We start from the raw sequence: 144,179 nt of genomic DNA on the forward strand, positions 1-144,179 counted from the left end.
TTGTATGAGTTTTTTTAAATAAACTTTGGATATTAACCCCTTATCAGATATATCATTGCAAATATCTTCTCCCATTCAATAGGCTCTTTTCATTTTCTTGATGATTTCTTTTTCTGGGCAAAACTTTTTAGTTTGATGTAGTCCCATTTGTTAATTTTTTTTCTTTTGTTTCTCTTGCCCGAGGAGACATATCAAAAAAAAAATATCACTAAGAGCAATGTCAGAAAGTTTACTGCCTACTATGTTTCCCCGAAAATAAGACCTAGCCGGACAATCAGCTCTAATGTGTCTTTTGGAGCAAAAATTAATATAAGACCTGGTCTTATTTTACTATAATATAAGACCAGGTCTTATACAATATAATGTAATATAAGACCAGGTCTTATATTAATTTTTGTTCCAAAAGATGCGTTAGAGCTGATTGTCTGCCTAGGTCTTATTTTGGGGGAAACACGATATGTTTTCTTCTAGGAGTTTTACGGTTTCAGGTCTTATCTTTAAGTCTTTAATTCATTTTGAGTTCATTCTTGTATGCAGCATAAGAAGGTGGCTCTGTTTCTTTCTTCTCCTTCTCCATCTTCTTCTCCTTCTCCTCCTCTTCCTCCTCCTCTTCCTTCTTTTTCTTCTTCTGCATGTATCTGTCCAGTTTTCCCGATATCATTTATTGAATAGTCTGTCTTTACCCCACTGTATGTTCTTGTCTCCTTTGTCATAGATTAATTGACCATATAGGCGTGGGTTTATTTCTGGGCTCTGTATTATGCTCCATTGATCTGTGTCTGTTTTTATGCTAGTACCGTGCTGTTTTGATTACTATAGCCTTGTTGTATAGTTTGATATCAGGCCACATGATACCTCCAGTTTTGTTCTTCTTTCCCAAGATTGCTCTGGCTATTTGGAGTCTTTTGAGGTTCCTTATGAATTTTAAGATTACTTGTTCTACTTCTGTGAAAAAAATGCCATTGGTATTTTGATTGGGATTGCATTGAATCTATAGATTGCTTTGGGTATTATGGACATTTTAATTATGCTAATTCTTCCTATCTATGTGCACAGTATATGCTTTCATTTATTTTTTTTAAGCTTTTTCTTTTTAAATTGAGGGACAGTTTGTTTCTCCAGGGCCCATCAGCTTCAAGTCATTGTCTTTCAATCTAGTTGTGGAGGGCGCAGCTCAGCTCCAAGTCCAGTTGCCATTTTCAATCTTTAGTTGCAGGGGGCACAGCCCACCATCCCATGGGGGAATTGAACTGGCAACCTTGTTGTTGAGAGCTCGCGCTCTAACGAACTGAGCCATCCAGCCACCCCCAATATATTTTTTTTTAAAGAAAATTCAGTACTACGTGCAAATTCAACAAACCTCAAAGGTAATTATTTTTAAGCTGCATGTATATGAGCACAAACCATACGTAGTATTTTCTCCAAGTGGCTTCTTCATTTACACAACTAATCTTTTAAATGCTATAGTTGCAAAAGTCTTGTAGGCTGTCTTTTTATTATCTTCTTCAATTTCTTTCTTCAGTGTATTATAGTTTTCCTTTTTTCCGCCTCCCTCCTCCCCCACTCCGGTTCAAGCTGTTGTTTCTCACTCTAGTTGTGTAGGACGCAGCTCCCTGGCCCATGTTGGTATTATGAGCCTTGCTCTCCACCCGGCTGAGCCAGTTGGTGGGCCGCTGACAGCAGCTCATGGCAGCTCTTGCTGGCTGCCGGTCGCTCACGTGGGACTCTGGCCATCCATGGTAGCCCATGGCAGCCCAGCTCCAGGTGGAGCAGTTGTTCACAATCTTAGCTGTAGAGGGCGCAACTCACTGGCTCGCGTGGAAATCGAACCGACGACCTCGGTGTTAGGAGCATAGCGCTCCAACCACCTGAGCCACCGGGCAGCCCTATTACAGTTTTCTGAGTACAAGTCTTTTACCTCCTTGGCTAAATTTATTCCTAAGTATTTTATTTTTTTGATACAATTGGAAATGGGATTGTTTTCTTAAATTCTCTTTCTGACAGTTCATTATTGGTGCATAAAAATGAATTTGATTTCTAAATATTAATTCTGTATCCTGCTACTTTACTAAATTCATTAATCAGTTATCAATTTTTTTGTGGAATCTTTCAGGTTCTTAATATATAGTATCATGTCATATGACAGGTTTAATTTTTAATTCTTCCTTTCCAATTTGGATGCCTTTTATTTCTTTTTCTTGTCTGATTGTTGGCTAGGATTTCCAAAACTATGTTGAATAAAAGTGGTGAAAGTGGGCATCGTTGCCTTGTTCCAGATCTTAAGAAGAATGTTTTTAGCTTTTCTCCTTTGAGTGTAGTGTTAGCTGTGGATTTGTCATATATGGCCTTTAGTATGTTGAGGCACGTTTCCTCTATTCCCACTTCACTGAGAGGTTTTATCATTAATGGATGCTGAAATTTGCCAAATGCTTTTTCTGCTTCTATTGATATGATCATATGATTGTTATCTTTCATTTTGTTTATGTGGTGCAACCAATGGTTGCTAGATGGGAAAGGGTTTGGGGAGATGAGTAAGAAAGGTGAAGGGATTAGGATATACCAATTGGTATTTACAAAATAGTCACGGGGATGTGAAACACAGTACGGGGAATACAGTCAATAATGTTGTGAAAACTATGTATGGTATCAGATGGATACTAGGCTTATCGGGGATATCACTTCATAAATTATATAAATGTTTAATCACTGAACTGTATACCTGAAATAATAATAAAATAATATTGAATGTCAACTATAATATATTTTTTTCATGAGATGTAATGTACAGCATAGGGAATATAAGTATAGTGAATGGTATTGTGATCGGTATGTACAATGTCAGATGGATAATAGACTTATTGAGGTTGTCACTTTGTGAGGTAGATAAATGTCTCATCATTGTGTTGTTTTGTATACTTGAAACTAATAAAAAAAATAAAAATAAGTAAATATAGAAAATGAGCATACAAATGCCAGAGGAAAACATGTGTGAATTCCTCTATAACTTGAGAGTGGGGAAAATCTTCCTAAGTATGTTTTATAGTCCAGAAGTGATAAGGGAAAGACTAATATATATTAGATTACATTGAAAAAAATACAGCAAAATACCATAAGTCTTTAAAGTAAAATGAGAAATAATAAACTGGGAAAGATATAGAACTTCTAAAAGTAGAGACGAAAAAGACCATCAGTACCAGAGAAAAGTGGGATAGAGATATGGACAGACAATTAACAGAAAAAAAAATACAACTGGACATAAATTCTAAGATGGTTAACTCAAGATAAAAGAAATACAAAGTGTCCAAAGAGACCATTTCACACTACCAAAATTGGCTGAGGCTATGAAGCAACATTGCTAATGGTAGTAGAAAATAGAAAATCCCTATAGAGGGAAATTTGGCACTCTCCTACGAAATTACATATGCATTTACCCTGTAATGCAGCAATCTCACTTCTAAGTATCCATTACAAAATTACATTGCCAAAAATGCAAAGAGATAAATGTACAAGGCTATTCACTGAAACATTATTTATAATGATAAGAAAAGCAGGAAATGGTCCCAAATATCTATCAAGAGGGAACTGGTTAAATAAATGTATTGAAAAGTAAAGTCAGGAGCAAAAAGGAATAAGAAGTACCTCTATATAATACTATGGAGTAATCTTAGAAATGTTCAGAAAAGAAAAGTAAGAAGGAGAAAACATTGCAGATGCCATTTTTATCTAGGAAAGTGGAAATATTAATTATAAATATATACAATTATGTTCATGTGCACATTTTAAATGACATGACAAATCATAACATTTCAAAATATTTATTTATAGGGAGAGTAGGGTCAGAGATGGAAATAGGAGCTAGATTTCATTGAATATATCTTGTTTTGTATAGTTCACTTTGGAACTATGTAAATATTTCATACATTAATAAAGAAAAATTAGATAAAAAAAGAAATTTTTAAAACTCAAAGTAAGATGACATAAACTTTTATGTGTATACAAGTTGGTGGCATAACGATATAGAGAGGAATTATGCTAAAGGAAACAGAGTTCCTGGGCAGGAAACGTATCCAATGAGCCTGAACATAATGTGATATCATAAAGCAAGAAGCTGTCAAAGAATACTAGGGTTGTGTCTTTAGGACTCAGGAACCAACGTGAATAGGCTTCCATTAATCAAAGAGATGGGTCTGTCTAAAAGTCATGAAAGATAAAAACACACAATGGATTTAAATCCATGAGTTTTTAAGGATATTTTTGGTTACCCTCAAAGGATACTAGAGAACTGACATACTATTTTGAACTGATAAATAAAGAAAGGAAATCAAAAATTAATTATGGCTTTCCTATATGAACTGTACCTAGGATAAACAAGTACAAGTTTTACTATAGAAGTGTTCCAACTAATAAATGAAGAAGGAGTACCAAAAATAACGCATCATTTTGTAACCCATATTTAACTAATGGATATAGGTAATGACTATCAGCGGCTGTTAATGGTATAAAAAGAGAGATAAGCAGACATTATGTGCTTCCTAATGGAAGTATACTGCACTACTTGTGATAAAATATGTGAATAAATTTAACTATTGATTTAAAATAATTATAATTACTTTCTGTACTTAACATGGATATAAAATTAAAACACTAAATAAAATCAAGATCAGGGAAATATGTTTATTGGATAGTAATAACAGGCTAAGAATTTTGTCATGGTTAGGGTAAGGATACAGATATTGAATAACTTTAATCTTTGAGAAAACTTAAAGATGAATATGTATTTTTTTATTTTAAAATTTGAAGATAACTAATAAAGGAATAAAAATTTTAATAGTCTCCACATCAGCAACTGGAAAATTTTATCTATTGAATAAAAGGCATGAAAAAAAGCAAAAAATAATTGGTTAATAAAAAAAACACAAAATAACAATGTCAAAGAGATAATAGATTGGAGGAGGAGGGTTATCACTTTGTGAGGGGTGTAAATGTCTAATTATTACATTGTTTTGTATACCTGAAACTAATAAAATAAAAACCCATAAAATAAGTCCAAATATACTAGCAATCAAAATAAATGTAACAGATTACACTCTTTTATTAAAAGAGTGGAATATTTAAAAAAAATCAAGTATATAAGACATACTCAAAAATGTTTCACAGAAATGCTAAATATAAAGGAATGGAAAAATACACACCATTCAAGCACTAACCATAAAAAAGCTAAAATTATATTAATATAAGTGAAATTAGAATTTGAAGCAAACAGTACTAATTGTAATAAAGAGAGATAATTTGCAATAACATGATGCAAATTCTACTAGAAAAATTTAATAGTCCTTAACTTGTATGCAACTGACAACATTGTCTCAAGACATATTCAATAAATATCTATAATCACAATAGGAGATTTAAAAATATCTCTATCATAAATTGATAGAGTAAGCAAACAAAACAATTGTTAAGGATATGCAATCTTTGAACAACAAAATTAATTAGCAGCCAATAAATATAAAATATACATTATTTCCAAATATACATGGAATGTTTTCAAAAATTAGTCACTTACTAGAATTTAAAGGGAGTGTAAAAGTGTATGAAAGATCCGTTGCCATACTTTTCTCTGATCACGATAAATTGAATTAGAAATCAAGCTAAAAAAAAAAAAACTAGTTAAAAGCACAATAATGCTTGCAAACTTCAAAGTGCTCTCAGAACTAACTCATGATTAACAACAACATAAAAAATACTGCAGTTGAAATCAGAAAATAGAAATTTAGAAGTGAATGACAGTGAAAGTACTACATTTTAAAACTTGTAATATGCAGCTAAAACAGCATGTAGAAGGAAATTTGCGTTCTAAAACGTATTTATTTAAAAATGAAAAATGTTGAAAATAAAGAAGTTAATTGTAAGTAAAGGAATTAATTGTTCCGTTCCAGGAATTATAAAATAAATGACAAACTTTCAGTTAATATGGAAGAAACACAGACTTTATGGGACTAGAAAACTTTTTTAAAAAATTGTTTCCTTGCTTCAGGATCACTGAAGACCGGCCACATCATCATTTGTCTTGGGTGGCACGGGACTCGGCATATCCGGGGGCCAACTCCAGACCAAATCGGAGTGCAGCCGGGTTTGACCTGCAGGTCACACGCCTAGAGGGGGTTCTCTGCAGGCTCTGGAGCCCATAGAGGCCAAATCACATTGGGGTGGTCAACCCTCACGCAGCAGAGTGCCCTGCGGGGGGCAGAGCCAAGTCTCACGGCGGGTCAGCCCAGGAGTTCACCCCACCTGCTCACTAGCGGGAAGCAATTAAAGATCTTCTTGAACGGGACAGTGTACACAACACAAGACTCACCTTTGGAGCACACGCAGAGGAGGACGACGTGGTGCGAGTCAAATATAAAGGACACATACTACATAAGATAACCTAGCAAGAACTAAGAACTCTAGGGGATCTACCTAATATATCAAAATAAACACAATCAGCCAGAATGGGGAAACAAAGATACACGTCCCAAATAAAAGAACAGAAGAAGCCTCCACAACTGGAACCAAATGAAGCAGACGTAACCAACCTCTCAGAGACAGAGTTCAGAACACTGGTGATAAGAATGTTTAAGGAGCTTAGAGAAGACATAAATAAGGATGTAGAAATCATAACGAAAAACCAGTTGGAACTAAAGTACACAATTACCGAAATTAAGAACTCACTTGAAGGAATAACCAACAGGCTAGATGAAGCAGAGGATCGAATCAGCGACTTAGAAGACAAGGTAGCAGAGATCACCCAAACGGAACAACAGAAAGAAAAAAGAATAAAAAACAATGAGGATGGCCTAAGAGACCTCTGGGATAACATCAAGCGCAACAACATGCGCATCATAGGAATACCAGAAGGTGAAGAGAGCAAGCAAGGGATTGAGAACATATTTGAAGTAATAATGTCTGAAAACTTCCCCAACCTGATGAAGGAAACCAACATACAAGTCCAGGAAGTGCAGAGAGTTCCAACCAGGATTAACCCAAACAGGTCCATACCAAGACACATTATAGTTAAAATGGCAAAGCTTAAAGACAAAGAGAGAATCCTAAAAGCAGCAAGAGAAAGACAGAGGGTTACATACAAGGGAACTCCCATAAGACTATCAAATGATTTTTCTACAGAAACATTGAAGGCCAGGAGGGAGTGGCAGGAGATACTTAAAGTGATGGAAAACAAAGGCTTACAACCTAGATTGCTTTATCCAGCAAGGCTATCATTTAAAGTTGATGGAGAGATAAAGAGCTTTCCAGAAAAAAATAAGCTAAAGGAATTTATCACCACCAAGCCAGCATTGCAAGAAATACTAAAAGGACTACTGTAAATAGAAGAAAGATCAAAACAACCTAACTACAAATTTTAAAAATGGCAATATCTATGTACCTATCAATAATCACTTTAAATGTAAATGGATTAAATGCTCCAATCAAGAGACATAGGGTGGCTGACTGGATAAGACAGCAAGACCCTTGTATATGCTGTATACAAGAGACTCACCTCAGAACAAAAGACACACACAGGCTGAAAGTGAAGGGTTGGAGTAAGATATTTCATGCAAATGGAAACGAGAAAAAAGCTGGAGTTGCAATACTTATTTCTGACAAAATAGACTTTAAAATGAAGAACATACTAAAAGATAAAGATGGGCACTATATAATAATAAAGGGATCGATCTGACAAGAGGACATAACCCTAGTAAACATCTATGCACCCAATATAGGAGCACCTAAATATATAAAACGGGTGCTGACTGACATAAAGGCAGAGATCAACAGTAACAGTATTATAGTCGGGGACTTCAACACACCTCTGACCACAAGGGACAGGTCTTCCAGACAGAAAATCAATATGGAAACAACAGCCTTAAATGATACATTGGACCACTTGGATTTAATCGATATTTTCAGAACATTTCACCCCAATGCTGCAAAATACACCTTCTTCTCAAGTGCACATGGAACATTTTCCAAGATAGACCATATGTTAGGCCACAAAACAAGCCTTGATAAATTTAAGAAAATTGAAATCATACCAATTGTCTTCTCTGATCACAATGCTATGAAATTAGAAATGAACTACAGGAAAAAAACTGGAAGACACACCAATTCATGGAGGCTGAATAACTTATTATTATATAATGAATGGGTCAAGCAGGAGATCAAGGAAGAAATCAAAAGATATCTCGAGATAAACGAAAATGAAAACACGACGACCCAAAATCTATGGGATGCCGCGAAAGCAGTCCTAAGAGGGAAATTCATAGCTTTGCAGGCCTACCTAAAGAAACAAGAAACATCACTAATCAACAGTTTATCTTCACATTTAAGGGATTTGGAAAAAGAACAGCAAAATAAGCCCAAAGGGAACACAAGGAAGGAGATAATAAAGATCAGAGCAGAAATAAATGAAATAGAAACCAGAAAAACAATACAAAAGATCAATGAATCCAAGAGTTGGTTCTTAGAGAAGATAAACAAAATCGACAAACCTTTAGCCAGACTCATTAAAAAAAAGAGAGAGAGGACCCAAATTAATAAAATCAGAAATGAAAGAGAAGTGACAACGGACACTGCAGAAATACAAAGAGTTTTAAGAAGTTACTATGAGCAACTATATGCCAACAAATTTGACAATTTGGAAGAAATGGACAATTTTCTAGAGGCGTACAACCTTCCAAGGCTAACTCAAGAAGAAACAGAAAACCTGAATAGACTGATTACCACCACGGAAATTGAATCAGTAATCAACAGTCTCCCAACAAACAAAAGCCCTGGACCAGATGGCTTTACAGGTGAATTTTACAAAGCGTTCAAAAAAGAATTATCACCAATTCTCCTCAAGCTCTTCCAAAAAATCCAGAAGGAGGGAAGACTCCCAAACACTTTTTATGAAGCCACTATCACCCTGATCCCAAAATCAGACAAAGACACCACAAAAAAAGAAAACTACAGGCCGATATCTTTAATGAACATAGATGCAAAAATCCTCAACAAAATATTAGCAAACAGAATTCAGCAATACATTAAAAAGATCATTCACCACGATCAAGTGGGATTCATCCCTGGTATGCAGGGGTAGTTCAACATCCGCAAATCTATTAATGTGATACACCACATTAACAAAATGAAAAATAAAAATCACATGATCATATCAATAGATGCAGAAAAAGCATTTGATAAAATCCAACAGCCATTTATGATAAAAACCCTTAAGAAAGTGGGAATAGAGGGATCATATCTCAACATAATAAAGGCCATATATGACAAACCCACAGCTAACATCATACTCAATGGGGAAAAGCTAAAACCATTCCCCCTAAGATCAGGAACAAGGGAAGGATGCCCACTATCTCCGCTTCTATTCAACATAGTTCTGGAAGTTCTTGCCACAGCAATCAGACAAGAAAAAGAAATAAAAGGCATCCAGATTGGTAAGGAGGAAGTAAAGTTATCATTGTATGCAGATGATATGATACTATATATAGAGAACCCTAAAGACTTCACCAAGAAGCTATTAGAGCTGATAGATGAATTTAGTAAAGTAGCAGGATACAAAATTAATATTCAGAAATCAGTTGCATTTGTATATACCAATAATAAAACATCAGAAGGAGAAATTAAAAAAACAATCCCATTTACAATCGCTCCAAAGACTATAAAATACCTGGGAATAAATTTAACCAAAGAAGTAAAAGATCTATACTCAGAAAATTATAAGACACTGAAGAAAGGAATGAAGGAAGATATAAATAGATGGAAAAACATATCATGTTCATGGATAGGAAGAATTAATATAGTTAAAATGTCCATACTGCCTAAGGCAATATACATATTCAATGCAATTCCTATCAAACTGCCAACGTCGTTTTTCACAGAAATAGAACATGTAATCCTAAAATTTATATGGGACCATAAAAGACCCCGAATAGCAAAGGCAATCTTGAAAAATAAGAACAAAGTGGGAGGTATAACAATACCTGACTTCAAATTATACTACAAGGCTACAGTAATCAAAACAGCATGGTACTGGCATAAAAACAGACACATAGATCAATGGAACAGAATAGAGAGTCCAGAAATAAATCCACGCCTATATGGTCATTTAATCTACGACAATGGAAGCAAGAATGTACGATGGAGTAATGACAGTCTATTCAATAAATGGTGCTGGGAAACCTGGACAGACACATGCAAAAAAATGAAGCTGGACCACCTCCTTACACCATATACAAAAATAAATTCAAAATGGCTTAAAGACTTAAATGTAAGATCTGAAACCATAAAATACCTAGAAGAAAATATAGGAAGAAACTTCTCAGACATTACCCGGAGTAAGATTTTTACTGATATATACCCTCGCTCGAGGGAACTAAGAGAAAAAATAAACATGTGGGATTTTATCAAACTAAAAAGTTTTTTCACAGCAAAGGAAACCATCAATAAAACAAGAAGGGATTCTACTGAATGGGAAAAGATATTTGCCAATGATATATCTGATAAGGGATTAATATCACAAATCTATGGAAAACTCACTCAACTCAACTCCAAAAAAACAAACGATCCAATTAAAAAATGGGCAGAGGACTTGAAGAGACATTTTTCTAAAAAGGACATACAGATGGCAAACAGACATATGAAGAAATGCTCGACCTCACTAACCATCAGAGAAATGCAAATAAAAACCACAATGAGATACCACCTCACCCCAGTCAAAATGGCTATCATCAATAAATCAACAAACAGCAAGTGCTGGCGCGGATGTGGAGAAAAGGGAATGCTTGTGCACTGTTGGTGGGATTGCAGACTGGTGCAGCCGCTATGGAAAACAGTATGGAGGTATCTCAAAAATCTGAAAATGGAGCTACCTTATGATCCAGTAATTCCACTCCTAGGTATCTATCCGGAGAAATCCAAAACTCCAATTCAAAAATCTTTATGCACTCCTATGTTTATTGCAGCACTATACACAATAGCTAAGACATGGAAACAACCAAAATGCCCATCGGTAGATGACTGGATTAAGAAACTGTGGTACATTTATACAATGGAGTATTATGCAGCCATAAAGAAGAAAGAAATCTTACCATTTGCAACAACATGGATGGATCTAGAGAACATTATGTTAAGTGAAATAAGTCAGACAGAGAAAGATAAGTACCATATGATCTCACTTATTGGCGGATTCTAAAGAAAAGAATAAGTGAATGAACTAATCAGAAACAGTTTGGGAGACAATGAGGAAAAACTGAGGGTTGCTAGATGGGCGGGAGGGGTGGGGGGTGGGGGGGAGGGTGAGGGGATTGGAGGGCAGTCGGTGACCACAGGATGGCCACGGGGTTTGAAAATTAATCTGGGGAACGTAATTTGGTGGTTACCAGAGCGTAAGGGGTTGGGGGGTGGGGAATGAGGGTGAGGGGGATCAAATGTATGGTGATGGAAGGGGAGCTGACTCTGGGTGGTGAACACACAGTGTGATTTATGGATGATGTGATACAGAATTGCACACCTGAAATCTATGTAATTCTACTAACAATTGTCACCCCAATAAATTAAAAATAAAATTAATAAAAAAAAATTGTTTCCTTAACAAGAACAGGAAGTTATAAACAAAATTTCAGGAAATAACAAGAATAAAGATACAAAAACATGGAAAACACTCAATAAGATGGTTGGAGTCAAACGTTGAGAAAAATTTCCCATAAAACAGAGCAAAAAGATAAACTGAAGAAAATAGGAGATGAAAGATAAGAGAATTAGAGAATCTTTTGAGGAGGTCTAACATCTAAATAATAAAATGTATAAGGAAGGACAAAGAGACAAGAAAATAGAGGAGAAGAAATCATCAACGAAATGATTGAAGAATGTTTCCCCTATCTGAGTGACCCAAGTTTCACAATTAAATGGATCCACCCATTGAAGGGCTCAAATCTAGGCATGTCTTCATAACGTTTCAGAACACTGGAGACCGTACAACTTCCACAGAGGAAAAAAGAAAAAGGCTTAACAAGAATGTTAAAGATCCAGAATAGCATTGATCTTCTTACCAGTAATAATGAAAGCCAAAAACCAACAGAACAACATTATTCTGGGAAAATAATCCCAACCTAGGATGTGACAAGTAGCTAAAACATCAAATAAGTGTGAGGGTAGAATAAAGACATTTTTTCCCAGACAGGCAAGATCCTAACCACTTTGAGAGAGTAAACTAAGAAGGAAGACATGGGATTCAGGCAATGGGGCTGACACAGGAAGAGGGAAGGGAATTCCCAAAATGATTGGTAGGGTAAAATCTCAGAAGAACAACTGCAGAGCAGGGAGAGAACAACCAGTAGTTTCCAGAGGAGATATAATCACAATGATAAAATTGATAGCTTCTAATATATGTTAATATGTTATGAAGCTATTTCCACAATGGAGCAGAATTTGAGAGTGAAACACTCCAGGAAAACAAAATATTATGCAGGAAAGATTACTCCAAGATAAGGAGCATTTACATAGTCCTAATAATGATTTATAATTATGGTTAAATGATTATGATTTAACCAAAGTAACCATATAACTGCCCTGGAAGGATAGGGCACAGGGAGTGTAGATATATATGGTGGGGATAGAATAATGGTGAAAGATAACTAAACACAGATATCAATATTCTGTATTGGGAAATTCATAGGAAGTATTTAAAACTTCACAAGAAAGGAATAGCAATATAAGAATGTTTTTGACATGCACCAATGATAAAAATTAGCTAAAATAGTTGAAAATGGTTGCTTCTGGGGAGGAGAAATGAGAAGGATGACAGAAGAACTGTTGTTATGAAAAAAATCTGTTTACACAAGTATATGACTTTTCCAACTATATGCATACATAACTTTTATAAAAATAAATACTAAATAAAAAATAAAAGAACTAATACTGTAAAATAAGTTGGAATAAAGGGGACAGGAGCAGTATAAGTGAAGTGGAAAACAAAGAAATACATAAGATCAACAAAACTAAAAACTATTTTTTTAAGTATATAAATTGAGCATATCTCTGGTAATATTGGACAAAAAATGGGGGAAGTAACAAACAAAAATTAGGAACAATAAGGAAGTATAACATTACAAACAGAATTTTCTAACATTAAAAGATAATATAGGGGAAATATATAAAAATATATTTGGAAACAGATTAAATAAATAATTTCTAATAAAACATAAATTATAAAAATTGACGCAACATATAGAAGATATGAATTAACCAATGAAATTTTTAAAAGATTGAACTGGTTATCAGATGTCTTATTCAAAAGATATGTTTTAGGCAAGTTTTATCAACTCTCAAGGAACATATTCTCCCTATCTCTTTTTTACGTTTTTTGAACGAGGGCGCAGCTCACAGTGGCCCATGTGGGGATTGAACTGGCACACCTTGGTGTTATTAGCACTACGTTCTAACCAACTGAGCTAACCAGCCATCCCATATTCTCCCTATCTTATACAGACTGTTTTAGAAAACACAAGAAGGAAAGCTATTGGACTCATTTTATGAGGCTAATAAACCTTAATACCAAAATTGGATTAGGATAACACAAAAAATATAAAATTGCAGACCGGTCTCACTTATAAAAATACATATTAAAGTTCTAAAAACATATTAACTGTGTTACTTAGTGACACTAAATATTGAAAATATATATTATACAAAAGTATTAGTTTTCTATTGTGTAATAAATAACCACAAAACTTAACGGTATAAAACAACACTATTATGTCACAGTTTCTGTAGGTCAGAAGTTCAGACATAGTTTAAATGAATCCTCTGCTTAGGGCCTCACAAGGCTGTAATCAAGTTGTCAGCCGGGGCTGGGGTCTCATTTGAGTCTTGGGGTCCTCTTCCAGGCTCACATGATTGTTGGCAGAATTCATTTCCTTGCAGCTGTGGAATTTATGATGGCTTGTTTCTTCAAGGCTAGCCAGAGAATCCCTCTAACCACTAGACCCTCTATTAAAGGGATAGACTAATTAGGTCAGGTCCATCCACAATAATCTCTCTAGAATTCTGCCTACCACAACCAAGTAGAGTTTATCCCAGGAAGACAAAGATGATTTAACATAGAAAAAAATCTATCAATGTAATAAATATGCTATATTAACAAATAAAAAGAAATATATGATTATATACAGAGAGATACTGAAAACACATTCAATAAAATTCAACAGTCATTCAGGAAAAATAAATTCTTCAGGGAATTCAGAAAAAAAGGTAACTTCTCTAACTAATAAAATTTATCATCTATCAAAATTTATGGAAAATGTTTCCAGTCCAGCATGTAAGGAGCTTGAAAGTCACTACTTCATTCTAGTAATAAGTAAAAAGCTGAACAAACTGAAAAATCAACAACTCCCCTTAGATTCATAAGAGAAGTGAGGTCACAGAGCAAACCACTGTCCCCAAATTGAAGAGATACACGGGTGAATATAGACAATCATAACTTACAGAGCAGAAACCTCTAAGGGAACCAGTGCTGTAGAAGGGCAACCTGAACTGTAATTGATGAATTACTGGAGGCTTAGTGTGGACAAGTCTGTAAGATAAAAACTCCACAGAGACACAGTTATCAGGGAGTCCCATACTTTTGTGAGTTTTACCTTTTGGAGTTCTACCAGGTTCTCACAGTGAATATTGGAGAAAAATCCCCTTGTTCTTACAGCAGGAATAGCGGTGAAGAATCCATTTCCAAATATTCCAGAGCATTCTTAACAAGATTTGCCCTCAGGAGAAAGTATTTGACCTGCTGGGGTTTCATCAGAGCCTAACTGAGCTGGGGGAAGGAAAATACTCAATTCCAGCCCACTCTAACCATCCTGTCCCACCAAATGGGTATGGGGAAGACTAAGAAGCATATGTGAATTTTATAATCTGAAGACATAGGCTCAAAAAAAGACTGAGACCTAGTTATAGGACTATATGTAAAATGCTTGCCCTCCCTCCACACCTCACTACCACATTACAGAAGGCCTATTTACAGTAATTCCTTTTACCCAGGATATCATGTCTGGCTACCAAGAAAAATTACAAGGTATATTAAAAGGCAAAAAAAAAAAAAAAAAAAAAAAAAGCAGTTTGAAGAGACAGACCAAGCCTCAGAACCAGACTCAGATATGGCAATGATGTTGGAACTATCAGGCCAGTAATTTAAAACAATTATGATTAATATGCTAAGGGTTCTAATGGATAAAGTAGACAGCATGCAAGAATAGATGGGAAATGTAGCAGAGAGATGGAAATTCAAAGAATGAACCAAAAGAAATGCTAGAGCTAAAAAATAGTGTAAAAGAAATGAAGAACTGTGTTTGATGGGCTTACTGGTATACTAGGCTTGATAAAGGAAAGAATCTCTGAGCTTGAGGATATCTCATTAGAAACCTCCCAAACTGAAAAAAAAAAAAAAAAAAGATGGGGAAAAAAACCTCACAGAACAGAATATCCAAGGATTGTGGGACAACTGCAAAAGGTGTAACATATTTGTAATGGGAATACCAGAAGAATAAGAAAGAGAGAAAAGAACAGAAGAAATATTTGAAAGACTGAGAATTTCCCCAAATTAATGTTAGACAACAAACCACAGATCCAGAAAGCTCAGAGAACACCAAGCAGGATAAATGCCAAAAACAAAAACAAAAATCACTTCTAGACATATCATTTTCAAACTATAGAAAATCAAAGATAAAGAAAATCCTAAAAGAAGCCAAAGGGGTGGTGGTGCGGGGGGAAGGGGAGGTGGAAACCTTAACTATAGAGGAGGAAAGAAATACCAGAAAGCATGCATGCAAGAAGAAAATGACATGAAATAAAGTGTCGAGAGAAAAAAAAAACCCTAGAATTCTGTACCCCATGGAATTACTATTGAAAAATGAAAGAGAAATAAAGACTTCCTCAGGCAAACAAAAATTGAAGTAATTTGTTGCCAGTAGACCTGCTTTTGTAAGAAATGTCAAAAGGAGTTTTTCAGAGAGAAGAAAAATTATATACGTCAGAAACTCAGATATTTAAACAGAAAGGAAGAGCATCAGAGAAGGAATAAGTGAAGGTAAAATAAAACTTCTATTTTTCTTGTTTTTAATTCATCTAACAGTTAATAGTTCATTTAAAATAATAATAGCAGCAATCTGTTTTGATGATTTCAGTTTTTTAAATAATAGTTTCCACATATAAGATATACCATACAGTATTTATCTTTCTCTGTCTGACTTTCATTTAGCATAATGTCCTCAAGGTCCATTCATCTTGTTGCAAAAAGCAGAATTTCCTTTTTTCTCATGGCTGAATAGTATTCTATTCATCCATTGATAAGACATTGCTCTATCCATTCATCCATTGATAGACACTTAGGTTGTTTCCATATTTGGGCTATTATGAATAATGCTGCAATAAATATGGGAATGCATATCTGTTTTTGATAACCTGTTTTCAATTCCTTTGGTAATACACCCAGAATGAAGACTGCTGAATCATATGGTAGAACTTCCATGGTGTTCTCCATAGTGAACCAATTTACAATTCCACCAAGAGTGCACAAATGTTCCCTTCTCTCCACATCTTCATTAACACATGTTATCTCTTGTCTTCTTAATAATTGCCATTCTTACAGGTGTGCAGTGATATCTCCCTGTGCTTTTGAATTGCAGTTCCCTGATAATTAGTGATGTTGAGCACCTTTTCATGTACCTGTCAGCTATTTGGACATCTTCTTTGGAAAAATGTCTGTTTACTTCCTCTGCCCATTTTTCAATCAGATTGTTTGTTTCCTTGCTATTGAGTTGTATGAATTCTTTATAAATTTTTTATATTAACCCCTATCTTGTACATGGTTTGAAAAAGTTTTCTCCCATTATGTAAGTTGCTTTTTTCATTTTGTTAATTGTTTCTTTGATGTGCAGAAGCTTTTAAGTTTGATGCAGTCACAGTTGTTGATTTTTCAATCTTTCTTTTGTGTGTGTTCTTTTGTTGTCATGTTCAAAAAAATCATTGCCAAGAACAATTTCAAGGAGCTTCTGTCCTCTGCTTTTTGTAGAAGATTTACAGAAGAAACCAACTCTAAATATAAAGACATATGTAGATTAAAATAAAAATAATGGATAAAGACAAACTATGCTAACACTATTGAAAAGAAAGTGAGAGTAGCTGGACTAATTTAAGATAGAACAGTCTTTAGAGCAAGAAGTTATCGGGGATAAAAAGGAGCATTACATAATGATAAAGGGGTCAATTATCCAAGATGACATAATAGTTCTTCATGTGTATGGCCTAACAACAGTGCATCAAAATATCTGAGGCAAAAACTGATAAAACTTCAAGGAGAAATAGATGAATCTCTATTATAGTTGGAGACTTCAACACCTCTCTATCAGAAATGGACAGCTGTAACAGACAGATAAATCAGTAAGGACATATTGAACTCAACAACACCACTAATTAACTGGGTATAATTGACATCTATGGACTACTTCACCCAACAGTAGCAGAATATACATTCTTCTCAAACACATATGGAACACTCACCAAGATAAACAACATACTGGGTCATAACAAATTTAAAAGAATGGAACTCATACATGTCTCCACTCGAACACAATGGAATTAAATGAGAAATCAATAACAGAAAGATAGCTGGGAAAACCCCGAATACTTGGAGACTGAACAACTCACTTCTAAATAACCCATAAGTTAAAGAAAAAAATCTCAAAAGAAATTTAAAAATATTTAAAACTAAATGAAAATGAAAACACAATATATCAAAACCTATGGAATGCAGTGAAAATAGTGCTTAGAGGGAAATTTATAGCGTTAAATGAATGTATTAGAAAATAATAGAGATCTAAAATCAATATTCTAAGGTTACCCCTGAGGAAACTAGAAAAAAAAATTAAATCCAAAGTAAGCAGAGGAAAAGAAATAATAAGAATTAGAGCAGAAATCAATGAAACTGAAAACAAGAAAACAGTAGAGAAAATTAATGAAACCAAAAGCTAGTTCTTTGTTGTTTTTTATTTTTTACATTTATTCATTCATTCATTCATTCATTCATTCACTCATTCATTGATTTAAGTGGAAAAAGTTTATTTATTTTTAAAAAGATTTTTATTAAAATATAGGTAACCTACAATATTATATTAGTTTCAGGTGTACACAATAGTTTTTCCACATTTATATACTTAAAGAAGTGGTCACCGTGATAAGTCCAGCAACCATCTGACACCATCCCACACTGTCACATTCTTGACTATATTCCCTATGCTATACATTATATCCCCATGACTTACTTGTTTATACCTGGAAATTTGAGCCTCTTGCTCCCCTTCACCTTCTCCCCCACTTTTTGATTTTTCAATTACAGGTGACACTTAATATTATTTTACATTAATTTCAGGTGTACAGCATAGTGGTTAGACATTTATATAATTTAAGAAGTGATCCCCCTGACTAGTCTAGTAACCACTGGCACCATACATAGTTACTACCATGTTATGGACCATAATCTCTATGCTTTACATTACATTCCCATGACTATTTTGTAACTACCAATTTGTAATTCTTTTTTTTTTTTTAGCAGAGCTAATTTATCATGTTTATTTACTGTGAGCCCCCCTTTTTATATTATATATCAAGAATTTTTGTAATATAAAACAGGACACCCACACTGATGGTTTTGCACCGGTTTTTGTGACCATTTCTTACAAAAAGAAAAAGGAACGAAGAATAAATAGTGACCGTGAAGAAAATTGGTCCAATTTGTAATTCTTAATCCCTTCACCTTATTCACCCTTCTCCCAACCCCGTCCCATCTATCACCCCAACAAATCTAGTACGCATCTGACACCATACATAGTTATTACAATATTATTGACCCTACATCCCTATGACTACTGTGTAACCATCTGGCAACCATCAAAATGCTCTCTGTACCTATGAGTTTGTTTCTGTTTTGTTCATTTATTTTGTTCTTTAGATTCCACAAATAAGCAAAACCATATTACATCTGTCTTTCTTTTCTGACATACTCCACTCAGCACAATACCCTCCATGCCCATCCACACAAAAGCTGGTTCTTTGAAAAGATCAACAAAATTGACTAGCCTCTAACCAAAATAACTTTTAGAGAGAAAGAGAGAGGGAGAACACAAATTACACATATCATAAACAAAAGAGGGGACATTACTACAGATCTCATGGACATGAAAAGGATGATAAAAGATTTGGGTCCAAGATGGCACATTAGGTCACCTATGCCTACTGCATCCCAGGATCTCACCAAAATTATAAATAAATTATAGAACAATCAACCTCAAGAATCATCTGAAGACTTGCTGAACAGAACCCTTATAATTTAGGATATAAAGAAGAGGCCAGGGGTGGTCTGTTAGCTCAGGTGGTTGGAGTGTGGTGCTAGTAGCACCAAGGTTGCCAGTTTGATCTCCACATGGGCCACTGTGAGCTGTACCCTCCTTTAAAGAAGAAGAAGAAGAAAGAGGAGGAGGAGAAGGAAGAGGAGGAGGAGGAGGAGGAGAAGGAGGAGAAGGAGGAGAAGGAGGAGAAAGAGAAGAAGGAGAAGAAGGAGAAGAAGAATGCACATCGAGACTGGTAGGATGGGCAGAGATGCAAAATAGGGTGTCCCCAAACCCGCAGATAGTGGTTGAACACCAGGAGGGACGCCTCGGTGGCAGAGTTCCCCCCGAAAGAGGGAGGGGTCCCAGACCCACACAGGCATCCTGTGCGGGAAGAGTAGTTCCCAAAACATCTGGCAGCAAAAATCACAAAGGACACTGTCTGCCCATCCTGGTGAGACAGAAGGTGGCTGGAAACCCAGATGACCTCTTAAAGAGCCTGAACACAGACTCTATCACTTGCAAGCAGTCACCTAGTCTCTGGTGGAGGGGCAGCAACTAGAGAGGTGCCAGAGACATACAGAGAAAGACTGAGTTGTGTGGCTTCAGGATGAGGGATAGAGGACAACTGCCATTGACCAAGTGTAGAGCATGCCTTACATGTAGCCTACAGGAGGGCACCATCGTTTCTATGGTGAATCCTCCCCAAAGGCCAAATGTAAGACTGCATTGGTCTGGTAAAATCTAAGCATGCCCACTTCCTTGGTGACACCCTGGGTCTCCACCCTGTGCAACTGGTATTGCAATGCCCAGAACACTCTAGGCTACTAAACAGCTATCCCCACCCTACAAGTTGCAGAAGTCTTTTATAGCAGTGGACTGCCTACAAGGAGAAATTTTGATGGTGGGCAGTGAGCCACAACCTGCACAAAAGATTCTCCTGGGTAGCTTTCAGGGACGTATGGACATAAGGCAAACGGTGGCTGGCTGTGGTGTTCTCAGGGCATTTTTGCAAAGTAGTCACAGGCCCGGCACCAGTGTCAGAACCAAAACTGCATTAACTTTGTAAAAACTGCCAACCACAACCCTGGAAACCTGCCCTGCCCATCTAAAGCTGCATTGCTGGGGGCACTCTCCTTGCCTGGGCATCCGGCTATGCCCCACAAACTGCAGAAGGCTTCTAAGCAGTAGATGCTCATGGCTGCACAGGAACTTTTAGTGGTGGTCAGTGACCCAAAACTTGTGCTACAATCTCTCTCGGGCAGCTCTCAGGGTTCTGCAAGCCCAAGGCAAGCAGTGGCTGGCTGTGGTGTTCTCAGAGTGTTTTGCAAAGTGATCACAGGCCAGGCACTGGCACAAGAATTGAATCTGCATTAATCTTGTAAAAACCACTGGCCATGCTTTGTGACTACCTGGAACTCCGCCATGCCCACCTAGAACTGCATCACTGAGAGCACTCTCAACACTGGGTCAACCAGTTTGGCCCATGTACCTAAGGAGCCTTTTTCAATGGCTGAGCCTTATGGGCAACCAGCATGTGGCAACAGGCTTGGGGACCTGGGCAACTTGCTAAGCTACCCCAAGCCCATTACTGGTGGCAGCCAGCTTCATTTCACAATAAGGCCACACCCACAAGCCTCCAGGTCCAGTACAGGCAGCAGCCAACCATATATAGCTCTGTAGCTCCTACCAGGTAGTCCTGATCTCATCACAGGCACTACCTGGTTAGCCACATAAGCGGCACATAAAAACGGTTGTCTCAACAAGCACAAGAGCCCATGGGCTGATGCCCCCTTTGAGGGGTCAGCCCCCTCACAACAGCTAATACACTGTGGGCATAGCCAATCCACACAGCCAGTCAGCCTGGGAGTCACTCCCACCCACTGATGTTCCAAAAGCAATCAAGTCTCAACTACAACAGGAGAACAAACACAACACCCTCAAGGAACACTCCAGGAACACAAACAGAGGAGATCAATGACACAGGACAAATACTACATGAGGCCACTCAGCGAAGACCGAGAGACATAGGAGATCCTCCTAACACATAGAAGCAAACTCAGAGAGGCAGCCAGAATGAGGAAACAAAGAAACATATCCCAAATAAAAGAACAGGGGAAACCTCCAGAAATAGAACTAAGTGAAATGAAGGCAGCCAACATACTACAGACAGACTTTGAAACAATGGTTATAGAAGTCATCAAAATGGTGGCGTGAGGTGAGCCTCTGTAAAGCTCCTCTGGAATTTACAACTAATCAAACAACAATAATACCACAAAGGACTCCCTGCAGAGCAGACAGGCAAGATGAAGAGGCCCACTACTGAATTCACCTAAAGGTGGGCGAATCACGCCAGCCGGGGAGAAGGGAAGGGAGAAGTACGGATACAGAGACGCGCAGGCGCAGGACGCAGACCTAGCTCAGTGCTCCAAGCTCGCTGCATCCCGGAGCTACTGCAGCTGCGGGACAGGGAAGAACTCGGACTGCTAGGGATCCGCTTATGGCCCACAGGGCTGAGGGGGAAGCATATAACATGACTGAATGCAACGCTCAGAGCAGAGACCTTGGAGAAAAGACTGAGGGAAGAAAGCTGAAAACTGTGGTTGAAGCCCTCACTGCCGAGCAGAGAATGGAAGCCTTAGGCACTGAGACTACCCGCCCTCTCCCTACCCTCCCAGAGCTCGCCCCGCCTCCACCTGAAGGGTGCTAGAAGCAGAACAGTAGCAGTGTCAGATCAAAAGAACAGAATATTTGCTGTTCTGAGAACTGTGGACCGCAGACACACATTCGCAGCGCAACTAGTTCTGGCAAAGGGGAGGGACCTGCTGTGGTGGTGGTCCCCGCCATTACTCTAGGCCACCTCTCACAATTCACCCCACTCCTGGCCCCCCCCTATCTGGTTGGATCCCTGCAGGAGCAACCAGAACTGCTGAAATATACGGGCTCTGAATCTGGTGCAGGAAGAGCTTTGGAACTTCAAAAGCTCTCCAAATACCAACAGGAACACTGCACCCTGTGACCCAGGCAAACTATCAACAGAGGAGAAGCCCGTCTCCCAGGGAATCCCCCATTGTGTGAGAAGCTGGAATAGTGCAGAGCAAACGTAGGACTATCATGTGAGAGAGAAAAAAAAGGCTGCAGTCGGAGAGAAAATAAAACATTCTACCAACAAGTACTGGAAAACAAAAGAAAGACCTCTTCCTATCAACCTGTAGCAGAAGCCACTCCTGTAGATGTCTAGAAAGAGAAATAATAAATCATTCATTGCCATGAATAACCAAGGCAACAAGAGAGCTCAGAAAGAAAGTGAAAAGTCTCCAGAAAAAGAACTTAAAGATATGGAAATATGTGACTTAAATGACAGAGAATTCAAGATTGTAGTTCTGAAACATCTCAACGAGATGCAAGAAAACACAGAAAGGTAGTTTAATGAACTCAGAAACACAATCAAAGAAAAACATGAGCATTTTACGAAAGAGATTGAAATTTTAAAAAAGAACCAAATAGAATTTCTGTAGATTACGAACTCAATAGAAGAAATGAAGAATGAAATAACCAGCTTAGGTAGTAGAGTTGACCAGATGGTGGAAAGAATCAGTGAAATCGAAGATAGAAACCTGGAAATGACACACATGGAAGAAGAAAGAGACTTGAGACTTAAAAGAAAAGAAAGAACTCTACAAGACCTTTCTGACTCCATCAGGAAGAGCAATATAAGAATAATGGGCATGCCAGAAGGAGAAGAAAGAGAGAAGGGAACAGAGAATATATTCAAACAAATTGTTGATGAGAACTTCCCAAACTTGTGGACAGAACTGAATCCTCGAATCCAAGAAGCAAATAGAACACCTAATTACCTCAATCCCAACTGGCCTTCTCCAAGGCACATTGTAGTGAAGCTGTCTAAAATCAACGACAAAAAAGAATCCTTAAGGCAGCCAGGGAAAAGAAGACGGTAACCTACAAAGGAAAGCCCATTAGATTATCATCATATTTTTCAGCAGAAACTCTACAAGCCAGGAGGGAGTGGAACCAAATATTCAAACTTCAAAGAGAGAAATTATGAGCCAAGAATAATATATCCAGCAAAGATATCCTTTACATATGAATGAGGAACAAAGACCTTTCCAGACATACAGAAGCTGAGGGAATTTTCTAATACACGACCTGCACTACAAGAAATACTCTAAAGGAGACTATTCGACCACCATCAACAGGGACAATTTGTGGCAACCGAAACATAAAAAGGGGGAGAGTAAAGGCCTGAACCAGAATATGGGAATGGAGAAAGTAACTGTGCTGAAGAAAATAGAATACTCTAAATATCAAACATTGTTTACATAAACTTAAGGGTAACACCTCAAAAAAAATCCAGAACTGAAATACATATTGTAATAAAAGAAGACACAGAGTGAAACATCACAGAATACCACCAAACAGAAATAATAGACAACAACAAAAAGGCAAGGAAAAATGGAGACACAGCCTTACCAGAAAACTACAGATAGGATGACAGGAAATCCTCACATATCAATAATCACCCTAAATGTAAATGGACTGAATTCACCAATAAAAAGTCACAGAGTAGAAGATTGGATCAAAAAACTAAACCCAACCATACGATGTCTCCAAGAGACACATCTCAGCTACAAGGACAAGCATAGACTCAAAGTGAAAGGGTGGAAATTGACACTCCAAGCAAATGCTACCCAGAAAAAATCAGGTGTAGCCATAATGATATCAGAAGAAACAGACTTCAGGGTGAAAAAGATAACAAGAGACAAAGACAGACATTTCACAATGGTAACGGGGACTATACAACAAGAAGACGTAACAGTCATCAATATTTATGCCCCCAATCAGGGAGCACTGAAATATACCAAGCAATTACTAACAGAACTAAAGGGAAAAATTAACCAAAACACAATTATACTAGGGGACTTAAATACATCATTGACAGCTATGGATAGGTCATCCAAACAGAAAATAAATAACGAAATAGCAGCCCTAAATGACACATCAGATGAAATGGACATAATTGCAATATATAGAGCACTTCATCCTAAAACATCAAACTATGCGTCTTTTTCTAGTATACATGGAATATTCTCAAGGATAGACCATATATTGGGACATAAAATCAGCCTCAGCAAGTATAAGAAGAATGAAATCATACCAAGCATATTCTCTGATCACAAGGCTTGGAAATTGGAGATCAACTGCAAAAAGAAAGCAGGAAAAAACACAAATACATGGAAATTAAACAACATACTTTTAAAGAACGACTGGGTCAAAGAAGAAATTAGAGGAGAGACCAAAAGATACATAGAAACAAATGACAATGAAAATACATCCTACCAAAATTTTTGGGATGCAGCGAAGGCAGCTTTAAGAGGGAAATTTATATCATCACAGGCTTATCTCAAGAAACAAGAAAAATCCCAAATACATAACCTCATGTTACACCTTAAAGAACTAGAAAACAAAGAACAAGTGAAACCCAAGGTCAGCAAAAGAAATGAAACAACAAAAATAAGAGCAGAAATAAATGAAATAGAGAACCAAAAGACAATAGAAAAAATTAATGTGATGAAGAGCTGGCTCTTTGAAAAGATTATGAATATTGACAAACCGTTGGCTAGACTCACTAAGATAAAAAGAGAGAAGACACTAACTAACAAAATCAGAAATGAAAAAGGGGAAGTTATCACGGACACCACAGAAATACAAAGGATAATCCTTGAATACTATGAAGGACTATATGCCACCAAATTCAATAACCTAAAAGAAATGGACAAGTTCTTAGAAACATATAGCCTTCCAAGGCTTAACCATGAAGAACTGGGAAATCTAAACAGACGGATCACCAGTAACGAAATTGAATCAGTCATCCAAAACCTTCCCAAAAGCAAAAGTCCGGAACCAGATGGCTTCACTAGTGAATTCTACCAAACCTTCAAAGAGGATCTAGTACCAATCCTGCTCAAACTCTTCCAAAAAATTGAAGAAGAGACAGTACTCCCTAACTCATTTTATGAGGCCAACATTACCCTGATACCAACATTACCCTGATACCAAAACACAAAAAGAGAAAACTACAGACCAATATCTCTGAAGAATACAGATGGAAAAATCCTAAGCAAAATTCTAGCAGATCGAATACAACAATGCATTAAAAAGATCATTCATCACGACCAAGTGGGGTTCATCCCCGGGAACAAGGATGGTTCAACATCCGCAAATCCATCAATGTGATACATCATATAAACAAAATAAAAGACAAAAATCATATGATTATATCAATTGATGCAGAAAAAGCATTTGACAAGATACAACATCCATTTATAATCAAAACACTTAATACAATAGGTATAGAAGGAAAATACCTTAAGACAATAAAGGCCATATATGACAAGCCCTCAGCTAATCTCATAATTAATGGTGAAAAACTGAAGCCCTTTGCTCTACATTCAGGAACACGACAGGGCTATCTCCTATCACCTCTGCTTTTCAACATAGTGTTGGAAGTCCTTGCCAGAGCAATCAGGCAAGAGAAAGAAATAAAAGGCACACAAATTGGGAATGGAGAAGTTAAATTATCACTCTTTGCAGATGACATGATGCTATATATAGTAAACCCTAAAGACTCCACCAAAAAGCTATTAGAAACAATCAACGAATATAGTAAACTTGCTGGCTACAAAATCAAAGTACAAAAGTCCATTGCATTCCCATATACTACCAATGAAATCTCAGAAAAAGAAATACAGAAAACAATTGCTTTTGCAATTGCAGCAAAAAGAATAAAATACCTAGGAATAAACTTAACCAAGGATGTGAAGGATCTATATGTTGAAAAGTATAAGACATTTTTGAAAGAAATTGAAGAAGACACAAAGAAATGGACGGATATTCCACGCTCTTGGATTGGAAGAATCAACATAGTTAAAATGGCCATATTAACCAAAGCAATATACAGATTTAATGCAATCCCTATCAAAATCTCAATTGCATTTTTTAAACAAATAGAACAAAGATCATCAGATTTGTTTGGAACCACAAAAGACCCTGAAAAGCCAAAGCAATCTTAAGAAAAAAGAACAATACTGGAGGTATCACACTCCCTGACTTTAGCTTGTACTACAGGGCTACAATAATCAAAACAGCATGGTATTGGCAGAAAAACAGACACATAGACCAATGGAATAGAATTGAGAACCCAGACAGAAAACCACATAAATATGAACACATAATTTTTGACAAAGAAGCTAAAAACATACAATGGAGGAAAGACAGCCTCTTCAATAAATGGTGCTGGGAGAATTGGAAAGCCACGTGCAAAAGAATGAAAGTGGACTGCCATCTGTCACCATGTACCCAAATTCATTCAAAATGGATCAAAGACTTAAGCATAAGACCTGACACAATAAACTGCATAGAAGAAAACATAGGTATTAAACTTATGGACCTTGAGTTCAAAGAGCATTTTATGAATTTGACTCCAAAGGCAATGGAAGTAAAAGCTAAAATAAACGCATGGGACTATATGAAACTTAAAAGCTTCTACACAGCAAAAGAAACCATCGACAAAATAAAGAGGCAACCAAGTGAATGAGAGAAGAGTTTTGCAAACAGTGCCTCCGATAAGGGGCTAATATCCAAAATATACAAGGAACTCATGAAATTCAACAACAAAAAAATAAACAACCCAATTGAAAAATGGGCAGAGGACCTGAAGAGACATTTCTCCAAAGAGGACATACAAATGGCAAATAGACATATGAAAAAATGCTCAACATCACTAATCATCAGAGAAATGCAAATAAAAACCACAATGAGATATCACCTCACCCCAGTCAGAATGGCTATCATCAATAAGACAAATAGTAACAAGTGTTGGAGAGGCTGTGGAGAAAAAGGAACCCTCATCCACTGTTGGTGGGAATGCAGACTGGTGCAGCCATTATGGAAGGCAGTGTGGAGGTTCCTCAAAAAATTACGAATAGAATTACCATATGACCCAGCAATCCCTCTCCTGGGTATCTATCCAAAAAAATCTGGAAACATCTACACATAAAGACACGTGTGCTCCAATATTCATTGGAGCTTTGTTTATGGTGGCCAAGACGTGGAAACAAGCAAAATTTCCTTCGATAGATGAATGGATAAAGAAGTTGTGGTATATATACACAATGGAATATTATTTGGCGGTAAGAAAAGATGATATAGGAACATTTGTGACAACATGGATGGATCTTGAGAGTATAATGCTAAGCGAAATAAGTCAGACAGAAAAAGCAGAGAACCATATGATTTCACTGATATGTGGCATATAAAGCAAAAGCAAGAAAAGAACAAGACAAACAAATGAGAAACAAGAACTCATAGACACAGACAATAGTTTAATGGTTACCAGAGGTTAAGTTGGGTGGGGAGTGGGAGATGAGGGTAGGAGGATCAAATATATGGTGATGGCAGGAGAACTGACTCCGGGTGGTGAACACACAATGGGATTTATAGATGATGTAATACAGAATTGTACACCTGAAATCTATGTAATTTTACTAACAATTGTCACCCCAATAAATTTAAAAAAAAGAAAGAAAAGTATGTTGTTTAATCTCCATGTATTTGTGTTTTTTCCTGCTTTCTTTTTGCAGTTGATATCCAATTTCCAAGACTTGTGATCAGAGAATACGCTTGGTATCATTTCAATTTTCTTAAATTTGCTGAGGCTGATTTTATGTCCCAATATATGGTCTATCCTTGAGAATGTTCCATGTACACTAGAAAAGAATGTATAGTGTGATGTTTTAGGATGAAGTGCTCCATATATGTCAATTATGTCCGTTTCATCTAATGTGTCATTTAGGGCTGCTATTTCGTTCTTTATTTTCTGTTTGGATGACCTATCCATAGCTGTCAATGATGTATGTAAGTCCCCTAGTATAATTGTGTTTTGGTCAATTTCTCCCTTTAGTTCTGTTAGTAGTTGCTTGGTATATTTCAGTGCTCGCTGATTGGGGGCATAAATATTGATGACTGTTACGTCTTCTTGTTGTATAGTCCCCTTTACCATTATGAAATGTCTGTCTTTGTCTCTTGTTATCTTTTTCATCCTGAAGTCTGTTTCTTCTGATATCATTATGGCTACACCTGATTTTCTCTGGGTACCATTTGCTTGGAGTGTCAATTTTCACCCTTTCACTTTGAGTCTATGCTTGTCCTTGTAGCTGAGATGTGTCTCTTGGAGACAGCTTACGATTGGGTTTAGTTTTTTGATCCAATCTCTACTTTGTGCCTTTTTATTGGTGAGTTCTGCCCATTTACATTTAAGGTGATTATTGATGTGTGAGGATTTCCTGTCATTCTATCTTTAGTTTTTTGGTAAGGCTGTGTCTCCATTGTTTCTTTGCCTTTTTGGTGTTGTCTATTATTTCTGTGTGGTGGTATTCTATGATGTTTCACTCTTTTTCTTCTTTTATTACAATATATATTTCAGTTCTGGATTTTTTTTGAGTGGTTACCCTTAAGTTTATGTAAAAGAAAGTTTCATATCTAGAGTATTCCATTTTCTTCATCACACTTACTTTCTCCATTCCCATATTCTGGTTCAGGCCTTTACTCTCCCCCTTTTTATGTTTCGGTTGCCACAAATTGTCCCTGTTGATGGTGGTCGAATAGCCTCCTTAGTATTTCTTGTAGTGCAGGTCGTGTATTAGACAATTCCCTCAGCTTCTGTATGTCTGGAAAGGTAAAGATATTCCTCCTTCATATCTAAAGGATGTCTTTTCTGAGTATATTATTCTTGGCTCATAATTTCTCTCTTTCAATAGTTTGAATATTTGGTTCCACTCCGTCCTGGCTTGTAGAGTTTCTGCTGAAAAATCTGATGATAATCTAATGGGCTTTCCTTTGTAGGTTACCGTCTTCTTTTCCCTGGCTGCCTTGAGGATTATTTCTTTGTCGTTGTTTTTAGACTGCTTCAATACAATGTGCCTTGGAGAAGGCCTGTTGGGATTGAGGTAATTAGGTGTTCTATTTGCTTCTTGGATTCCAGGATCCAGTTCTGTCCACAAGTTTGGGAAGCTCTCATCCACAATTTGTTTGAATATATTCTCTGTTCCCTTCTCTCTTCTCCTTCTGGTATGCCTATTATTCTTATATTTCTCTTTCTGATGGAGTCAGAAAGTTCTTGTAGAGTTCTTTCATTTGTTTTAAGTCTCAAGTCTCTTTCTTCTTCCATCTGTGTAATTTCCACGTTTCTATCTTCGATGTCACTGATTCTTTCCTCCATCTGTTAACTCTACTACATAAGCTGGTTATTTCATTTTTCATTTCTTCTATTGAGTTCTGAATCTCCAGAAATTCTATTTGGTTCTTTTTTAAAATTTCAATCTCTTTTGTAAAATGCTCATGTTGTTCTTTGATTGTGTTTCTGAGTTCATTAAACTGCCTGTCTGTGTTTTCTTGTATCTCGTTGAGTTTTTTCAGAACTGCAATCTTGAATTCTCTGTCGTTTAAGTCACATATTTCCATACCTTTAAGTTCCTTTTCTGGAGACTTCTCACTTTCTTTCTGTGCTGTCTTGTTGCTTTGGTTATTCATGGCAATTTCTGATTTATTATTTCTCTTCCTAGACATCTACAGGAGTGGCTTCTGCAACAGGTTGATTGGAAGAGGTCTTTTTTTTGTTTTCCAGTACTTGTTGGTAGAATGTTTTATTTTCTCTCTGACTGCAGCCTTTTATTTCTCTCACACAGTAGTGCTATGTTTTCTCTGCACTATTCCAGCTTCTCACACAATGGGGAGATTCCTGGGAGATGGGCTTCTCTTCTGTTCGCTTGGGTCACTGGGCGCAATGTCCGTGTTGGTATGTGGAGAGCTTTTGAAGTTCCAAAAAGCTGAATCTTCCTGCACCAGATTCAGAGCCCGTATGTTTCAGCAGTTCTGTTTACTCCTGCAGGGATGCACCCAGTTAGGTGGGGCCAGGGGCAGGGTGAGTTCTGAGAGGTGGCACAGAGCAATGGCGGTGACCACCACCACAGCCGGTCCTACTTCCACAGCTCCCTCCCCTTTGCCGGAACTAGTTGGGCTGCGAATCTGTGTCTGCGGTTCACAGTTCTCAGAACAGCAAATGTTCTGTTCTTTTGATCTGACCCTGCTACTGTTCCGCTTCTAGCCCCGGGCAGGTGGGGGCGGGGTGAGCTCTGGGAGGGTCGGGAGGGGGCGGCTAGTCTCAGTGCCTAAGGCTTCCGTTCTCTGCTCAGCAGTGAGGGCTTAAAGCACCGTTTTCAGCCTTCTTCCCTCAGTCTTTGCTCCGAGGTCTCTGCCGTGAGCTTTGGGTTCAGCCGTGTTATGTGCTGCCCCCTCAGCCCTGTGGGCCATAAGCGGAGCCCTAGCAGTCCGAGTCCTTCCCTCTCCCGCAGCTGCGGTAGCTCTGGGATGCAGCGAGCTCGGAGCGCTGAGCTAGGTCTGCATCCTGCGCCCCTGCAGCTCCGTCTCCGCACTTCTCCCTTCCCTCCTCCCCTGCTCACGCGATTCGCCCACCTTTCTGTGAATTCAGTAGTGGGCCTCTTCGTCTTGCCTGTCTGCTGTGCAGGGAGTCCTTTGTGGAGTTATTGTTTTTCGATTAGTTTTAAATTCCAGGGGAGCTTTACAGAGGCTCACCTCTCGCCGCCATTTTGATGACATCTCTCGCATTCTCTTTGAATTGGTTATAACATCTGCCTGGTTTTCTCACTATGAGATAAGTAAAATCTTTAATGTGTGTTAATTTTTGTATCTCTATGAGAGTCAACACTTTATACCATTAAAAAAAATTATCTTCAACAGGCCAGATACCATTCTGGAATGGAAATAGACATGGGGCACTAAAATGAAATAAGTCATAGTTTCTGCACTGTTGATTCCCTTTGAACCCCCTCAGAAGAGTAAATTCCTTAAGGCCAGAAGCACCTTGTGTCTCCTTCAATGAGGACTTGTTGGTTAATTGCTTATTGGACTAATTTCCTTCTGTTACTTGAGATTAAAATGGTCCTTGGTAAACATCACAGGAAAGAATACCAGGGCGTACCAAAATATTAATACATACAAACAAAGCCAAGCAAGCCAAAGATTTATTAAAGAAAACATTACAGTACACTCTCAGGATGGCATGAGAGTGGGCAGGCCAGGAAAAAGGCAACTGCACTGTAGAACAAAGAAATTTAGGATTATATTTGAATGAGGGCGAGAAATATTCCATTACAATTAACTGTAGCTGCACCTTTTCTTAGGAATGATCTTCCTTTCATCCCCCCTCTCTCCCTGTTACCTTGTTCTTTCTGCATGCAGTAACACTTCTATAAAAGTTTTTTGTTTTTCTGCTCTAAACCAAATGGTTACTGAGTTCTGATGAGAAAGTGAAAGGATTTCATTTTAGATTATAGTTAGGAAATCTTTTGGGAACTCAGAAAAACTGTTCCTCCAATCAAAAGCTTAACATTACTGGAATCATGAACATTTTTGGCCTTGGAGGAAATGAATATCACATTCTTGCCCACCAAAATGTATAAAATTAAACCTTGTGGTTTTATCTATTTTTTAGGTTTTCCAGAAAGAACAAAAGGCTGACTAAGCCTTCCTTTTATCTTTATCAACAAAAATTCTTCATGCTTATATTATGTATTACCTTTCATTTGAGGTGCTTTAAATGCCTAGAAAATATTTAACTTCATAACTGCATTGGGATCTGTATGGGAATCATTTATCCCCATTTTGAAGACAAAGAAACTGAGGAGTGTGGTGACAAGATTTTCCCAGGGCAGCAGAGAGGGTTATGGCAAAGGCAGACAGAATTCTTAAATTCCAGTCCAGTCCTCTAAACTCAGGCCAGCAAGTACTCAGTCTAACCCTGATGTTCTTTACAGCCATTGGAAAAAGCTACACTTGTTGTCAGTGGAAGTGGAAATGACATGACCTAAAAATTCTCATAAAACCCCAAATTTTCATATAATCCTTGGGAATTTATACAAATTTTTATACTAACTAGCATGCTGATTAATAGAACTTTGGTATAATTGCCATTTACTCTGCAAATGTCACAGCACCAAAGCTCCACTAATAATAATCTGGCTGAAGATGAGGGTCTGAGCTGAGTTTTCATCTGCTTTCACTAAGTTTAATATAAATTGCTTATGTCTACACAAAGTCTTGCATGTTAATGTTCAAATCAACATTAACCATAATAACCAAAATGTGGAAACAACCCAAATGTCCATAAACTGATGAATGGATAAACAAAATTGTGGTTCAGCCATACAATGGGATACTATTTGGCAATATAAAGGAATGATGTACTGATGAATGCTACAACATGAATGGACCTTGAAGACATGCTAAGTGAAAGAGGCTAGACACAAAGTGCAGCATATTTCTAATTCTATTTATATGAAATATCTAGAAAAGTCAAATCTATAGGGAAAGAAAATAGATTGGTGGTTGCCTAAGGCTGGGTGTGGGAATGGAGAGTCATGGCTAATGGACACTGGTTTCTTTTTAGGATGATGAAAGTGTTCCAAAATTGGATTGTTTTGTTGGTTACACAACTCTGTAGCTATACTAACAATCATTGTTTAAAATGGGTGGATTTTATGGTATTTAAAGTATACCTCAATATAGTTGTTAATAAATAAATTGCTTCACAATGACTCCCCCAGTTATACCTCTAGCCTTGACTACTCTACAAGAATATCAAAGAAACAAATTGCCTTTGCGAAGACAACAATAATCATTTTATATCATTTTAAGTTTGACTTTCAGGACAATAATATAGGTTTCATGGGGTTCAAAGCTTCAATACGGTGATCTGACGGTAATTCCACCACAGATGTGTAGCTTAACAGGGTGTTAATTGGGAAGCTGGTGAACACCTCCTCCACAGGCAGCCCAGAAAGCTGCGCCAGGATTTGCTAGTGACTAGAATAATTCAAGAGCCAAACTCATGATCAAAAATAAAAAGAAATTGAACCTGTTTGTATACTGCAGCCATTACCACACAAAATGACCAAAAGCACATTTTAATTGGAGCTGAAGGTTTTTTGACTTCACCACTAATCAGAACCACTTCAGGTTTTGGAACTCTTTCTCTACTGTGGAAGGAAAATAAAAGAGCCAAATTAGGGGCTGACGTTTTCTAATAGAAGTAACTTCCCCACATTTAGCAGGTTGGTTTATTTAGCATGGGTAAGAAAAAGTCTTGCTGATTCCATAAGGAATCAGCAGTTCAAGGTTTCTACATACAACAGAAGCACAGCTAGGTGATAATGTACTTCTCTGATGATGCACATTGCTTTCCCCAAACAAAATCCCCAGCTGCTAGGGTAGGAGATGGTGAACTACTCTTCTCTGGGAGCTGAAGGAATTCTTGGCAAGAAATTTGCATTCTAATTGGAGGCCACAGGGTTCTAAACTCTACATCTTTAGCTTGCCTTGCATGTTTATCCCTTTGTTCCTCCTGGAAGACCCCAAGAAACAAGCAATCAATTACTCTTAAGGGACAAAAGCCCCTGGCTCAACAATAGGATGATTTTGAAAAGCTTCAATGCCTTTCCCTAGGTAGAAGAGTCTCCTATTTTTATGGAAAAATGGCTTGAGATAAAAAGCTCCTTGTGTTGTTATTAACTAAAGATAGCTTTCCAAGAGCCCTGATCCCATCAAAAAATAATGGATAGTAATTTTTTTTATTTTTAAACACTTTTAATACGTAAGTGTATCATATGCCTAAGAAAAACAGAAATTCTCTTTCTTATATCCAATAACATTTGTAGGTAAAATGAAATCTAAAGCAAAACATAAAACTAAAAAGTCATGGCTGTCCTTCAAAAAGCATCCAACTTGCCTTACAGGAAAGGCAGTATTTTCCCACAAACATTTCAATCGCTGCATCCCAATCTAACATTCATAAAAAAGCAATAAGCCTCAAATATCTACAACCAACCAAGCTCTCTGAGAACACAGAAAAATCACCCTGTCCTTGGCCTAACGCTGAGTACAATTTGGCATATTAAATGTGCTAAACAGTCTCTTAGCATCCACCATGAGTGATTTGAACCACATAATTTAATGAGATCCACAAAATAAATCTCACTTCAGGTATAAGAAATGAATATTTATGCTTCCTGATGTCTAAATTGGAATAAACTCTCTGGTTTCAACTTATTCTGCCTTATCTTGGTACTACTTTGGATAGAAGTTACAGAATTCAGACCTAGCCCACTGCAGAAGCAGCAAATAGAGTAATTTTTTCCCATTGTTTCACAGGACAAAATTTAACATATTTCCTTAATACAGGACTTCTTTAGAACCTTTAACGTGATCATGTTTATTGTGAATCTCTAAAACAATTATATAATGCAAGCATGTTCTAAATTTCTTTAACCGTAGCCTGTCCCTTCCTGTAGAAAATATTACATAATAACATTCTGAGGAGCACACTTTAAGAAATATAGTGAAATGATCACAAGGGACCTGGGCTCCAAGTCTAACAACAGCCACCTGAGATTGCAAAGATAAGCTACTTGACTTTTTCAGTGCCCCCATTTCATCCTTTTCAAAGCCTGGTCTCCTCCCTACAGCCTTCAGCGATTTTTAAATAATGAAATGGCAGAGATATAAAAGTTTTCAAAAGTTAAAATTGGAATCTAAACGTGAGGCATTATTCCAGTAGCTGTTACCCCATACTGCTAACACCCACCTTCATTACTCCTTCTTAAAAGTTTTAAGAATTCAAAACTCTATCAAAGTAATATAATTTAAATTCAAACCCCAATGTGATTTAAATACCAGGTAAGTGCGTTTATAGCAGTTTAAAAAGAAAGTCAAGAGATACTGAAGTTTATCTTTTGGTTCAGTGGGTAAACACTTACATTTTTTTTTAACACTTGTATTGATACATTACTTTTATTGATACATTAGGTAAATAAATGTTTAGGAGACTTGGAGACATAGATTATGGCCTAGGTTGAGATCCCTTTGCCTATCGGTGGAAATACAGTGGTACCTTGGTTTTTTAACGTAATCCACAAGTTCTGAAACGTTCGAAAACAGCCGACAGCTAGGCCTCAGGATCTTGCACTCAGTGGAAGCCGTGTGACATGTTCGATTTCTGAGTCGTGTTCGAAAACCTAAGCATTTACTTCCCGGTTTACGGCATTCATAAAAAATGTTCGTCAATGGAGACATTCAAAAACCGAGGTACCACTTGTACTTTGTTTCAAGTTCCCTAAAACAAAAAGTCACATCCATTAACATCTACCGTGTTGATCTAGTGGTTGTATTTGCCCACGTAATAATAAAATAGAAAATTCATGTCTTTTTTTTTTTTTAGGAAAACATTACAAGCCAGAATCCATGTGTTATTAGAGACTGTTCTCAACCAAATACAAGCATCATTTACTCACTTTTTATTTCAGCTACCTAAACTGCCTGAACTGAAACACTGTTTCAGGTCTCGTCATGATGGGAGGGGGCTGTGCAGGGAAAGGATGGGATGGAGAAAATCTGAGAGACCTGAATTCTTGTGTGATTTCTGAGACTATAATTCTAATGCTCTGCTTCAGATGGTAGACAGATCCTCTGCTATGGTTCTCCTTTTCCTTTTCCCAATTTTCCCCTTTGCCCATTTTTTTTCCCTCTCCTTTTATTTTCTCTGTTCTTTCCCTCAATCTCCCTCTGAATACAATCCAAAGGGCATGTCGTTCTTTATTTCTTTCTTCTTTCTTTCTTTCTTTCTTTCTTTCTTTCTTTCTTCTTTCTTCTTTCTTTCTCTCTCTCTCTCTCCTCTCTCTCTCTCTCTCTCTCTCTCTCTCTCTCTCTTTTTCTTTCTTTCCTTCCTTCCTTCCTTCCTTCCTTCCTTCCTTCCTTCCTTCCTTCCTTCCTTCCTTCCTTCCTTCCTTCTCTTCTTCTTCTTCTTCTTCTTCTTCTTCTTCTTCTTCTTCTTCTTCTTCTTCTTCTTCTTCTTCTTCTTCTTCTTCTTCTTCTTCTTCTTCTTCTTCTTCTTCTTCTTCTTCTTCTTCTTCTCTCTCTCTCTGTCACAATTCAGCTACACATATTCCTACAACTCCATGACTCCTCCACACCAAGCTTGCCCAGTGAATTATTCAGACCAGAGTGGAGAACCTTACATTTATTCTTGTGTTTCATCCTCTGCAACTCAGCTCAATCACTCCACTTCTCAAGATCTTTTGAAATTCTTTTTCTGTGACACAGGATATCACTTGCCCAGCTGATCATCCAGAAATCTGGTAAATATGGATAAAAAAGTTTGAATAAGGCAGGAAAAGGGCAGAGTTTAGCTGTAGGAGAGGGTTAGAGTAGTCTATGAGGTGGTCTAGTCTGTGAATTGTAAATCACTGTACTTCAAAGGTATTACTGTGAGAGCCAAGAAGATGTGGAAAGAGAGGCACAGTTTTCTGCAAAGGAGAGTCCACAAGATTAGGTCAGTAGGATTCCTCTCCCCCTCCCCCCACCACCATACTCTGAAGTTACTTTATAATCTCAGAATAATTGGATGTGGAAATGTTGATGAAGGTTGAGGTGATGACCACGAATGCCCATTTATAAATGTTTGTGAGTCCTTATCTATTAATGAAGGTAGTTTATTTTTGATCTACAAGAAGTTTGAACAGAATTTCATCCATGACCCAAACTTTCAATCTTCATCTCCTAATTGATCACTGAACAATTTAGTGCTCTTCTGTTAAGCAGAATGTCTGGCTCCAAACAACTTAAGCAACCTGTTTGCCTGACAGAGAGACTGTCAGTAATATGGAGAAACTAGATGAAGAGCAGAGATCTTGGTAAAGTTAGAAAAACCTGGTTTCTGAAAGATTCTGAGATGAAAAAACACTTTTTGGTTGCTAACAAAACTTCTGGCCTGACTTTAAATATAAATTTTGGAGTTACTCTGAGCAGGAAAGTAGACAGGTGCACTTTCTACATAAAAGCCGGTTGTCCACATTCCCTTTTCCTGATCAATGTAAAAACAATGTGATTAAACCTTTAATTTCTGATTCCTAAAACCACAAGAATCAGGAGCATGATAAATGAGAATAAATTCAATAGAAATTGTCCAATTATTTTTATTATGCTAATATCTCTTCATTTTAGAGGTATGGAGGAAGCATTGCCATAAATTTATGTTAATATAAAAAGTGATTTAAATTTTTTTATTGCATGTAAACAGAAAGTACTGGATTTCTGTGAATCGGTTAGCTAAGTTTCTCAGACTGTTTTTTCCCAAAACATAAGCCAGTAATGGTGATCTTTCAATTGATTTAGAATTTTTAAAAGCCTCATCCCTCACACCCTATACTTTATATTAGATCATATATCAAGCACCATGTATCACTGCTGGCATTCCATATAACAGACCTTTTTACAGATGGGAGAGTGGGAGAATCCCTTATAAGTTTTATCTTTCTTCAAAACAAATCCTTAAACATGGATGGGCTTTTGGGGGTGTTTTGTGGGTTTTTGTGTTGTTTTTTTTTTTTTTTTTTTTTGGATATCATCTAACTTATTGTAGGTTGTCAGCAAATGTTTTTTAAATGATTTGTTATTGTGTTACATAATGTGTTCCTTAATAATAATAATTTAAGCTAATTAGAAAGCTTAAGTGTAGATGCTGACAATCTACTGTGATGAGATAATCAGCCTTTGTTAGCACTGCTAATTTAGCAAATTTGGTTAATTTAGCAAATTAAGAGTTTATAAAGATAAGAAAGTCAGAAAAATGACTACTCAATTCTAGAATCATATCAGAAAAGAGGCTCAAGGAAACTGACCCAAAAGAAATGATCACCTAATGTTGCCAACTTATGGGAGACTAAGGATGTCCTGTTCATCTTGTACCCTTCATAGCACCTAGCACACAGCCATGTTCAGGTTAGCCTTTGATGTATTTTTTTAATCACCAAATTTTGATACCTCAAACTATAGTTGGAAGTAATGACTTTTGGAGCTTAGAAGAGTTCTTGTGATATAATAGAAAGAGCGCATGCTTTGAAATTAGATGTACTTTCAAATCCCAACTTTACCACTTAGCGATTGTGACCTTAGGCAAGTGACATAGACACTTTGAGCTTTAGTCTCTTCACCTGTAAAATAAGGATGTTATTAAGTGAGAATTAGGTGAGATAATGTGTGTGTGGGGACAGAGCCCCAGAAAGCAGTTTCCAGGCTCTCGGCCTCATGTGGAAAGGTGCTGGCTCAGGTAGTAGATGGCCATCAGCTGTGGCTGGTTGGCCGTCAGTTGTAACCATTGAGCCATTGGCCACTAATATAACTGCCGCGGCTACGGAGGGAAGTCGAGGAGAGAGGAGGAGAGAGGAGGAGAGAGGAGGAGACTGAAGGAGAGTGGAGGAGAGTGGAGGAGAGTCGGTCGGTTGGCAGCAAAGCGGACAGCAGGTCGCACGTCGTGTAAACCCAGCCTCCAGTGAGACCATAGTGGTATGATTCCCCTACCTATGGCTCCGTGGGTGTTCCTTTTTGGCCTAGCCATATCCTGCGTTCTTGTGTGGGGAGTGGGACCAGAGACCCCGCCGGACACCCCGCAGGACACTTGGCATAGTCGGCAGGATGCCCCGCCTGACACCCCGCAGGCCGCCCCGCATGACATGTGTAAATACCTTTGCACATTTCCTGGCTTAACAAATGTTAGCTGTGTATTATTTCAGTATTATTATTATTATTATTATTATTATTATTATTATTAATCATAGGCAGGACAACCATATGACAGATGGGAGATAATAAAAAATGATAAGTTAATGTTTACTGAGTATTTTTTATATGCTAGGTATTGTGTTAAGTGGTTTACGAACTTTATTTCATCTATTTACTTTTTTTTTTTTAAATAACAGCCCATCAGGGAAATCAACCCATCAGGTATTTACTCAGACTTAATAGATAAGACAACAGAGGCTAATAAAAGGTAAGTAATTTGCCCAAATTCACACAGCTGGTGAGTGGCAGTCATCCAAGGTGCATAGGAATAGAAGGTATTAATCTGAGTTCCAAAACTGAAGAGAGATGTTCAAGGTCATCCTGTTGGATAAAGTCAGAACCAAGATTAGCATTCAGAGCTTCTACTTTTTTCTCTCTGAGCCTCTGTTTTTCAATTTGCCTAACGAGGATAACAATCCTATGATAAAGGACTAGGAGATAATGTAGGAATGGGACACAGACTAGAATTTATGAGGACACAATGGCACCAAGAAAAGGAGATGAGAGAAAAATCAAAGACAAAGCCTTCTGACTTCACAATTTAGCCTGGAGTTTGTCCTTCAGGCAGGTAGGAAGATTGCAAATTCCTGAGAAGGCAGAAGTTTATTTTTATTCATTCACTCATGCATGCATTGCATTTGTTCATTGACTCATTCACCCATTCAACTGTTATTTATCCACTTTGCTAGTGGATGGCTTTGGCTTTACAGTTTTCTGAGCATACTGACTCAATTTAATACTGTTACAGGCACTTCATCACACAAAAGGTAATTTTCCAGTTAACACTTTGCAGCTTAGTTTATTTGCCTCTTGAAAATTTTGTGACATTCCCTAAAATTAATTTGCATTTACTACATGAGAAATAATATCACACATATTATGTTTCAATTGCCAATGCTCATTTTCTGAGAGTAGGGAATATGATTATTTCTTAAGGGAAAGTACCAGAATGTTTCCTTTTAAAAATAATAAATCTATATTCCATCATTAATATCCTGAGAAAGAATAAAGTATATATTATTAAAACTCAACAATAACCACAGCTTTGGTTTAGACCTTAGATGTATACCTTAGCTACATGTGGCTATTGAGCACTAGATAATGTAGGTAGTTAAAATTGGGATTTGCAGTAAGCCTAAAACACACATCATATTTCAAAGACTTAGTACAAGAAAAATAATATAAAATATCTCATTAATATTTTTATACTAACTATATGCTGAAATGACAATAATTGGGATATATCAGGTTAAATAAGTATATTATTTAAGTTAAATTCACTTGCTTCTTTTTACTTTTTAAAATGTGACTACGAGAAATTTTTAGTTAATAACTTCCCAAAAAAAGAGATCTTTGGGCCCAGATAGTTTACCAACAAATTTTATTTAAGGAAGAAATGAAACCAGTTCTCCACAATCTTTTCAAAAAAAATAGAAGAGGGGCAGCCAGATGGCTCAGTTGATTAGAGAGCGAGCTCTGAACAACAGGGCTCAACAGGGCTGCCAGTTTGATTCCCACATGGGCCAGTGAGCTGCGCCCTCCACGACTGTATTGAAGACAATGAGGTGCCACTGAGCTTGGGGGGGGGAGGTGCTGGATGGTTCAGTTGGTTAGAGAGTGAGCTCTAAATAACAAGGTTGCCAGTTCAATTCCCAGCATTGGATGGTGGGCTGCACCACCTACAACTAAGATTGAAAATGGCAACTGGACTTGGAACTCAGCTGTGCTGTGACAGACGACTTGGAGCTGATGGGCCCTGGAAAAACACACTGTTCCCCAATAAAAAAATTTCTTTTTAAATAGAAGAAATACCTCCTAACATATTTCATGAGACAAGCACTACCCTAATACAAAAGCAGATAAAGACATTACAAGAAAGGAAAATTACAGATATTTCTCATAAACATAGAAGTATCTTCAACAAAATATTAACAAAATCCAACAGTTTATATAAATAATTACATAGCACAATCAAGTGAGATTTATAACAGGTATGCAAAGTTGGTTCAACATTCAAAACACAATCAACATAATCCACATCAACAGTCTAAGGAAGAAAAGTCAAATGATTACATCAATTGATATAGAAAAAGCAGTTGACAAAATCCAATACCAATTCATGATAAAAACTCTCAGCAAAATAATAGAGGGGAACTTCCTCAATTAGATAAAGAACATCCACAAAAAACCCACAGGTAACATCATACTCAATGGTGAGAAACTGGGCACTTTCCCCCAAGATTGGGAACAAGGCAAAGGAGTCCTCTCTCATCTCTTCTATTCAACATAGTTCTAGTGAATGCAATAAGCTGAAGGAAAAAACCCCTCTACTCACAGGTGACATGATTATCTATGTAGAAAATCCCAAAGACTCAACAAAAATCTCCTGGAACCAGTGAGTTAACATAGTTGCAATATACAAAAGTCAATTGCTTTCCTATATACCACCAATGAACAAATGGAATTTGAAATGTAAAAAAACAAACAGAAACCAGTTATAATAGCACCTAAAAATTAAACACTTAGGGATAATATAATGAAATATGTACAGGACCTGTACTCAGATAACTATAAAACATAGATAAAAAAATCAAGGAAAATCTAAAATGGAGAAATAGCTTATATTCATGAATGGGAATATTCAATTATTAAGATGTGAACTCTTCCTGACTTGACCTAGATTCAACACAATCCCAATCAAAATCTTGTGTTGTAGATATCAAACTGTTTTGTAGATCTCAACAAACTAATTCTAAAGTTTATATGGAAAAACAAAAAACCAAGAATAGCCAAAACAATACTGGAAAAGAAGAGCAAAGTTGGAGAACTCAATAGATAAGTCTACAGTAAACAAGACAGAATCATATTGGAATAAGAATAGACACATAGATGAATGTAACAAAATAGAATCTAGAAATAGACCCACACAAATATAGTCAAGTCATCTTTGACAAAGGAGCAAAGACAATTTAAAAGAGAAAGGGTAGTTTTTTCAACAAGTGGGGCTAGAACAAGTAGACATCCATATGCGAAAAAATGAATGTAGGTACAGACTTTACACAAAAAAATTACTCAAAAATGAATTATAAATCTAAATGTAACATGCAAATTTAAGAAATTACAAAACTTCTTAAAGAAAGCATAGGAGAACATTCATTATAACCTTAGATTTGATGATGAGCTTTTAAATACAACAATAAAGAAAAACTGATGTTTGGACTTTATTAAAAACGTATGCTCTGCAAATGACAATGTTAAAAGAATAAAAACACAAGGTGCAGAAAAAATTGGGGGGAAAATTGCAAAACACGTATCTGAAAAAGAATGTACAGTCAAAATATACAAAAACTCTTAAAACTCAGCAATATGAAAAGAAACAATTGAATTAAAAATGGACAAAAGATCTGAACAGACAGTTCACCAAAGAGGATATACAGGTGGCAAATAATCATATGAAAAGAAGCTCTACATCATTTGCCACTAAGGAATTGCAAATTAGAACAACAATGGGATACAATTACACATCTATTAGAAGAGCTGAAATCCAAAAAACTGACAATACCTATTGATGGCTAGGAGCAAAAGCAACAGGAACTTTTACTCATTGCTGGTGGGAATGCAAAATGATATAGTCTCTTTGGAAGACATTTTGGTAGTTTCTTACAAAACTAAACCTAGTAGTCCCACGTGATCAGTACCGTAATTGCACTATTAGATATTTATCCAATAAATTTGAAAACTTAAGTTATACAAAAACTTGTATGTGAATGCTTATAGCATCTTTATTTATAATCACCCAAACTGGAAGCAACCAAGATCTTTCAATAAGTGAATGCACAAACTGTGGCACGTTATATATGAAATATTATTCAGTGATAAAACAAAATCAAATATCAAACCACAAAAGACATGGATGAATCTTAAGTGCAAATTGCTAAGTGAAAGAAGCCAGTCTGAAAAGTGTACATATTGTATGATTTCAATTACATGATATTTTGGAAAAATAAAAGGCATAAACAGTAAACAGATCAGTAGTTGCTAGAAGTTTGGGGTATGGGGGAGGGTTGTATAGGTGAAGCACAGGGGATTGTTTAAGTCAGTACATCTATTCTGTATGACACTGTAATGGTGAAAATAAGACACTAAGTATTTGTCAAACCCCACAGAACTTTAAAATACAAAGAGTGAACCTTAATGTAGGCAAATTTTAGAACGTTTGGGGATTCCAGAGTGAAATGCAGAATATGAAAAAAGAGTCTAACTACATTACAAATGTGTGAAGCAACCTCACTGAAGGGGTGGGAGAATAAGGTGCTGACCTAAGTAATTTTGGAAATGAGTGGTCTGTAAGACTAAAGGCAAAAATTACTATAAATAAGCATACTCTAATTGATCAAGTTTTTTCCCATGTGGGGTATGGGGTAACAATTCTGAAACTGCTATACATACATGTATACTGGAATTAAACAACTAAGTTCATGGATTGTGGATGGTGGGAGACAGATTTCTCACTGTACGTGTAAGAGGTTACAGATTTGCAAAGATAGAGGCTAGAATGATCCACGTGGTGAAGGATTGGAGTTGGAGACATCAGTATGAACTCATGATTAGCTTAATATAGGTATAAATAATTACATACAGAAATGTTTGTAGACATCTGTATATACATTGATTTGTATACTGAAGGAAACCAAAATTTTGCCACTTCCAAAACTGTGCCTTTTGGGATATTGATGTTAAGCCCGTTATTAAGAAACAAAACACCCTCTCTTCTTTGACCCTCTCTTCTTTCTTGCCCAAGAGATTCAGAGTCAAAGACCTACTCGGAAGAAAATTTTAGGATGTTCACCTTAGCAGCCTAATTTGAATTGAGAATGGTCCATGGGAGTGATTCAAGCAGAGGCCTGTTTACTGGATTTCCTCCCACCCCCAGGTTTCATTGTTTCTGGGTTGCCTAGAAAAAAATTACCTGCCATTGTATGTTCAGCTCTTCCTCAACTACCTATAAATTACCTGCTTCCTTTGAAATCTCAGACCCATCCCCCCTTTCTCCTTTGTCCAAAATGACATAATACATCCAATCTTACCTCACTATGTTTGGAATTTTCATGCTTATGTGAATTCCCCACGTGTATGTATTCAAAGTTGATTTTCTCCTGTTAATCAGTCTCATTAATTTGATTATTAGCCCAACTAGAAGAACTTAGAAGTGGGAGAAAAGCTATTATTTTTTTAGTCCCCACAATACACACATATATCATCTTGCTCTGTCAACTGAGAGGGCCTTGAAGCAATGACATTCCAGTAGTAATACATATACCTAGGACCAAGATCTTTATTTCTAATATTGTTCTTTAATAAAAGAGACCAAAGCCCTTTAGAGAAATGACAGGTTTTAGGAGTGGGCAAGAAATATACAAGATGAGTCTGGAGTATCTTATAGTACCAGAAAATTAAGTACAAACAAACAAACCATGATGATTGGCATATGTCAAAGGGATACAGGAGCTAGATGACTGAAAGAATTATAAATGGCCAAAGCTGGGACAATTTGAGCGACAAAATAAGTGAAGTAGTATTGGATTATAACCCAAAGTATAAATATCCCAAAGTGATAAAAGTAAATAGGGGAGAATAGACAAATTTCCTGTACAGAAGAATTCCAAGTAGTTTTTGTAGATACTCCCCCTCAGGGAAGTGGAACTTTACTCTTCAAATTCTTGAGTATAGGCTACACCCAGTGAATTTCTTCCAAAGAATATAGAATGGAGAAGGAGGAATAAAAGAGTAGTTTTACAGTGGAGAAACCTGACAAACTATCTCAGCCAGACAATCAAGGTCAACATCAACAGTGATCAGTCATGTTGATAGTATGTATAGTTGGCATGATGTGATGAGAAGGGCACTTCACCTCTATGGCCTTCCTCCCCAAACCTATAACCCCAGTATAATTGTGAGAAAAATATCAAAACCATTTGATGAACATTCTAAAAAATATCTGACTAGTCCTCCTCAAAACTGTTAAAGTCATCAACAACAAGGAAAATCTAAGAAATTTTCCTTAATTGTCACAGCCCAGAAGAATCTAAGGAGCCATGATAATTAAATGTAATTTAGCATCCTGAATGGATCCTGGAACACAAAAAGGACACTAGTGAAAAGCTAAAATAATCTGAATGATGTATGGACTTTAATTAATAATAATGTATCAATATTTGTTCATTAATTGTGACAAATGCACCATATTAATGTAAGATTTTAGTAATAGAGGAAACTGAGTTTGAGGTGTTTTGTGCTGTCTTTGCAATAATTCTTAGAACTATTTAAAAATAATATGGTTATTCTTAAAAAGTATGTTGATCCTACCTATTCTCATAGCAGCTATTAGAGGGAAGGAAGAAAGATGGATGAGCTAGAGAAAGCTTTCATTGTCTTGAGTAAGTACTAATTGCTAGAATGCTAAGCAACTTAGACATGCTTAGCTGTAGATTATGGATTAAAATTACATTGCTTTATTTTTCTAGCAAGCACAGTGTTACTAATAAGGTCCACAGAGTTTGCGTTGTTCTCCCAGGCAGTAAAAGAAACACAGAGCTCATTAAGGAGTTGGATCTTTCAGACGTAATGCTCGGAGGAGGTAAATGTGGGAGAGCAGTAGAGATTTGGAGAGGCAGTTACAATTTATAGCTCAATGAGATGCAAAAATATTCATTGTTAATAGCTTCTGTTGGGAGTTCAGCAACCCCCAAAAGAGAAAGAGTATTAGACTTCTTGATCTATGGAGGCCACCTGCCTGCTTCTTAATTGTTTTGAAGGGGTGAGTAAGTGCCCCATGAATCCATCTTAGCACCTTTTGGGTGATATCTTGGGTGAGCTATGTTAAATAGAACATGAAAATGGCCAATCCCACATGTAATTTCTAAAAGTTCCATATGATGGGTAAATGAAATGAAAGGAGAATCTGAGTAAAGAATAAAATTGTGAAAACGATCTTAACAGAGGTTGGTCAACATAAGGTTCATATGAGACTACTCTGGACTCAATTTAGCTCTTTGCCTTCCACCACCTTCATCCTCTACCTTTTCCCTTGCTAAGATTCACCACAAGCATTGCAAATATTCTAAACTTACCAGGAAGCTGGAAGCTTCCTTAATGTGGCACAAAAAATAAAGTAATTATGTATTATGTAATCCTGGCAACTTACTCTTTCACTGCCCTGATGCTGGATAATGAGCTTGGCCTCCACAAAGGCCTCTAGGGCTGCCCACAGAAAGCATGCTTTATAATTAAATCAGAGTTAATGGCAAAATAGTAACAAACGTGTATAGCATTTACTATGTGTCAGGCTCTCTTCTGAGTGTTTTTCATAAACTCATTGTAATCATGATTATAACTCTATGAGATATGTGGTTTTACTATCCCCATTGTATAGATTTGGAAACTGAGGCACAAAGGTTGCTTTTTGAGATTTTTACAGGTTGACTTCTCACCTGGGCCACACAAGCCCCCATGAACCTCAGATTTGTCTTTAAGAAAGGTTAATTTGGTTTCTTTATGAGTGTTTTCATTACTCTCCATTGTTTCTCTTCCTAAAGCTGGCATTTCTAAACTGCAAAACCTTGGTAAGCCTGTCTCCTGAAATCCATTGCCTTTCCACGTAAAGATGGGTGGAGTTCTTTTTGGCATCAGCTGCAGAGGCATTTCCTCCCATCTGTGCACGTCTACATCTTTCTAGTGCACAAAGCTACCTGCACCTGTCATTTCCTTCAGCATCTCCTGCCTTAGCTCTCCTGACAGATCCACCTCCCCTTCATCTCTATCCGTCTGTTTCTAGGTGACCTGCATCACCACACTCAACACTAGTATCACAGGGCTCCAGATATTTGGAACTGACTTCATTTAGTCCAGTAGGTGCCCTTCTCCCTTTCTGGTCTTCCACTGCAACTTGAAAAGGGGCAGTCTTTTTTATGTCCTTAATCTTGCTTGTTTCTGGCCTCTGAGACTTTGATATACTGCCTTTGCAACCAGTTCCTAACTGCTGAAGTATTAGTTAAATTGCTTTTATTTACTGACTGCTTTTCTTCCTATTTACAGATCCTGCACTTTATTTTTCTTTAGGCTCAATAACACATTTGGATAGCACAGATCCAAATGAACCTGAATTATGGGCATTATGTAATGTGACAAATATCAGTACATCAGCAATCATATTACAATACATAAATGTATCAAAGTAACATGACATACACCTTAAACTTACACAATGTTACACGCCAAATTTATTCAATAAAAAAGAATGTTCCACTAAAGCACTCCTTTTGTTCCATTATAAATTTTAAACATAAGTACATTCTAACATAGAATTTATTAACAAAACATATGTTCTGACAACACATATTGTGTTCATAAACTTTACTGCTCTTGGGAGAAGTAATACAGGAGGCATGAAATATTTAACCGTATCTGTGAGGAGTATAATTTACATTGTAGTAAAATAAATCATAAACGATGCATAGATGACCCAATACCAATTAATACTATGTAAAGTGTTCTGGAAAATATAAAATAATGGTTTCGGGTGGTGAGAGGAGTAAAAATCACCCTAACCAGAAATTCCATTAACTGAGAACAGTTGTGTTTCGTTTTTTTCATTCTGCATAAAAGGTAAAATATGGGGCAGCCGGATGGCTCAGTTTGTTAGAACGCAAGCTCTTAATAACAAGGTTACTAGTTCAATTCCCGAATGGGATGGTGGAGTGCACCCCCTGCGACTAAGATTGAAAACGGCCATTGGACTTAGAGCTGATGGGTCTTGAAAAAACACATTGGTCCCCAATAGTCCCCAATAAAAGAAAAATTGTTTAAAGCGGTAAAATATGTACTTGAGAATGCTATTTGCAATCAGCTAAATAGTCAAGAGTTGTAAATATTTTTTTTGTATTGATAGCAGGAAGGGGTTTTTAATAAGGAAAGTAGAAGAAATGAAGAGAAAAAATGTATATATTGAATATTGGAAGTTACTGAGAAGGAGGTAAGAGAGTCTGCAAGAGGGAAAAAAGGGAGAAGAAAACTTGTTCAGACTTCATAATGTCACTTAGGGTTGTTTCAATTCTGCTGAATCACTGAAACAACTACCCTTTACTCAAATTCTTGCTGTATGTTAAATATTGTGTTACTTACAGAAAACGTTGTATTTTCTACAACTTAACAACACCTGTACACCTATATTATAGGTGAGGATATCAAAGTCCAAAGAGGTTAAGTAACCTGTCCAGGGACAGAAAGCTAGCAGGTGGCAAAGTTGGGATTAGATCTCAAGCCCAGTTCACTTCCAAACCCTCCTTTATTTCCTATTCAGCAGAGAGCTTCCTGTGTGTACTATTGAGCAGCAAACCCAGGGTATGGAGGGGGGAAATTTGGTGACATGTGGCTGTTGTATGCATGAATATTTTCTATGATATATGAAGATGAATTTTTTACTGAAAAATAACATTTATGTTATAAAAAGTACTGCATGTTTGATATTTAAAAATCAGAAACATGCAAACAAACAGAAAACAAGGAAATGTAAACCTTTCCATAAACCCTTCTACCTACAGCCAGCCATGATATCTTTGTATCTATTCTTATAGCCTGTAAGCATATATAAATCAAAGGGCACAGGCATTTTTAAGTCTTTATTTATGGACTGCCATATTGACAGAAAAAAATGTTTTAGCATAGTACACTATATTAAAATGAAACTTGATTATTGAAAATTTGTTAACTGAAGAAGATTCTGTGAAATCTATGAAGTTTCCATCTGGAGTAAGGTATAAGCTATAAGATTTTATCATATAAAAATTCCTTTGCTTAAATAACAACTAGTTAAAATTTATAATGAAGGACAGGACCACCTTTACAATAGAAGCAATAACATTGAAAAAACATAGGATTATATTAATCAAGAAATATAAAAAACTTATGTGAAGAATAATTTAAATCACTTTTTTAAAAATCTCTTTTCAAAACTGATCTGTTGTTAATTTTTTAATTGGGGAATACTGGGGAACAGTGTGTTTCTCCAGGGCCCATTAGCTCCAAGATGTCGTCCCTCAATCTAGTTGTGGAGGGCACAGCTCAGCTCCAAGTCCAGTTGCCGTTTTCAATCTTGGTTTCGGGGGGCGCAGCCGACCATCCCATGCGGGAATTGAACCAGCAACCTTGCTGTTAAGGGCTCGCTCTCTAACCAACTGAGCCATCCGGCCGCCCCTAAATCACATTTTGAATACACAAAAGAAACTATTGGGAAAAACAACCCACATTTTTGGGTGAGAAGATTGAATTTGCATAAGATATAAATTCCAAGTTTATTCATAAATTCAATTTGATGACAATATGAAGTGCAGCAGATTTTATTTACTTGTTTAATTTTGGTGATTTAGGTAGAAATGAGGCAAGGTCACTCTAAAGCTCATATGAAAAGATAAAAAAGAATAATGAAAAATTTAGAAAAGGAGGTGAAGTTAGGAAGACTATCTCTACCAATCATAAAAACATTTTATAGGACCAAAGTTATATTAGTGTTTAAATATTGAGACAAATGGAACAGGAGAAAATACAGTACACTGAAATGCATACAATAATTTAATATGTGATATAGGTAGCGTGGGAGCTAAGAAATTTTAATACTTTTCCTCCCACCTTTTAAGTTCTAGCTGGACTAATAATCAAATTAATAGACAGATTAACAGGAGATAATTTAATTTTAATATATGTGCATGGGGAATTCACATATACATGAAAATTCCAAAGACAGTGAGGCAACATTGAGTATATGGGGGGGGGGGTGGTGCCAAAAAAATGTACACATTTTAAGAGCTGTTATCTATGTATTACTTTTCAAAGTTGAATTAAGGTAGCAATGTGTAGTATGACATTTGCTCAAAAGATGGAATTAATCAAATGAATGCTAGCATTTATTGTATTACAATTTTAATACAGTTTTTTCCTTTCTTAAAATGTGTATACATCTTTTTGGCACCCTCTGTATATTACATTTTTGGACAAAGGAGAAAGCTGGGCTTGGGGAGACTGGGTATTAGATTTCAGAAGTGAGAATGGGCAATTTACAGGTAATTGAGGAAGACCGGAACACACATAGCAGGAAAATTCTTGCTAGACAACTCAGAAACAATGGAACACAGGTGGTATCTAGCTAATAGGCCCCTGCCTGAAGCCCTCCTATTTAACATAATTCAAAGTAGGCTAAGACAACATTTTAAGATCTCCTTCCTGAAGCAGGTTTTTCTTTCTGAAGTTCTCTTGGGCAGGAAAGGGGGGAGGATATCATGCAGGGGGTCATGCAGGTTCTCTCTGGGACTCTGTCCCCACATAAGAATGCAGGGTATGGTGAGACCAAAAAGGAACACCCACGAAGCCATAGATAGGGGAGTCATACCAATATAGTCTCGCTGATGGCTGGGTTGGAGACACAGGAAGCAGGAGCCACACTATCCGCAACCTGCTCTCCACTCTTTCTCTGCCAACCAACCTCACTTGCTAGCTGCAATCTGCCATGCTAACTGCAATCCGCTCTTGCTAGCTCAGCCACCATCTTATTGCTAGCTCTCCCCTCCCCCATTGTCTGCTAGTGTAGCCACGGCAGTTATATTAGTGGCCAATGGCTCACTGGTTACAGCTGACGGCCAACTGGCCACAGCTGATGGCCATCCAATCATAGTTGATGGCCATTTACTACCCGAATGAGCACCTTTCGAAATGAGGGCGAGAGCCTGGAAACTGCACTCCTGGCTCTGTCCCCACAGAGGGTCAAATGTTCTTTCTGACAGTTTAAAACCAGTATCCCAAAAGGCAGCTTCAGGGTGGCAAAACTTTGGTTCCCTTCAGTAGCCTGTCAGTTCAGTGCTGAAAAGATAGATATTTGACAATTTGTTTTGGAAAAACTAGATATAGCTGTGTGGAAAACAATAACTAGATCTGTACTTCACACTATCCACCAGGATAAATTCCAAACAGATCAAAGATGTAAATAAAACCCTGTAAATGCTAGAACAAAGCATGGAGGAATTATTCGATCAGCTCAGAGGAGGGACGGTCTTTTAAATTTCAAAATCCAGAAACTAAAACATTAAAAATTGATAAATTTGACTACCTAAAAAGTAAATCTCTGCTTTAAAAAAAAATCAAGTCAAAAGACATATGAAAAAACTAAACCAAAGTGCTATTTATATCACAAAGGGTTAATTCCTCATTTTAAATACTCATGCTAGTCTTTGAAACAACCCCTACTTCACTGAGAATCAGGTATATAAAGCAAACATAGAAGCAGCAAGAAAACAAAACAAAACAAAACAAAACAAAAAAGACCCAAAAAACAAAAAACCTTTTTGGCCATTTTAGAAGACAAAATAATATATGATTAGACAATCATTTGGCAGACAAACCCAGTATTTCATCCAAATAAAGAAAGCATATTAACAAAACCAACAAATTTGAAGACTACTTAACAGGATGTGGGGACAGAACCAGGAGTGCAGTTTCCAGGCTCTCGACCTCACGTGGAAAGGTGCTGGCTCAGGTAGAAAATGGCCATCAACTGTGATTGGATGGCCATCAGCTGTGGCTAGTTGGCCGTCAGCTATAACCAGTGAGCCATTAGCCACTAATATAACTGCTGTGGCTAAGCCAGCAGAAAATGGGGACTAGCAAGAAGATGGTGGCTAATCTAGCACGCGCAGAATGTAGCGGAGTGTGGATTGTGGATCGTGTGGCTCCTGTTTCCTGTGTCTCCAACCCAGCCGCCAGTGAGAATATAGCGGTATGATTCCCCTATCTATGGGTCTGTGGGTGTTCCTTTTTAGCCTCCCCATGTTCTGCGTTCCTATGTAGGGAGCAGGACCAGAGACCCCGCAGGCCGCCCCGCATGACAAATGGCGCAGCGAGTTGCGTGTGGTGCCAGCCAAAGCTCTCCAAAGGGCGATGGAGCAGTTTGTGCCTATGAACACTCAGTCTCAGGAAGACCAGGAGGAGCAGCTGCCGGAGAGCTGGACCCCCGTGGAGGGGTGGGAAGACGTGGACTGTTCCCCAACCAGCATAGGCCGGAGACAGCGAAGGTTGTTGCAGCCCTGTGGGCTGGGAAGTCCTTGCTGAGGCAGCCCGGATGTAGGACTTGTAGTCTGTGGGGGCAGACCCCCAGAGAGCAGTTTCCAGGCTCTCGGCCTCACGTGGAAAGGTGCTGGCTCGGGTAGTAGATGGCCATCAGTTGTGGCCCTTGAGCCATTGGCCACTAATATAACTGCCGTGCCTGCATTAGGGAGTGAAGTCGAGAAGAGAGTCGGTTGGTTGGCAGAAAGCGGACAGCAGTCATGTGAATCCAGCCTCCAGTCAGACTATAGTGGTATGACTCCCCTACCTACGGCTCCGTGGGTGTTCCTTTTTGGCCTAGCCATATCCTGCGTTCTTATGTGGGGAGCGGGACCAGAGGCCCCGCAGGCCGCCCCGCATGACAAATGGCACAGCGAGCAGGGTATGGCGCTGGCCAAAACTCTCTGAAGGATGGTGGAGCAGTTTGTGCATGTGAAAACGCAGTCTCAGGAAGCCCATGAGGAGCTGCGCCAGAGAAGGGGAGCGCAGTCTGCCTAGGAGTGATGTGACCCCTTGGTGAATTGGTGGTCCTCTTGAGCCTCTAGATGGCATGCTGCCCTGTTGGCTACAGCAGGCATCACTGGCTTTTTGGTCGGCTGGTGCTGTAGGTTCCGAGGGTTGCAGACTCTTACACTGAGGCCTCCACCCACTCAGACACCTGGCATGGCAAGCAAGATTCCGACCAGGTAGGAATGGAGTCTGACTCTGGGCAGGAGGACGTGTGGCCCCCACACAGTGTACGGTGTCCAGTGGCCACTATTCTCAGGAGTTGGACCCCCAAGGAGGGGTGGGAGGACATGGACGGCCCTCCGGCCAGCATGGAGAGGGCCCTGCAGGCTCTTGCTGAGTGGTTGCTGGAGGAGGAGAAGGCTACAGCCAGCCGCGTGGGCTGGATGTTCCTCACGGCCTTGAGTCTCAACACGGAAAGTGCACTTAATGAAATGGCCCAGGTGCCGGACCAGGTGTCCTGGTTGGAAGCGCTGGAAGCTCGGGTCCGCCTGTTGGAAGAGGGGTCCCACAGTGGAAACTCTGAGGCAGAGGCAGAGGCAGAGGAAGCGAGTGGAGACAATGTAGCTCCCAACCCCCAAGCCCGGCCAATCTTGAAACAAAAGGTAAAACGTGAGCAAACTTTGGGCCCCGGGGGCATTGCTAAAGGCAACCCATCTGTGACTGAGTTCAAGACCTACACCCCTTACACTCCCACAGAGTTGCAGGAGCTGGGGAGGCGGTACAGACAGAGCCCTGGAGAGCCAATCTCAGCTTGGCTTCTACGTTTATGGAATGAGGGGGCAGATAGCATTCTCTGCTCCCCAGGCGAGATGGAAAAGCTAGCTTTCGTCCCTGTGACAAAGGTTACAGAACTGCCATAGGTTGGCCCACGAACAGGGCAACCATTCTCTAATGGAGTGGCTCACTGCTGTGGTATGCACAGTATGGGGACAGGCTGGCGAGATGCCAGACACTGTGAGTCAACGGCAGTCATATATGGAACTTACGCAAATCATCCATGAAATGGGTATGAGACCCTGCATGACACCCGGCATGACATAGTCCCAGGAGGAAACACTTGCTGAGTCCTCTGTGGGAGCTGAGGGTGAGGTCAAGGTCGTCCCTCACCCCCAAGACAGCCCTGGTGAATGACTATGGACTATGGGGAATTGTCTTCCATCCCTAATTTAATGGACCGCTTGATTGTTTGCTTGGGAACATACCACCATGTAGTGGAACTGGCAGATGTTTGCTTTTGTGTCTTGACCCGCTGCCATCGAGAATATGTAAGCACCTTGACTGTGAGCCGCTGTTGTTCCAGCACGGTACCCTGAGAGGCACAGAGAGAGTGGCAGTGCCCTGAGAGTCCTGACTGAGTCCAGGAAGTCTGGCTGTGCTCAGAGACAGTGGCAGTGCCCTGAGAGGCCCTGGCTGTGCCTGGGGAGACTGGTGGTACCCTAAGAAGCCCAGGAAGTCTGGCTGTGCCCAGAAGGACTGGTGGTGCCCTGAGAAACCATGGCTGTGTCCAGAGAGTCTGGCTGTGTCCAGGATATTGCATTTACCTCCAGGCTCCTCGCACAGGGTCCCTCGCTGAAGACGCTTGTTGTGTAGATTGTGAGGTGAGACCCTGTAGGGGTGGAGTGTGGGGACAGAGCCAGGAGTGCAGTTTCCAGGCTCTCGACCTCACGTGGAAAGGTACTGGCTCAGGTAGTAAATGGCCATAAACTGTGATTGGATGGCCATCGGCTGTGGCTAGTTGGCCGTCAGCTGTCACCAGTGAGCCATTGGCCACTAATATAATTGCTGTGGCTAAGCTAGCAAGAGCAGAGTGTGGCGGAGTGTGGATTGCAGATCGTGTGGCTCCTGTTTCCTGTGTCTCCAACCCAGCCGCCAGTGAGAATACAGTGGTATGACTCCCCTGTCTATGGCTCCGTGGGTGTTCCTTTTTGGCCTCACCATGTCCTGCGTTCTTATGTGGGGAGCTGGAGCTGAGACCCCGCAGGCTGCCCTGCGTGATACAGGGACACAAAATTGCCTCACTCTTTCTATAAACATTAAATATTTAAATTCTAAGTAACCCTGTTGCCACTGTTGTTGTGGCTATCCTTTATCCTGCCTCTGTCACCTACCGTGTTTTCCCAAAAATAAGACCTAGCCGGATAATCAGCTCTAATGCTTCTGTCACACAGGAAGTGACGCGGGGTCTCTGGTCCCGCTGCCCACATAAGAATGCAGGACATGGTGAGGCCAAAAAGGAACACCCACAGAGCCATCGGTAGGGGAGCCACACCACCATACTCTCGCTGGCGGCTGGGTTGGAAACACAGGAAGCAGGAGTCACACTGTCCGCAGCCCACCGTCCTAACTGCAATATGCACTTGCCAGCCCCCATTTTTCTTGCTAGCGTAGCCACAGCAGTAATATTAGTGGCCAATGGCTCACTGGTTACAGCTGACGGCCAACTAGCCACAGCTGATGGCCATCCGATCACAGTTGATGGCCATTTACTACCTGAGCCAGCACCTTTCTATGTGAGGCCGAGAGCCTGGAAACTGCACTCCTGGCTCTGTCCCAATAGCATCTTTTGGAGCAAAAATTAATATTAACTTATTTTACTATAAGACCAGGTTTTATATAATATAATATAATACCCGGTCTTATGTTAATTTTTGCTCCAAAAGATGTATTAGAACTGATGGTCCGGCTAGGTCTTATTTTCAGGGAAACACGGTAGAATTATGGTGAACATGAAAACTCTTTAAACATGCTCAGAACTTGGCTAAAATTTTAGGCTGTAATTTATTCTTATGGACAGAGACTGAAACTGACCATAAAACCCCACTCCACTGCTTTAAGGCCCTTTTGTACCTGAAATAGTCTTTGAAGTTTGGGAATGACCTGTGTGGGCCTGGAGCTAGATTAGGCTCGTCTACAGGCAAGAACAAGTCACAATTTCCCCAGGGGGACTGGCCTTCACACTGCCACAGCTTGGTTAAGTTTCCTCAAATCATTTGGAAAATGATCATGAAGCAGGACTGCTTAATTGATCCCAAGTGGTAAAGGACAACAGGTTTCAGACTATGTGCTGAAAAACTTTACCACGGCTAGGATTGTAAGTTAATTCAGTTGCCAATTGAGGAAAATTCCATTAAATTGTGTTCACCAGAATGTATACATAGTATTTGACCTATTATCATTTGCCTTGCTTTTCAGTACCATTAAGTTCATTTGCGAGAGAATATACAGCTCTTGTGTAAATTTTGATTAAATTTATAATTAAATTGACACTGTTCAACAACCAATAAAGGTTTTATTTTATTTTATTTTTTATGTATTCTGTGTATGAAAGTAGCCTTTTACTGATGGAAGGAAGGAAGGAAGGAAGGAAGGAAGGAAGGAAGGAAGGAAGGAAGGAAGGAAGGAAGGAAAAGAAAACAGGAGTAATACATAATACATATAACCAAGTGATGCATTCAACACAAAGATTTTTCCAAGTACCACAGTAAACCTACTTCTGCCTCTGGCCATATCTATTGATCAAACCTTTGGTTTGTCACTGTTGGTTTGGAACTCAAATGCAGGTGTATTGCTGCTTCCAGCCTAAGCTGAAATGGATATTCAAAACACTATAGCTCAGTCCTGTGAGCAATAGGTAGGAATGACTGCTGGGATAACAGTGCCAAGAATATTGTCCTTCTGGGCATCTGGGGACATTAAATTTTTTATGCAAAAATGTATTTAAGAATTTATCTATATTTATCTCAATGATGATTTTTAATGGATGTATTTTACAAGATATAAATAATTAGGACAAAACAGGGTAAATGACAAAGCAGGGTCTTGGTAATTTCAGTCTCGTGAATTGCTCCTTATCCCCATTGGAAGTTTCAAGAGTTCTCAAGAGATTCTCCAGTCTCTTTCATTTTCCCCATCAATCAATATATGAGATTAGATGCTTTAGGAATGTGAAGATGCAAATAACCAAGACAAAAGAGATAGTTAGCTCCCTGGGGAACTGCATTTCACCTAGGATTATAGCCTGTAAATACACAAATAAAATTGGGTCAGCTCCTGATGGGAAATCACTATTTTGATCAAGAGACCTGAAATCCCAATTTATACTTGACCGTCCATCACACGTGCTCAAAAGTTCATTTATTCACTTATTCATTCTTAGATTTATTTATTCATTTGATAAATATATAGAGTATCATCAGTGTGCCAGGCATAGTACTATGTTCTGAGATTCAAAGAAAAACGAGTAGGCAAAGCCTTCTTACATATAATATAATATGAAATAATGGCTGAAAACTTCCCAAGTTTGTCAAGAGACATAAAGAAGTTGATCAAATCCCAAATAAATCTCTGCCATAATACATTATAATTGAACTTTTGAAAACTAAAGACAAAAAAGTCTTGAAAGCAGCCAGAGAAAAATGATGTATTACCTATACAGAAACACCATTTCAAATGACAGGATTTCTCATCTGAAACAATGGAAGTCAGAAAGAAGTGCTGAAAGAAAATAACTGTCAACCATGAATTCTATATTTGGCAAAAAGATCCTTCAAGAATGAAAGGAAAGTAAGAAACAATCTCAGATAAAAGAAAACAAAAAGAATTTGTTGCTAGAAGGCCTACTTTTAAAGGTTGGCTAAAGGAAGTTCTTTAAACAGAAAAGAAACGATAAAAAAATGAATCTTAGAGCAGCAGGAACAGAAGAGCAGGAATATGGGTAATACAATAGAACATGCTTTTCCTCATGAGTTTTGTAAATCATGTTTGATGATTGAAAAAATATTATAGCACCATATGATACTCAAGACAATGATATTTAAAAGTAGTGAGTAAGGGTACCTAAATTGAAGTGAGGTTTCCACACTTTACTAAAATTGGTAAAATGTTGATACAAGCTGACTCTGGGTGGTGAACACACAGTGTGATTTATGGATGATGTGATACAGAATTGCACAACTGAAATCTATGTAATTCTACTAACAATTGTCACCCCAATAAATTAAAAATAAATTTAAAAAAAAAAGTTGATACAAGTGGATTGTTGTAAGTCACATTTCTATATTGTAATACCCATTGTAATCACTACAAAAACTGTAAAGAGAGATAAACTCCAAAACACTGTAAATAAATCAAGATGGAATTCTAAAAACCATTCAAGTCACCCATAAAAAAAGCAAAACAAACAAGCAGAGAAATAATGACCCAGTGGAAACAAATAGAAAACAACAAAATGGCAAGCTTAATTAAACACTGAAACCAATAGTCCTTATGACTTTGATCAAATTTACTTTTAAATGCTAGATCTTGAAATCACCTTTCTCTCTCTCTCTCTCTCTCTCTCTCTCTCTCTCTCTCTCTCTCTCTCTCTCTCTCTCTCTCTCCCCTCCCCACCCCCCAGAGACCTAGCCTTTCCCCAGGATAATCAGCAACCCCAAAGCAGCAGAAGACAGTAGCCAGACCTGACTAATGGTCACACAGTCCAGCCCTCTGGCAGGCTAAAGATAACGTCTTGACCTAAGTTATGTTCCTGAGCCCTAAAATGGAACAATCCCCTGGCTACTTTCCCATGAGACTGGACATAGAGACCCTGGAAAAGAACTCAGAGCGGTACTCAAGACTTGAAGAAATGATTTATTATCCTTATTTCACCTCTGATCAATCAGCTCCAAACACGACTCCAATTCCCTAACTCATGGTGACTTGTGATTTTGCCCTATATAATCTGTAAGCTACATGCCATCGGGGAGTTTGGGCTTTTGAGTATTAGCTTCCTATTTTCCTGGATGGCACAATTCATTAATAAAATAGCCAATATTTCTCCATTGCACTTTTTGGTGTTTAGTGTTTGGCCCTGCTAGCACTGAATGGATGAACTCTTTCTGTTCTACAACAGCACTAACATATCAATAGTTACCTTACATATAAATCATAGAAATACACCAATCAAAGAAGAGAGACAGACAAAAGAGATTAAACAAAAAAAAAAAACACAGCCAACTACATGCTATTTTCAAGAAATTCACTTCAAATCCAGTGACATATGTACGTTGACAGTAAAAGGATACAAAAAATAAAACATGCAAACATTAATGTGAGAAAGCAGAAGTGGCTGTATTAATATCTGATTAAATGACTTCAGATCAAATAAAAATTACTAGACAAAGACTGACATTACATATGATAAAAGGATCAATCCACCAGGAAGACATAACAAATCTAAATGTGTAAGTACCTAACAAGAGAGTTTCAAAATACATAAAGTAAAATGTGATAGTGCTGAAAGGAGAACTAGAAAAATCCACAATTATAGTTGGAATCTTTAGCACCCACATCTCAATAACTGGTAGAACAACTACACAGAAAATTAGCAAGGATATAGAAGAAATCAACAACACTATCAACCAACAGAATCTAGTGGACATTTATAGAACACTCCACCCAACACTTTTTTTATGATATGTAAATTATACCTCAACAAAGCTTTTTATTTATTTATTTATTTATTTATAACATTTTTTATTAGTTTATTAGTTACAAAACAGTGTAATAGTTAGACATTTATCATTTATATCCCTCACACAGTGACAACCCCACTCCCCCCATCCACTACCCCTCTGACATCGTATACAGCCATTACATTTCCACTGTCTCTATTTTTAATGCTATACTCTGCTTCTTGTAAATATATACACATATATATATAAAATTGTAGTTGACATTCATTATTGTTCAGCTTCAGCTTCAGGTGTACAGTGCAGTGATCAGGCATCTACATCATCCCTGAGGTGATCTCCCTAATGAGACAAGTGTCCATCGGATACCCTACAAAAATCTTTACAACATTATTCATTACATTCCCCAAATTGACTTTCATATCCCCATAGCAATCTTGTGGTAACCAACTGTGCTTTCTAATCCCCTCACCTTCCCCCTTATCTTCAGCCCCCTTCCCATCTAGCAACCCTGTTTTTCCTCTATGTCTCTGAGACTGTTTCTGATTAGTTCATTAATTTATTATTTTCCTTAGATTCCACATATAAGTGAGATCATATGTTTATTGCAGCACTATACACAATAGCCAAGACATGGAAACAATCGAAATGCCCATCAGTAGATGACTGGATTAAGAAACTGCAGTACATTTATACAATGGAGTATTACGCAGCCATAAAGAAGAATGAAGTCTTACCATTTACAACAATATGGCTGAACCTAGAGAACATTATATTAAGTGAAATAAGTCAGAGAAAGACAAACACCCAACACTTTTTAAGTGCCTTACGATACATACCAAGATAGACCACATCATAGGTCATAAAACATCAGCAAATTTTACAAAATTGAGATCATACAGAGTGTTTTCTCTGACCATGAATTAAATTAGCATTAAATTAGAATTAACAGAAAGATAAAGGAAATATCTTCAAACACTTAGAAATTAACACACTTCTGAATAATCCATGAGCCAAAAAGGATGTCTCAAGGGAAATTGGAAAGTATATCGAACTGAATGAAAATAAAAATAGAACATTTAAAAATTTGTGAGGCACAGCTAAAGCAGTGAAGAGGGAAATTTATAGCATTAAATGCTTACATTAGTAAAGAAGAAAAGTCTTACATCAATATAGTCTAAGCTCCCATCTCAAGAAAACCTGGAAAAAGAATGGGAACATAATCCCAAAACAAGCAGAGGAAAGGAAATAATAAAGATAAGAGCAGAAATCAATAAAATTGATAAAAGAACAATAGAGAAAATCAACAGCTTGTTCTTTGAAAAGATCACTAAAATTGACGAAGAGCTTATTCTTTGAAAAGATCACTAAAATTGACAAACATCTAGCAAGACTCATAAAGAAAAGTAGAGAAGACACCAATTACCAATATTAAGAATGAAACAAGGGATATAACCGTAGACCCTGTAGACATCAAAAGAATACTATGGGAATACTATGAACAACTTTACAGGCATAAATTTGACAATTTGAATAAAATGGACCTATTCTTTGAAAAACACACAGTACCACAACTGATTCATATGAAATAGAAAATTTGAATAACCCTATAACTATTTAGAAAATTGGATCTTCATTTAAAAATTCCCATAAGGATGGCCAGTTAGCTCAGTTGGTTAGAGAGCATTGCTACTAACACCATGGTTGCCGGTTCTATCCCCACATGGGCCACTTTGAGCTGTGCCCTACTTAAAAAAAAAAAAAAAAAAAAAAAATCTCATAAAATAAATGTCCAAGCCCAGATACTTTCACTGTAGAATTCTATCAAATATTTTTTTAAAATTTAAATGAAGAAATTATAGACTTTTCAACAAATTGTGCTGAAGCAATTGGACATGCATAGGCAAAAAAACCAACCAAACAAACAAAACAAAAAACATCTTGATCTAAATTTTACATCTCATACAACAGTGTTGCCGGTTTGATTCCCACATGTGCCAGTGAGCTGCGACCTCCACAACTCGATTGAAAGACAACTACTTGGAGCAGATGGGCCCTGGAGAAATACATTGTCCCCCAACATTCCCCAATAAAATTTATTGAAAAAAAGAAAAAAGAAGTGGACAGGAGAACAGCCACAAGACATATTAAAGAACAGGAATTTGTATCAGTTGGGGAATTTAATGCACAGAGTTGATTACACATGTGAGAGAGGAGGTGGGAGGTAAACAGAGCACAGTGAGGGACCCCAGAGATTGACAACAGTAAAAACCTCTCATGACCCCTCAGCCAGAAAGACAAGGAATGAAGCCTTGTTACTGAATCTCAGGGGCCAGGATTGCCCAAAGAAAGCTGGAAATACAGTAGATTGTCTGACAAGAACTGAAGCCACAAATGTAGCCAGCTGATTTGGTGGGATAGGCACTCAGCAGCAGCAGTGGCAGATCAGCTTTGGTAAGAAAAATTCCACATTGTTAAGTCTTGTTTATCTCTAATACCGAGGTCTCTCATTGGATACAAATCTAACTGGAAGCTGGTTGATATAAGAGCCTGACGGATGCTGCCTGCAGGGGATCAATCCTCCTGAGTAGAGCATGGGAATAGCAGGGAGTGATTCTGAGGGAAAATAGGCCTGAAGAGGAAAAGTGTTTTACCTGTTTTCTAGCTTGGGTGACTGCTTGGATGGTAATTCACTGAGCTGAGGACACAAGAGTTTGGGAATGTGTTGAGTTTAAGGTGCGTGGGGGATGTCACAGTAAAGCTGCCAAGGGTGTACTCTGAAGTACAGGAGAGAAGTCTGTGATAAAGATTTATGAGTATAACTAGGAGTCAACAGAACATAGAAAGTCTTTGACATCATGCGAACAGGTGAGTTCACTCAGGGTCAGTGTAGGATGATCAGAGAGGAGGACCAGAGACAAAACTTAGACATCACCAACATTCAAGCAACTGGCTATGGAAGGTTGTGAGGAAAAAGTCAAAGTGGTGTCTTAGAAGCCAAGGGAGAAAGAACTACCAAGAAAAAGGGAGTGGTCAAAAAGGTCTAACTTAACTGAGAGGTCAAGTAAGATAAGCCTGAAAAGATGGAAGAAAATTGAGCAATACGAAGTCAATGATGACCACTGCCTGGCTAAAAGTGGAAATGGATGACCCCTTAACAAAATCTTTCCTTTTACTTCCTTTCTTTCCTTCTCAGAACATCTGTCCTGAAAGTTTGGCCAATTTGAAGGAAAATAACTTCTAATTCAAAGTACAGGAGCAAGAAAAGCAATGCTTTTGGTGGGGAGTAGGGCATAGCATAGAAGGCAAGGATCTGTCTCAGCACACTCTCTACTGCCTACTGGAGAATGGAACAGGCTAAACAAGCAATCCATTCCTTGTTGCTTTTGGGAGCTATGAGAATTGTGGTCCTGTTGCTCTCACAGCAATTTTCTTATTGGAAATAGTGTATAGAAAGTATTTCCCATTTACTGACCAGTCAATATAATAACAAAAAGCTTTTAAATTTGTGAGGATAATTTTTAAAATCCATAATCCTTCCATTATTTTTTTATATTTTCTTTCATATATATGCTTTGTATCTGGTTGTAATCATTTAATTTCTTCCCCAAGTTAGAATAATAAAGTTTTAATTTTTTTTAGAATTTTCAACCATTCTATTGAGATCCGTAGAACTAGGAAATACTGCCTTCAAAAACTAAGAAGTGTGTTGCATTCTTAGAATCCTTAAAAATTTGGAAGAACTTTAAAGATCATCTTATCCAATCCCTCATTTTAGAGATGACTAAACTGAAGCCCAGAAAAGGAGAGTGGATTTATTTCAGGTCAGAAAGTACCACATGGCAGAGCCTTCTCTAAAACCCTAGCCTTTGGAATCCAGTTTCCAGCACTCCTTCCACCATCATACCTCTGTCTCTAGCAGTGGGTTTATTTAGCATAATTGTGATTACAGTGTCATGCAATGTATGTACATCTCATCTGGGAGATTGCAAAAATAGCCCCAATACTCTGCAGCTCCTACCATCAAGAATTAGAGTCTATTTACCCACACTTTGAATCTGGTGATTGGCTTCAACCACAGAATGCAATGGAAGTGATGTATAATTATCAGCCTAGGCCTTAAGAAATCTTGGAGAGATGTCATCAAAATGGCGGCGTGAGGTGAGCCTCTCTAAATCTCCCCTGGAATTGACAACTAACCAAACATATATAACTCCACTATAACTCCACAAAGGACTTCCTGCACAGCAGACAGGCAAGAAGAAGAGGCCCATTACTGAATTCACCTAAAGGTGGACGAATCGCACGAGCAGGGGAGGAGGGAAGGGAGAAGTGCGGAGACGGAGACGCGCGGGTGCAGGACGTAGACCTACCTCAGTGCTCCAAGCTTGCTGCATCCCGGACCTACCGCACCTGCGAGAGAGGGAAGAACTCGGACTGCTAGGGATCGGCTTATGGCCCACAGGGCTGACGGGAAAGCATATAACACGGCTAACCACAACGCTCACGGCAGAGACCTCGGAGCAAAGACTGAGGGAAGAAGGCTGAAAACGGTGGTTTAAGACCTCAGTGCCGAGCAGAGAACGGAAGCCTTAGGCACTGAGACTAGCTGACCTTCCCTACCCTCCCAGGGCTCGCCCTGCCCTCACCTGCCTGGTGCTGGAAGTGGAACAGTAGCAGGGTCAGATCAAAAGAACAGAATATTTGCTCTTCTGAGAACTGTGGACCACAGACACATATTTGCAGCCCAACTACTTCCGGCAAAGGGGAGGGAGCTGTGGAAGCAGGACCGGCTGTGGTGGTGGTCGTGGCCATTGCTCTGAACCACCTCTCACAACTCACCCCGCCCCTGGCCCCACCTATCTGGGCAGATCCCTGCAGGAGTAAACAAAACTGCTGAAACATACGGGCTCTGAATCTGGTGCAGGAAGAGATTTGGAACGTCAAAAGCTCTCCGCATACCCACATGGACACTGCGCCCTGTGACCCAGGTGAACTATTAACAGAGGAGAAGCTCGTGGCCCAGGGAAACCCCTTATTGGGTGAGAAGCTAGAATACTGCAGAGAAAACATAGCACTACTGTGTGAGAGAGAAAAAAAGGCTGAAGTCGGAGAGAAAATAAAACATTCTACCAACAAACACAGAAAAACAAAAGAAAGACCTCTTCCTATCAAACTGTTGCAGAAGCCACTCCTGTAGATGTCTAGGAAGAGAAATAATGAATCAGCAATTTCCATGAATAACCAAGGCAATAAGACAGCTCAGAAAGAAAGTGAAAAGTCTCCAGAAAAGGAACTTAAAGATATGGAAATATGTGACTTAAATGACAGAGAATTCAAGATTGCAGTTCTAAAAAAACTCAACGACATGCAAGAAAACACAGAAAGGCAGTTTAATGAACTCAGAAACACAATCAAAGAACAACATGAGCATTTTACGAAAGAGACTGAAATTTTAAAAAAGAACCAAATAGAATTTCTGGAGATTAAGAACTCTATAGAAGAAATGAAGAATGAAAGAACCAGCTTAGGTAGTAGAGTTACCAGATAGAGGAAAGAATCAGTGACATAGAAGATAGAAACGTGGAAATTACACAGATGGAAGAAGAAAGAGACTTGAGACTTAAAAGAAATGAAAGAACTCTACAAGAACTTTCTAACTCCATCAGACAGAGCAATAAAAGAATAATGGGCATACCAGAAGAAGAAAGGGAGAAGGGAACAGAGAGTATATTCAAACAAATTGTGGATGAGAACTTCCCAAACTTGTGGACAAAACTGGATCCTCGAATCCAAGAAGCAAATAGAACACCTAATTACCTCAATCCGAACAAGCCTTCTCCAAGGCACATTGTATTGAAGCTGTCTAAAATCAACAACAAAGAAAGAATCCTCAAAGCAGCCAGGGAAAAGAAGATGGTAACCTACAAAGGAAAGCCCATTAGATTATCATCACATTTTTCAGCAGAAACTCTACAAGCCGGGAGCGAAGGGAACCAAATATTCAAACTATTGAAACAGAGAAATTATGAGCCAAGAATAATGTATCAAGCAAAGACATCCTTTAGATATGAAGGAGGAATAAAGACCTTTCCAGACATACAGAAGCTGAGGGAATTTTCTAATACACGACCTGCACTACAAGAAATACTAAAGGAGGCTATTCGACCACCATCAACAGGGACAATTTGTGGCAACCAAAACATAAAAAGGGGGAGAGTAAAGGCCTGAACCGGAATATGGGAATGGAGAAAGTAAGTGTGCTGAAGAAAATGGAATACTCTAAATATCAAACTTTCTTTTACTTAAACTTAAGGGTAACCACTCAAGAAAAATCCAGAACTGAAATATATACTGTAATAAAAGAAGAAACAGAGGGAAACATCATAGAATACCACCATACAGAAATAATAGACAACAACAAAAAGGCAAAGAAACAATGGAGACACATCATTACCAGAAAACTAAAGATAGAATGACAGGAAATCCTCACATATCAATAATCAACTTAAATATAAATGGACAGAACTCACCAATAAAAAGGCACAGAGTAGGAAATTGGGTCAAAAAACTAAACCCAACCATATGCTGTCTCCAAGAGGCACATCTCAGCTACAAGGACAAGCATAGACTCAAAGTGAAAGGGTGGAAATTGACACTCCAAGCAAATGGTACCCAGAGAAAATCAGGTGTAGCCATAATGATATCAGATGAAACAGACTTCAGGGTGAAAAAGGTAACAATAGACAAAGATGGACATTTCATAATTGTAAAGGGGACTATACAACAAGAAGACATAACAGTCATCAATATTTATGCCCCCAATCAGGGAGCACTGAAATATACCAAGCAACTACTAACAGAACTAAAGGGAGAAATTGACCAAAACACAATTATACTAGGGGACCTAAATACATCACTAACATCTATGGATAGATCATCCAAACAGAAAATAAACAACGAAATAGCAGCCCTAAATGACACATTAGATGATATGGACATGATTGACATATATAGAGCACTTCATCCGAAAACATCAGACTATACATTCTTTTCTAGTGTACATGGAACATTCTCAAGGATAGATCATATATTGGGACATAAAATCAGCCTCAGGAAATTTAAGAAGATTGAAATCATACCAAACATATTCTCTGATCAGAAGGCTTTGAAATTGGATATCAAGTTCAAAAGAAAGCAGGAAAAAACACAAACACATGGAGATTAAACAACATACTTTTAAAGAACGACTAGGTCAAAGAAGAAATTAGAGAGATCAAAAGAAACATAGAAACAAATGACAATGAAAATACATCCTATCACAATTTTTGGGATGCAGCGAAAGCAGTTTTAAGAGGGAAATTTATATCATTACAGGCCTATCTCAAGAAACAGGAAAAATCCCAAATAAATAACTTCATGTTAAACCTTAAAGAACTAGAAAAAGAAGAACAAGGGAAACCCAAGGTCAGCAGAAGAAATGAAACAACAAAAATCAGAGCAGAACTAAATCATATAGAGAACAAAAAGACAATAGAAAAAAATAATGTGACAAAGAGCTGGTTCTTTGAAAAGATTAAGAAAATTGACAAGCCCTTGCCTACACTCACTAAGATGAAAAGAGAGAAGACACTAATTAACAAAATCAGAAATGAAAAAGGGGAAGTTATCACGGACACCACAGAAATACAAAATATCATCCAGAATACTATGAAGGACTATATGCCACCAAATTCAATAACCTAGAAGTAATGGACAAGTTCTTAGAAACATATAGCCTTCCAAGGCTGAACCATGAAGAACTGGAAAATCTAAACAGACAGATCACCAGTAATGAAATTGAATCACTCATCCAAAACATTCCCAAAAGCAAAAGTCCAGGACCACATGGCTTCACTATTGAATTCTACCAAACCTTCAAAGAGGATCTAGTACCAATCCTGCTCAAATTCTTCCAAAAAATTGAAGAAGAGACAGTACTCCCCAACTCATTTTATGAGGCCAACATTACCCTGATACCACAACCTGGTAAGGGAAACACAGAAAAAGAAAACTACAGACCAATATCTCTGATGAATACAGATAGAAAAATCCTAAACAAAATTCTAGCAAATCGAATACAACAATGCATTAAAAAGATCATTCATCACGACCAAGTGGGGTTCATCCCCGGGGCACAAGGATGGTTCCACATCCGCAAATCCATCAATGTGATACATCACATAAACAAAATAAAGGACAAAAATCATAAGATTATATGAATTGATGCAGAAAAAGCATTTGACAAGATACAACATCCATTTATGATTGAAACACTTAATAAAACAGGTATAGAAGGAAAATACCTAAACATAATAAAGGCCATATATGACAAGCCCTCAGCTAATCTCATAATTAATGGTGAAAACTGAAGCCCTTTGCTCTACGTTCAGCAACACGACAGGGCTGTCCCCTATCACCTCTGCTTTTCAACATATTGTTGGAAGTCCTTGCCAGAGCAATCAGGCAAGAGAAAGAAATAAAAGGCATCCACATTGGGAATGAAGAAGTTAAATTATCGCTCTTTGCAGATGACATAATGCTATATATAGAAAACCCTAAAGACTGCACCAAAAAGCTATTAGAAACAATCAATGAATACAGTAAAGTTGCTGGCTACAAAATCAACCTACAAAAGTCCATTGCATTCCTATATACTAACAATGAAATCTCAGAAAAAGAAATACAAAATACAATTCCTTTTGCAATTGCTGCAAAAAGAATAAAATACCTAGGAATAAACTTAACCAAGGATGTGATGGACCTATATGCTGAAAACTATAAGACACTTTTGAAAGAAATTGAAGAACACACAAAGAAATGGAAAGACATTCCGTGCTCATGGATTGGAAGAATCAACATAGTTAAAATGGCTATATTACCCAAAGCAATATACAGATTTAATGCAATCCCCATCAAAATCCCAGTGGCATTTTTTAAAGAAATAGAACAAAAAATCATCAGATTTGTTTGGAACCACAAAAGACCCCGAATAGCCAAAGCAATCTTTAGAAAAAAGAACAATACTGGAGGTATCACACTCCCTGACTTTAGCTTGTACTACAGGGCTACAATAATCATAACAGCATGGTATTGGCAGAAAAACAGACACATAGACCAATAGAATAGAACTGAGAACCCAGAAATAAAACCACATAAATATGGATAGTTAATTTTTGACAAAGAAGCTAAACACATACAATGGAGGAAAGACAGCCTCGTCAATAAATGGTGCTGGGAGAATTGGAAAGCCACATGCAAAAGAATGAAACTGGACTGCTATCTGTCACCATGTACCAAAATTAATTCAAAATGGATCAAAGACTTAAGCATAAGACCTGACACAATAAACTGCATAAAAGAAAACATAGGTACTAAACTTATGGACCTTGGGTTCAAAGAGCGTTTTATGAGTTTGACTCCAAAGGCAAGGGAAGTAAAAGCTAAAATAAATGAATGGGCCTATATGAAACTTAAAAGCTTCTACACAGCAAAAGAAACCATCGACAAAATAAAGAGGCAACCAACTGAAGGGGAGAAGACTTTTGCAAACAGTGCCTCCGATAAGGAGCTAATATCCAAAATATGCAAGGAACTCATGAAACTCAACAGCAAAAAAAAAAAACAACCCAATTGAAAAATGGGCAGAGGACCTGAAGAGACATTTCTCCAAAGAGGACATACAAATGGCAAATAGACATATGAAAAAATGCTCAGCATCTCTAATCATCAGAGAAATGCAAATAAAAACCACGATGAGATATCACCTCACCCCAGTCCGAATGGCTATCATCAACAAGACAAATAGTAACAAGTGTTGGAGAGGCTGTGGAGAAAAAGGAACCCTCATCCACTGTTGGTGGGAATGCAGACTGGTGCAGCCGTTATGGAAGGCAGTGTGGAGGTTCCTCAAAAAATTACGAATAGAATTACCATATGACCCAGCAATCCCTCTCCTGGGTATCTACCCAAAAAATCTGAAAACATTTATCCATAAAGACACGTGTGCTCCAATGTTCATTGCAGCTTTGTTTACGATGGCCATGACATGGAAACAACCAAAATGTCCTTCGATAGATGAATGGATAAAGAAGTTGTGGTATATATACACAATGGAATACTATTCAGCGGTAAGAAAAGATGAAATAGGACCATTTGTGACAACATGGATGGATCTTGAGAGTATAATGCTAAGCAAAATAAGTCAGACAGAAAAAGAAGAGAACCATATGATTTCACTGATATGTGGTATATAAACCAAAAACAACAAAAGGACAAGACAAACAAATGAGAAACAAGAACTCATAGACACAGACAATAGTTTAGTGGTTACCAGAGGTTAAGGTGGGTGGTGGGTGGGAGATGAGGGTAAAGGGGATCAAATATATGGTGATGGAAGGAGAGCTGACTCTAGGTGATTAACACACACTGGGATTCATAGATGATGTAATACAGAATCATGCACATGAAATCTATGTAATTATACTAACAATTGTCACCCCAATAAAATACAATAAAAATTGAAAAAACAAAAGAAATCTTGCAGCTTCTGCTTTCATAGTCTTGGAATTCTGAGACCACACTGTGTAGAACCCAGGGCTAGGCTGCTGAATGATGAGAGACAGGAAGCTCAATCACCTTCATTGCCCTGCCAAACACCAGATATGTGAGTGAGGCTGTTTAGATCATCCAGCCTTTAGCCAACCTGACAGCAAAGGTTAGAGGAGCCTGCCCAGGCAACCCACAGAATCAAGGTGAAAGGATAGTTGCTTTAAGACACTAAGTTTTGGGATTTTTTATCACTGCAAAAGCTAATGTATGCATCCATTTCTTCATTGTGCTGATAACCCACACCATTCAAGTAAATCATACTTCATGTTTTATAGTTTCTTGAATCAAGAGGCAAGGAAGTGTATTTTTTTCTGTCTTAATTTTTGTTTTAATATTTTCTTTCAGATATTGAATCTTCAAAAGGCAATTTATAGAACAAATTTTTAGATATGCAAGTGTATGTACAGCTCTTTTCAGGCCATCTGCTTTGAAAAGAACTGTTGGTAGAGCCCTTTATTTTTACCAACAATCTTCACTTCTCCTGCCCACATCTCAAAACATTCAACAAAGATCTGTACATATGGATCAAGGTGGCACTGAAGTGGATGGGGATTGGGGGTGAGCAGGCAGCTCCACTGTAAGTTAGGACACAGCCATGACTTTTTTTCTTAGTTTGACTCCAGCCTGGGGCTTTCTAAATAAGCACTACAGAAACATCTCCCCACTGATACAGTGAAGAAAATGAAGCAAAATGAGTATATTCTGGATCTGGAGCATGGCAGATGAACAGGCTGAAAACTCCTACTCCCTTCAAAGGCTCTACAGATTTATTACTCATAGCTATTCGTTTCCATGAAATTTTAAATTTGATACAAACTAACTCTCAACAAAAACGAGCTTATAGAAAATGTCCATAGTTGGCTGATTAGGTGCTGAAGACACATGTACTTTCAACATCCAGTGATCCAATCTTGTAATCAAGTTTGATATTGAGTTCAATGAGATTGTACCAAGTGTGAACCTGGGCTCTGCAGCCCAGCAAAACACTAAGGTGGACAATATTTGTGTGTTGTCTTGCATGCCTCTACTATCTCTCTGAAACGAAAGGATGGAGGGGATTATTATCTTTTATAGATTTAGTGCCTGTAATTACAACTTGGTCAGTCAAGATCTTTTCTTTTTATCATTTAAGTACGCTTCAAAGATAAGTGGAAAGTCTTTAGAATATAAAGTTTGCAGTGAGCTGTTTCACCTTCTTTATTGGTTTCTGAGGCTACTTAGCTTACTTTTCCTCCTCTTTTTCTCCATCAAGCTTCTCTAACAAGAAATAGGAAACAAAAATAATCATGCTCAATGACAACAGCATTTAGTTATCAATAATCATCAATTAAAGAGCACTCTTGCCCCATTCAAACTCTAAGAGGGACAAAAGATGAAAATAAAACAATAATCAATAGTATTTACCTTTTAGGAACCATCATTTATTCAACAGAAGTTCATTGAGCACCAATCCTGTCCCAGACTTAATCCAAGATTCTGAAGATTCACAGGTGAACAGGAGAGATCCTGATCTCACTCCTAGGGAATAGTCAGGTTTTCCTGGTCTCAGCCTGATTTCTATATTTCTTCTAGCTTCATCTTCCACATCAGCTATAGGTCTATACCAAAAGAAAAATAGCCTAGTGATGTGGTTTCTTTAAAAAATATATAATAATGATAGGGTGGCTGCTTAGCTCAGTTGGTTAGTGCTGGTAGCACCAAGTTTGCCTGTTCGATCCCTGAATGGGCCACAGTAAGCTACACCCTCCTTAAAATAAAATAATAATAATAGTGATGATAGCTAATACTTATATAGTGCTTACTATGTGCCAAAAATTATTCTATGAACTTTTATACATTAACTGACATAGGCTTGAACAATCTCTTGAGGCATTATTATTCCTTTTTTTGCAGCTGAGGAAACTGAGGCAGAGAGAGGTTAAGTAATTTACATCGATTCAAAGTACTCACTACACTGCTCTTACTAAGGCAGAACACAGTAGAGCTGTTATTTTTAAACAGCAATGTTTGAAAGAAAATGTGAAGTTGTTGACCCTAAGTTAATCAATAAATTTGAATGTCAAGTTATCCCATTCTCTAAGCATTCAGCATAACTGAGATTTAATAATCTAGTCTCAATGTTTTCCACCTAAACATATGCTCATAAAAGCCCCATCCAAAGGAAAATAAGTTGTAGCATGTTGAATTTTCTTAAAAACTGCTGCTGACTTATAATCAGCCTGTTCAATTCTCTTCTCAGGCTTTCAGCCCATAAGATAGTAAGTACATCTGCTTATATACTGAAATGGGATATCAGTTCCCACATATTCCCAGAGGAATCCAGGGGAATTTGGCCAAGTGTTTACCAGAATTTCCTTGTGGGCACCTTCTTCCAAATAAATGAAAATCCCCTCTCTAGGCTTTCTGAAAGGCCAAATTTCAACTAACTACTCTTTGCCAGAGCATGTATCAGATGAAGCTTTACGTCCTGTCTCTTGTATGTATATGTGTGTACCTGAGCTAAGTAGGTAGACACTCTGAAGAATGTCTTGCCTAAACTCACTGTGGTCTCCTAGAGATAATTGCAAGCCTCCATCTGATGCCTGGGGCAAAGATGGACCATAGACATCCACGGCAGCAACTGTCTATTTGCTTTAACAGGCAAACTAGCACACTAACAACCCTGTTGGCCCCCAAAGACACATTAGTACGATATCTCCCAAAATTAAAGATAACCTTTAAAAATAGCAACAACAGTGTTGGTAATTATAGTAGTAGCTGCCATTGACCTCTTATAATATGTCAGGCTCCATGCTAAATGCTCTATAGCATTTACAGTAGCTTTTAATTTAAATATCACAATAATCATCATTCCAAACACCCTTTATTAAAAACAACAGAAAACTGGTTAAAACGACTGCTATCAATCAATACAATTAAATACAATTACTATAGATTGATTACATCCTCCCAAAATTCATATGTTAAATCTTAACGCCCAAAGTGATAGTATTTGAAAGTGGGGCTTTGGGAGGTGATTAGTCATGAGGGCTTTGCCCTCATGAATGGGATTATTGCCCTTACAAAAGAGACTCCCAAGGAGCACTCATGCTCCTTCTGCCATGTGAGGACACAGCGAATAGAATGCTATCTACGAACCAGGAAGCGAGCTCTCACCGGGCACCAATTCTGCTGCTACCTTGATCTTGGACTTCCCAGCTTCCAGAACTGTGATAAATAAATGTCTGTTGTTTATAAGCCACCCAGTTTATAGTATTCTGTGATAGTAGCAGCCCAAATAGACTAAGACAAAAATGTACTGGGCTTCTACTCAGTCCACATAAAAATGGGCAAGATAAGCATCCCTGTTGTTCATCACCTTATTAAAAAATGACAATATTGAACATATACTTTCAGAGAAAAAAGTATGTGTTGATTGTATGACAGATTTGGGAGGAAGAAAGTGAAATTAACAGGGAGGGAGCGGAGGGTTCAAAGAAGGGGATGTTCTGGTTGTCTGTTGCTTCATACCAAACCATTCTGAGGCTTATAGGCTTAAAAGAACAACAATAACCTATTTTGTTTATGAATCTGAAATCTGGCTAGGGCTCAGTGGAGACAGTTTGTCTTCACTCCATGTGGTACCAACTGGGATGGCTTGACCTGGGTTGAGCATCTAATTTCCAAGATGGCTCACTCCTGAAACTGGCAAGTTGGCACCGACTATTGGTTCTTTTTCATGTTGGCCTCTTCATGGGGTGGCTTGGTCTTCCTCACAGCCTGGTGGATGTGTTATAAGAGTGATCATCCCAAGGGACAAGAAGTAGAAGCTGACAATTTCTTAAGGCCTGAGCTCAGAAACTAGTATAACAGCACTTCTGTAATATTCAATTGGTCAAGCAGTCACAAAGACTAGATTCAAAGGGAATTGACTTTGGGGCGGCCGGTTAGCTCAGTTGGTTGGAGCATGGTGCTGATGGCACCAAGGTTGCCAGTTTGATCCCTGTGTGGGCCACTGTGAGCTGCGCCCTCCTTAAAAAAAAAAAAAGAAAAACAAAAAAAAGGAAGTGGAGTTATGGATAGGAATGGTGGCAGCAGGGCGCACTTTCTGAGTTCTCCTCTGGATCTTATTACAAACAGGACCTATAACCCATCAAAGAACTCTTTGCTCATCACACAGAACAGCTAAGAGACTCGTGGATTACTTGAAGCTAAGGATTACTTGAAGGTGCGCTAATTGGGCGAGCAGGGGAAGGAAGGAAGGGAGCGGAGTGAAAACGCGAAGGCCCGCGGCGGGGTCCCGGCCGGCAGTGGCAGCGAAAACCGCGGTGGCACCCGCAGTTCCGGGCAAACACGGGATCCCAGGGCGGAACGGAGAGCACAGAGACCAGGAGGTGGGCTCTTTCCCTGCAACCCATGGCTGATTTCTCCCGCCGGGAGGGCGGCCAGTGGGCCCCAGGGCACACAAAGAACACAGACTCCACACCTGGGCACCTCCCCCGCCCCGCTCTTCCAATCCTACCCCCGCCCTTCCAGAGACTTAAACTGGCCCCTGAACTGAGGAGTAGTGTCAGATTACAGAGGAGCCTAGTAGTGCTCAGGCTCTGGGAAGACTGACATGGAAGCCCTGACCCAGGGAAGAGGCTGGGAAGAGTGTGATTTTGGCTGGGCTAGGAGAGAAGAGACTCTTCCACCCCCAGCCACCACCTTTTCTGGCCTGCGGGAAGTGTAACGCACGGCTGGGCTGGGAGAGAGAAGACCCCTCCATCCCCAGCCCCCACCCTTTCTGGCCTGCCTAGGGCGGGGCAAGTGCAACTGCAGCGACACTCCCAGGGATCAGCAGTAAGGCAGACGCAGCTCTGGGCTTTCAGCAGCTCAGAAATCTCCCGCCCGCACCCCCCCCCCCATATACACACACACTGAAGAAGTACCCTAAGACTCAGGAGTAGTGGACACGGGGCTGGTGGGGCTACTCTCAGTGTACATATGTGCAGGCAAGGGCAGAAACTGCACTGACTTTGTAAAAACTATCATCCACACCCCTCAGGCCCACGCATTTAAATCTACAGTCCAAAAGTCACTCTGGGCACCAGGTGACCGGCTCTGCCTGCGCAATAAGCAGGGAGCTCTTTGGTACAGCAAAGGACAACCTGGACATTACTTGGTGGGCTTAAGCCAAGACTGGCGCTGCTTTTTGTTTTGCTTTGTTTTGTTTTGTTTTGCTTTGTCTTTATATCTTTGATATCTTTGCCTGTGTCCAGTGGGGGTTATCGGGTGTTTTTACATGTGAATGTATTTGATTTTTTTCTTTGTTGTTGTTGTTGCTGTTGTGCTTGGTGATTTGCTTTGTTCTGAAACTGCCCTACCAGGGCCTAGCTTAAGAGGCACAAGACTCAACATATCCAGAGGCCAACTCCAGACCAAACCAGAGTACTACCGGGTTTGACCTATAAGTCACACACCCAGAGGGAATTCTCTGCAGGCACTAGAGCCCATAGAGGCCAAACCACATTTAAGTGGTCAACCCTCACGCAGCAGAGTGCCCTGCGGGGGGCAGAGCCAAGTCTCACAAAGAGTCAGCCCAGGACTTAACCCCACCTACTCACAAGCAAAAAGCAATTAAAGATCTTCTTGAACAGGACAATATTCACAACACAAGAGTCACCTTTGGAGCACACGCAGAGGAGGACGACGTGGTGCGAGTCAAATATAAAGGACACATACTACATAAGATAACCTAGCAAGACCTAAGAACTCTAGGGGATCTACCTAATATATCAAAACAAACACAGAGAGTCAGCCAGAATGGGGAAACAAAGATACACGTCCCAAATAAAAGAACAGAAGAAACCTCCACAACTGGAACCAAATGAAGCAGACGTAACCAACCTTTCAGAGACAGAGTTCAGAACACTGGTGATAAGAATGTTTAAGGAGCTTAGAGAAGACATACAGAAGGATGTAGAAATCATAACGAACAACCAGTTAGAACTAAAGAACACAATTACCGAAATTAAGAACTCACTCGAACGAATGACCAGCAGGTTAGATGAAGCAGAGGATCGAATCAGCGACTTAGAAGACAAGGTAGCAGAGATCACCCAAATGGAACAACAGAAAGAAAAAAGAATAAAAAACAATGAAGATGGCTTAAGAGACCTCTGGGATAACATCAAGCGCAACAACATGCGTATCATAGGAATACCAGAAGGTAAAGAGAGGAAGCAAAAGATTGAGAACATATTTGAAGTAATAATGTCCGAAAACTTCCCCAACATGATGAAGGAAACCAACATACAAGCCCAGGAAGTGCAGAGAGTTCCAACCAGGATAAACCCAAACAGGTCCACACCAAGACACATTATAGTTAAAATGGCAAAGGTTAAACACAAAGAGAGAATCCTAAAAGCAGCAAGAGAAAGACAGAGGGTTATATACAAGGGAACTCCCATAAGACTATCAAATGACTTTTCTACAGAAACATTGAAGGCCAGGAGGGAGTGGCAGGAGATACTCAAAGTGATGGAAAACAAAGCCTACAACCTAGATTGCTTTATCCAGCAAGTCTATCATTTAAACTTGATGGAGAGATAAAGAGCTTCCCAGAACAGAATAAGCTAAAGGAATTTATTACCACCAAGCCAGCATTTAAAGAAATACTAAAAGGACTTCTGTAAATAGAAGAAAGATCAAAACAACCTAACTACAAATTTAAAAATGGCAATAACTATGTACCTATCAATAATCACTTTAAATGTAAACGGATTAAATGCTCCAATCAAGAGACATAGGGTGGCTGACTGGGTAAGAAAGCAAGACCCTTTTATATGCTGTATACAAGAGACTCACCTCAGAACAAAAGACACACACAGGCTGAAAGTGAAGGGTTGGAGTAAGATATTTCATGCAAATGGAAACGAGAAAAAAGCTGGAGTTGCAATACTTATATCTGACAAAATAGACTTTAAAATGAAGAACATATTAAAAAATAAAGACGGGCACTATATAATAATAAAGGGATCGATCCGACAAGAGGACATAACCCTAGTAAACATCTATGCACCCTACATAGGAGCACCTAAATATATAAAACAGGTACTGACTGACATAAAGACAGAGATCAACAGTAACACTATCATGGTAGGGGACTTCAACACACCTCTGACAACAAGGGACAGGTCTTCCAGACAGAAAATCAATATGGAAACAACAGCCTTAAATGATACATTGGACCACTTGGATTTAATCGATATTTTCAGAACATTTCACCCCAATGCTGCAAAATACACGTTTTTCTCAAGCGCACATGGAACATTTTCCAAGATAGACCATATGTTAGGCCACAAAACAAGTCTTGATAAATTTAAGAAAATTGAAATCATACCAATTGTCTTCTCTGATCACAATGCTATGAAATTAGAAATGAACTACAGGAAAAAAAACTGGAAGACACACCAATTCATGGAGGCTGAATAACTTATTACTAAATAATGAATGGGTCAAACAGGAGATCAAGGAAGAAATCAAAAGATATCTCGAGACAAACGAAAATGAAAACACGACGACCCAAAATCTATGGGATGCCGCGAAAGCAGTCCTAAGAGGGAAATTCATAGCTTTGCAGGCCTACCTAAAGAAACAAGAAACATCACTAATCAACAGTTTATCTTCACACTTAAGGGATGTGGAAAAAGAACAGCAAAATAAGCCCAAAGGGAGCACAAGGAAGGAGATAGTAAAGATCAGAGCAGAAATAAATGAAATAGAAACCAGAAAAACAATACAAAAGATCAATGAATCCAAGAGTTGGTTCTTAGAGAAGATAAACAAAATCGACAAACCTTTAGCCAGACTCATTAAAAAACAGAGAGAGAGGACCCAAATTAATAAAATCAGAAATGAAAGAGAAGTGACAACGGACACCACAGAAATACAAAAAGTTTTAAGAAGTTACTATGCGCAACTATATGCCAACAAATTTGACAATCTGGAAGAAATGGACAATTTTCTAGAGGCGTACAACCTTCCAAGGCTAACTCAAGAAGAAACAGAAAACCTGAATAGATTGATTACCACCAGGGAAATTGAATCAGTAATCAACAATCTCCCAACAAACAAAAGCCCTGGACCAGATGGCTTTACAGGTGAATTTTACAAAACGTTCAAAAAAGACTTATCACCTATTCTCCTCAAGCTCTTCCAAAAAATCCAGAAGGACGGAAGACTCCCAAACACTTTTTATGAAGCCACTATCACCCTGATCCCAAAATCAGACAAAGACACAACAAAAAAAGAAAACTACAGGCCGATATCTCTAATGAACATAGATGCAAAAATCCTCAACAAAATATTAGCGAACAGAATTCAGCAATACATTAAAAAGATCATACACCATGATCAAGTGGGATTCATCCCTGGTATGCAAGGGTGGTTCAACATCCGCAAATCAATTAATGTGATACACCACATTAACAAAATGGAAAATAAAAATCACATGATCATATTGATAGATGCAGAAAAAGCATTTGAAAAAATCCAACAGCCATTTATGATAAAAACCCTTAAGAAAGTGGGAATAGAGGGATCATATCTCAACATAATAAAGGCCATATATGACAACCCCACAGCTAACATCATACTCAATGGGGTAAAGCTAAAACCATTCCCCCTAAGATCAGGAACAAGGCAAGGTTGCCCACTATCTCCACTTGTATTCAACATAGTTCTGGAAGTTCTAGCCACAGCCATCAGACAAGAAAAAGAAATAAAAGGCATCCAAATTGGTAAGGAGGAAGTAAAGTTATCATTGTATGCAGATGATATGATACTATATATAGAGAACCCTAAAGACTCCACCAAGAAGCTATTAGAGCTGATAGATGAATTTAGTAAAGTAGCAGGATACAAAATTAATATTCAGAAATCAGTTGCAATTGTATATACCAATAATAAAACATCAGAAGGAGAAATTAAAAAAACAATCCCATTTACAATTGCTCCAAAGACTATAAAATACCTGGGAATAAATTTAACCAAAGAAGTAAAAGATCTGTACTCAGAAAATTATAAGACACTGAAGAAAGGAATGAAGGAAGATATAAATAGATGGAAACACATATCATATTCATGGATAGGAAGAATTAATATAGTTAAAATGTCCATACTGCCTAAGGCAATATACATATTCAACGCAATTCCTATCAAACTACCAACGACGTTTTTCAGAAATAGAACATACAATCCTAAAATTTACATGGAACCATAAAAGACCCCAAATAGCCAAGGCAATCTTGAGAAATAAGAACAAAGTGGGAGGTATAACAATACCTGACTTCAAATTATACTACACGGCTACAGTAATCAAAACAGCGTGGTACTGGCATAAAAACAGACACATAGATCAATGGAACAGAATGGAGAGTCCAGAAATAAATTCATGCCTATATGGCTATTTAATCTACGACAATGGAAGCAAGAATGTACGATGGGGTAAAGACAGTCTATTCAATAAATGGTGCTGGGAAACCTGGACAGACACATGCAAAACAATGAAGCTGGACCACCTCCTTACACCATATACAAAAATAAATTCAAAATGGCTTAAAGACTTAAATGTAAGATCTGAAACCATAAAATACCTAGAAGAAAATATAGGAAGAAACTTCACAGACATTACCCGGAGTAAGATTTTTACTGATATATCCCCTCATGCGAGGGAAGTAAGAGAAAAAATAAACATGTGGGATTATATCAAACTAAAAAGTTTTTTCACAGCAAAGGAAACCATCAATAACACAAGAAGGGATCCTACTGAATGGGAAAAGATATTTGCCAATGATATATCTGATAAGGGATTAATATCACAAATCTATGAAAAACTCACTCAACTCAACTCCAAAAAACCAACGACCCAATTAAAAAATGGGCAGAGGACTTGAAGAGACATTTTTCTAAAAAGGACATACAGATGGCAAACAGCCATATGAAGAAATGCTCAACCTCACTAACCATCAGAGAAATGCAAATAAAAACCACAGTGAGATGCCACCTCACCCCACTCAAAATGGCTATCATCAATAAATCAACAAAGAACGAGTGCTGGCACGGATGTGGAGAAAAGGGAATGCTTGTGCACTGTTGGTGGGATTGCAGATTGGTGCAGCCACTATGGAAAACAGTATGGAGGTATCTCAAAAATCTGGAAATGGAACTACATTATGATCCAGCAATTCCACTCATAGGTATCTATCCGGAGAAATCCAAAACTCCAATTCAAAAATCTTTATGCACTCCTATGTTTATTGCAGCACTATACACAATAGCCAAGACATGGAAACAACCAAAATGTCCATCGGTAGATGACTGGATTAAGAAACTGTGGTGCATTTATACAATGGAGTATTACGCAGCCATAAAGAAGAAAGAAATCTTACCATTTGCAACAACATGGATGGACCTAGAGAACATTATGTTAAGTGAAATAAGTCAGACAGAGAAAGATAAGTACCATATGATCTCACTTATATGCGGAATCTAAAGAAAAGAATAAGTGAATGAACTAATCAGAAACAGTTTTGGAGACAAAGAGGAAAAACTGAGGGTTGCTAGATGGGCGGGGGGGGGTAAGGGGGAAGGTGAGGGGATTAGAAAACAATCAGTAACCACAAGATGGCCACGGGGTTTGAAAATTAATCTGGGGAACGTAATTTAGTGGTTACCAGAGGGTAAGGGGGTTGGGGGGTGGGAGGTGAGGGTAAGGGGGATCAATTATATAGTGATGGAAGGAGAACTGACTCTGGGTGGTGAACACACAATGTACTTTATAGATGTTGTGATACAGAATTGCACACCTGAAATCTATGTAATTTTACTAACAATTGTCACCCCAATAAATTTAAAAAAAAAAAAAGAAGGAAGTGACATAGATTTTACTCAACTGTAGCAGTGTCAGAAAGAACATTGGGGAAATGCTTTAAAATTACAACAGGGACAGAGAAAGGGAATGCTAAAAATGTGAAAGAGAAAATTTGCCTGTTTTACTAAAACCAATTTTTAAGAAAATTTTATTCAGGGCAGTTCAACCTGGATTTTTTTTTTAACTTTTATTTATTTTAAGTGTGTTTTTCCAGGACCCATCAGCTCTAAGTCAAGTAGTTGTTTCATTCTAGTTGTGGAGGGCGCAGCTCACACTGGACCATGTGAGGATCAAACTGGCAAGCCTGGTATTATGAGCATCGTCCAAGCAACTGAGCCACCCCAACCTGGATTTTTCTTAAACACTGCTGCTGATTTTCAGTCAGCCTGCCCAAATCTTTTCTCAGGAAAGGTCACTTAATCTTTTTAAGCCTCAGTTTTACCATCTGTAAATTAGGGATAACAATATTTCCCTTCTAGTGAAGATTGTAAAGACAACCTGACTATAGTCACTGAACATATACTGGGGGATGCCAATAAAATGCACACAAGTGGACATTTTGGTCAACGTTGCCCAAGCATTAGTTCGCTGTAATCAGAAGTGTCTGGACGCTGATGGTAACCACTTTGAGCACCTCTTGTAATTGCAGAAATCAAACATGACTTGTATTCATCTTTTGTTATCGGTATATATTGAGTATTACAATTTTAATTCAGTTTTCCTTTCTTAAAATATGTATACATTTGTTTGGCACCCTCTGTATATTTTCAGGCCCACTTTTCCAATTTGAACTAAGTTGGCTGTCTGGGGAAGTTGGTTATAAGACAATTTGAAAGGAGGGCTGAGAGCAGTAAGAATCCCTGTTGTTTATCATCTTATAAAAAAATGACAATATTGAACATATACTTTTCCAAGGAGTAAAAAGTATGATAGGAGTAAAAAAGAAGGTTGATAGCAATATTTCATCATAAATAATGCCAGTAAGACTATTATTCTGATTCTAAGTGATTTGTTCAAGTTAGATGACTTAAAAATATACTCAATAATTTCATCTTATCACCTCAGGCCCAACATTATGGTTTTCCAATGAGAATAAAATACTAAGAGGTCTTAAGAAGATTAAAATGTGATAGTGACACTTTTCCAACACTAGATGATTTTCTTCACTAGTTAAAAAAGTAAGTCATTAATTTATCATGGAGCATATTTTAAAATCACCTCCAAGCACTGCATCAGAATGAATAAATATTTTCAGAATGGAATACAACCAAAGAAACAATGCATTTGCTGCCATTTCCCGAGTTAAAACACTTATCCCTCTAGTTTTTGTTTTGATCTGTTTTTGTATGCTATTCAGCTTAGCATGTGAATAAACATTTTTAGTAAGAATTGTCTTTATAGTTTCTGGTTCTATGCTAAATACAATATCCAAAACTTATCTGGTAAATGCAGCAAAAACTTGATAACATTCTTACAACTCAAAATTGTGAGTCAGGACCTTCTAAATTAGTATAAACAAATAGGAAGGGGGAAAGCATATAAATATGGAACATGACCTAAAAGTCAAGCTATTCCACATCAAGCCAGATAAAGATACAGTGAAGAAATATTACAAATAATGTCATCATTTTCTTTGTTGTGTACCTATCATTATTATTTAATTAGTAATGTGTACTTTTTTCATTTGATGAATATAAATGAATCTTTTAATTTAAAACTTGTTCATCCTTGTGTGTGTCATTATCCCAGTAGATTCCAAGAGTTTGAGAAAAACGATACATATGGTAATGACATAGACACTGAGCTAGATTGCAGCCAAGATAGTGTAAATGAGAAGACAGCCAAAGACAGAACACATATAAAAGTGACAAAGAAGAGTCAAAGAAGGAACAGGAAGGAGAGGTCAGAGATGTAAAAGGAAATACAGAAGAGGGGCAGCCGGATGGCTCAGTTGGTTGGAGCCTGAGCTATTGGCAACAAGGTTGCTAGTTGGGTTCCCACCTGGGATGGTGGGCTGCGCCCCTTGCAGCTAGGATTGAGGACAGTGACTGGACTTGGATATGAGCTGCTCCCTCCACAGCTGGATTGGGGGACAGCGACTTGTCTTGGAGCTGATGGTCCCTGGAGGGACACACTGTTCCCCAATATTCCCCAATTTAAAAAAAGTAAATTATGTTTTTGAAAAAAGGAAATACAGAAGAAAATATTTTCATGGGATCAAAAGGAAGCAAGAGTTTAAAGAAACTTTGCTGATCACAAAAAGGGATCAACAACGTCATATTCTTCACAAGTCACATGGGAGAAATTGAGAGGACTTATCAAAAAAAAGAATCAGTTCTTGAGATGATTATGCTAAGCAAAATAAGTCAGACAGAAAAAGTCAAGAACCATATGATTTCACTCATATGTGGGATATAAAACAGAAAGCAACAAATGAATAATACAAACAAAAACTCATAGACACAGACAACAGTATGATGGTCACCAGAGGGAAAGACAGGTAGGAGGGAAGTAGAAAAAGATAAAGGGGGTCAAATATATGGTAATAGAAGGAGATTTGATTTTGGGTGGTGAACACACAATGCAATATATAGAAGATGTATTATAGAATTGTACACTTGAAACCTATATAATTTTATTACCCAATGTCACCCCAATAAATTTAATTTAAGAAAGACAGAATCAGTGAACTCAATGAGAGCAGTTTCAGCAGAGTGGTGAGGCTAGGAACTCTTTTGCTTGGATTGAGGTGTAGGAGGGAATAAGGCAATAGAAACACTGAGTACAGAATACTCTTTCCAGATACTTGGCAGAAAATGGAAGGTGAAAGATGTTAGCTAAAAGGATATATAGTATCAAGAGGTTTTCTCTGTGTGTGTGTGTGTGTGTGTGTGTGTGTGAGAGAGAGAGAGAGAGAGAGAGAGAGAGAGAGAGAGAGAGATTCCTAACATGAAAATAACTGACTTGTTTAAATACTGACTGAAATTGGTTAGTATAAAAGGAGTGTTTAAAGGAGGGATTATAGAGCAAAGATTTGAAGAGGCTAGAAAGGATGAGATCCAGATCTTGATGCAGATATAACCTCAGATAGAAGGGAAACTTCAGAGTGATTTGAGACACATAGGAAAGAAGTACTAGAAATGGTTTTTAGGAGTTGTAGTTGATGAAACAATATTGGCCACAGGTTGATAACTCTTGAAGCTGGATGATATGTGCATGACTGTTCACTTTATATTTTGTCTAGTTTTGAATATGTTTTAAATTTTCCATAATACAATAGTTGAAAAATATCAACAAAGAATTTTGGGTAAAAGACTGCTTTTACCCAAGCAGTGCTTTTTATTACTCAGAAGAAGTCCTTAGTTTCTCTGTCACATAGGAGAAAATTGTACCTGCTGAAAGTTAAGGTTGTGGGTTGAGGACTTAATAAGAATGGTAAAAGTTTGAAATAGCTGTTCTAGAAACGGGATAATGAGTGATCCAGGGACCAACTAGTTAGTGACCTAATTGAGGTTGGAGATCTTGTATTTCCACTGGCAAATATTTGTGTGTTCTAAGATTTTCTCTAGTACCTCTCAGAAGCCTAAATGTAGGAGCCATTGGGAAGATCCATATTTGATTGATTGATTGATTTTAAAAGATTTTATTGGGGAAGGGGAACAGGACTTTATTGGGGAACAGTGTGTATTTCCAGGTTTTTTTCCAAGTCAGGTTGTTGTCCTTTCAATCTTAGTTGTGGAGGGCACAGCTCAGCTCCAGGTCCAGCTGCCATTGTTAGTTGCAGGAGGTGCAGCCAACCATTCCTTGCGGGAGTCGAACCAGCAACCTCGTAGTTGAGAGCCTGCGCTCCAACCAACTGAGCCATCCAGGAGGCAGCTCAGCTCAAGGTGCTGTGTTCAATCTCAGTTGTAGGGGTCAGAGCCCACCATCCCTTGCGGGAGTCGAGGAGTCGAACCAGCAGCCTTGTGGTTGAGAGCCCACTGGCCCATGTGGGAATCGAACCAGTAGCCTTCGGCATTAGGAGAACGGAGCTCCAACTGCTTGAGTCACGGGGCTGGCCCCTCTAATTTATTTTTGGTGCTCTGGTGCAAATAAAGACAAAGAGAAGCATCAATAAGAGTGATTTAATCTGATGGAGCATGTTGTTTTTCCCCTCATGAAAAAGCTACTGTGGCTTTTCTAAAAAGTAGGAAAATACTGTAGTATAGAAGTCTTAGGGTTTTGAGTTAGAGTTTGAGAAGAAAGACAGAGATACTAATTTGAGAGATAAGATTTTTTTCTTTAAAAAGAATCTCATGTAATGTCATATAATACTGCTCATAAATATTTACAATTTTTGAATTGTAATGATAGTCAAATAAAATAATCCAAATGCACTTTCAGAAATATATTTTTTTTCTCATTAAACTTTGTTTTAATGGGTCTCAAAATTCTGTGACAGATTTTTGGTCAAGTTATTTCCATTAAAAAGTATTGATTTTAATTATTAAAAACTAATAATTATTTACGGTGGCCAAGACATGGAAACAACCAAAATGTCCTTCGATAGATGAATAGATAAAGAAGTTGTGGTATATATACACAATGGAATACTATTCGGCGGTAAGAAAAGATAAAATAGGACCATTTGTGACAACATGGGTGGATCTTGAGATTATAATGCTAAGCGAAATAAGTCAGATAGTAAAAGCAGAGAACCATATGATTTCACTGATATGTGGCATATAAACCAAAAACAACAAAAGCACAAGACAAATAAAAGAGAAACAAAAACTCATAGACAGACAATAGTTTAGTGGTTACCAGAGGGTAAGCGGGGGGGTGGTAGATGAGGGTAAAGGGGATCAAATATATGGTGATGGAAGGACAACTGACTCTGGGTGGTGGACACACAATGTGATTTATAGATGATGTAATACAGAATTGTACGCCTGAAATCTATGTAACTTGACTAACAATTGTCACCCCGATAAACTTTAAAAAAAAAACAACAAAAAACTAATAACTTAAAAACTGCCTCCCACACACAAAATGGTCCACAAAACATTCTTCTTTCCTTTTGAAGGTTTTACGATGCATTGTAATTATTAACCAATCTTTTACTATTAAACTTAAATGGCCAATTGAGACAAACAGTTCTGAGACCATTCTTCCACCACTGATTAAGACTGGGGTGGCAGGTATTGGGGACAATATTCATTTGGCCTTCTGAGCTTTCTGAGCAGACTTGGTGACCTTGCCAGTTCCAGCTGCCTTCTTGTCCACGACTTTGATGACACCCACAGCAACTGTCTGTCTCATGTCACAAACTGCACAATGGTCCAGAGGAGGGTAGTCAGAGAAGCTCTCAACACACATGGTTTTGCCAGGAACCATATCAGTGATGGCAGCATGATCAGATATCAGAAACTTGGGGCCATCTTCCAACTTTTTCCCAGAACGACGATCAATCTTCTCCTTCAGCTCAGCAAATTTGCAGGCAATGTGAGCTGTGTGACAGCCCAGCCCAGGTGCGTTTCTGGCACTGATTTGGCGTAGATGCTTCAGAATAATCACCGGCATCATGAAGCCAGCTGCTTCCACTGGTGGATCATTCTTGCTGTCACCAGCCACATTGCCACAACAAACATCTTTGACAGACACATTCTTAACATTGAAGCCCACATTGTCCCAAGGAAGAGCTTCACTCAAAGCTTCATGGTGGGGGCAGCCAGATAGCTCAGTTGTTTAGAGTGCAAGTTCTGAACAACAGGATTGCCTGTTCGATTCCCACTGTGCGACTCCACAACTAAATTGAAGACAATGAGCTGCCACTGAGCTTCCTGAGGGGTGGCCAGATGGCTCAGTTGGTTAAAGTGCAAGCTCTCAGCAATAAGGTTGCTGGTTCAATTCCCACCTGGGTTGGTGGGCTGTGCCCCCCTGCAACTAAAGATTGAAAATGGCAACTGGACTTGGAGTTGAGCTGTGCCCTCCACTACAAGACTGAAGGTCAACGACTTGGAGCTGATGGGCCCTGGAGAAACATACTGTTCCCCAATAAAAAAATTTAAAAACAAACAAACAACAACAAAACAAATTTATAAATAAAATTTTAAAAAGCTTCATGGTGCATTTCAACAGAATTTATTTCAGTTGTAACATTGACTGGAGCAAAGGTGACCACCATGCCAGGTTTGGGAACACCAGTCTCCACTTGGCCCACAGGGATAGTACCAATACCACCAACTTTGTAGACATCCTGGAGGGGCAGACGCAACAGATTGTCAGTTGGATGAGTTAGTGGCAGGATGAAATCCAGAGATTTCAGCAGCATGGTTCCTCTGGCATTGCCATCTTTGTGGGTGACTTTCCATTCCTTGAACCAAGGCATGTTAGCACTTGGCTCCAGCATGTTGTCACCATTCCAACCAGAAATTGGCACAAATGCTATTGTGTCAGGGTTGTAGCCAATTGTCTTAATGTAGGTGCTGACTTCCTTAATGATTTCCTCGTATCTCTTCTGGCTATAAGGCAGCTCAGTGGAATCCATTTTGTTAACACCAACAATTAGTTGTTTCACACCCAGTGTGCAAGCCAGAAGGGCATGCTCATGGGTCTGCCCATTCTTGGAGATACTTGCTTCAAGGTCACCAACACCAGCAGCAATAATCAGAATAGCAAGTGAGCCTGAGATGTGCCTGTAATCATGTTTTTTATAAAGTGTCTATGTCTGGGGCATGAATGATTGTCACATACTACTTGCTGGTCTCAAATTTCCACAGGGTGATATCAGTGGTGATACCTCACACACATTCAGCTTTCAGTTTATCCAAGACCCAGACATGCTTGAGGAGCACTTTCCCATCTCAGCAGTCTCCTTCTCAAATTTTTCGATGTTTCTTTTGTCGATCCCACCATATTTATAGATCAGATGACCTATAAATGGTAGTGGTAGACTTGCCAGAATCCACATGTCCAATGACAACGATGTTGATGTGTGTCTTTTCCTTTCCCATTTTGGTTAGATTTAGTGGTGGTTTTCACTACACCTGTGTTCTAGAAGCAAAAAAGGCAAAAATATTTTTAGATTTTCAACCAAACGTGCTTTTAAGTATTTACAAATTATTTATACTAAAAAACTAATGTCTATCTAGAGGCAAAGTCATTTTAGATAATGACCTCTTAATTTAGCAGTCTTTATGCTATCTCCACCAATGGCTTTATTTTCCATCCCAGACTTCTAACTGTTACTCTAACTCAGATATAAATGTACTTTTAATGGAGATTAATTGTTATACATATTACACACTCTTTACCAATATCCTCATAGCCTAAGAGTCCCTTGCAGCAGAAATGACCTACAGTCCATTTGGGACCAGTAACCATTGACAAAAATCTTCCAAATTTTCCATATACTCATCCCTAAATTGTGTTTGTATTTTGCAAACTGGACCCATGGGTTTAAATATTGTGGGCAGTTGGTTACCAGTAACCAACACTTCAGCTGCAAAATAATGCTTCATTAATCAACGATGTAAGATAAGGGTTAATATCACTAGGGAAAAGGAGTCCAGTGCTAACAGCAAGATGGAGGGTAGTGAAAATCATGATGCACTATAACTAGTTTGTATATATGCAAATTTATTTTCTCAATATGGGCTTAATTGTATCATTCAAATGGTAGACCTGTCAGTGGTTTCTAATTTGCACTATAAATTTCTAGAGGCTGAGAGGCATCTGTCAAATTCCCTTTGAATGAAAACCAGCACATCATGGAATGATACAATGTTATTGCCCATTCAGGTAACCACAGACTGGAGAAGTCAAAACAACCCTCCCATAGTTGACAATTGTAAAAGTTTGACAGAATAATAAAAACCATCTTTATAAAGGCATCAAAAAACTTAAAAAGGAGTGAAAATTTACAGATCCTGTATGGGGGTAGGGCAGAGGTCCCAGAAATTAAGAACACTGCTTGGACCTTGTTTCCTCTGGGGATGTTTTCCCATTTCAGAAGAGGATACTAAGTAGTTGAAATGTTGAGTAGAACTTTTAACAGCTTTGCAGGGTTGAGTAGACAGGGATTAAAGTCCTGGGACTGCTGAAGGCAGGACGAGGGTGAGCAGGGGCTAAAGATTCTCATTTAGGGGTGGGATTCTAAAAGCATGAACTCTAGTAGAAGAGTGGAGCTAAAGAAAATGTCTATCAGTGAGACTCCAGCTCAGCTTTAAACCATTTTCTCAATCCCTGGACTTATATTGAAGAGATCCCTAATTGCTAGTGTCAATAAGCACTTGATGGAATCAAACATAAACCCCTTTTGGAGGAAGAGAACATTAATTTCTCTGAACAATTTTTCAAAAACAATGTCCAGAATACACACAAAAATAAGTACACACCAAAGAAGATAAGATAAATGATTAAAAACCAAGAGAAACATGGTCACTCTTCAACTAAACTCAATACTTACGATAAACAGCTCAGGACAGAGGCTGCTTATCTTCTCAGCCCAAGCAAGCTGCCTTGCAACAGAGGTTAAGAATAGATTGCAATTCTTTGCAAGGTCTCTGTTTTCTCCCTTTGTTGCTGTCAATTAGACAAAAGTAAATCAGTTTATCAAGGAATTTCCTAAGGCTCAAATTCTCTGGTTGACTAGGTGAGATGTGAAGACTCCAGCACCACTGAGGGAAGCAGGCAGAGGGAAGTAAGAGATGGCTAATGATTAGATGGTAAAGAGGTTGAGAAGAGGAAAACTTTATCACTGTTCTAGTGCCTTAGAGAGTCTCATGTCAAAACTCTGTTTTCCCCAATTTGAGTTCTTACTGCCATTTCCCCTATAAGCCATCCTTAAGAAAAATAGTATAATAGGTGTCGTGATCTCTGGTGTCCTCATCCCCCTTTCTGCTTGCCACCCCTATGTAGTAAATGTTATTGTATATTTTCATTTCTCTGGAGAATCCTAGTACAACCATGGTTTAGTAGACTCAGCCTCCATAATCATGTAAGCCAAGTCCAATAAATCATATATATATAATATGATCAATATATACAATAATTAACATATAACAAACAGGATACCTATATAGCTATATCTAATTCTATCTATATATTTATATTCTATTATTTTTTTCCCTCTGGAGAACCATGTCTAATACAACTATTGTTTAGAAGAATCATCTATTTGGATTGAAGAAGGTATCCTGAAGATATATTAAAATATGAGTCCCCCTGGATTAGGGATTCTCAACTATTATGTTTGAAGAACTACGATTTTCTTTTATAAATTCATACAACAAAGTCTTTTAGTCGAAGACTCTTCTAGCCTCTGGGATACCTTGTTGAACAAGATAGAGAAGGCTCTTGCTCTTGTGGAGCTTGCTTGTATGGGGGAGAGGTAAACCTCTTAAATCACCAGAGTAGGAGTGGAGCATGGAGTGGAGGAGGATGAAGAAATATATGGGAACCCTTGGGGAAAAGGCATGGTGCTCTGCTCCTAAATCCCCTTATATTTGGAAGGGTTATAGACATTGGGGTGTAAATATGATTTATCACAAAGTAGTAGATTGAGGGTCTTTCTCTGATTAAGACAGGTTGCAAATAGATATAACACACTGAGTTGAAATCAAAGCTCTATATTTCCCCCAATGTCACTGTTTGATATATTTCTGTTTATGTTATTAGCATTTAAAACCTACAAATCTTTCCTGTGGATTGCATTATCAAATAGACCCATGTTAAAAATAAAGTGAATAATGGATTTCCATCTCAGTATAAAAGCCTACAAGGCCCTACACCACCTGCATCCCTTTCCCCAACATGCAGTCCATGCACATGCGCACTCACACACACCTCTTTGACTTCAACTCTCTCCCTCTTTCACTTCTGCTCTTACTACATTGGCTCCTTTGTTGTTCCTTGAACATCATGGCATAAACTTGCCTCAGAGCTTGTGCACTGGCTGTTCCCTCTGCCCAGAACACTCTATTTCCAGATATCTAAATAGATCACTCCTTCAAGTTTTTGTCAAAATATCACCTTTTCAAGGAGGTCATCTCTTTATAATTACAACTTCCATCCCACCCTACATACATACTTCCTAATCACTTCCCTACTTAATTTAGCTCCATAGCATGTGTCATCATCTGATAAACAATTTCTACCCACTACAATGTAATCTGCATGACCGCAGGAATTTTTGTCTGCTTTTCTTACTGATATATTCCTAATCAGAGATAACAGTACCTTGCAAAAACAAGGCATGCATTAAATATATATTGAATGAATGAAAACAGGAAAGGAAAAGTGAAAAAAAGTAGAGGAAAAAAAACATCAGAAAAATATTCCAGTTTCAGGAAGACACAGCCAAATAGAGGCCAACACATCAGTTTTCTTTTTGCTCTCATTCTTGCTTCCTCTGATAAAGCAGATAAGGAAGATAATAAATAGTGCATTTGTTAGAACACTTAAAATTTTTCAAAATGTTTTTATACACAATGTTTCATTTTGATCAAAATGTTGGACTGCATTTTTAGAGAAGAAGTCTATTGGCAAAATATGACAATTTTATATTTGCATATTATTTCTCATTTAAACAAATTAAATTTATACAGAAAACAGCCCATTTCTTTATTAGAAAACTGAAAACTTCAAGTTATTTTGTTTTAAGAAGTCTGGGTTTCTCATGTAGTCTATTTAGTCCTGTCTCTATGAATGCTGTTCTCCTCATCAGAATGGCTTTCCATGGCCATCTATCTAAATGCCATTAACTCTAAATTAACAAACAACAAGTGCTGGCGAGTTTGTGGAGAAAAGGGAACCCTTGTGCACTGTTGATGGGATTGCAGATTGGTGCAACCACTATAGAGGTACCTCAAAAAATTGAAAATGGAACTACCTTATGACCCAGAAATTCTATTCCTGTGTATCTATCCAAAGAAATCCAAAACACTAATTCGAAAACATATATGCATCCTTGTGTTTATTGCAACACTGTTCACAATAGCCAAGATATGGAAACAACCGAAATGCCCATTGATAGATAATTGGATAAAGAAATTGTAGTACATTTATACAACGGAGTATTACTCAGCTATAAAGAAGAATGAAATCCTACCATTTGCAATGATATAGGTGGACCTAGAGAACATTATGCTAAGTGAAATAAGTCAGTTGGAGAAAGATAAATACCATATGATCTCACTTATATGTAGAATCTGAAGAACTGAATAAATGAGTAAAGTAATCAGAAATAGTCTCAGAGATATAGAGGAAAAACTGATGGTTACAAGATGGGAGAGGGGTGGGGGTGGGGATGAGGGAGAAGGGGAGGGTATTAGAAAGCACAATAGGTAACCACAAGATTGCCACGGGGATACAAAAGACTGTTTGGTGAATACAATCAACGCTTTTGTAAAGATTTTGTAGGGTGTCAGATGGGCACATGTCTTTTTAGGGAGACCACTTCATGGACGGTGTAGATGCCTGACCACTGCAGTGTACACCTGAAGCCAAAGCTGAATAATATTGTATGTTAACTATAATGTAATATGTATATATAGCCACAGGATATGGAGTACAGCATAGGGAATACAGTCAATGGAATTGTAATAGATGTATAGGATGTCAGAGTGGCAATAGATTGGGTGAGGGGGGTTATCACTTTGTGAGGGGTGAAATGTCTAACTATTACATTGTTTTGTACACCTGAAACTAGTAAAAAAAGAAAAGTAAATGCCCTAAAAAAAAGATACCAAAGTATTATTGCTTTATCCTGCTAAAACACAAAGCAAAATGTTCCCTTAGAGAATGTCTAAAATGTACTTGCACATTTAGTAGTTGAAATAACCATTATAATATAGAATCAATCACTGATACTGCCAGATATATACATCATGGATAAACACTTTTTTGGGGGCAGTAATGTCTCAGATATAATACGCCATGATTACAGTTCTGTCTAAGAAGATGGTTACTTACAGGTACATCTCATTAAGTTCTGGTTCGAGAACCTTGTAAAGAATTTGGCTATTTGTCTAATATTGAAAATAGAAAATTTATCCATAATTATAACTATATATTATTTATTTTGTAAAATATTACTTTCTGACTTCAAATAAAATACCTCCCAAATTAAAAAAAAAAAAAATGCCATTAACTCTTCAAGGCCCAGTGTCAAAGGTATGGCAAGGGAGCAACGTAATTGTATGTATTGATGAATGAATTCCACTATTCTTCAGTTACAATTTCACCTGTGAAATCCTGCTTCTTGATAATGTGAAGAGAACTTCTAAATGTAATCGTCACTGGGAAGGAAGTGCTTTATAGCTTTTTCCCCAGTGCCCAATGGTTTCTCCATGAACCATTCCTGGAAAATAGCGGGTAATCACTTAATATTTGATACTTGAATAAATGAAAGATTCTGAGACTCTGTGTAGTCAGAATTCAGCTTAATTATGCCTTGAACCATTACAGAATGAGCCTGCATCAGAGTTTATATACTGTGTGAGAGAGCCATGACCATTCCGTGACAAGGCATGTTTTCATATTCCCACATCCTCTAAACATACAGCTTCCTAATTGCCTCCTGCACTAACCATAGGATGCCCATAACGCTGTGTAATGGGGCTTGCTTTGTGCAGTTCTCCTTTATGTGTAACCATGGCAATGCTGTCTACTTCATACTTAAAGTCTGGAGGACTATGGCTGTGAATGTTAACTCACTGTATGACGACTTGATGACTTGCTTTGCATTCAGGGGAACGCTGAACATTTTATTTTTTAATCATCATAATAAGAACACTCTCTGTTTCTTCCATGAAGTAAAATACTAGGTACAGAACAAACTGGCATAAAATTCTAGACCCCAAACTAATATCTGAAGTACTGTCTGTCTCTGAAATCTAAGGATAAAGGACTCAGGGACTGTCCTCAGAGCTTCTATTTTCATCTGAAATCTAGATATTGTCAACAGAATTTGCATCACCATTTTGCACAAAGAGAGTCATATTTTGGAGGGTGCTGAAAGTACAGAGAACAGAAATGTAGTGCATCCTGCACATTTTGTCTCCACGTAGGTTCCAGCTATGACATGTGGCCAAGTCCTCCATGCAAGAAGGCTTTTTTTCACTCCAGGGTTTGCATTTAGTTTTCATGTGAATATTTGGATGCTCACCGACATCTGATTAAATTTAGGCCAACTCTTCTTTTACTGTTAATTGGAAATACAAGACAAGCTAATATCAAATAAGGCAAGCTGTTTTTTTTGACACACACACACACACACACACACACACACTTCCATATTCCGACAGAAAATTTATAAAAGATTTTGAAATCAAATCCACATCCCACTTCAGATCTGTTAATAATTATGTCATTATATAAACATTCTGTGAGAGATTCACAGATATTTTGCATTTAAAGTTACTTGACTTTCAATTAGTTTTATTACTGACTTATTGCAGGTAAATTTTTCACAGAAGTTTTCATCATTTCTTTTAGGAAGAATGTATAGGATTTGGAAATAGCCTAAAACTCAGTTCCAAATGATAGAAATAGTATGTCTCAAGTTAACTTTTAAAAGTAGTAAAGAAGTCCAAGTTAAGGCAAGTTGACACTTTATTCTAAGCTTACAGCATCATAAAAGAAAGATGGAATACAATTTGGTTCATTGCTATGGCAGTCTTAATTTTGACTTGGAATAGCTTATGTGTTACAATCTCAGCAATATATAGAGCTGAAACTATTGTAGGTAAAAATTGCTTTTTTCTTTTTTCTTGCTTCTATATAATTTACCATCTTTAAAACATTGTACACATTTATGATTCTTTGTACATATGATCTGGACATGCTGATTCAGACTATTAAATTTGATTTCTTAATTTTGTTTCTTTTTCAGTGAGGATTTTCTAAAGGAATAATAATATGGCATATCACATTTGGCTTCAAAAGTAAAGAATTTCATTACCAATGCCATTCAAGCCACAGTTGGGTTAACAAAACAAACAAATTTTTAAAAGTGCAAAAAGGTAACTTTCTCATTGCTTTTTAAAAAATGGATGATTTTCCATTATAAGATGAATTGTAACAAAAAAGGCAGGGAGGCATCAGTGAAAATGTTGCAGTGAAGAACTTTGAACTTTCATTATTTCATAAAAGCAATGAAAAAAATTGACAAAAATTGTCAAAATCAACTTCTCTGGTACTCTGGAAACTAACTGAAGGCTTGTAGCAACATGGGGGAGTGTTTAGTCAAGACGTATCACTGCATCTAGATAAGAAAAGCAAGATTTGTGGCATTTTAATTTACCCTAATCCTATCAGCTTCTCCCCAGCTCCACAGCAGTTTTGAAAAATAACAGCCTGCATTCTCAGTACTGGCAAAAGCAGAGGAGGGCTGGAGATTGTTCAAAATTTCACTCCCAAATAGCAGTCATAACCAAATGGGTCCCTGGAAGTCACCACTTGAAAGACTTGCCTTTTTTTGAGCTCACTCAAACTCTCCCAAGGCTAAACATTTCTACCTAGTTGATGGAGGGGGGTTTCACAAATGCTTTAACATCACATCAGTCTGAAGTGATGGATAACAGTTGATGCAAACAATAGAGTAGCCAGGGAACTTAAAATGAAAAGCTGAAGAATGATACATACACAGAAGCTCTGAAAAAGCTTCAACATATTTTTGAGAATCTGGAAGGCCACAAACATGCATAGGGCTTTTAACATGTGCAAGAAAGATTTAAGAAGGCTATGATCTCACCTCTGACAGAATCTGAGAATCAGCAGGAATTGAAGGCTAAGACTGAGTTGGAAACTACCTGGTAGAGCGTTGAAGGCATGCCCCAACACACACACACACACACACACACACACACACACACACACACACACACAGCCCCTAGGCAAAGATTTGGAGACTTATTGGTTCCAGGCATCTAAGGAAAATGCTGTCAAATCATTAGCTGACCACTAAGGTAACCAAGTATCTACTCTAGTGGCTACACACAATAAATATACAGACTTTGCAAAATTAGTTCAGGAAAGTCACTAAACAAACAACTACTAAAAGCAGAAGTAACAACAAACCCTGGTGGAGGGATCTGATTTCTAGAATTGCCACATTATACTATAACATAATATTTGAAATGTCCAATTTTCAAAAAAAAAATTAGACGACATGCAAAGAAACAAGAAAGTATGACCCATATGCAAGAAATTAGCAATCAAAAACTGTCCCTAAGGAAATCCAGAATTGGACTTACTAGACAAACTTTAAAGCAGCTATTTTAAATATATTTAAAGAGCTAAAGGAAAGCATGCCTAAAGAATTAAAGGAAAATATGAGAACAATATCTCACCAAATAGAGAATATCAATAAAGAGATGGAAATAATAAAAAAGAATCAAATAAAAATTCTGAAATTTAAAAATACAATGATTGAAATGAAAACTCACCTAACAATAAAACTCCCAAAATTCATGAGGTAAAAACTGACAGAACTGAAGGGAGAGATAGGCAAATCAACATGAGTTTGAGACTCCAATACCCCACTTTCAATGCTGAATAGAGCAACTACACAGAAGACCGGTAAGAAAATAGAACACTTAAAACAACACTAGAAACCAAGCAGACCCAGCAGACATCATAAAACACGCTACCCAACAACAGTGGAATACATATTCTTCTCAAATGAACATTCTCCAAGATAGACCATATGTTAGGCCATAAAACAAGTGTTAATAAATTTGAAAAAATTGAAATCATACAAAATATGTCCTCTGACAATAATAAAATGAAATTAGAACTCAATGATAAAAGAAAATTTGGGAGATTCACAAATACACGGCAATGAAAACATTGTTTAACAACAAATGACTCAAATAAGAAATCATAAGGAAAATTAAAAAATACATTGAGATGAGTGAACGTGAAAACACACACACACACAAAACAAAACTCTGTTCACAGGGACATTTATAGCTGTAAATACCTGCACTAAAAAAGAAGACAGATCTCAAATCAATAACCTAAACTGCCTTAAGAAGTTTGTTGAGGGCAGCCGGTTAGCTCCATTGGTTAGAGCGTGGAGCTAATAACACCAAGGTTGACAGTTTGATCCCCGCATGGGCCACTATGAACTGCGTCCTCCTTAAAAAAAAAAAAGTTTGCTGAGAGTTTTTAATCATATATGGATGTTGGATTTTGTCAAATACTTTCTGTGACTATTGATATGATCATGATATTTCTTCTTTAACCACCTGATGTAATGTATTACATTAATTTTTAAATTTTATTGGGGAATATTGGGGAATAGTGTGTTTCTCCAGGGCCCATCAGCTCCAATTCATTGTCCTTCAATCTAGTTGTGGAGGGCGTAGCTCAGCTCCAAGTCCAGTCGCTATTTTTAATCTTAGTTGTAGGGGGCGCAGCCTACCATCCCACGCGGGAATTGAACCGGCAACCTTGTTGAGAACTCGCACTCTAACCAACTGAGCCTTCTGGCCTCCCTTACGTTAATTTTTGAATGCTGAATAGGCCTTGCATGCCTGGAATAAGTCACACTTGGTCATGTTTAAGCAGCATGTTGTTGTTGTTTTTTAATTAAAGTTTATTGGGGTGACAATTGTTAGTAAAGTTACATAGGTTTCAAGTGTACAATTCTGTAATACATCATCTATATATTACATTGTATATTCACCATCCAGAATCAGTTCTCCTTCCATCACCATATATTTGATCCCTTTTGCCCTCATCTATCAGCAGCATATCTTAAAATACTGTTTTCAACTGGATATGGCTGGTCCTTTGTATAGATCATTGGTTCTCAAAATGTGGTCCTCAGACAGGCAGAATCAGCATTATACGGGAATTTGTTAGATATGCAAATTCTTGGGCCCCACTCTAAACCTACTGAATCAGAAACTCTGGGAGTGGGGTTCAGAAATATGGTTTAACAATCCCTCCAGGTGTGATTCTGATAAATACTAAAAAGAGCCTCTGATATAGATGGAATAAGATGTGTGAGATTATTAGCCCATATAAATGCTATTCTCTCTTTTCTACTTGACTTGTAACTCTCAATATCTGTTTCCAAAGACTACAGTAGAGGCTAGTGGTTCTTAATCCTGGCTTCACACTGAAATTATGTGAGAAACCCCAGGACTCCAGTTTAATTATTCTGTAGTATAGCCCTTCCTCATTAGCATTTTAACAAGGGTTAATTTTTCATATTAGATGACAAGACTTCATTTTTTATTTTAAGATTGTTATTAAAATATAGCTAACATACAATATTATATTAGTTCCAGTGTACACCATAGTTATTCAACATTTATATACCTAAAAAAAGTGATAAACATGATAAATCGAGCAACCATCTGACTCTGCACCATGTATCACAATATTATTGACTATATTCCCTATGCTGTACATTACATCCCCATGACTTATTTGTTTTATACCTGGAAATTTGGACCTCTAATTCCCCTTCACCTTTTCTTCTCCTTTTTAAATTTTTGAATTACAGTTGACAATATTATTTTATATTAATTTCAGGTATACAGCATAGTGGTTAGACATTTATATAATTTAAGGAGTGGTCCTTCTGACCAATTAAGTACCCACCTGGCACTATACATAGTTATTACCATATTATTGACTATATTTCCTATGGTTTACTTTACATCCCCATGACTATTTTGTAACTACCAATTTGTACTTCTTAATCACCTTTTCATCAGCTTCTTCCCTGCATCTGTGTCTGTTTCAGTTTTGTTTCATCATTTATTTTGTTCTTTACATTCCACGTATAAGTGAGATCATATGGTATTTTTCCTCTGTGACTTATTTCACTTAGCGTAATACTGTCCAGGTCTATCCATGTTGTCACAAACGTTAAGATTTCATTCTTTTTTGTGGCCGAATAATATTCCATTGTATATATGTACCATATCTTCTTTATCCAATCATCTACTGTCCATCCGTTTGCTTTTAATTTTATAGCTCTTTATATTTAAGATGGGGTTTTTTTGTACACAACATATAGTTGTGTCATGTTTTTTGATCCATTTGACAGTCTGCTTTTTAACTGGTACATTTAGACCTGCAAAGTGATTACCAATACAGTTGCATTAATATCTACCATATTTGTACTGTTTCTATTTGTTGTCCTTGGTCACTGATGCTGTTTTTGTCTTCCACTATTTTTCTGCATTTTTTGTTTTAATTGAGTATTTTATGATTCCATTTTCTTTCCTTTCTTAGCATATTGTTAAACTTTTTTTAAACCTTTCTTAGTCATTGCCCTATAGTTTGCAATACATATTTACAAGTATTCCGAGTCTACTTTTAAACAACACTATTCCACTTCACTGTTAGTACTTTATAATATCAAAATTATCCTAATTCCTTCCTCCCATGCTTTGTATCATTACTGTCAATCATTTCAGTTATTTATAATCATATCTAAGCATATATATGATATATGCATAAGCATAAACAATTGAATACATTGTTGCTACTGTATTTGTGAACAAGCTGTTAACTGTTAGATTAACTAAGAAAAAATGTACTTTTTTTTAGGGGAACAGGACTACTGGGGAACAGTCTGTACTTCCAGGACTTTTCCAAGTCAAGTTGTTGTCCTTTCAATCTTAGTTGTGGAGGGTGCAGCTCAGCTCCAGGTCCAGGTGCTGTTGTTAGTTGCAGGGGACGCAGCCCACCATCCCTTGCGGGAGTTGAACAGGCAACTTTGTGTTTGAGAAGAAGCGCTCCAACCCACTGAGGCATCCGGGAGCTAAGTGGCAGCTCATTGACTTCATTCTAGTTGCGGAGGGCACAGCTCGCTGGCCCATGTGGGAATCGAACCGGTAGCCCCATTGCCCAGAGCTTGGGCTCTAACCAACTGAGCCACCCGTCCGCCCCCAAAAAATGTATTTATTTTAACTTCACTTATTCCTTCCTTAAAGTTCTTATTTTCTTTTCGTAGAGCCAAGTTTCTGACCTATATTGTTTTCCTTCTCTGTAAAGAACTTCTTTTAACATTTCTTGCAAGGCAGATCTACTGGCAACAAATTCCTTAATTTTTTAAAATTTAGATATAATGACAATATAACATTGTATAAGTTTCAGGGGTACAACATGTTGATTTGGTACATTTATATATTACAATATGATTACCACTATGGTGTTAATTAATACCTCTATCATGTCACATTATCGTCACATTTTTTGTGTGAGAACAACTAAGATCTATTCTCTTAGTAACTCTGAGCTTTATAATACAGTATTGTTGACTATAATCACTGTGGTGTGCATTAAATCTCCAGAACTTATTCATTTTTAGTTGCAAATTCTAACCTTCAAACTACACCTCCCCAACATCCCCAGCCCCTGGTAACCATCATTCTACTTTCTGTTTCTATGAGTTTGACTTTTCTAGATTTCACATATAAGTGATATCATGCAGTATTTGTCTTTCTTCTCAATTTTTGTTTGCCTGAAAAAGTCTTCATTTCTTTTTAACTTTTAAAGTATAATTTTGCATGGTACAGAAATCTAGGTTGGGTTTTTTCTCTCAATACTTTAAATATTTCACTCCACTCTCATCTTATTTGCAAGGTTTCTGGGGAGACATCAGATGTAATTCTTATCTTTTTCCCTTGGTAGGTAAGGTGTTTTTTTTTCTCCTTCTGGCTTCCCTCAGGGTTTTTCCTTTATCTTCAGTTTTCTGTAGTTTAAAGAGGTTATTACCTAGATTTATTTATTTGGTTTATTTTGGCATTTATCCTGCTTGATGTTCTCTGAGCTTCCTGGTTATTGTGTTTTTATGTCTGACATTAATTTGGGAAAATTCTCAGTCATTCTTTCTTTAGCCATGTCCAGTCTCTTAATACATCCAACAATGCATTCCTCCTTTTTGCTACAGTGTTTTGATCTCTAGCATGGGGTGGGGGGTGGTTCTTAGGAATTCCATCCCTCTGCTTATATTGTGCATCTGTTCTTTCATGTTGTATACTTTACCTATTAGAAGCCTTAGCATATTATCATTGGGGTTTTGAATTACTGGTGTGATAATTCTAACACCTCAGCCATATGTGGGTCTGCTTCTGATGCTTACTCTGTCTCTCCAAATTCTGTTTTGGTATTTTTTTTTTTTTTAAGGAGGGCGCAGCTCACAGTGGCCCATGCGGGGATCAAACCAGCAACCTTGGAATTATTAGCACCACGCTCTAACCAACTGAACTAACCAGCCACCCCTCCAAATTCTGTTTTCTGCTTTTGGGTATGCCTCGTAATTTTTTCCTTGAAAGTGGAACATGATATACTGGGTAAAAGGAACTGCTGTAAATAGGTCTTTAGTAATGTGGTGGTGAGGTGTGAGAGAAGGGAAGTGTTCTACAGTTCTATGATTAGGTCTCAATCTTTTAGTGAGCCTGTGCCTTTGGACTGTGAATGTCAGTTGTTTTCTTAGGTTTTTCTCTCCCCATACATGGGACAGGATGGCTAAAGTGGGCTAGAGTTGGGTATTTCCCTTCCTCGGGTTAGTTAGGTTCCGATAATAACACCAGCAGGTTAGGTTCTGGTTAACTCTTTTCCCCTCAGGGCAGGCCTCCTGAAGAACAGACTGCTCTGGAGTGACTGTTTCAGAATGGTTCCTTTTCCCCTCCCCCTGAAGAAAGCTCAAGGTGATTTTCCTTGGGCATTTACTGTGGATATCTGGTAGAGCTTCTAGAGGTAAATCTCACAATATTGTGGGGCCCCAGCCTCCATGACTGGTTCCCCCTGGAGTTCATCTCTCAGAGTTCTCTGGGCTGAGCCGACAGCAATTTGTCAATTATAATTTAAGTTTTCTTACCCTAGCATTAGTTCCCAGGGCTGTTTCCACACATAAGTCTGTTCCAGTAAACTGCAACTCCCTGTATTCACTTGTCCATCTCTTCAATCTTGCCCTGTGTCTTTTCTTCTCTTATAGATCCAAGAAGAACTTTTGATTTTTCAGTCTGTTCAGTTTTTTATTGTTAAAAGAGAGTGATGACTTCCAAACTCAATAAGTATGGAACCAAAAACCAGACAGACATTCCCTATTTCACTTTTTAATTGATGGTTTAAAAACTAATGTTGGTTTTGTAATGCAGTAAGGGTTAAAATGAATACTTTGGAAACAAATGTACAAGACTTATCCAAAATATTCAAGACTATTTCTGTGATATCTAATAGAATGGAGACCCACAAACTGCAATGGGTGGGAGAGGGAGAGATGCTAGTAATCTTTCCTGGGTGGTTAAAGGCTATGTAAATGTTCATTGAAAGATAGGTCAGACTTGTAAATATGGATCCTCCAACTCAAAGGGAAATCAATGTGAGAAAACGTACTAAGAAGCCATTTTTCCTGTTTTATAATTTCCCAAGGGAAAACTCTGTATTTGCTTCCTAGAGTTTTTTTCAGTGCTACATTTCCAATGTTCAGTGACATAGAGAAGTTATAAGTCTGAGAAACTGGCAACTCAGGCTTTATGATAAGCAAATCCTAAGTTACAAATGTGAAATGAGCAGTGGTTTTATTTTTATGGATACTGTTTTATTAACACTCAACTTCTTTTAATTTTAGACTAAAAATATTCCATTTAAATTAATAAACATACGTCATGCATTTGATAGTAAGAAACTGAGAAGAATTACTCCAAAGTTTGTACATCTGGTAGTAACTTAAAAGATTTAAAATATTACTGGGGCTCATTGGTGATTTAGTATTGTAATTACCCATGAAAAGGTAAGTTAGTGCTTTATTGCATGAATTAATTACCAACCCCATGAGACAACACCTGCAGTCCTTATTTAATGTTTCTCTGTTCCCATTAACAAAGTTAGTGCAAACAGGACATTCTGGGTATAAACTTACAAAGTTATTTTTTATTGTACAAGTCACTGTGGTTTTCAGTGTTTTAAGTAGACATATTGAAACACTACATCTATTGATTGCTCTTATCGCATTACAACTGTGTCAATCAATAGTGATAAGTAAAACTTTAAATTGGGTGAACCTCCAGGATATCTACACCTTTATATCATTCTTGCCATTGGCCTAGTCTGGTAAGAAATAGAGGAAAGACCTTTCATTATGTATGCCAATATATAAGGTTTGCAACCACTAAAACATCTTAGGGAATAAACAGATAATTTTTAAAAATCTCCTCAACTTTCCTTAGTATGATACCCTCCTTAGTATTAATAATAGTACAGCTCTTCTGAAGATTTGGTCAGATCAATTTAAAAATCCAAAAGAGGGTGGCAGGATGGCTTGCTTGGTTAGAGCGTGAGCTCTGAACAGCAGGGTTGCCGGTTCGATTCCCGCATGGGCCAGTGGGCTGCACCCTCCACAACTAGATTGAAGACAACGAGCTGCCTCTGAGCTTCCAGGCTGCGCCCCCTGCAACTAAGACTGAAAATGGCGACTGGACTTGGAGCTGAGCTGTGCCCTCCACAACTAGATTAAAGGACAATGACTTGGAGCTGATGAGCCCTGGAAAAACACACTGTTCCCCAATATTCCCCAATAAAAAAATTAAAAAATTAAAATTAAAATCCAAAAGATCTTGACTCTTGCCATAAAATTAAAGAATGCTTGGTTACCTTTCATATTCCTCCATGTGTTCTCATCAAGCCTTCAAAAAAAGAATTTACCTGATTTTTTCCCCATTCTCCTTTATCTAATCATTGTGGAAAAATAGCTGTCAAAATGGACTTTCTAGTAAATCTCACAATAAGGACTATAGTATGTGACGAATAATTTGCCACTGGAATTTTCTAGCCTTGAAAATCCAGCAGTGTTTTTAAAAAGATGTGTTACCAACATTTCTCTTAATTGCCAGTGATGTTATTACATACACTTAACTGCCCTGAGGAGCTACTGCTGTTATGCCTTTCAAGGCAACTAGAGTAAGTGATATCTTGGATTCCACAGAAAAGTACCATATTTATAATGTGATTTTGGAAAACCAAAGTCTCAAAAAATTACCACTAGTTGATAATGCTGAAGAATCTATTACTGGCTTAATTTGAAAACAAATTTTTTTGGCAGTTGTAGAAAAAAAGAGGGGAGGGGGAAGGCCAGCACACTCCACTCTATAAAAGGATCTTGACATTTTGTATTTTTTTATTTTCCACATTTTTAAAAATACCATGACTCAGTTGTAATAAAGTAACAAAGTCACTTCTCTTAATTACCACATTAGCACACTAATCTAAAAACGGACACTTTCACGAGGTAACCATATTCAGCAAATGTTTACAGAGTTCACACTGTGTGAAAGGCACTGACCAACATAGTGCAAAAAGCAGTGATAAGTAAGAAGACAGTAGAAAGTGCTGAGGTTTTTTTTGTTTTTGTTCTTGTTTTGTTTTTGTTTTGTGTGTGTGTGTGTGTGTGTGTGTGTGCGCGCGCGCATGTTTTAAAGTAAAGCTGCCACAGACCCCTACAGATTTCACTGCTGGGGTTTTTGCCCCACAAGTCCCACCCCACTACTTCCATCCCTCCTCCCCACCAGAGCCCAAGACCCACACTGGCAGCCAACCCCAGTCTCTGCAGCTGTGTGTGCATGCTGACAGTCAAGGCCCCCATAGATGCTCGTGGGCCCAGATGTGGCTCCTGACTCCTGTCACTGACTTCCATCACTGTGTGTGCATGTAGCCTAGCCCTTGCCCTTGTGCACTTGCGTGCCACTGGCCCCAACTCCAGTCACCAGCCCATACCACCATGTGCATGCCCATGGTGAGTACATACCAAGTATACACTGAGAGCAAAGGCCTGCAAAGCTGTTCATGGGCTTGGATCCAGCCCTGACTTCTGTTACTGACCTATACCTGTGTGTGTGCCTGCAGCTAGCCCCTGCATCTGAGCAACTGCATACATCTAGACTAATATTTGTATGACTCTGCAAAGGACCCCAAATAGCCAAAGCGATCTTGAGAAAGAACAAAGCTGGAGGCATCACAAATCCTGATTTCAAACTATATTACAAAGCTATAGTAATCAAAACAGCATGGTACTGGCATAAAGCGGACCATAGACCAATGGAACAGAATTGAGAGACCAGAAATAAACCCATGCATATATGGTAAACTAATCTTTGACAAAGGAGCCAAGAATATACAATAAGGAAAGCATAGTGGCTTGAAAAGAAGAGCCAAGAAGAGAAAAGGAAAGGAAAGGGGAGGAAAAAAAGAAAAGAAAAAAGCTGCTGCCATTTATATCCATGCATTTATGTACCCCTGGGCTTTCAACATACTGTGGCTTTCCACACATTGTAAGGGTCCACCTAATGCTGGATCTCCCATGCAATTTCTGCTTGCTTCAGTTCAGTACAATTTTTTGGAATTAATAAACAACTCAAAAGCATCTGGTCCATTAGCTAATGAAATAAGTAGAAAAGAGTTTGTATATTTCATTTCCCTAGCATCAATTTCAAACATTTTTTTATACCACAGTAAAGAGATACATTATAGAGTAAAATACAAAATCCATGTGTAATTTTTAGATTAGCTATGAAATTTTATTTACTGCCATGAGTTTATCTTTTAGTGAATATCTCTTGCTATGTACTCCTTCCCCCACATCCTATTATCCCTCCCAGTTAGGGCTTCTTAATGGAAACCTTTGAGACATTCTGTTCTAAGGCCTCTCAGACTCTTCAGTCCACATTTCACTAAGAGGCTTTTATGTGCCAGAAATCCTGCTTGCTACCGGAGAAACAGATTGGTCCTAAGAGCACATGTTAAATAGAATGTAGGAGATAGACAAAAGCTGGTAATTATAATATAGCTTGGTATTCTTTAATACATGGGTGAGGGAATTGTGGAATTATCAAAAAGGAAGATAACAAGAGATTAGATACTCTAGGGAATATCTAATATAATAGTTTACATTTGAGCTGGGGTTTGAAATATGGGCGAGTTTGCCAGAGACAGAGAGAAAAAAGGGAAAGTAAATGTCAGGCTTGGAAAAAAGGATATATAAGAGCAAGTAGATATGAAAGACATGCAGGGTAGCAAGTCTGTGGGTTTCAAGGTGAAGGATGCCTTGGGCACATGGTGAAGGTTCTTATGCTAAGTTGTATGGACTTTATCCTATGTGCATTAGGGAGTCAACAGAAATTTTTGATGGGGATGGGGAGGGGTCATAACTCTAGTAGCACCATGAATCTTCTGGGATCAGGTCATAAAACAGCAGGTCACTTAATGTCTTTAGTTTGTCCTTCACCTTCACACCCTACTCACTCTCCCACCCAAAGCAGACCCTAAAACAAGGGTTTGGGCACAGGTAGTTTATTTGGGAGGTGATCCCAGGAGGCATGAGGAGAGAATGAGGAAATAAGACAGGGAAGGTAGAAACCAACAAAAGATTTGCTAATGAGCTAGTTACATGTAAGGGCAACTGGGCTTTAATCCTTCTGGGAATTTTCTGAGAGATTGTTTAGACAGTGCTGTGCAATAGAAATAAAACACAAGCCACATATGTAATTTAAAATTTCCAATAGCCATACTTCACGCTCAGGCAGAGACACAGGAAACTGTATGTAGGGAACTCTCTGGGGGTAACCTCCAGGATAAACACAGGGGATATAGGTAGGACACTGACAGCATCTGCTGCACTTGAACTTCTCTAAGATTCCAAACTATTTTTCTTCACAAACACATATGACAATTTGAGAGATGTCTTGTAGTCATTTGTGATTGTGCTTCAATTGAAATTTGCGTTTAACATTTTAACTTTAACTTAATGTGTTTTTTTGTCCGTGCTTCCACAGACTTCCATCATCTCTTTCCTCTAAATTCAAAGTCTCTCAAGTATTTTATTTTGTAGTGACATGTAATATTACATGAGATTTTCCAAATAAGACAATTACATACACCATATTTATATTCTTCACCTCATAATTTGACAGCTAGTTAAGTTGTCCCTGGTCCTGACAGTCAGTAGAATCCAGAGAAAATTAAAAAGGAAGGTATAGTGTATAATCTGGTGCCATATCCAGATTTTCTCTTTATGTCTGAGGCACTAATTTCCCCAGCTGCTAGAAGTGTTGCCTGCTGATAATTCACGGCTGAGTCTCCCCCCAGGAACTTCCCTCAGCTGATGATTGCTGCCTCCCTGAAGGTTACACACCCTCCCAAGGTGTAATATACATCTAATGATTGGTTGCGAGTGGAGAGGTGAAGAGGGTTCATATAAAGGCCCAGTCCATTTGCCTTGGTTCATGACAACTCTGAAAGGCCATCCCAGCTCCAGAGCTTCCATGGAACCAGCTGAGAACTCCTGTTGTGACTACATCACAGTTCAACTCTTTCCTCTGTCCAATCCTGCTTCCCTTGCTCCCTCACAGGGGTTGCTCCTAGAGTATTCCTCAATGAACCTCCTGCACACAGATCTCAGAGTCTCAAAATCCATCTCCTGGGGAACCCAACCTGTGGCAGGGTTGGGAGGGGCTTCACCAACTCCATGTTTTAGTGTCCTAAATTAACTAAAGTTGTGCAAAGTTAGGGAACAGTTCCCAAGATCACTCTCACTTCTGACACCAATTGCTAGTTCAAGGCCCACCCTCAGGTTTGATAATTAGCTAATGGTACTCACAGAAGTCACTGGAAGCTGTTATACTCACAGTTTACTATAGTGGAAAGACATAGATTAAAATCAACCAAGGGAAAAGACACAAGAGGCAGAGTCCAGGAAAGTTCTACATGCAGAGCTTCTGCCTGCCCTCTCCCAGTGGAGTTGTAGACAGTGCTAACTTTCCTGATAAAAATGTGTGGCAATACATACAGAATATTGCCAACCAGGGAAGCTCACCCAAGCCTTCGTGTCCAGAGTTTTTATTGGAGCTCAGTCAGGTAGATCTGGTTTTCCACCCACATGACTGACCTCAGTCTCCAGCCCCTCTATAAGTTAAGCTGATACTGCATGACCCAAAGCCTCACCCTAAATCACATTGTTAGACTATCTGATGTGACCTCAAAGCCCCCAGATAAACAAAGACACTTTTATCGGGCAGAACATTCCAGGGACTTAGAAGTTACTTCCCCGGAGCACAGGACAAAAGCCAGACTTCTCTTTGGGCAAGGTTAAATTCTTTACTACACAACTTATAAGGCAACACTTGAAGGAAAAATAATAGAGATTTAAATTCTATAAGGGTATATTACCTGGAAATACCTGTCCTAATGTAAACTAAGCTATTACAGATATTGTATAATGTACAGGCTCTCATTCTCTTAATATTAATGCTTTATAAATATGTACATTATGATGGTAAAGGGAAATGAATTTGAATTTGAATTTGAAGGAAGCAATGGCTTTCTCTCCCTCATCTTACACTAAACATTAAAATAGTTTTGTTTAGAGAGAACGAGTTTGCAGGAAAACAAGTAATGTATTTTCTGCTTTATTATTAAGATGCATTCATCAACTTTCATTCAGTAACTTGTTATAGAAACCCCTCCCCCAACTCCACTGTGTATGCTGCCTGCATATTTCTCTGGTATACTTGTCTGGATGTCTGAGTTACATGTCCACCCCAAATCAGATGTGGTATTAAATGATGCAGTTACACACACAGACATGAAAGACACAAAGATTTTAAATGTACATCACAGGAAGTCCAGACCATTGGGCTGACCACACCCTCCTCACCTTCTACCCTATGACCTTTCTTACCATAAGATCTGCACAGTAGCAAGCAAAAGCAATTCCCATATTTATGATGTCTAAAAACAACAATACAAACTCTGAAATCACCATGGAAACTGCCTCCCACTAGCATTTGCCTTTCAGAGATTTTTTAGAAGCATTTATTTACAACAAATCAGCAGAGAGAAAAAATTTGAGACAGATGACCCTAATTATGAATGTCTATGCTTACTAGAGGGAGATTTACCAAGAAATAAACAAAGAAGGGGTCTTTAATTCAAACTTCATTAAACATTTATTTTAAGAAGCTAAGTTACCTATCTCCCAGAAAAATCCTCAAAAGAAGCATTTAAAGTACAGCTTTTACAAGTATTTGGTTTTACATATTTCATAAATATTTATGTTTTAAAGTAACATGTATTTGTATTTTCTTTTTGAATTTTGTTTTATCATTAAATTTGATATTTTTATGAGGCAAAATAGTTTGTCAGGAATAGAGAGCAAATTCATAACTTTGTACCCTTAGAAAATACAAACTCCGCATTATACCATGTTTCCCTGAAAATAACACATAGCCGGACCATCAGCTCTAATGTGCCTTTTGGAGCAAAACTTAATATAAAACCCAGTCTTATATTATATTACATAAGACCTGGTATTTATTATATTATATTATATTATACCTGGTCTTATATTATATTATGCTACATAAGACCCAGTCTTATATTATATTATGTTATATAAGATCTGGTCTTATAGTATAGTAAAATAAGACTGGGTCTTATATTAATTTTTGCTCCAAAAGATGCATTAGAGCTGATGGTCCAGCTAGGTCTTATTTTGGGGGAACCATGGTAGATTTTTACCTCAATCAGGAACCAAGAAGGCTGGTATATTTAGGGTTGGTCTCCTAAAGAGTGCCAGCCTATGGAAGAGAGGTAAAAGGAAACTTAAGAAAGTATTTGCCAGAGCTGTTACATCAAAGCTAGGGATCAGCATTGTTTGCAAAGTCACAAAAGTAGAAATAATTCCACCTAAGGTAGATGTAAAATTTAGATATGAGCTACTATCTTCAGTAGCCAACAGAGCTTAAAGAGATCTCAGCTTGTATCAGGAATGGAAGTTAGGTCCCATTTCCTCCCAGAGTTTTCATAGTTTCTCCAACAGAAATCAATCTCCCCATCTTTCATATTCCTAAAGCACATTGTTCTTCCTCCCTTTAGTCACTTAATAATATTCTGCCTTATGTTATAGTTATTTTTGTATCTCTCTCTCTGGTACAAAAACCTTTGAAAGTAGACAATACTTCATATATCTTTTTTACCTTACACCCCCTAGCACAATTCCTTTCACATTCTGGGAGCTTACACATGTTTGTGAAATGGATTAAGAAAGCCCAGCTCTAATTAATGCAAGATTAAGTCTAGGATACTTTTTAGTTCAGGGACGCTTTTTGTTGTAGTTGCTGTTGTTGTTGTTGTTTTGCTTAATCAAATATTCCCCTGACAAAGTAACCAGAAAGTGGTCTCCTTAATGGGAAAACTCACTCATTCACTTTGTAATTTGCTGTTTTTTTCAAGAACGTCTAATATCGAAAGCAATACACTTGCCTATATAGAGTGTTTGGCATAGGATAACACACATACAGTATAGTAAAGATCAAGGAGGAAATTTATACCATTTCCTGCTAGAATTGACTGCTAGAATATTCATCAGTGAGATAGTGAAGACAATGACCTTTCAGTTAATTTGAATTCATGAATCTTTCCAGATCGTAGATAGATTCTGAAAATATAACAGCCTACAAATTGTCCACCAATTTACTTCACCTGGATGATTACTGTGAAGCTACACATTATAGCAGTGAATAAAACAGGCTGAAGAAAAAAATATAGAACAAATGCCAATTTTTCAGTTCAGTAAACATTTGCTGATTATATATTTCTGTACAGATTGCTGAGTTAGGTGCTATGCTATGGAGGGAACAAAGGTGTATCAAATAATTGCTACTACCTTTTAAGTACCAGCTAGAGTCCATGGACTTTGTATTTAGTTCCCGTTAGCAACCCCATAACATAGATATTTTTACCCCCATTTTATCAACAAGAAAATGGGGGCTCAGGGAAGTTAGATAACTTTCCCAATCCTTTCCTAATTCTTTCCCCTATCTTTTACGTAGCTAGTAAGGGATAGAATCAGTATTTGAACCCTAATCTGACTCCAGAATCCATGTTATTCCCATGAACCAAAGTCCCTTCCGTTAAGGAGTACTGAGTCACTTTTATTTTGATTTATATAATTATATGCTAAATTATGTAAAATCAATTATAAAAGTACATATTCTTCGATCATTTATATGAGTCTATTTTCTGTCCTCAACTAGGTTATAAGCTCCCAGAAGGCAGACACCATACCATGATTTTGTAACTTTCCTTGAAGTGCCTAGTATGGTGCGGAAAAGCTCTTCCATATATACTAGTGGTTTCATAAATTTTCCCTCAGCCTGATTTCTGAAGTATAAGCTAAATAATGCTTGTCACCTAAGGGAAGAGGAAGGAAAATTAGTATATTATGATAATAGCCTATACAAGGTCGGTCAATTAAGTTTGCGAACTCATCCTAGAAAAAGTGCTACATACCTCATTGCTGAATATCACTACAGTGAACTTCGAAGTACTCCCCTTCGAAGTATTTCCCCTTGGGAAGCTATACACCAACTCCAGCACCTAGTCCATGCTTCAAAGCAATTTTGGATCTCTTTTTCTGGAATGGCCATCAGAGCTGTCATCGTATTACCCTTGATGTCCTGAATGTCATCAAAATGTCTTTCTTTCAATGTTTCCTTTATCTTCAGGTAAAGAAAGAAGTCACTGGGGGCCAGATCAGGTGAGTAGGGAGGGTGTTCCAATACAATTATTTGTTTAATGGCTGAAAACTCCCTCACAGACAGTGCTGTGTGAGCTGGTGCATTGTCGTGATGCAAGAGCCATGAATTGTTGGTGAAAACTTCAGGTCATTTAACTTTTTCACGCAGCCCCTTTGGAATTGGTTAACTGTTTGTTTACTTGGTACAAATTCATAAGGAATAATCCTAATATCAAAAAAGGTTAGCAACATCATTGCAAGAAGTTCGTGAACTTAATTGTCCAACCTCGTATTCATTGACATTAACTCCTATTTGATGTATATTATCTTATTTAACTTGCAAAACCATACAAAATAGGTATTATTATCCTCATTTTGCAAATGAGAAAGCTCATGCTCAGAAAAATTAAGTATCTGGCCCAAGATCACAGAACCAGCAATTGATGTAGCAAGAATTCAAACGTAATTCTGTCTAACCAGAGTTCATGCTCTTAACTTTTTCACTGTCTTTTCTATTCTAAGACCCCATAGATTGAAAGATATACCCTTGATTTAATGAATTTTTCAAAGAATTAAGGAATACAGACACATTAAATAATAGGTGGATTGAAAAAATTTCAAATTTCAGAATAGGAAAATGGATGTCTCAAGAGGCAAGAACATGAGGTACATTATATTTGCAATATGTTTTAGAGTTTCCTTTGAATGCTGATGTCAAAAAGACAAAGAACTTCTTCAGTGTGGTATTAATGGCATTTAGGAAAGTGCTGAAAATGTTCAAAGATGTTAGGCATTCAGTACTTACTGTTTTGAATTACAGACCTCCTGTGCTCTTATGAACGAGTAACACCAGCCACATGACCTATCTCAAAGGGTTCAAACTGATCTGAAAATTTGTCGAGATAACTCTAATGAAGTTTTATAATTCCAACATAGAGGGGTTTTGTTTTTATTTTTGTTTTTTGGGTTTTTTTTAAAGAATGCCTTTAAGAAACATTTCAAAACAGCTCTCTTCCCCAGTCTTGGAAGCTTTCCCATCCTCTACACTCCCATATCACTTGTCCTACGATGGTGCCTAATTACCTCTATCCTGGCCTACAACCCCACACTAATCCAGACAAACCCTGCTCTTGACTTTAGTACAGAGTCCTGGTGGGATCCACAAGACTGTGGAAATTGGATGGGGATTCCCTACAGTCTTGTTGCTACTTCCAGGATACTATCCCCACACCCTCAAAAGGGGAATCCTTTTCCTTTTGTGGTCCTTGGAATTTTTTAATTTGTCAGACTTAAATTTCCTCTTAGACATGAATTAGAAGTAAAAATAGATCTTTAGTGAAGGGGGTTACCAGATACCCTGCACAAAAATATCAGGTCTCTAAGGTGGGTGCGAGCAGAAGAAGTTAGGCAGGGAATCTTTCTGGTTGCCTACTGTATGTAAACACATTTGACTCCAAAGAATATGTTGTAAACTACCATACAATATTGCCTCTCATAAATTGGGAGACTAATTTTGTATTAAAACCTACTATAACACAACATTTACAAGTGGCTTCAAAGCCACATCCTATTCCACAGCAACCCACCTTCAGGATAACTTTTCTGATGTTAATTCTTTTCTAATTTGTTTAAGGGCAACAGTAAATATTTTCCCCCTGGACTGCATGGGACTCATGGCACACCCTAGCCAGATACTGTGGACACATTCTTCACTTGTGAATTTAAGTTTGTAATCAAGAGCTTTATAGCCCTACATTAACTAGCACTCATTATTTAAATGTCATTGTAAATTACTGAACCCAAAATTTTATGTGTTCCATATAATGCAAGTAAACTATCTGTCTCCTATTCATACCTAGCATTGCCAGATTTCCAGTCTTGGATGCAATCATTTCAAATTTTAGGTTGCTTCCAGTAAAATTACATTTTTTTTTTTACTAATTGAATAGATAAATAATCCCATTATCATGCAGAAGATTTGGAATGTGGAAAACCTCACTCCATGCAGGAAAACTGCACTCTATGCAGTTTTCACTCTGTTGGAACTAAGTTTACAGGCTCCATGGTGAGGAGGAGGAAAGTCAGATGGAAGCTCTGCTCATGGGAATGAATTGACTAGCTAAGGGTATCCTGAAGTCCAGTCAAGCCAGGAGATGAGATTCAGATCTTTCTAATATTTCTGGCACCAGAAGGCATAATTGAGACTACAGGAAAACTTAAGATTGTCACTAAAAAGAAAATAGATTGTGATGTGAAGGCATGAAGACATTGGTGAATCATTTCAGCAAACAACAATCATAAAACTGAACAGAGGTGTCAAAAACAACAATTTTAAAGCTTGGGAAATGGCCAAAGGTAGAAAACAATTTGAGAAGCATTCAATCTTGAGAAATTTCTTGAGCTTCAGGTAAGAACAGCAGAATTCTGTGGCTTTCATTCCTGGATCTGCTTACATACCCTTCGTTGGTAAGAACTTACTTTTACCAGTATGGGCCTGGCTGTGAAAACTAACTCTGCTGCTCAATATGGGGTAGATATGGCTTAATCATGACTAAATCAACTACAAGTAATAAATTTGATAGAAAACAAATGAGAATTCACAGCATGTTTAGCCTGAGGTTGTAGTCCTTGTTAGGGTGAGTAACAAACAAGCCAAAAATTTAGCAGGGAGATCCTGGACATGACAGAGCCATAAAAGGGCTGAGATAAGATCTCTATATATCTGGATGTTTGAGAAACTACACATATGCACAGAGGAAACCGAAGGAAGCACAGCAAAAAGTAGAAACCAAGGGGGAAGGAACTGAGAATTAGCTGCAAATTTGAATGTATCCCCCAACCCACACAGTCCTCAATCAGCAGAAAGCGGAAATCTTACAGGCTTGAGATGTTACAGCATAACTTCTGCCCAAGTCAGTGACTAGCCATCAAGTTATGCAGAAACAGAAGTGACCCCTAGGAAACCATGCTGAAAAATAAAAGCAAGAATAAAAATGTGAGAAAAGACTTCAGTGGCCACATACCATGGAGAGGCCAATTCCACAGTTTAAGTCCAGGCAAGTACTAAAAAACAACAACAACTCTCAGAAAAATAAAACAGAATCCAGGGTCACTACAATCTACAGTTAAACCTTGAACAACATGGATTTGAACTTCATGGGTCCACTTTTATGTGGATTTTTTTCAATACATTCATACAGTATTGTAAATGTATTTTCTATTCCTTATGATTTTCTTAATAACATTTTCTTTTCTCTAGCTTACTTTATTGTAAGAATACAGTATACTTCTATAATATATATAATATACAAAATATATGTTATCAGTAAGGCTTCTGGTCAGCATTAGGCTATTAGTAGTTAAGTTTTTAGGGAGTTAAAAGTTATAAATGGGACGGCCATTTAGCTCAGTTGGTTAGAGCGTGGTGCTCTCAACAACAAGGTTGCTGGTTCAATCCCTGCATGGGCCACTGTGAGCTGCGCACTCCAAAACTATATTGAAACAACTACTTGACTTGGAGATGACGGGTCCTGGAAAAACACACTTAAAATAAGTAAAAGTTAAAAAAAATTATAAATGGATTTTCAATCGTGTAAGGGGTCACTGTCCATAACCCCTGTGTTGTTTGGGGCTCAACTTCATAATCCAAAATGTTTAGTTTTCACCCCAAAGTGATAAGACCTGCAAAGAAAAAGAAAAATGTGGTCCATACTCTGGTAAATGATAAAGCAGTAAAAGAAACTGACTCTGTAGACTCAGGTGTTGAATCTAGCAAATATTTAACATCTATTATAATACATTAAAATGTGTTCAAAGTATAAAAGAATTAAAAGAATATATGTTGGCATTGACTTAACAAAGAGAGAATCTCAAAAAAGGAAATAGAAACTATAAATAGTAACGAAATGGGAAATCTAGAATCGAAAAGTACAATAACCAAAATAAAAAGCTTACAATAACCAAAATGAAAAGCTTAATATCAAATTTTTAAAATCAGTAAACTTGAAAATAAATTAAAATTATCCAATACAAAGAACAGAGAGGAAATTGCTTGAGAAAAATTCACAGAGCCTCAGAAAGCTGTGGAACAAAAACTAACGTACCATTTCCACAAGAGGAGAAAAAAAGGAGCAGAAAATATATTTGAAAAAAAATGATCAAAACCAATGCAAATTTATGAAAAACATTAATCTACAGTTGCAAGAAGTTCAACAAAAACTAAATAGGATAAACACAGAGGTGCCAAACTAGACATATCATACTCAAGCTGCTGAAAGCCAAAGATAAAAACAAAGTGAATATCTTAAAATTAGCAAGAAAAAAATATTTATCACAAACAAGAGAACAACAATAAAATTAACAGGTAACTTCAGAAACAGTATAAGACAGAAGTCAGTAAAATTACATATTCAAAGTGCTAAAAGAAAAAAATGTCAACTGTGAATTTTATACCCCTCAAAACTTAAAAAATAAAGGTGAAGTAAAGACATTCCCAGATAAAGAAAAATGGAGTGAATTCATTGCTAACAGATATGTCCTATAAGAAATGTTAAATGAAGTTATTTTTCATGCTGAAGTGAAATGGCACAAGATGTTAAATCAACAAAAATGAATGAACACTGGAAATAATAAATGTGAGCACATATATAAAAGACTGTGTATTTGTGTGTATTTATTTATACATATGTGTCACATATTTCTCTTTTCTTTATTATTTTAAAAACATATGATTATTTATAGAAATAATTATACCATGCATTGTTAGATATATAGCATATACAGAGGGTGTCAACAATGTGTACACATTTTAAGAAAGGAAAAAACTGTATTAAAATTGTAATATTCAATATATACAGATAACAAAAGATGAATGCAAGTCATGTGTATACATTTTTTAGCACCCCCGGTATACATACACTACATGATAATACTAGAACAAAGGTGGGAGAAGGAAAGGGAAATACACTGGATCAAAACTGCTCTATTTTGACAGTGGAAATGTAATGGCTGTGTGCAATGTCAGAGGGATAGTGGATGGGGGCAGGGGGTTGACACAGTGTGAGGGATATAAATGATAAATGTCTAACTATTACATTGTTTTGTGCACTGGAAACTAATTTTAAAAATGCAACTCATGTTACTCCTCCTACATAGCATTCCTGAATGGCTACCCAACCTTCAACACTGGGCCACAATCATGACCCCTGGTGTCCCCCATAGTACATTGTTCATGCCTATTACACGTGGTGGTGTCACACTGACACTTCCCCTCAGTAATTCTGTGAGTAAAAGGGAAGGATCCATTCCCTACTTTTTCCAGGATCTAGCAGAGTTCCTGAACATAGAACACATGGTCAGTCCATTTGGCTTGCTTCTATAAAGATATAAAACAATGTTTTGTAGTTATCTCCAGCATGAGAGATTGTAACTGTACATGGCAGCAGGTTTGGAGTGAGGTGGAATTGATTTTAAATTTGCACTCTTTTGCTATTTGAGTTTTTAAAAAGGTGAGCATGTATTGTTTTTATAATAAAACTTGTCTAAAGTTTCCTTAAAAAAAAAAGCTTCTCTATTTTACTAGACTTAAGTCAGGGTTAACTTGAATTAGATTGTTCAATTAAGGATGCATACTTTAATCTCTAGAGTAACCACTAAGAAAATAACTGAAAAATATATAGGATAAAAATTAACAGAGGTGTTAACATGATATACTAAAACATATTTCTTTAACACAAAAACAAGTCAGCAAAGGAGGAACTGAGGAAGAAAAGAGATATGAGATATATAGAAACAAAAAAGCAAAACAGATAATATAATTCCAATTATAGCAATAATTACATTAAATATGAATGGACTAAGCACTCCAATCAAAAGACAGATTGTCCGATTAGATTTTAGAAAAAGCAAGTTTCATCTACATGCTGTTTATAAGACACCACTTTAGTTTCAAAGACACAAAAAAATTGAAATCAAAAGAATAGAAAAAGATATACCATGCTAACAGTAAACATAAAAGAACTGGTGTGGCTCAATGAACATTAGAGAAAATATACTTTAAGAACAGAATTATTACCTGAAATAAAGACAGACATTGCACAATGATAAAAAGTCAACACATTAAGGAGATATAACAATTAAACATGTAAATGCAGCTTTCAAAAGAGTATGAAAATACATAAAACGAAACTGACAAAATTGAAAGGTGAAACAAAAAATTCAACAGTTATTGGTGGAAGTTTCAATGCTTTTCTCTTAGTAATTGAAAGAACTACCAGTAGACCAAAAATCAGTAAGGATATAGATTTCAACAATACCAACCAATTTAATCAGTATATGTATGTGTGTGTGTGTGTATATGCGTGTGTATACGTAAAACACACCACCTAATATTAGCAGAATACACATTCTTTTAAAGCACACATGGTACATTCTTCATTCTTCAGGATAGAACATATGCTATGCCAAAACACAAATCTCAATAAAACATAATTTGTATGTTTTTTTTACCACAACAGAATTAAATTACAAATCAACCACAGAAGACAAACCTGGGAAATACCAAATACTTGGAATTAAACAACACACTTCTAAATAAAACATGAATCAAGGAAGTAATCACAAGGGAAATTAGAAAACATGTTGAACTGGAAAAAAATGAAAACGGCATATCAAAATGTACAAAATGTAGCTACGGCATTTCTTAGTGGGAAATTTATAGATGTTTAAAGCCTATATCAGAAAGAAAGAAAAAATTTTAAATCTAAAATTTAATATCAAGATTTTAGAAACAGGAGAGAAAATCAAACCCAAAGTAAATAGACGGGAGGTAGTAATAAAGGTAAGCAGAAATCAGTGAAATGGAAAACAGAAAAATAATACAGAAGGTCAATGAAACCAAAAGTTGTTACTTTAAAAGGCCAAAAAAAAAAAATTATAAAACATTAGCTACACAAAGAAAAACAGAAAAGATGGAAATTATCAAAATCAGAAATGAAAGAGGAATTCACTACAGACTTACAGAGATTAAAAGGTAATACTATGACCAACTTTATGTGCAAAAATTAGACAACTTGTTGAAATGGACAAATTTCTAGAAAGAAAAATAAAGAAATTTAGTTAATAATTTAACATTTTCCCACAAAGAAAATCCCTGACACAGAAGGCTTCACTCGTAAATTTATTAAATATTTAAGAAAAATATAATACCAATCCTACACAAACTCTTTCAAAAAATAGAAGAGGGAGCTCTTTCCGTCCCTGGCTGCTGCAACTGGAGGAGCTGTTGCCATGCCCACGCATCTGCAATGGATGGTCGAGCGCGACTGCTCCAGCTTCCTGATCAAAAGGAACAAGCAGATGTACAGGACCAAGCCTAATAATCTGAAGACCTGCAAGTCCTTCCGCTACAATGGGCTGATTCACTGCCAGACTGTGGGTGTGTAACCAGCGACTAACCGCAAAAGTGTGGTAGTCATCATGAAGCAGAGATCCGGCCGGCGAAAGCCAGCCACCACCTACGTGTGGACCTCCATCAACTAGAATGTCCGGGCTACCCTCAGCAGCATCCGGCATATGATCCGCAAGAACAAGTACCACCTGGACCTGAGCATGGCTGCCATTGGCAGAGCCAGCACCATCCTGCGCAGCCAGGAGTTAATGATGCTGAAGAGGAAGTGGGCTCACCCCACCAAGAGCTCCTGAGTAAACCCCCCCCCCCAAAGCAATGAAGTATAAAGCGTCAGCTGCTTCCCCCACCCCAAATAAATAGAAGAGGGAGAAATACTGTTCAACTCATTTTATGAGTCCAGTAATACATATCACAAGAAAACTACAGACCAATATCTCTCCCATATATAGATTAAAAAGTCCCTAACAAAATATTAGGAAACTGAATTCAGCAATATATTAAAAGCATTATATACGGTGACCAAGTGGGGTTTGTGAAATGTAAGGTTGATATAATATCTGAAAATCAATTGATTTAAGACACCACCTTAATAGAATAAAGAAACAAAAAAACAAACAAAGGGGGTGGCCGGTTAGCTCAGTTGGTTAGAGCATGGTGTTAATAACACCAAGGTTGCTGGTTTGATCCCCAGCCACAGTGGGCCACGGTGAACTGTGCCCTCCTTAAAAAAACAAAAAACAAAAAATAAACATGTATGTGTCAAGAAAGGCAGAAAAAAATTTTTACAGAATCTAACACCCATTATGATTTAAAAAAAGCACTCAACAAACTAGGAATAAGAGGAAATTTCCTCATCTTGATAAAGGGCATCTGTGAAAAACCTGCCACTAACATCTTCTAAATGGTGAAAGATTTAATGCTTTCCCCTGAAGATTAGAAATAAAGCAAATATCAATATATCCCTTTCTATTATACATTATGTTGGAGGATCTAGCCAATTCAGTAAGGCATGAGAAAAGATATTAAAAGCATGTAGATAAGAAAAGAGGAAGGAAAACTATTTTTATTCACAGATGAATAATCAGTATGTAGAAAATCCTAAGGAACCTACAAAACAACTGCTAGAACTAATAAGTACATCTAGCAAGGTCACAGGATACAGTATTAAATCAATTGCATTTCTATATTCTAGAAAAGAACATTTTAAAAATAAAATTTAAAAGAGTTTCATTAATGTAACAAAATATTCAGGAATAATTTTAACAAAAGAAATATGTTTTAGCTCAATTGCGCTGCTGTAACCAAATACCGTAGACCAGATGGCTTATAAACAACAGAAATGTATCAATCACAGTTCTAGAGGCTGGGAACTACAAGATCAAGACATCAGCAAATTTGGTGCCTGGTGAGGGTTCAGTTTCTCTTTCATAGACAGCCATCTTTTTGTTGTGTCCTCACATGGCAAAAGGGGCAAGGGATCTCTCTGCCTCTTTTGTAAGGGCACTAATCCTGTTTATGAGGACTTCACCCTCAAGACCTAATCACCTCCCAAAGGTACCTTGGGGGTTAGGATTTTAACATATGAATCTTAGGGAGGCGCAAACATTCAATCTAGAGCAAAGTACAAAACCTGTACACTAAAAAGTACAAAACAGGGGTGGCCGGATGGCTCAGTTGGTTGGAGCACGAGCTATGGACAGCAGGGTTGACAGCTGGATTCCCACATGGGCCAGTGGGCTGCGCCCTCCACAACTAGGTTGAAGACAATGAGCTGCTGCTGAATTGCCGGAGGGGCGGCCAGATGGCTCAGTTGGTTGGAGTGCAAGCTCTCAGCAACAAGATTGCTGGTTTGGTTCCCACATGGGATGGTGGGCGGTGCCCCTTGCAACTGAAATTGAAGGCGGTGACTAGACTTGGAGCTGAGCTGCGCCCTCCACTAGATTGAAAGACAACAACTTGAAGCTGATGGGCCCTGGAGAAACACACAGTTCCCCAATATTCCCCCCCCAAAAAATTTTTTTTTAAATGGTCACAATATGACTTAAAAAAACAACAACTACAAAACATTGCTAAGATTAATTAAATAAATTTTAAACAAGAAATGAAAAGATGTTCTACATCACTAATCATTAGGGAAATACAAATTAAAATCACAATGACACATCACCTCACACTTGCTCGAATAAAAGTGTTGCCAAGGCCATTGAGAAAAGGGAACCCTTGTGCACTGCTGGTGAGAATGTAAATTTATACAGCCACTATAGAAAACAGTATGGAGGTACCTAGAGAAATTTTAAAAATTAAAAATAGATCTACTATATGTCCCAGCAATCTCACTTCTTTTTATATATCTGAAAGAAATGAAATTTCTATCTTGAAGAGATATCTGAACCCCTGCATTTATTGCAGAATTATTCGTAATAGCCAAGATATGGAAACAACCTGAGTGCCTGCCAATGAATGAATGGATAAGGAAAATGTGGTATATATAATGGAATATTATTCAGTCATAAAAAAGAGAAAAAATCTTGTCTTTTGAAACAATGTGGGTGGACTTTGAGGGCATTAGTTTAAGTGAAATAAGTCAAATACTGTATGTTCTCACTAATATGCAGAATCTAGAAAAGCTGAACTAATATAAATAGAGAGAATGGTGGTTGTCAGGGGCTAGGAGGTAGGGAAAACTAGGAGATGTTGGTCAAAGGGTACAAACCCCCAGCTATAAGATGAGTAAGTTCCAGGGATCTAATGTACAGCATGGAGACCATAACTAACAATACTGTATTATATACTTGAAGGTTGTTAAGTGAGTAGATCTTAAATGTTATCACCAATCACATGCAAGGCAATTATGTGAGGGGATAGAGGCGTTAACTAACCTTATTGTGGTAACCATTTTGCAATATATACCTATATCAAATCATCACATTATATACCTTAAATTTAAATATGTTATATGTCAATAATATCTCAATAAAGAAAAAATTAAAGAAGACCTAAATGAATGGAGAGATGTACCATGTTCATTGATTGGAAGATTCAATGTTGTTAAGATGGCAAGTGTCCCCAAATTGATCTACTGATTCAACAAAATCAGTATCAAAATTCCAGCAGTCCTCTTATTTAGGTAGAAATTGACAAGCTGATCATAAAATGTATATGGAAATGCAAATGATCTGGAATAGCCAAAACAATTTTGAAATGGAAGAATCAAATTGAAAGACTTCAACTACTTGTTTTCAAAACTTGGTGTTGGCATGAGGATAGACATATAGATCAATCAAAAAGAATAGAAGGGGAGGGCTGGCCCGGTGGCTCAGGCAGTTGGAGCTCCATGCTCCTAACTCCAAAGGCTGCCGGTTCTATTCCCACACGGGCCAGTGGGCTCTCAACCACAAGGTTGCCAGTTCAAATCCTCGAGTCCCGCAAGGGATGGTGGGCAGTGCTCCCTGCAACTAGCAATGGCAACTGGACCTGGAGCTGAGCTGCGCCCCCCCACAACTAATACTGAAAGGACAACAACTTGAAGCTGAACAGCACCCTCCACAACTAAGATTGAAAGGACAACAACTTGACTTGGAAAAAAGTCCTGGAAATACACACTTTTCCCCAATAAAAGTCCTGTTCCCCTTCCCCAATTAAAAAAAAAAGAAAAAGAAAAACTGAAGATATGCTCAAAATGTTAACATTGATTTCAAAAAAAAAAAAAAAAATAGAGGGCCCAAAGATAGATCCAAACATTTATGATCAGTTAATTTTCAACTAAGTTGCCAAAGCAATCCAATGGGAAAGGATAGTCTTTCAACAATTGGATATTTGGAGCAACTGGATATCCGTATAACAATAAAAAAGTAACTTAAATCCTTGCCTCATACAATACACAAGAATTAATTCAAAGTAGGTCATAAATTTAAATGACAGAGCAAAATTATAAAACTTCTAGGAGAAAATTTTCTTAACCCTGACTTAGGCAAAGATTTAACTACGGCACGAAAATCATGCTCCATGAAATTTTAAAAAATGATAAGTTGGATTTCATCAAAATTAAGAACTTTTGCTCTTCAAATAAAAATAAAGCCAAGACTTGAAGAAAAAATTGTCAAATCACATGTGAGACAAATAACTTGTATCCAGAATATATAATTAACTCTCATGTCTCAATAAGAGACAAATGACCTAATAAAAATGGGAAAAACTTTTGAACAGACATCTCATCAAAGATTATATACAATATTTAATAAGCACATGAAAAATTGATCAACATTATTAGTTATTGGGACAATACAAATTGAAATGAAAATTAAAATCATAATAAGATATCACTTTACACTACAATAGCTATGATCAAAAAAATTGACAATACAAAGTATTGACAAGGGTGTGGAGAAACTCAAACTCTCATACATTATTGAAGGGAACATAAAAGGATACAACCACTATGGAATACAGTTTGACAGTATCTTTAAAAGTTATGCATTCAATTTCTATATAACCCAGCAATTCCATTTCCAGGTATCTACCCAAGAGAAATGAAAACACATGTCCACATGAAAACTTATAAGTGAATGTCCACAGCATTTTTCATAATAGTCCAAAACTGGAAAAAACCCAAATGTCCATCAATTGGTGAATGGATAAACAAAATGTAGTATATCCACACAGTGGTATGCTACTCAGTAACAGAAGGGAATAAACTAAATGAACTATTGATAATATGAGAATGTAGATGAACCTCAAAAACATTATACTAAGTAATAGAAGCCAGACACAAAAGAGTACTCATTTTATGATTCTATCTATGTGAAATTTCTAGAAAAGTTACAACCATAGAGACAAATAGCACATGAGTGTTTCCTGGGGCTGGAGGTTTAAGTGATAATGGAATTTCATTTGTATGGGAAATGTGTACCAGAGAACTTTTTGGGATGCTGGAATTGTTCTAAGACTGGATTATAATGATATTTGCACCATTGAATATATTTACTATAAGTCATCAAATCATACACTTACATTTTTGGGTGAATTTTATATCTAGAGATTATACCTCAACAAACATGTTAAGCAAAGAAACTGCAGGACAATATTGAAAAGAATATAACAAGTGTTTATGTCAAATCTGCACAGCCAGAAGAGTTAGGAAAAGGGGAAACCAAAAATTTGGCATGAGGATAATATGGAATGGGCAAGGAATTTGTCCTTACTTGAAAAGAACAGGTCAGGTACTCCAGTATATGCAACGTGGTGTATACTCAGAGGTGGAAACCTTCAGCTTTTTACTTGGGGGTGATTATGTATCTTATTGGTGTTGTTATTTCTTTCCTTATTATTAGCATGAATTTTCAAAGATTATAAGAAGCACATTTAAAGTTGCTTATTTAGGGGTAAAGGGGACTTCTAGTTAAGGGGATGGACATAGGAGCTAAGGGAAGCATAATTTCAGCCACAATGGACACATACGAGTAGAAAAACTGGATAAAATATCAGAAAAGGTAAATATGTAGCCAAACTCAGAAATAAGAAAAGGGTAACTCAAGATGTCAGAAATTAAAAAGGGAATTTAAAACCATAGCAGAACCCCATGAAGAACTGGAATTATTAGGTTGGTATAAATGTAATTGCGGTTTTTGCAATTATTTTAACCTTTTAAACAGCAATTACTTTTGCACCAACCTAATACAAACTGTTACCTTACTCCAAATGGTATTACCCATGAATTGTAGAAACTCCAAATGGAGAATTATCATAAGAACTGATGTTGAAGTAGTAAAATCTATAGGATTCCTACAGAAGACAATTCTCACTGAAGATTATTTTATTTTCAGAAAATTTACAGAGCAGATCTAGAAACCCATTACTGTTAGAAATAAACAGTAAACACAAGCAATGGAGACTCACCCCTGAGAAACTAGATGCAACCAAGTAATCTGAAAAATAAAATTTTAAATACAGTTGATCCTTGAACAACCCTTGAATAAATGGACCCACGCAATTCAAACCCATGTTGTTCAAGTGTCACCTGTATTTTCAAACCACGGTTGGGAATACGCTTATGCTGAGGGCCAACTTAAGTTATATACAGATTTTTCAACTCCACAGGAATCAGTGCCACTAACCCCACATTGCTCAAGGGCCAACTATACATTTAAAAAAGTTTACAGAATGGAGGTAATAATAGAATTAATAAAAGACATGAATAATAGAAACAAATAGAAGTGATAGAAATTAGAAATACAGTAATTAAAATAAAATGCTCAAGTAGTGAGTTAATAGGAAACCAAATTCAGAGGAAGAAATCATAGTAAATAGAAAGATACATCTCCCAAAACGCACTACAGAGAAACAGAATATATAATCAACTAAATAGGTACAGAAAATGATTCAATTTAAAAACCTATTCTTTATTTTAAAAAGGTAACCTCCAAGAAAACTAGATAAAGAAGGAAACTTCCTTAATCTGACAAAAGATATGAAAATCTACCAAAACCTACAGCAGCTATCATTCTTGTACTTTTGCCTATTAAAGTGAGGATCAGGAAAAGGATTTCATCTTTTCTAATATTTTTATATTGATGTTTCTAGACAATGCAATAAAACAAAAGGAGGATTGGAAATAAAGAAGCAAATTTTGTTCTTATTTGCAAACAACATGATTATCTCTACAACAGGCAAAAATTGCTGATCATAAGATCAACATAAAAATAATAATGAAATTCCTACATACTGGTAAAAACACATTAGATAATACAATAGAATCTCATTTACAATAACAACAAATACTATACACTAACTAGGAATAAGCATAAGAAATGATGTGCAGACATTTATGTGGAAACATATCAAATGTTATTGCAAAATGTTGAAAAACAAAGACTTAGGGGGCGGCCGGTGAGCTCAGTTGGTTAGAACTTGGTGCTAATAACACCAAGGTTTGTTGGTTCAATCCCCACATGGGCCACTGTGAGCTGCGCCCTCCTTTAAAAAAAAAAAAAAAACAGAAAAAAAAGAAAAACAAAGACTTAGATTAATGGAGAGGTATATCTGTTCAAGGATGGAAAGATTCAATATTTTAAGGTTGGCAATTTTTACCAAGTTAATCTCTAAATTAATGCAATTTCAATTAAAGTCCTACCAGAATATTTTCTGTAATTTAACAAACTGAGTCTAAATTTCATGTAAAAGAGCAAAATTCTAATGAAAATTCAAGACATTTCTGAAAATAATACAGGGAGAGAACATTTGCTCGCCAGATATACAGAACTATATAAAGCTATAGTGATTAAAACAGAATAGTTTAGTATGAGAATAGATAAATAGATCAGTGGAATAGAATAGAGAGCCCCAAAACAAACCAGATATATGATAATTAATATAAAAATAGCCTTATAAATCACTGGAGAAATTCTAAACTAGTCAATGAGAACTATCAGCACATTTGATTATCGGAATATGGAAAACAATAGATTTTTACCCCAGATCACTGATAAAAAAAATAAATCTCGAATGTACCTGAATGTGGATATCAAAACTTTAAAGATATTAGAAAAAAAATTAGGAGAATATCTTCATATCCTCGGCATAGGTCATAAAAAGCACAAGTCACAAAGGAAAATATTAATAAATTGGATTACATTAAAATTTTAAACTTCTGTGCAAAAAATGCATCATAAATTATATTAAAATTTGAACAACCACTTGGGAGAATATATTTGCAACATGTATAACCATCAAATAGTTGGCATCTACAGTACATAAAAATCTTCTATATACCGTATTTCCTCCAAAAATAAGATCAGATCTTATATTAATTTTTGCTCCAAAAGACGAATTAGGGCTTGTTTTCAGGGGATGCCTTATTTTTTCATGTACAACAATCTACCTTTATTCGTGTACAACAATCTACATTTATTCATTTATTCATGTACAAAAATCTACATTTATTCAAATACAGTCATGTCATCTTCTTCTGGAACATGGTCATAACTCTCCAAACCCGGAATTCCAGCTTGAATTTCTTGCGACTCCATATCCTGTGGAACCATTGGCCCCAATATCTCATGTCCAGCAACAGAGCTCTCCTTCAATGAGCACTTCTTGTCCATGGAGCCTGCTCATAGTACATTCACAACACAGCTGTCAGTGATTTTATCCCATGAATTCTTCACCCAAGTCATGACCTCTTGCAGGCCAGGCTTCACAAAGTTTCCACGCTGATTTCTCTCCATTCTATTTTCAATGTAGTCATTGGATTTCCATGCACAAATCGTCCTTGAATGGCTTGTTTATTGCAATATCAAGAGTCTGGAGATAGGCAGCAATTCATGCGGGAATCATTATTTGATCTATTCTTTTCCCTACAAGGAAGTTCTTCATGTCTTTAGCGCGGTGAGTGCTGGCTGAATCCCAGACTAGCAGACCTCTTTGGCCACCTCACAAAACAAGTGGCAGCATTAAATCGACCCACTTCCTTATAACTGCTTGTATGTACCAGGCTTTTACGGTTTCAAGAACATAAATGCCTGAAATGTGTTCAACCTTATCTTTCTTGCCCTTAGTGATGATTAGAGGTGGGGCTTTCTTTCCATCCAGACAAATTGCCAAAATACAGGTAATACGTGCACTTTTGTAACCAGTGGAGGGAATGTAGATTGACGAGGTAACCCTCCAATCAATTGTTTGAGATCCTTGGCCCATAAACACTGCAGTTTCATCCATAGCAATCATGTTGGAGAGCTGGTATTTAGAAAAGTCGATGTCATCAACAAAGAACTTGAATGCAAGTGCACATTTAATAACTTCAGTATCTTCCTGCTTGAACAGTGTTGTCGATCTTCTTAGAGACAGTTCAAATCACTGAAGGAAGCCATCCAGCCAGTGTTGTGATGCTTTGAATTCTTCTGGGGATATTTCTAACTGTGGTGCCATTGCAAGAGCAAATGCTTCAATATCAGCCCTGCGCAAAACCAAAGCCTTTGCTCTCCTGTCAGAAATCCATTCACAGATGATGTCTTCCAGCTCAGGAAATAATGGTTGCCGACCCGATCCACACTTGCGCTTCTTAGCATTTCCCTCGTCCCCCTGTTGACTGAGGTTATTGTACTGTGCTCACTATTTTCGGACCATTCGGAGATCCAACTTCTTCTCTTTGCAGAAAGCCGTAAGATTCTTGCCCCGGGAGTCCTCCACGATTCCTTTCTTGTACTCGACAGAATAGCTCTTTCTTTTTGCACTCATCTTGTCTGGGGATCAAAATATTATGCCCTATAAATCTATCACTAAATCAAGTGTTAATTGAAGACTTAGAAAACAGGAGTGGCAACAAAAATGATGACAGTTAAGAACGATGGTCCACACAAAAGCAACGAAAAATTGCAGGCACCAAAATTCAGAAACCTTTTCTTTATTTCACATGAGTGCATTAAGTACATCCATTACAACACATGATGTATTGAATTATGAAGATTCATATTAGACCCAACCACGTCCATTCGTTATCAAGCGCGCATGTTATTCATGCATTGTGCCTGTGCTCCGATTGGTCATTCGGCAGTAAGTCTCAAGTTCATCTGTTTACATAGGCATTTACCTCTTGTCCAAAGGCAACTGCTTTGGTATTTACAAATACTTAATTATAATTTATATTATCACTTATTTTAAGTATCAATGCCAATAATATTATTTAGTTATATTTAATTATATATTAATATTATTATTTTATAATTCAATACGTCTGTTGTGTGTTGCAATGGGCATACTAAATGCATCCGTCTGGCTGACGGTCTTAACTGGGGCTTATTTTGGGGTAGGGCATATATTATGAGCATCTTAAAAAAATCATGCTAGGGCTTATTTTCCGATTAGGTCTTATTTTCAGGGAAATATGGTACCAATTAGAAATAGACAAATAAATCAGAAAAAAAGTAGGTAAATGATATAAACAGGCAGGTCACAGAAGAGGGCACAAAAATGGCAAGTAAACATAAAAAGAGGTTCAACCCTGCAAGTAATCAGGAAAATGCAAATAAAAACAAAAATTAACTTCTATTTTACATCATCAGATCCATAAAAATAAAAAGTCAGAAACTATCAATGTTGATGAATCTCTAGCAATCTAGGAACATTCAAACACTACTAATGAGAGTATAAATTAGAGCGAGTGCAGTTTGGCATTACTAGTAAAGTTGAAAATACACATACCTAGCAATTCCATTTTAAGTATGTATATATACATGAGAAACTTTCACTGTGTTCAAAGAGACGTGTTATGTGTTGCAGGATCACTGTAATAACAACTAGTAACAACTTAATGCTCATCAAATTGGGATGTATTTATGTAATGAAATACTACATAGCTGTTATAAATGAACTGACTCTCCTCCAAAAATATACTGAGATATGTTGAAATAAAAGAGCAAAGTGCACAATTATGTGAATTGTATGATACCATTTATGTAAACACACATATGAATATACATGAAACACACAATTAATATATATGTGATAAAGTTATAAGAACACAGACTGGAAAGATACTAGAATACAAAATTCAGGATAGTGAAAGGAGAAAGGTAAATGGCACTGGAAAAGGAATACAAAGAAACCTTCAAGTCTCTCTGTGGTTATTTTTCTTGTATTTAAAAAAATGTAAAGCAAATGACAAAATTCAATTATGTGCTTTGCATACTTGATTGTTCATTATATTATTCTCTGTACTTTGCCTGTACTTAACAATTTGTTTCAATAATAAAATAAACATGTAACATCAGGTACAGAAGGATTTGAGGAAACACACTTATTCATAGTTACTCATTGGAAGCCCCTCTTTTCCCTCAAAGAAATTTAAAATGACCCTACATCTGGTGTAGAATTGCTATGGGGATTTTGTTTGAGTAAGGATTGCTGTGTATAAAGATTATACAATAAAATGCTGTTTGAATAAATATACAGAGATTCATATACAATGTGTGATATATACTGTGTATATGATAAATATTCCTCTTTTTATTGCTCAAGATACTGGCAAAACAGCCCTTACCTAAAACTGCTAAGCACAGGCTAAGAACTGAGAAAGTACCCAAAAGAAAACTCTCTGTACTACTAGGTGAGGTTCACATGTCAAGGCAGAGAGCCACGATCACAGAGGATGATTAAGGGGCCTCAAGGAGAGATAGGGAAGATAGGAAACCGCACCCTAGGCAGAGGATCCAACAGCTAAGATCTCTAATTCAGGCTTCTGGCTGCACCTAACATAGCAGAGGAAAACTTACAGCAAGACACCAAGAAAGAGCAGCTTTACAAATTCCTTTCCATCTCAGAGATACATTAAGGATCCCCATGAGCCTAGCTGTCTTGGAGAGGTACTGTCATGCATGGGTGATCTTCTTGTTTCCAGCACAAAGCAACCAATATAGAGGTCCTGGGCCTGTCTCCCTCCCTCTTCCTCTAGATAAGACTGTCGTTTGCTCAGAATAAAACTACACATTCTGTAAAAACATTGTTCCTTTCATGTGCAAAGCAATGCTGCTGACCCGTAAGAGTGAACACTAAGTTGTTCTATAATGGTGAACTGAATAAATGCTGGGCCATCAGTGCCATCTTCATCCTTCCATTACTCCTACTTTGAAATGCTCACCATTAAGTATTATTTTATCATCACTCACACTTCTAATTAAGCACTTTCCTAAAGCAAAGCACAATACTACATTACAGCATAATAGAGAGGTATGATGACATGTCGACCCCACTGGTGAGAAGGGTTTGCAATCAGTCTTATATATCTAACAAAACAAATAAAAACCGAAGCAGTCTATGATAAATGCCTACAGGAGTTTCAAACAGTATATGCTGCAGGAGGTCAAGAGTGGTTGAGGTCCTAAAGGAAGGTTTCATCAGTTAGATGGAGCTTGGCATGGTTCTAAAAAACAACAGCAGCGTATATTTGAATCATGTCTGTATGATTTTTTTTCCACAAATGAAGTTTTTAGATCAGAGATGGCAATGGATTTTATTGTAAGTGACCATCTTAGGTGCCCAGCATGAACAAGGGCTAAGACTGCCTCTGGGCTGCGAGTAAGTGTTGGTATCTTTCTTAGGTATCTGCTATAGGTGCAGCTTGAGTTAGGTGATAGGATGTGTCTGCCACTTTTTTGTAAATCATTACATATGATTTACAAAATGGCTTTGCCCACTGAGTAAAATCATGCACATATTACCTATGTGTGGTCCTGCAACACTAAGTTCAAGATACTCCTCACATGCACTAGAAGACTTTTGCAGCTTTACATCTAATTACATAGCTGGAAAAGAAAGCACTTTATCCTGAAGGTGGTTTCAACAACCACATGGAATGTTACTGAGATGGATGTCTTTGTTCAAAGTATTGCACTAGGATTTGCTATGTGGGTGGAATCCTGTGGGATGCTGACAGTTTGTGGTAATTTTATGTGGAAGGAACTGGGTTAATAAGGTCACCATTTTTTTTTTTTTGGCTTAAGCATTATTCTACAGTGCATGTAGAAAAGTCTTTCTTATTTCCAGAGCTTACATTCAATATTTTCATTTAAAAAATCATTGTGTCAGTGTATGTCAAGAAATGAATCATCTGTGATTTCAAATTCTATATTTTCCTCCAGAATCATAGCAACAACAATAATAATAACAATAAAACATTTATGTGAACACAAAACTTCTCTGAAAGATGATATGCAAGTTGATGTAAGTGCAAAGTCTCTGGCTTGAAAGGTAGACATAAATACCTACAGCACATTTCCATCAATCTCAAACTGGGTCATCATGGAGGCAGGATGCGAAGTGCAGTCTGCACTCAGAAATACCTTGATACAAATCCTGACTCCACCATTTTCTAACCATATGACATTGGATGATTTCTTCAAATATGAAATGGCAATAATAATACCTAGCTTACAGGATTATTTAAAAAATTAAATGAGATAATGTAAGTAAAGGACTTAGTAAGTGCCTAGTACATTGTATGGTTTCAATAAATTTAAGTTTCTTTCCTCTCTTTTACCCCCTGCACTACTTACAGTAGGGTTTCCAGGTGGGAATTCCCACCCGTTCTCAGGAATTCTTTTCACTTTCCCGTTCCCAAATCCCGAGATATAAACTGTTTTCTGTTCTCCATGATGAATCGTTTTCACAAAGTGATGGCCGATACTATCACCACCTGGATTCAAGGAGCCGATTTTTCCAATTTCTGGACCAACTTTTCTCGGGATTCGGGAAGGGGAAAGCGAAGAAAATTTCTGAGAACGGGTGGGAATTCCCAGCTGGAAACTCTGATTTACAGGACATCTGACTCTAGCTCTACAAATTATCTCTAGTTTTCTATTCCTCTTTCTGTTGTGAGCAAAGGAAAATATTCCCTTCATTTCTGAATGATTCTGTACTTCTGCTTCTGATCTCACAATTCTCTTCTGGGAATGTAACCCTATGGCCTTTTTGACCCTCCATGTCCTTCTCCACTTTCTGTCACCAAAGGCAGCCCTTGCAGCTTTTCTACCTTGCAGGGTTGCCCCAGGCAACCTAGCTGACGCTTTTACTAATAAAGTATAGTCTTCAGAAAGGCATGCTTCATGATTATTGAAAAAGGAGAGTCTATACCCAGTAGTAGAAGATTCGATTTTACATATTCCTTTAGATCAGAGACTGTATGTCACATTTCTTTGTTCCCTACTTATGTCAATTAGTAAATATTTAGTCAATATATTAAATGGTAATCCAATTATTTATTGATTGATAACAGGAGAAGAAAGAAATGGCAGGAACATGGGCAAGGGGTCAGAGATATAAAGGGTTTGAGAAGGAAGAAATCAGAGAAAACCTGGAAAGAGAATATTAAAGGTGGGGTAGATGTACCTCAGCAGGCCATAGATTTTCAGCAAAATAAAAATAAATAAAATAAGGAAAAATAAACTCTGTGCCCCAGTTATCCAAATTAGTAATGGACAGTTTGTGGGCCATGAAATGTTTCATTACGTACTGCTCTATTTTGCTGGGGTGCGCATGGTTTCCCTTATAGCCCACTAAGCACACACTTAAGGCTTTTTAAGTCCCTCATGGAAACTCTACCCCAGCCAGAAGTAATTTCCAGACTTTATTATGGTTCTGTTGGGGGATTCTATATACTTTTCACCCCAGAAAAGATTTCAAGTATCACTGAAACCTCAGCTCCAATGACCCGAATAAAGTTTGGAAGGAGCTGTGATTTCTCAGAAAACTCTTCAAATGCTGAGCAGCTAATGCAGAATGCCACTTTATAAATAGTCACCTGTTCATTGAGCAGTAACAATGTGTATCCGACTGATAACAATGATGCTGCTTCCCGGATTTTCCTGAGAAAAGTGGACTTTTCTCCCCCTATTTGTCTTTCCAAAGGGACACAGTGCAAGACACTTCCACCCCCCTCCCCACCCCCCACACACAGATAAAATTACTTGACTCTTGAATCAGTTGAGTGACCTACATAAGCATTTCTGAAAGTAATATTTCAGGTCATTTAGAAAGAATGATCTGATAACTTTTTTATATTGTTGATTTTGTATAGTATATTGTTTTTGAGAGTTTAGCTTTTAAAAAACAATACAAAAGTAGAGCTTGTTGTTCATTAACTGAAGAGGGGTGCTGGGGAAGATTAATGTGAATGCCAATACAATATGTCTCTCCAAGTTGGGTTAAGTACGAAGCCCTTTCTTCTAATGGTTAAAAAAGTTCTCTTGGATCCATTAAGAATATATTTTTGGATTTCCAAGGGTCCTTTTCCCTGGTTGTAGAGACAAAGATTTCATAAACTAAAGTTTCATTTTATAAAACTGTCTTTAAATTGAGAATCATCCCCAAGAAATGATTTGATTTTACAACCAGTATCAAAAAATTAAGATTGTTACTAAAATAAACACCAAATGGGAAATTCTTCTTTGTATTAATCATGTTTTTCATTTTCTGTATTTTATAAAGCTTTGACATCTTGGGGCTTTGCTAATCCTGGAGTGACTGCCCTTCCCAAGTCTCCCAAATTCCGGGAGACAGTAAACAATTTGCCTGCCAGCATGTCTTTCAAATGCAAACAAACCAATTCCTAGCCCATACCCCCAAGAACTTCCTATATCAAACTGTCACACACACCAAACTAATTTTCTCCTAGCTGTAATTCACCCTTGGGCTAGATTACCAGACAAATGGGGACCACCCAGAGCCTGCTGGAATTATTCAAACTAGCCATCCTAATGCTTACCTTGCCTTGTCTATTCCTTCCTGTGAAAACTACAATAAAGACTTTTGCCCACAGTCTTCCCTCACTCCTGCTTCCTGAGCCACCATGGTACTTCCCTGTGTGACCAAGCATGGTGTGCCATTGATACCGGCCAAATGAAAGGGCTTCTTACTTCAGAAACTAAGTTTTCTTTCTTTAGTGTTTTAACTCCATTAGATTCTTAATCATAAATAATATTGTTTTTAACCTGAATCATGGAAATCTCCTACCCCTGCTTTAGGTAATTACCCTAAAACTTGTGATTCATATTTGTTGATTGTAATCATTGAAGCCTTATGTTCTCTCCTATCTGTTCTGGGCCTAACTCCTGGACAATTAACAACACCTGAATGACTGGTTGAATGGCCATAGGCGCTGTAGAGCTAACGTATTTATTAATTAAAATCTATTTTTCCTCATTCAGGGGGCTTGGGGCTGCGGAGGATGCCCCAGCAAGGTTGCCAGTCACAACCAAAGAAGCCAATGCGGTCTTCCAGGCGGATCTCAAGACCCCTTCCTCTCATCTGAGATCAGACAGGGTGAGAGTTCTGTGAATCCCCCAACAGGTAGGGATGGCTCTACGCCCCTGTCCAGCAGGAAGCAGATACAGAAGCAGATACCTTCTGTCCCTCAACTTCCCATAGAGATTTTATGAGGATCATGTCTCTCAAGGGGAAAACAAGGCAGGCAGTTAGAGATAGGCATCTGATCTCTGCATTCCTGCATAAGCCACAGAATGCAACTGCCCAAAAGACCTCCCCTCCCCGCCCAAAACTTCCTCTTTTCATTGTAATTATCTACCCTATGAAGAACAAGTGGGTACAAAATACCCAACTAAATTAAACCGGCCACTCACACCTGCCCAGTAAAGGCCACAACGACCTTCATTTCACCTGGGCCTTATTATATCATCATTATAATATCATACATATGCCCAGAAGTTCATTAATATCATCATAACAGACTGAATTCTGGGAAGTAACGTGCGCAGTCTAAAAAGATGAGGTAATTGCCTCTTGTCAATCAAGTGGTCCCCACCTGGAAAGGAACAGCCCATTCTAAACAAAAAAGGATAAAAACTCCAAGTCCTCACCAGTCTGGGCCCTTTGAGCCTTGTTTTTGCTCAGGGGCCTGTTTGAAACTCTCTGGAGTGTACTTTTTCTTTTAATAATGAGCCCTTGAGCCATTCTCTGCTGCTCGGGTCCGCTCCTATTTCTTTGGAGTGTACTATCTCTTCTAATAAACGATTCTTTCACCACTTTATTTGTGTGTCTCGTTCAATTCTTTGCTCGAGACGCCAACAACCTGCACACCGCGCCAAGAAGAGCCCACTCTCCGGTAACACCATATCCCTTCCACTAAGGAACTGTAAGAAACTTCCTCCAAAGGCAACTAGCTCCATGTCTGTCACATTACCATACTTGATTAAAACAAATCCTGAGTGCATTTCAAGACATTCTTAGATTCTCAGACAGTTGGGAACACCAGTTTGAAAGACTTTGCTCTAGAACAATTCTCAAAGTGTGATCTCTGGACCATCAGCATCACCTGGCAGCTTGTTGGAAATTCAAGTTCTTGGACTTCGTTGGGACCTACTGCATCAGAAACTCTGGAAGTGGGGCCTAGCAATAAGGCTTCCAGGGTATTCTTATTCATGCTGGAGTTAGAGAAACCCCACTCTACACGTTCATGGCAACCCTCCACTAGAGTTTGGTTGTTAATAGATGATATTGATGTAGGAACATTTCCGTGAGTGAGTGCCAGGATCGTATCTTGTGAAACCGAAGAATGGAAGCATGGACCAAGGAGAGGAGAGGAGTTGTAAAAGAGGATAGTTTATTAAAAAGCAAAGAAATGCAGCTCCCGAGCCGAAGGGGGTTCCCGAATGGGATGCCCCCTGACTGAGGCAAAAGCTCTTACTTTTATACCTTCCCTTGCCTGTTTGGGGAAGGGGAGCTGGCACCTTCTAATCCATTAGAATCCTAAGAGAGAGATGACAAGTTTTCGTCTATCAGGTTTGTTCTGTTTGCCTATCCTGAAGGGGTTAGCAAAATAACCCATTCCTATCTATCAGATCTGCTCTGTTTGTCTGGCCAAAAGAGATTTATGAGATAATTTATTAACCTCAAGGTGCATTCTTATATCTTTGTTCTGGAATGAAGGAGCCATTCTAGAATCAGGAGTTTCAGGACATGGCTGCCTTCTGTTTATTCCACCAGGGACCGTCCTGTCTATCCAACAACATGCTAGCTAACCTTTCTCAATATCCTTTTCTTACTTTAGCTCCTAGGCTCTCTTTTCACTCTCCTGTCCCTTTTTATTCCTGCACCGTTTTGAGGCTCCAACATGTTCCTTCAAGCATCTGTGTAGTACTGGAATTATTTCCTGGCCTTTAAAACCACCCTCCTAAATTATCAATTTCATTCTTTGAAAGCAAAACTTGTCATCTCTCTCTTAGGATTGCAGAAGTGCAGTCTCAGTCCTGAGAATGATGCCTCCTTATATTTTGTGTCCTAGGCCCTCCTTTGCTGCACCCACATCCTGGCCCTGCATCCACAGAAGGCATGGGTCTTATTGGAGCTAAGGGGCATAGTGCTGAAGAGAAATCAAGTTTCAAAACTCTAGGTCACTGCCTAAATTTCTAATACCTTTATGCCTTTATTTGCTCATTTCTGTCTCACAAATAAAAGTAATTAATCTTTTCCTCAAACTGAACCCTTCCTAAAACATGAACGCTATAAGACATCTTCATTATATTGCTTCACGTTATTTGTCAAATATGTTAAAGCAACACATAACATTTCCATACTCATTTTCAACAAGTGAGTGAAAGTTATTTCTCTTCTCCAATTGCTGAAAAATGATCCAAAGTAGCATTCTACAATTTAATAAGGAGCCTTATTCAAATTAATGTAATCCTAATTGTTTCTCACGAATAGGAGAAGTTCTCTTTCCCTTGTTTGCATAGATGAATGTTTAAACTTTTCATCCACAAGTAGTGACATCACAGACTCTGGTTTATTTGCTAAGTAAACAAATCAGCATGTGAAGGCCTCATGCACAAAAGACATAAATGTTTCCTAATCATTATCACTGTCTTGCCTTATTTATATAGCTCCTAGTACAAAAGTCATCATTTTAGAAGCCTTCAGAAATTTCACTAAAGGGGTTCCGATTCTAGCAGAAGCATGAAGATAGAGGAAAAGGAAATGGAACTATGGCAGAATTGCAAGGAAGAAGACATGGCATCTATCCAGCTGTTCCAGAAGGGCATTGTGAAACCTCATAAAAGTCACTTAACCTCTCAGGTCCACATTTTCTCTTCTTCTCATTTAAGATAATGTTTAAAGTCCAATAAGCTCCCATGGCTCAAAGTACCTATGATATAGAGAGAATTGGATTTCTTCTCCTTGCCGCATTCCAAGACCTGGTCAACTGTGAGAATACAGTTTTGGCACTGGAATGGGTGGTAATGGTGGGGTTGTGGAATTACTCCAGAAGCGTAGTAGTCTTGGGTTGCTTCCTGGAAGGACATGACCATTCATCACCATACAAGCTACCTCTCAGGTAGCCCACTTGATTTGGGAAAATTCTTTGCAACAGGGTTTTCCCACTGACATTCCTTCAGTGAGAAGAGCATAGCTTTAATTTTGCAATGTGATGAGATTAAATTCTCCTCCTAAAACAGTGGTTTGCAACCTTAGTGGCACATTCACATCACCTGGGGAACTTTTAAAAATAACAATATCTAGCTGTCACTCCCATATTCTGATATTGGCCTAGGGTATGGCCAAGGCATTGAGATCTTCAAAAGCTCCCCCAGATGGTTCCAAATGCAAACAGATTCCAGAGCCACTGCTAAGGCAATGTAGTATAGTGATTCTAAAGACTGGCCTTCGATCCCTCTCAGAGATGCATATTAAAATAAAAGAGGAAGGAAGTAAGGGATAACCTGGGAAGACACCAAAGGGGAAATGAATGGCTGAAGAAGGAAGAAATTGGCAGGTACTGAGAAAATCTCCACTGTCCTCAAAAAGCAGGTGCTGAACAAACGCATCCCTCTGGTAGGGCAGCGATTCTGTGCAGGCAGCTGACTCCCCAGCTTGGCTTCTGACTTCACAAGAGCCCAGGGGACAGGAAAGCTAGTCCTGTGCAGAGAGGTGTCTGTTTTCCACCTGGCTCTCTGCTATCCCTCCCTAAACACTGCCTGGTGTGGGGACCGCTAAGGGGGCACATTTTCTCCGTGTGCCACACTGGGCTGGGCACATGTGCTCAAGGATGCAGCTGGGTTGCTGAAGACAGGAGACCCCTCCCAGATCCCCTGATTTGGTAGCCAGTAGATTCGAATCACAAATGATTGCATTTCCCAAGTCTGCACTTCAATTGCCTTTCCTTCAAAACAGGTTCCTAGGCAGTTTAAGAGAATTGATCAGGTGACACAGGCATTTCTTTGGTTGAGGTATTACACTAAAAGCAGTTGCCTGAAAGTGAAAGTGATAGTATTAGAAACTGACAGGACCATAAACTCCAGGGCACTCACATAGATACATTATGTTATGTAGCACCTTAGAGTTTACCAAACACTCTGACATACTCTATCATTTAGGCTTGGTTCAGAGCATCCTCATGAGGCAGATAAAGCATTAACTGATGAGGCAGGGGGACTGTAATGGTGGCACTAAATTTTCTATTTTGAGATTTGGATCTCTGGTATAATTCAAATTAACAAGTGTAATTTAGCTTGGGATGTTTTGAAAGCTTTTTTCTTTCTTCTCTTCCTTTCCACCAATTGTTAATGATTCTGCTTCCTGTACATTTACTATGCAGACCAGTTTTAATGTTTCTATTTACTTCAGCCCAGTGCTGGCCCTGTGACTTGGGAAAGGTTTTGCATCTGTATGGGATCCACTCCTGGCTCCAATTTAAATCTACATAATATAAGCTGCACCTTTCCCCACCCTAACAGACAAAGCCAAACTCAACAGAAAATTCCACCACAGGCCAGAAATTTACGTCTTGGTTAGAAAATACAGAGAGTGCCAAAAAAATGTATACACATTTTAAGAAAGGAAAACTGTATTAAAATTGTAATACTCAATATATACCGATAACAAAAGATGAACACGTTTGACTTCTGCAATTACGAGAGGTGCTCAAAGTGGTTACCATCAGCGTCCAGACACTTATGATTATGGCGAACTACTGCTTGGGCAACGTTGACCAAAGTGTCCACTTGTATACATTTTTTTGGCATCCCGGTATAAAACTTGAAACTAAACAAAGATTTGGGGCAGTAGTTTCCAGCAGACTCTGCCCAGCCGACCCTCCTCTTACTTTAATAAATCTTCCCTCTGTATTTCTACCTGACTAATGAATTGCTTCACGATCTGCGAGTGAGCAGCCATAACATTAACCTTTTTTTTTTCTTATATATAAGGATATAAAAGCTCAGAGTGGCTTAGTAACTAGTCCAAGGTATCATAGCCATTGTACTCATTCTGGACCTACTTGTTCTTGGTATATTCTCTTTGTCCTTCACCTGTTCTGCTTTGTATGTCCGGGCGTTGACCCCTGCAGGTCAAACTGCTTGAGGAGGCTCTTGTGTCAGCTGGGTGTAGCCAATAGAAATAGGTGGGAGATGGGGTGGATGGAGGAAGAAGCTAGGCCCCCCTGCCTTGCTTCCAGTAGGTTCTCCCACAAGGGCTGTCTTTTCACTTGCTGGAGAGACCCATGCTGGTGCCAGTTTTGGCTGATTGACTCCAGTTCCTCAGGCCTGTGTCATGGCCAACTCCCCTTCTCCCTGTTTTTGTGTTTTCTTGCTGTTGCTAATCTCTGAGTTGCTAAGTAGCTTGTTTGGCTTCTCAGCAATTCCTTTACCTGAGTACCCAGCTCCCTGCATTAAAGCGCTCTGTGTTAAACACTCAGGAGGGTTCTGTTTACTGGCTAGACTCTGTATCAGGCAGGTCTGGCAGGAAACAGATGGTGCACTCAACAGGGGAACTGAAGAGAGTCGAATGAAGAGGCTGTTTACACTGATGTGAGCAGGGTGAAGGGAACTGACAGGGCATGCATTGTGGGGAATTGTTAAGGACTCATCTTCTGTGGGTTGGCAAGGGGAGGAGGCTGTATTACCAGAACCAGATAAGAGCTACAGCCTTGGAAGAGAGGCCTCCTGACAAGAGTTATGGCTATAGGTAGAGGAACTCAGGAGCTACCCAAATCACATCCTAGCGGGGAGAAGAATAAACACACCTTTCTCTCTTCCCACCCTCTTGTCTCCTGCTGGTGTCTCCCACTAACCAAACCCAACTAAAAGCCAAGGGGCAAGAGTGATGTGGTCCACAGAGGTCAGTCTCCAGTGGCACAGCCAGGGCAAAAGAGAGATGAAAGGGGTGTGGGTGTGTGTGTGTGTGTGTGTGTATTGGGGGAGGAGGAAGTGAATGGAGAGCAACCAATTTGACTTTAGACTAACATAGGCAATAAAATGTTCAGTGTGGTCTAACACCCTAATGTTCTAATTTCATGTTCCAAGTTTGTTCTACTTCACCAGGTTCATTAGACACAAGATAAACATGACATATAAATCTTTACCTTTGTTTCTGATTATTTTTATTGCATAGAATGTGTTCAATATTTAGGCAATTCAACCTTTTACCTGTTACTTTGGAATGCTAACACCCTCTCTCTGGACTTGGTGACTTCAGAAGGAAGAGTTCTCTGGTAGATCTGCTAAGAATAATCTCATTCTGATCAAGGAGATTTCAAGTAATTCTGACTTTTCCCGTGTGTGTGTGTGTGTGTGTGTGTGTGTGTGTGTGTGTGTGTGTGTGTCTTTCATTGTTTTCAATGAGCAAATCGTTTTGTAATGTAAAAAATTGCACTCTTATTTCCAGGTTTTATAAAAGGATGATTTTCAGGACATCTATGCATTCAACTCCCAGCCTCACTTTTTAAAAAAAATTTCAACTATTTTTTTTGAAATTTTTTTATTGGGGAACAGTGTGTTTCTCCAGGGCCCATCAGCTCCAAGTCGTCCTTCAATCTAGTTGTGGAGGGCGCAGTTCACTGGCCCACGTGGGAATCGAACTGGCAACCGTGTTGTTCAGAGCTTGCACTCTAACCAACTGAGCCATCCAGCTGCCCCCCTCACTTCTTGATTATAAATAATATCCCTGAGTTTCTACTGAAGGGAACCAAAGTTTGCCACTCTGAAGCTGCTTTTTGGGATATTGATTTTAAACTGTTTATTAAGAAACAAGACTCAGAAAGAACCTTTGACCCTCCCCCCTTCCCTGCCCAAGAGATTCAGAAAGAAAAACCTGCTTCAGAAGGAGATCTTAAGATGTTGCCTTAGCCTAATTTGAATTAAGTATGGTAAATAAGAGGGCTTCAGGCAGTGGCCTTTAGCCAGATACCCCGTGTCCCATTGTCTCCGAGTTGCCCAGCAAGAATACAGGTATTTCTGCCATGTGTGTTCCCCTCTTCCTCAACTACTTGTAAATCGCCCATTCTCTCTTCTGAAATCTAATACCTGGTCCCACACTTTCTCCTTTGTCCAAAAATGTCTTATATACCCAGTGTTGTCTCCTTGTCTTTGGAATTTTCGTGCTTATATGAATTCCCCGTGGGCATGTATTAAAAATTTGATTTTCTCCTGTTTATCTCTCTCTCTCTCTGTGAATTCGATTATTAGCCCAAATAGAAGAACTTATAAGATGGGAGGGAAAGTATTAATTTTTTTCAGCCCCCACACTACAAACAGAGAACCTTGTTTTACCAACAAAGAAACATGAGCCCATAAGGGAAGTGACTTCTTTCAAGTCTCCCTGCCAGTTGGGGACAGAGCTGAAACTAGACCCAGATCTCCTGCATCCCTCTAACTCCACTGTCCTGCTCACAATGAAGACTGGTTTTGCCTCTGCAAAAACAATATTTATGGCCTTTTTGTCTTTACAAAAACAATATTCACTGCCTTTTCCCTTGAAAGCTTCTGTTAGACTAATAGCCTTTCAGGTAGAAGAAGCAAAAAAAAGGCAAGGGAAGCATGGGATGGTGAGCTGAAGTTGGTTGCTGAGAGTAGGTACAGCCAGGGGCGGCAACACAAGGACAGAGAGGAGCTCAGCTGTGAGAAGAGCTGAATAGAGGAGGATGAGGGTGCAGGGACCAACCTACTTAAAGGTAAACACAGAATACAGTGACCCTCCATTGCTGTTTCCTGGGCAAATGCATCTGAATTTGTTTTTACTAAAACTAACACCTGTGGAACCATGATGGGCTAGGGTTTTGCCAGACTCAAAGGGCTTTATTGGTTTCTGCACACTGTGAGGTTGCTCTACCCCCACTCAGCAGCACAAGCCTTTTATAGACACAGGCTTTGTCTCGGGAGGAATGATAAGCTAAAATTGATTGCTTAATGTTCTAGTCTAGAGTACTCTAGAGACTAGAGTACTAGGATCTGGTAATGTCTGGGGAAATGCCAGAGAATGTTCCTTATAATTTCACTCAGACCCATTTAAGTACTTAACATTTTTGTGTGTCTGAGAATTTAGTTCACCTTTGAGTGGCATAGCTGTGTGCGTGGGCCAGGTTGTCTTCTTAAGTGACACAATGCTCAGGTACAAAGCCCAGAATAACCATGGAGCAACTGGAGAAAATGAAATGTGGGAGAAAGGAAGACAAAATGAGAAAAAAAAAACAATAAGCCCTATTGCCTGATAAAGCTCTGCTCACTTACACACTCTCTCCCTTGTCAAACCTTGTTTCTTCATCTGTAAACACGTGGATAATTATCTTAATTATAAGACTGTTGTGAGGATTAAGTGAAATGATGTGCATGACAGTGCACTCTATGCAAATATAAGGTATTATATAACTCATAAATTTAATCAATAATGGTAGAATTCTAGGCATGATGATAGGTTGTGGCCTTCCTGTTGCCACTCCCTTTAAACTATAACATGTTCTAGACAGAAATGCTTCTTACTAAGGTAACATTCAGTGGGTAGAAAGGGCTATTTACTAGATTTTTCCAAGCATGAGCACCAAAATCATGATTACAATAGTAGAATTAGATCAGCCTAGTCCAGGTAAGTGTCTATAACAATTCCTGGAGGGTTTCCTTAGCTCTGAACTTTATGAAGTCAACAAAAGAGTTAGTTTAGAAATAAGTATCTGAGTCTACACAAAAATCCATTAGAGGGAGGCTGGTAAATACAGTATCTGCAGACAAGGATCAGGAAATTGCTGATAAAATAAAACCAACTTAAATCACAAATTGTCCAGTTGATATTTGAATCCTACTTATATTTCTTAATTATATCTACTTCAATTGTTTTTACACTGTATTCTTGGAATCTGTTCTAATAAGTCATAGCTATTAAACTCAAGCCATGAAGATCCTGGTGCACCCCAGACTTAAGCTGCTCTAAAACAAAACCGAAACAATAATGACAGCTAAGCCTCTGGAACTTGGTGGGGGGATACTGTCAACAGCCAATTTCTGCAAGAATAAAAGGGACAACAACAGTTTTGATGTGGAAGCTTTACCCTGATACTGACAGGCTCTGTATGGAATGATCCTCAGAATTATTGCTGGCTTCAATTGAAACAACAAATCACGTATCCTAATGCTTACATTCATAGAATCATTCAACTTCAGTGAGGACATGTAGAAAAGTCAAAGAATGCAATGGTTGGTTGGTTCTGAAATGAAAACCAGCTTCAATAAATGATCTTTGATTACCCAATAACATGAGGAAGAATACTGACCATTTCCCTCCCTTTCTCTTCAAGTATACTGCATTACAATGACCACATGCTAATTGACTAGGAACCATTCAAAGTTTTTCATGTTTTCAAGGAAAATGGAAAGAATTTAAAAATATGTAGATTACAGGTAAACAATTGTCTGAAAAATATTCAGGAGGAGAATATCTGCCATCTATAATGTCAACCTAGAAACAAATATTTAGCATAATGCAGATATGTCCTACTACAGCTGAAATTTAGAGAAAAGAAAAGCCACAGAAATGAAAAACAAAAGTCTGAGATGGAAGTTGTCTGATTGGACTACAACTTGCATTTGACAAATTTGAATTATTTGTCTTGCTATTTCAGCAAGATAATAGTGTTCCTTTCCCCAGTAACTAAGGTGCTGTA

General features: G+C 37.9%; 1 non-coding gene and 1 pseudogene across 1 annotated transcript; both read left to right on the forward strand.

The window, feature by feature from the left end:
* Window positions 1-114,740: 114,740 nt before the first annotated feature.
* On the forward strand, window positions 114,741-114,814 carry TRNAE-CUC (transfer RNA glutamic acid (anticodon CUC)). Its single transcript has one exon. It is a non-coding gene; the product is annotated as a tRNA-Glu (tRNA).
* A 3,818-nt stretch (window positions 114,815-118,632) lies between these two features.
* Window positions 118,633-119,046, forward strand: LOC117026551 (60S ribosomal protein L28-like; annotated as a pseudogene).
* The last annotated feature ends 25,133 nt before the right edge of the window (window positions 119,047-144,179 follow it).

This window comes from Rhinolophus ferrumequinum, chromosome X, assembly GCF_004115265.2.
Source record: "Rhinolophus ferrumequinum isolate MPI-CBG mRhiFer1 chromosome X, mRhiFer1_v1.p, whole genome shotgun sequence".
Taxonomy (NCBI): domain Eukaryota; kingdom Metazoa; phylum Chordata; class Mammalia; order Chiroptera; family Rhinolophidae; genus Rhinolophus; species Rhinolophus ferrumequinum.